The following is a 144,179-nucleotide window of genomic DNA, read 5'->3' as shown; positions in this document are numbered from 1 at the left end:
AGGAGACAATTTTTGGATGAAAGCAGATGCTGTTGCTTTTGCGTGGCGTGTTGGTCGGCCCGTGCAGGATGTTATGTTTTCACACTTTCCCACTTCTTTATTGTACAGCTGGTAATGTGTGAAGTGTGATTTTCTCAACTTTTGACAACATTCCCATGCACAGTTTACTGGCAGACCAGCAAACAACCCCCTGCTCAGCCTTGTTTAAGCTGCCGCTTGACGTCTCCCAACCCCCCATCCACGCCAACCCCCTCCAACTACACTCCTGCAGTGAGAGGGACCCCACCCAAAATTCGGAAGATCAGATGGTGGTTGTTTTCTGATGAACATTTAAGTGTTGCATGCACAGCAATGAACAAAAACAACACACATTTTTGTTATTTTGCTAAATCTCCACACCCTAACTAGTGTTAAATCACATTTCTGTGCAGGTTTAAAAATATAGTCAAATTCTAAAAGTAGACCAAGTGACTCATTGCATATATGCTCCTGCTTAAATTGCATTTTGTAACAATGGTATTAGTATTCAAGCTGAGATGGTATTTGTATTTCAGCTGCCACATTAAGTGTCATGGAGATGTCAGGAGGAAATATGTAGAGATGTCACTTTGATTCATCTTAATGTCGAAAGCCTGACATCCATTAACCAATCACTAGCCGGTTAAATCTTAAAGGAGCTATATGTAAGAAATCTAAAGCAAATAGTTGTAAAATCCTCCTAATATGTCACAGAGACTAAGGAATAATGTTCATATAACATACTGATCTCATCGACAACAATAGTACAGCCAGAATAAAAAAAAATTACAGTCCGCAAATCATGTTTATGTTTTGAATTTGTGTTTTGGCCTGTTGCACCACCCACCGCTGTCTACAAGTCACACAGTCAGTAGAGTCTCAGCATCAGTTACAGTTACAACTGAGCTACAGCAGCACAGCAAGCAGCATAGCAGTGTCCCAGTACATAGCATTAGCAGCCGGCTCCTCCTCAGCTGTATCTCGGCAGCAGCGTTAGCAGCAGAGAAGCCTGACTTGCTCAAACGGTCCGTTGGAAAACTGAAGATCAAGGACGCGGCGACGCGGCCCTGCCACAGCAGCCACCCGTGGGCAAACACATCAGTCTCCAGCGTGCCGCTGTCCAGCAACCTCGAATCTGTAGGGGATTGGGGGCGAACATGACTCGTGGCAGTATTTTGAATTTGAGTGCAGTAACCGTTTTGGCCACATTCTTACATACAGCGCCTTCAAGGAAAAAGGGCAAAATGACGTTAAAAACAAGAGGCTTTTTGTTGTAAACCTGCACTTCATTGACTAGCACTGCATTTCAAAGGGTTCAGTGTGGTGAAATTTAAATGCTTTGTGACATACATGTCTTGCCTTGTATTTTATTTTCTGTTGGCTTTGTCGACAGACACCTGGCTAGCTGTGTTAGCATGTACAGTGGCCACCACCCACTCTCTGGTCTCCACTGGTTAGCTAATGTTAGCCTTGGCCACTGTCCACAGCACACCACCTGGATCTCATGGCCGGTAGCTAGGGCAGCAGCTTATTCCGCATTTACCACTGCGGAAACATGGTGGCCACCCTCCGGTCTCCCCCCAGGTAGCCTCAGTGAGGAAGTGGCTTTACTATGAGCTGCAAATCCCCTTTAGCATTGTTAACTATGTTTGCACCAATCCTTCAGGAACAGTGCCGAGCTTTGAAGTCAATTTTTACATAGTGGCTAAAAGTGGAATTACAATGAGTAGGTCTGTCACATGATGCCATGGGGCCCAAAAAGACTTTTTCCCATAGGCTTACATTGGGAGAGAGATGTCCGTAAATCAGTGAATACATTTTTTTGAGCGTCAGAACCCTGCAACAAGCTTTGTTTTACTTCCCGGATTTGATCCATTCAGTTTGATAACATTTCGAAAGTATTGAAGAGCCACAAGATTAAAGTATTTTATCCCCACTAAAGTTAGCGGAGAGCTAACCCTGAAAATAGCTGCTCAACCAGCAAAAGTTAGCCGCTCGACTGGCGAACGTTAGCTGCTTGGAAGTGCTCTATCATTTTTTAGAGCACTTCCTGTATGGGCCCCACAATGTGGAACATCTGGGTAATTTCAAACCGAAGAAGCTTTTTTGCCTTTTTTTTTTTGACATTTGCCACTGAGCAACTTTCATGGGAATGAACGGGCCCCGCCTCCAACGCTGTATCCATTTCTCTTGATAGATCTATGGTTAGCACATTAGCCATGCTGACACTGGTAGTTCTGCTACCAAAGCCAACAGCTTAAGGAGGTTTGTTGCTCAAAACTGAGTTGCTTACTGACTGGAGCTACCTGGGGGAGGCAGGACAGCGGGCCCAGTCTTTTCACAGGAATGCTATTTTTGTCAGGATGGCATTAGTAGCGGTGATTGCCAAATGAGCGACGTCGCTATAGCTAGCTCCTGGCAGACCTGAGAGGTGTGCAGTGCAGTAAACTAAAGAGAAGCAAATTTAACCTACAGACCAACATGTATAACTGGTCAAAAATATTCTCAGCGGTTAACCAATTAAGGGTTGATTGTTGAGGGTGAAACAAGTAAAGTAATTTAGACTAAGTTAAGTTTTCTGTTAGCACTTCGCTATTTTATCTATTTAGATAATCAGGATTTTTAAGGACACACTTGTGTTGTGTGAATATTTACTAATAAATACCTTATTATTAAAGTGCAGTTTGAAGAATACAAAGCTGAATCTGAGGCTGAATAGAAAAAAAACCCCACTGGAATTAAAAAGTATAAAACATCAGTTTTGCAACAGTTTGATGTGAAATTCAGGCATTTAAAGTGACTTTATAAAGGTGGAACGTTTCAAAAATTAATTAGTCCACTGAGTGCCCCATTTGAAAAACAAAGAAATGAGAAAAAAATCGAAACGCCCATAAGCATTTCATCACTTCTTTTCCTCCCCTGAGTTCCCTTTATCAATAACTAATTAATGTTCCCAAACAATAGCTCCAAGAATAGTGCGTTTCAATCACAGTCAGTTATCCCACTGCCAATGGGCTCTGGGGTATACAGTGGTTTTTCATCAGTTAAACTGTAGTTTGGTGAAGTCTTGTTGTCTCTTTGAACACAGAGCTGTTAACCACATTTGTGTTGCAAATCAGATTTTTTTTTTCTCTGTTTCGGCAGAGAACATAACATGATGCGCTGTCAATGCAAGAGATTCAGAAACACAAACGTCATGCATTGTGCAATCTCATCCTGTGTTTTAAGTCATTTGCATTCTTTTACTTTCAAGCGCTGCTTCAACCCCCTTTGAAGAGAGAAAACAGCCTTTGTGTTGGCGCTGAACTCAGAACTTGTCATCTAAACTGAAACTTCCAGTACCTCTAATGTGTCAGGTGCGGTGGCAGACAACGTGTCCCAGCCCATTTTTATTCGAGCAATTTTCCCCAGTGAGGCAGTCAAAAATTATCCTCAGTGAGTTATTTCTGACTACGTGCTGCCAGCAGAGGTGATAAGGCTCTGGATGTTGAAATATTTCAAAGTTCACTGCGTAACGATACAATTTGCTTTGTGGCTTTTTCCCTAATGGTGCCTGACGTCCAGACGCTTTGTCTTCAATCTTCAATCCGTTCCACACCCAAACAACTCCATCAGTGTTTGTGCTTGTACTCGATGCACCCTCGCATCACAATTTTATGGTTTCGTTCCCCGTGCCATTTAATTATCTGCCTAAATCTCTGTTTTAGGAGGCTGTTTTTCACATAAATTGATAGTGAAATTACGTGACAGAGATGCCAAGTTTTCACAGGTTATTGGAAACCTCTGTCCGCCTCCACTCCCTCCTCCTGCTGTCTATTCTGTCAACACCTCTTGATTTTAACCACAGGTACAGCAGGGGCTCAGCCAATGAACGTGTTTCCCCCAGAGTTCATCCAAAGGTAACACATTTGAAGCCCAGAACCACCCGAGGGAAACCCCTCCTTACCATTACTCGTATTCTGACACCGCTTTAATGCCCTGAATTAAATGTAACCCAACGCAGGAGTAATGCTGGGCACGTTATGTGTGAATAAATTTGTTGCATTGTGTCTTTCAGTTTGTCTTCACATGTTTCCAGCAGCGATGGCAAGTCGAAGTAAATGAACGCCTAATGATTACTGAGCAGCAGCAGCAGCAGCAGCTCAGGTGGTAAACAAACCATTTGTCAGGCAGAATGGCAGCCCGATGACACCTGTGCAACATCCAGAACAGCTCCTAGATCCAATTTGCAGGTGTTGCCATATATTATCTTTGTTACTGTTACAGTGTGACATCGCTAGGCTATACCTTTTATTACATGTGATTTTACTCATCATGTAATGGATAGATTGTATTATAAAATACATTACACACTTGTCCAAATCATTTACCCGGAAGGAGTGAGTCAAAAGCAGCCACACTTGTTTGGTGTTGAAGACAATTCAACACTCATCCGACACTTTATCAGTCAGAACTGATTGACTCACTCCGAAATCTTATGAATCAGATGACTAAGATTCTTCATAGACAAGTTCATCATTTCTGCTCATTAAAAACTGCTCCAGCCGAGCCTTTAAAGGTTGGCCTTGCAGTTTAAAAATGTGACTGGAACAGACAGGTTTTTTTTAAGTAGCAGTGACAAAGTGTTCTCGAATGAACCATCAGACTCCAGAAGTGTTCAAGGACCTCTGTGCAGAAAAGAAGTAGTAAAAGAATGCAACTGTTGGAATTTAAAGGATATGTTTGGATTTATTAAACCTTAAAGATCTTATTTTTATAGTTTTGAATGTAGCTTTCTTATGATCTTATATCACTTTACTCATCAGTGTAAATGCAGCAATTAGGAACCAGCAACTTCTGTCTGATGAAGTAAAAATCACAAGTAACCAGACAATCAGACAGGTTGTAAACAAACTTTGGAGGTAAAACCGAAAGTTAGAAAACTTGTTGGTTATGATCTTTCATTGGACAGAAAAACTCTATGCAAAGTTGAACCAGGACTTTGTTTAGTAAACTGTGATGGATGGATATGGTTTGGGTTAGAACTTATGATTCAATTTGGGGTTTTCCATCTTTCTTTAACACCAGTTCTTTAAAGTTGGAAATTACATTCATATTGACTGGTTCCACACTTAACAATTTACATCCAATATCTTTATGTTCAGCGCTAATGCTGGAAGTAGCGTTTCCTGTGTGTAGCAACACTGAATGTGAGGGTGTGGAGGTCCGGGTGGTGGATAGGTGTGCAGCAAGTCTGACTTTCAATGCAATGTTGCCATCTTTCCAGGCCATTAACTTGGTGTGCAATATTTGGGCGCGGCCACAAATGCGCGTAATTGACATTGGCCAATATTGAACTCCCATTTACTTCCATTCAATGCGAGCAGAGGGGCGAATTAAACATTAACTTGCAGTGGCAAAGCAAATGTACATCTTACATCATGTGAAGTTCAAGTTTGGTGATCTTTGAACGTCGAAGTCGCAGCCTAATAGCAAAGGAGTATGTGTGAAGGAGACACTGAGCGTGGTCATGTTTAACTAGCCAATATTGTGTGATATTGACCATGAAAAAAAAAAAAGCCGCATGGAATGTAATAAAATGGGAAAAGTACCGATAACTTCATGTTTCGCTGCATTTATTCGCAAGCTAGCTAACATTAGCTAGCAAGCTTTTCATGTGCATCACATCAGGCACTGCTCACATTCAGCACGAATATGAGCAGTGCAATGAAAACTGGGTCCTTATCCATACTAATACGAATGATGGCCAAAACTATGAAAATAAGAACAAGGGCACAGTCACACAAAAGTGAATGCAGGCAAGTGACCATCACCTGCCGAGGCGATATTCGTTCTGAATGTGGGCAGCGCCAGGTGTGACACACATGGAAAGCACATGGAAAGTTAGCTTGCTAGCAAACGTTAGCTAGCTTGTCAATAAATATCGCTAAATAGTTTCCTTTTTCTCATGCTCCATGCCTGTTTTCTGACTCATTGCCAGCCAGGCAGCATCACTTATGCGAGGCATTTTTTATTTTTCATGGCTGATACATTATCCCAATAGTTTTCAAACTTTTTGTGCCCAAGGGATGCCAAAGGGTGAGCCAAAATCTCAAGGCACACCTGCATTTGTATCTGTGCACAAAAGCTCCTGTAACACGTGTCATCATTCTGATCACGACATGAGACAATGAAAATAAGAAAAAAAAAGACAGGTGCCTTTCGTGATATTGACCCGCTGGTGTTTTGTTGTAATTTGCTCTGTGCAATAAAATGATCCATTGTCCCATTCACAGCTTTCTCCTTTTCAATGTCGTCATCTCTCACACTGGCTGCCAATCAGGGGTTCTGATGTGTCACACACTTATAATTGCCACGCACAAATGGCGACCAATAGGTTTAGTGTGAAGGTTTTTTAAAATGACATTACATTTTTTAGGTAGAGTTTGCCTCTTTATTTAGTAGTAGTGGCTACATACTGATACAGTCAATAAAAAATTGACTCATAACTTTTTGTATAGGCTCAGCTGAATATTGCAATAACGATGTGCGGTCATCACAAAATTCCACGACACACCTGGATTAGCATCACGGTACACCATTTGAGAACCAGTTGGTTAGGCACGGCAAAAATCAGCATCTCTTCCACTTGTACTTCTTTGGTATTGGTTGAGGCTGCAACTTCACCGTTCAAAGCTCACCGAAAATGAACTCCACGCAGTGCCAAGATGCAAATCTGCTTTGCTACCAGAAGCAAATGTTTTATTCGCCTCTTCATTTGCAGTGAATTGAAGTAAACAGGAGGCAAATATTCGCCAGTGTTAATCTTGCTCGTGCATGACTTCATCTTTATCCTGTAACAAGAAGATATAGAAACAGAAATTCTGGTTGCAGTTGAATCAATTTTAAATACAAGAAATAGCTCTTAAATTAGTACTGGTGTTTGTGACTTTGAGATATAAGTGAATATGTCATTTTGAGGTCGCTGGACCCTTCCTGGTTGTGTTTTGAGGATGCACAGTGGTCGTCTGTCCACTCACTTGCTGCTCTCCAGTTTAATTCTTGTAACTCGGAGTGCACTCAAGTGGCAATAATGGGATTTTGGGAAGCCCATGTCAGATGTGATGAGCTGCCTCCCTCTGTTAACAGAGAGTTCAAGGGGGGTTGGGGAGATAACATGTTGGTGAAAGATATGTCTGAGTTTGTTTTTAGGGTGGGGGAGACCGAGCTGTTCTGCGAAACACGGAGACGGTTAATCTTGTTAACTCGCAGTCTTGACATGTCTTGACAGAGCTCAAAAGTTCAGGTGGCACTGTACAACATGTACCTCAGCGTGTGCTCCTGCAGTTCTTCATCTCTGCTTATATACAGTTCCTCTTCAGAGATGTCACACAATTTTCTAAATACTTCATTGGCTACTAAAGTGTTGGTAGGTAGGCGCTGTGCAGTGGATTAAAAAAAGAAAGCAACTATAAATCATTGAAGGAGGGAGACATGGATGGAAATAGAGTTGGAGTTGCTCTTGTTTCTACGGTAACTGTCGACGGGGAGGTACCAGGGATGAAAGTGGAGGGAAAACAAACCTCCCCGCTCCGATGGCAACAGCACAGCAATTGGTTCTCGTTTCCTGCGAGGACAGGAAGAAAAAAAAAAACATAACAAGGTCCCCTAGTAGCCCAGGAGACACAGTTCGATGTTGCATCAGAAAGCAAGAGGCAGGGCAAAATGAACACGCGCTCGCAAACGTGCACGCTCAGCTTGCACACGCACTTACACACACCCGCTCGCTCTCACACGCACAATCACATGCTCCACTTCACCCTGCAGCCGCCCCTCCCGCTCCTGCTCTCTCACTCTCCCGCCAAAACATCTACAGCACGTGAAACCTGCCTAGAAACCGAGGGGAAACTTCCGCCTTGCTCTGATTGGCTGAGCTCCCTAGCAACCGCGTATGCCCAACCAGCCAGTCAGGCGCGTTGTGAGAGGCACACTGACCCAATGAAACAGATTATTCAGAGGCGCGGGCAGGCACTGTGACCTGGTAACAGTCAGGAGAAGAAGTCAGAGAGACGCTGGAGGGGGAGAAGGAAAGCTCTCTGTGATTGGCTTGCAGATTTCCTCTTTGTCCTGATTGGTTTGATGCTCTTCTCTTTGCAGTCATTCATACATTTCTCTGCCTGCCTCAGCACAAGCTCCTCTGTTTCCTCCACCCTCAGCCAGTTCGTTCAACTTTCACTGTGGCCACCCTGCCCTCAAGGAAATCCACTGCCCAAGGTCAAGGCAGAAGAGAGTGCTGCTGAAATGGGATTGGTTTAGACAGGCAGGAGCAAAACAAGATCCTAGTAACAAGTCTACCTCATCATGTCAGCGCGGGATTAAAGCTTGTGATCAACAACTTGTTAAACAACACAAGTGCTCTTCCTGTTGTTGCTGCTGATGAGCTTGTTATTGTGTTGCTTGTAATGGACACGGGCCAGTGAAAGGCGTAATTAGCTTTTCACTTAATAATGCTGCGCGTGACAGGGCTGTTCTCCGGGCAGGTTGCAAGACGCAAATTAGCAAATGGTTAGTTTGTTTTGAAAAACTTAGCTGTTTGAAGACAGCCGGGGCGAGGTTTGCAGAGTCTTTTTAAACATTCCAAACTGCTTGCTCCAGTAGTGTGGGGAATTAATGTCAATACCCTGCAGGATCAGGAGTTCACATTGAATAGTTAATGAGTTGGGGGGAGAGAAGGACTCAAATAATTCTGCGAATCGAGCATGCCATGCATACTGCCTAATTTAACATAACTGCAGGCAAAAACGCACTCAGGCAGGAACATTATACTGCTATGATTAGTAAAAACAACATTACCATCCAACACAGAAATTGCTCATAGCTCCCTAACAAATTAGTTTACTTGGGCTGGAAGATAAAACTGAATCTATATTAGAGAATTTATTTTCACTTTCAACAATAAATGCGGCAGTGTGTTATTTATTCAGCTCTGAATGTTTCATTTTAAATTGTGATTTGGAGCTAATAAGTGCTTTCAAGCTCTTCCCCAATGGTACAATAGACCGTTTATACTTTAACCTACTAGAAATTATGTGTTTTTGTGTAATGACATGAGGTATTATTCACGACATGTGATGAAGAAGATATGCATGAGTCAAACAAAACTGCTGTCAGAAGATGTTTCTCCAGTTAGAGGTGATGTGAAAGGTTTTATTGCCCTCTGATGCACCCACTTGACGGTTTGTTTGGTGCATCCAGCTAAAACTACAGTCTAACACAACAGCAGTGCAACACACAGCCTGCCTTGAGACTGGAGGGAAGTAACAGAGAGGACTGTGGAGTTCCTGGTGAGATCTGAGAGATCAGTCAGAGGTTGAGCTGAACACAAACACACAGGCGCACTCCCACAGACACCACTGGTGTGTTTGTTGGTAGCTAGCTTACAGCTAACGCCCGCACACTTGGTACCATGGATGTATAAAGAGAACTGGATACAGCGTTGGAGGCGGGCCCCCCTTCATTCGTATGGAAGTTGTATTTCCATGGTATGAAATTACCTGGATCTTCTATATCAAGGGGCCCATAAAGCAAATACACTAGAGACTTCCATCAGCTGAGCAACTAACTTCCAGTTCAGCCTTCCACAAACTTTAATGGGAATAAAATGATTTAATTGTGCAGCTCTTTTAGACTTTCGAAATGTTATCGGACTAAATGGATCAAATCCCGATAGTGACACAGTCTTTTCGCTGAGGCTGTGATGCTCAAAAAAAATCTATCCACTTATTTACAGACGTCTCTTTCACATTGTAAGTCCATGGGAAAAGTGCCCCATGGCATCACGTGATGGGCTCAGAGGTTGTAATTCCACGTTTGGCCACTATGTAAAATTGCCTCTAAAGCCTGGCATGCCTCTGGGGGCCTGGTTGGTACACTGGCAGTTTCACATGAATGATGACAGAAAATTTGCTTCACTTTCTGTCTGAACCGTAGACTGTATGTAAAGATGGAAAACACGTCACCACTTTCTCCCACTGTACAAAAACGAAGCCAAGACATGGGCGCTGCCATCTTGTACTTGTGATGTCCTCTGGAGCCATGTAAGAATGATATTAAATGACAGAAACCAGTGGTGTAGTGGTAGTTGATGGGGTGGGTGTATAATGCTTGGATTACCAAGGAGCAAGCGGATATACCCTCCTATATATTCCAATGGCTTTTTGGCTGATAAGTCAAACTGATCGTCCATTGTAAATGGCTAGAAAATGAGGTCAATAGTCCCCCATATACCTGCATATACCCCTTCATTACATCACAGACAGAAAACATATTTTGGAAAAAATGTATTTGACGTGTACTTTGAGTCTTTAGTTTGTCCCATGTCCCATCTGCTAACATGGGAGGGGACGGGTTTATGACCTATGCCACAGCTAGCCACCAGGGGACTATCAAGATGTTTTGGCTTCAATTTGGGATGCCGTCATGCCCTACCATTTTTATACACGGTCATTGGTCTGAACACTTTATTAGTAAATACGTTTACATGATATTAGAGAAAACTTCTAAAATGCATGTAAACATGTACATGCTCCACAGTTTTCACCCCGGGCTTTGACTTGGAAGTTGAACAGCATTAAATGCATAACAAAGAACAGGAAGTCAGTAACAACATGATGAAATCTACATCCAGAGCCACGCATTTTTGGAAGGACAAGGAGACACAATTCATGCTGTATCAGCTCAAAGAGTCAAATATTTTGAAATACATGGGAAGGGGGGAAACACCGAATGTCAACTGTTTGGTCTGTGACGTAATAGGTCAACCGGAAAAAGGTCCAATACTAACAAGTTAAAAGGGGGCATATTACAACCTATTGTAGCGGAGTTGGACATACTTCGGTCTATAAATTGATTCCCCTCCTGTGCTTGTGTACTGGGCCAAACTAAAAAATGTAAGTACACGTCAAACAAATTTTTCCTGAAGACAGTTTCTGTCATTTTAAGTCGTTCTTATCATGCTGATACTTGTTCAAGTGTTTATTTTCCTGATAAGTTTGGTTTTAAGTAGTTTTGTGATGCTTTTAAAAGGAGTCTGACGTCATGATTGACAGCTGTCTGCGTCACTTGGTAAGCTTGGGATCAATAGCGCTGCTTGCAATTGGTCGGTGGGAACTTGATAACGCTAAGATTGCTACTGCGCAGACTCTGGCTCCAAATGGCATCAACAGTGAATACAAATTCACTTTCTTGCTGAGAATTGGCTGAGAAAGATGACACACCTCTAGGCTCACTAATCAACACATTATATCTCTGCTGGTTGCCTGGCAACCTTGCTGTGACAACAAGACTCCAGGAAGTCATTGCTGTGGGCCAAGAAATAGCTTGGCACATAACCACAGTGTGTCATTTTTATACACTGGTGTTTGTAGATGAAACAAACATGATATAACATTTAAATTGGTGGGCTTTAGTGGCAGCTGGATTTGTTACCTTTAAATAGAGCCAGGGTAGCCAGGGTTTCCCCTTGATTCAAGTCTTTATGCTAAACTAAGCTAAGATAAGCAGCTGGCCATAGCTTCATATTAATGGACAGACAGATGTTTCTAATCTAACTCTTGGCATGAAAGTGAATATTTACCAAAATGTTGAACTATTTCTTCTTCTAACTCAGTGAAGAGTGTCAAACAGTCCCTTGGTAAAAATGGGATTTCACCCTGCCCCTCTGCATTTATATGTGTGCATATGCATTTGAGCTAGTCAGTATTCATGCTGTGTTGTATATGATGGAAGCTGACTTTGTTCCCCAAATGAATTGCTATTAGTCCCCTGGGTCCTTGGTAGCCTGAGGAATAACGAGATAAAGATCACACTGCGTTTAGCAGTCATCACAGGAGGATCTCTCATAGGGGAAATGCATTTTTGAGAAATCTTAGATGTGACTTTCTACCATATACTCATTGTCAAGATGAACATGAGCTCTTGGGAGCTCAGCTCAGTCTACATGGTGTGAACGGTTGAGATTAAAGAAACCGTAGCAAGCCCTATATGATAAAACAAATCAGTAATCAAAAAGGTTTGAACTTATAGGTTGAAATGTGAAGTGTCAGCACCTCCAGAAATTTTGCAGACCTTGCTGCAACAGGGCCAGTATTTCCTGTGCAGACCTTTATCCAACTTGTTAAAGGTCTGCAATCTTAGTTCTCGCTTTGTCAAGGCCTCATTAATGTCAAAGGGGCTGACTTGGAGACAAACAACCCTTGAGGGCCTTTTCAAATGGCCTGGAGCCTCCAATGACTCACCTAATTTAAAGATGAGTTTTAAGGGGACCGTAAATCCTCCCTTTGAAAACACAGCTCCGTCTTTCCCCAGTCTACACACTTCTCAGAAGCCGATATGTGTCATGATTCTGGAGATTTTTAGCATTACGTCATCCCTCCAAGCTATAGGGATTTACATATCTTTGGGTTTCTGCGGGGGGATCAGACGTACGCTGTGCTCATCCGTGAAATGACCTATTCAACTTTTTTATTTTATTTTATTTTTTTTGTTTGGCCTGTAGAGGATCGCCTCTGCTGTCTGTGTGAAGCTAATTGGACACAGCAGAGCACCAAGCCAGGCTTCACAGCCAGGAGGAATAATTCCAGGAAATAAAGCATGGAGGTATTGTCTCCATGAAAACAGCGTGCGTTCAGCATTTTAAGCACATCACCATTGCCGGAAAAGGACTGGCAGAGAGAGCAGGGAAATAGATGTGAGATGTTAGACAGGTCTGTGAATAGACAGCAAAATCCTCTCTCTTCCTCCAAACACTGACACACTCTTCCTCTTAGCCTGGATTCCACAGGATGTAGTATTATCATGCAAATAATTACTTTAGCAGGAAATGCCAAGGAAGGGATTAACATATGCAATATCCAGAAGTCCATAATGTTGAGCAATAAATCTCCCAAATACTGCTTAGCCTTGTTCTTATCATCTTGACACACTAGCTGCATGCTTGTTATAATGGTATAATTAAAAACTGAATGTACTCCTCATGGAAAGAGAATTTTAAATTATACAAATGCTGCTTTAATTGCTTCTCATTTATATATTCAGCTCTGACCTACATAGCAACTTCTCCAAAAATCATTTATCTACCAAATCAATTATCCCGTCTTGGATTAGCAGACATAAAAGACCGGCTAGAATTTCACAACATCACCTCTCTGACATGGTTTAGAGATACAGCAACCAAAATCAATTGAGCAGCTGCTCCTTTCTTTGAAATCTCTCGCTCTTGTGCAGCTTCCTGGGCAGCCCCAGTGTATCTCAGGGGGGTCAGCAGCTCTGAAGGATCTCCACTGTGCTGCTGAATATTGCCTGGAGGTGTGACAGCCGCCCTCTGATCTGCCGGCGCCTCTGAAGATCTGAGGACAGACTTTGCCCGTTTCGTCAGTCGCAAGCGCTCCTCACATTAAAGCGGTGGCACTTGAGCAAGCCAAGCAGGCACACAGCATGAGCCCCTGATTTCCACTGTCCTCCTGAAAATAAAGAGCCGCAGAATATCTACAAGAGGAAGGCAGATATACTGTAACCGAGTCATTCCCGGGCATGTTTTGAATAATTTTAAGGTTGTCTTAATTAGACAGCCATTATCCAGTATCTCAGTCAGTGCACACTAGAGTGGTGGTGCAAAGCATTTTAACTAACACCCACCATGCTTCACACCACAAATGCTCGAATAGCTCAATGCAATTTTGTTCCCCTCAGCAGCGGCTTTGCTGAAATCTGTGTTAAGAAATGATCCAGTTACCACAGAGGAATTTTATGCTTCGAAATTCTATTTTCTGGTCAATTTAAGGAAGAAGGAGACTGCATGACTGAGCTGCAAATTAATTTTACTGTCTTTACTATCCCTGGCGTCCTTCCTCTTCTCCCAGGGGCTTTGCTTTTTTGGTGACTGAGCCTTACACAGCTTTCTGTCACTGCTGCATATACAGCACATGGGCAGCAGATGTTAGGAGTCTGTGTGTCAGGATGGTATTGGTACCCTTGTACGGCTTTGACAGATGTGGCTCCATTTCAGGCAGAGAGTTTGACAAACACACCTGTGGCCAGGACCACCTGCTTTTGACGACCAGCACATTCCTGCAGCTTGCAGTCACTGGAATTAATGGGTTGTTCTACATTCGCTGTCTGTGGGAGGAAGGGCTATACCACCCTCGTGGATTACTTCGACAAAGATTTCCCTCATTTACTAACGAGACCATGGGGTCTACAGCTGTGTTAGTGGCTGTGTGAGGCTGTAAGTAGGCCCAGCAGTGCTTTGAGTCAAATGGTAGCTATGCAAACATGCTATTATAAGTAGGCTGGGGGTTCAATAGCCTTTGTAATGAAGCCATTTGATTGGCTTAACTGAAAACAAGTTATTTATCTCATAAACTGTATGAAATAATGGACGTAACCACCATAACGTCACCCATTGATTTTGAAGCGTCGGGTTGTGCATTTTGGCTGTCATCTTCTTAGATTTTTGGAGCCATATTTGGATGACAGCTTGGTGCTAACCCTAACTCTGGTGCTAGCCTGGTTAGTACAATGCATTTACAGCTACAGTTATTTATACCACTAATGCTAATGCTAATTTTAACTAGCAAAAACAGTCTTAAAACCATTAAAACAAAAGGTACTTACCATAAAAACTTAACATTTGGCTCCTGAGATGGTCTTTTAGTACAACCAAATAGTGAACAAGAATTTCTTGAAAACAAGTTCTTTATCTTATGAACTGTACAAAAATGATGGATGTAGCCACCGTAACGTTACCCATTGGTTTTAAAGCCTCGAGTTGTACATTCTGGCTGTCGCCTTCTTGTGTTTTTGAAGTCATAGTTGGACGAGAGCTTGGAGTTTACCCTAATGCTAGCGCTAGCTTGGTTAGCACAGTGCATTTACAGCCACAAGCGATAATGCTGATGCTAAATTTAGCTAGTAAAAATGGGCTTAAAACCACTAAAACAAAATGTACTCATCATAAAAACTGAACATTTGATTTCTTAAAATCCATTCTCACTGAGGGCGAATATCCGCACGGATTATTCTCATGGAAAAATATAAAAGTTGATTTCATGGGTTCTCATGGAAGTTTGCACATCGGGGTGGAACTTTCGTGCGGTGAAAAAAGTTTCCACCCAGACTTTGACCCCCCGCGGAATTCGCCGGCGGAACTACACAGCTGGGCAAATGAAATTGTTTGTTTATAGTCGCGCAGACCCAGGAGAGTCCGAAATCCAGCCAGGCAGGACAGTATGGGAGAAAGGTTGACAAACCTTGTTTCACAGCACCCCGTCCTTTTTGATAAAAGACGGGATGATTTTATGAACAATGAATTAAAGGACAATGTCTGGCAGTCCATTGTCCCGCTTGATGGCTGCGGTGAGAGTGGTAAGTGCTAAAGAAAGTTGATGTTGGCGCTTGTTAAATGTTAGCTTGCTAGCTCGCTGCTGTTGCTGCTACTCTCGTCCATGTTCACCCACACCCATTCACGCAGTGTGGACTTGGAACACAACGATGCGAAATTCCGCACCGTGTCCGTACCGTGCCTGTGTGTATGGTTTGAGCGTGGAAAAGCACTGCGCGAATATTCCGCAAATCTGTCCCGCATTTCCGCATCGCGGCAGTGAGAATGAACCTTTAGAGAGTTTTTTGTACAACCAAACACTGATCGAGACTTTTTTAGGCGACCAAAATGTTACATTTGACTTTCATGAACTGAAAAATTAAATCAGTGTTAAATTAATGAGTTGTACAACAATTCACCCTATGCACAGGTCTCCATAAATGAGAAAATTAGCCATAGAGACCAAAATCATTTTCGTACCAGACTATAAACATGTTTATTTCTGCTGCAAAGTTGAGCATTTTAACATGGGGGTTTATGTGGATTGAAGGCATCCATTGGAGTCCATGTTTTTTGGAAATTTACGCAGGGAAACCTTGCATACAGAGTCACAAAATGAAAAGACATAATTCCTACCCTGCTTCTCTCCACAGGAGTTACCTTTCTGGCTGTTGCTACTCTTTTCTCGTATCTATTATTTGGCATCGCGGCTGACAGGGCTGAGCTGTCCTCCCTCTTTCTGCTTTCTGTTTGTGTGCAGTCCACATCCTCCTCATGATCATCAATATCTAGGCTACCTAATTATTACTATCAGACCTGTTGAAAGTAGCTATCTGAGTTAAGAAAAGATACTGTGTGACCTGTTACTCTGTCTTGTCATGGATGTGTCCCGCTGTTGCATTTTCTGCACTGATTCTGGGTCAAACAGGTCTCAAAAGGCTCCTGACGGATGCGAAAGATGCAGATCATCGAATCTGCTCCGAAAACTTTACGACAGAAGAGATTGACACAATGTGAGGTTGTATTTATTGTTAATTGTGCAACAATTTCAAACAAAAAAAACGGACTCAGTGTGCAAAAATCTTAACTCACTTTTGGAGCCAGCCTCAAGTGGCCATCAGAGGAACTGCAGTTTTTGGCATTTGGGCATTTTGGCTTCATTTTTCAGCCCTGGAGGTTGTTGCTTGGTTTATCTATCTAGATGTATAATGTGAAAATAGGTGGTGCTGTCTTGAATCTTTTTTTTGTAAATCCCTTCTGGTTTATGATTTTTTTTCGTCACAGGAGAACACAGGACAGGTGATTTAAAGATTAGATGTGTAGACTGCAGCGGACAGTTAATACATTCCACTCTGAGGGGTCATGAATGACTTTACCACACTTCATGACAGTCCATCCAATAGTTATGACGTTTCCCTCATGGACCAAAGTGGTCTGCACCTCTAGTTTGGCTAAGAGTATGCTACTTCACCTCAGGCAGTACCATATCTGAGACACGGAGTGGAGAGATACATATTAATAAAAGCTAAAGATCAATGTAGTCAAGTCGAGACAGGATGCCACTTGTGTTCATAGCTCGAGCATAAAATATGCTGATTTTCATGAGCTACATTCAGAACCTGTCTTTGGATTTTCGAGAAATAGCATCAAATATTTATGAAGATGTTTCCACGGCAGATATTTTTTCTAATTGTAAGAGATTTCTCTTCTGCCTGGTTAATAATAGAATATACCAGGTAGGCACCTAACTAGCAGTAATGGCTGGAGACATTGTCTTGTGCCCAGAGCATTTTTGTGCGGATCAAACGATCATCATCCGGGAGCGCTCACACACTCCGACAGCACTGTGACAGCTATGCCTTAAATTCGGGAGTTCACAAAGGCGAATATGTCTCTGCCTACTTGAGAGAGGATGAGTAGATTTTGCAATAGTGGATGTGAGCTGCAGCTGGCTGGTCCTCCATAGCCAGCAGTCACAGTCAGCCTCCACATCTTCCCTCAGTCACCGTCCCAGGGGAAGCAGGAATTGACGTGCCATTAAAGAGGCTTTGAAGAGAGGCAACTGTCAGCATGACTGCCTCCGCTTTTTAGCAGTGAAGGAATGGAAGTACAGATCTGGGTGCATTAAGGACACAGCGAACAGCTTTGGAAATATATTTCACTGTGTCTCGCCTGCTTGCAACGATCGGGAGAAATGTAGAGCTGTCTCTGAGGCAAAATCTGTGATGGAGAATTTAAAGTTTTTTTTCAGCAGACAAAAGATAACAAGAAAAATATGAGACACAGACAGAGAAACACAGAGATACAGCTGTAAGTAAACAGTGTGATTATAGTTACAAGTAGGTACAATAAGTCATCATATCATAACGAATACCTAATACATACATATCGAATACATTAAAGCCACAGTTGGTAACTTTTATTGAGTCATTTTGGTGTATTTGCTGATACTGTCACTGTATCCACACAGCTACATGATACAGATAATCTGAGAAAAAAATAAGTTCCTTCTTGTTGTGTCTCTAATGGCATCTGGCTGAATGAAAACAAACAGAGTCAAGGAGTCTCTATCACAGCTCTCAATCACGGCAATCCAGCTTGTTCTCATTCACAGGGAGTCATATGGACTGTTTAGGGCCGACGTCACACTGATGTCATTTTATTAGCTGGAGGCAAAACATGACTCGCCACCACAAGGATGTAGACTACATCATCTTAAAATGTCATCTTGTTGTGTTATTGGGAGCCAGAATAGAAGGAGTCATGGCTCAGACCTTAAACTTTATCACATACCAGCCACCTCATCAGAAATTGGGGAGGTATTAAGAGGAACACTGGATTTCTCTGTAACGCTAACTCCTAGTGCATTAGCTAACATTAGCTTTGAAAGCAAAACAAACTGGAGGAGACCATTTAAGTGTCGCCCTCCTTTGTAAGATTGGCGTAGTAATCAACCACAAAGCTTTCTGTGACATCATCCATCCACTGAGTTAGAGCATACGGGTCGGCCAGATGGGTCCTGTTGGTCAGTGTTTACTTATTCAGGTAACACTTGCGGTCCCAGAGAGTGAGTGACCTGACATGGTGCGTTTGTAAATTCAGTCTGATGCTCTACACTAAAATGAGAGCCCTGTTGGTTGAAGAAATGGAGCGTTATATTTCTACATTAACGAACAGTTAAGTTCTGCTACTCCGTCTTCCCAGACAGTGTCCAGAGTGCGCCCAGCCACTCCAAGAGTGTGGTCCTCTGAATAACAGTCCATTCTGACAGATGTCTGAATTTACAAATCGTCCAGTTTGTGCCAGAGTTCGGAATATTCCAATATCTCTGAATGCCTCCAGCTAAGCCCCATGCACCAAAAAAATCATACTGTTTACAGTAAAAGGGTCACTGAAGGCACCCTTTAGCATCTTTATGAGACACAACAGGCTTCAGCTAACTCCAGTGTAAGCCCATTTGTGTCAATACTTGGCACTGAGAGCAACTGAGGTAGTATAAAGAGCGGGAGAATCTGCGTAAGGCGGTTGGAAGAGGAGGTAAATGGGTCAAATGACACTGGACTTTCATCCACGACCCTACAGTTTGTGTCCAGTGTGAAACCAAAAGTCAATGTTGTATGAACATGTTGTTACACAATTTACGCACAGTGTTGTGCACCAAGGAATTGTCACACCTGCACAGACCTCAAAGTTCACATCTTTGCTGAAAAATGTTTTCAGCACTATTGGTCCATCTCTGCTCTCCATAATCAATAGCTGACTGGTTTCTGGTCATGTCCCGTCCCATTTCAAGCAAGCGGTTGTTCAGCCGCTTCTCAAAAAGCCCAATCTGGACCCCGATGTTCTTAGTAACTACCAGCCCATTTCCAAGTTGCCCTTTGTATCTAAGATTCTAGAAAAAGTAGTTGCAAACCAGTTAGTGACAGCGTTGAACAGTTACAATATCTTAGATAAATTTCAGTCCGGTTATCGTCAGTTACATTCCACAGAAACTGCTCTTCTCAGGGTCTCCAATGACATCATGATGGCCTCCGATGCCGGTAAATCCACTATCCTGGTTCTGCTTGATCTCAGTGCAGCCTTTGACACTGTTGATCACCACATCCTTTTAGACAGACTGAGGGACAGGGTAGGCATCTCAGAGACCGCCCTTCATTGGTTTAAATCCTCTCTGTCTGATCGATCCTTTTCTGTGGCTGTTGGCCCTCATAAGTCAGAGTTTGCCCCCCTTTCTTGTGGGGTGCCCCAAGGTACCGTGCTTGGGCCGATCCTCTTTACGCTATACATGCTCCCTCTCAGAGATGTCATCAGCAATTTTGAAGGTATCTCATACCATATGTATGCAGATGACCTCCAGTTATATTTTTCTTTTAACCCTGATAGGACCGATGGAATTGACTCACTGTACGACTGTATGAATGTAATTAAGGACTGGATGTCTTCTAACTCTCTTCAGTTGAACGCAGCTAAAACTGAGATTTTAATTATTGCACCTGATGCCTCAGCATCTAAAGTGGCCAGCTGCTTAGGGTCCCTCAGTGCAAATGTGCACCCCAAGTTGAGAAACCTTGGGGTCACATTTGATCAGGCCATGCTCTTCGATGACCACATCAAAACTGTCACTCACTCCTGCTTTTTCCACCTCAAAAACATTTCCAAACTCAGATCCATGTTAACTTATTCCGAGCTAGAAATGATCATCCATGCTTTTATTTTCTCACATCTGGATTACTGTAATTCTCTTCAACTTTCAACAAAATTAAACTTCATTAGACCGCCTCCAGCTGGTCCAGAACACTGCCGCCAGGCTTCTGTCCAGATCTCATAAGTTCACTCACATCACTCCAGTCCTGGCATCCCTGCACTGGCTCCCCGTTAATTTCAGGATCCAGCACAAGATTCTAACCATCACTTACAGAGCCCTCCATGGTCAAGCACCTGCATACTTGATGGATCTGGTGTCTTTTCACTGTCCTGTCAGGTCACTGCGGTCCGCTGAAGGCCACCTACTTACTGTCCCTCACACAAGATTAAAGACGAAAGGTGATAGAGCCTTTAAGGCTGTTGCACCGAAATGGTGGAACGCACTACCTCATGAGCTGAGAGCGGCCTCTTCCGTGGACATTTTTAAAAAGCAGTTAAAAACACATCTGTTTAGGCATGCGTTCCATTAATTGCCCATTGTATCATCTCTGTATTTCGCTGCACTTTACTTTTTATTTGTTTTTGTGTATTTTGCATTGTTTCTGTTATTAAATTTTTTGTATTTTATCTTGTGAAGCACTTTGTGAGTCCTCTCTGTGAGAAGTGCTATATAAATAAAATTTACTTACTTACTTACAAAGCTGAAACACATTGTAACACACGATTAATGTTGTGAAATGGTTGCGGTTAGGTTTAGAAAAACCTACCACTGCGCAACTCATGTTGTGTATTTCGGCATGTTACATTATGCAACATTTGTACTTACTTTAACCCAGAATGTGATCTTTAGTCTAAACCTAACCAAGTAGTTTTTGTCATGACCCGTCAAGTTACGTTAAGTTTATTTGTCATCCCTGTGTTTCCTGTTTTAGTTTCGTAACCATTGTCTCATCTCATTTTAGATCCCACGTCCTGTCAAGTTTCCCTCCTTTGTGATTATTGCCCTGCCCTAATGTGTTTCACCTGTGTCTCGTTGTCACCCTAGTCTTTGTTTATTAAAGTCCCTGTCTTCCTCTCCATTGTGAGATCATCTTTACCTTTAACTGAGAGTTTGAGTGTGGGTTTTTTTGCCTTTTGACCACCATTTTTGCCTGTCTGCGTTTCTGATCACCTGTGTACTGACCTGAACCTGATTAAACACCCTAAACTTTTATCTGACAAACTGTCAAACTAGGCAATGCTGATCAATTATGAATCAAGATTCTGTGACTGCATTGCCCATATTTCACCTCAGATGTTTTCACAAACATATTTAGTGTACTGTTTAGCTGTAAAATGAGAGTTTGTGACCAGGCCACCATGTTGGAAACTACAGAGAAAAAATGAAGCACAGCAGATATTGTAGGAAATGCAGTAACAGAATCTTGATTCATATTTGATCAGTGCTGCCTAGTTTGACACTTTGCCCGCAGTTCATCAGCAATGATTGACAGCAGCATTAGAGACTCCTCGGTTCTGATTGGTTGTGCTCTTTCATGTGTGGTAATACCATTAGAAGCACTAAGAGGAGGCAGAGGAGGTAATGGTTTCAGTAAACAAGACGAAAACTTATTTTATTTATCAAGTTACAAACTGTAGATTTTAAGTAATACAGGCATGCACTGTTCGAAAGTAATACGTAAAGTAACGCACCAGAATTTGCACATATCTGATGTAATAATGAGCCACGTAACCCACGAATCAGGGAAAGCTGCAATCACGTGACCCCCAGGAGACTGGTGTTGTAAGCTGTGTGAAATCAAGTGAGCTTTAAGTTTTCTTAAGGAACATTATCACTATGTTTCTTTATCTAAATCTAACCTACGTAACTTTACAATAAGTAACATAATTTGTAGGGCGCAAACTTGTTAGATATCATACGAATTGTTGTATGAAGATACACTGATAGAAGAGGGTTTATCCCATAATTTAGTTCATCCTTGACCTATAGTGACATTACAAGGGCATAATCATCTCAAACACACACACACTGCAGGGGAGCCAAGTGTAACCAAACCCACAATGATGTCATGTGTTCAGTAGCTGGTGAAGTGACTCGGCGGAGGAGATGACCTCATTTCCTGTGTGGTTTCTATTTAATAAAAAAGAAGAAGTTTTAGGGACTTTTTCTGTTGGCCTCACTGTTGTCATTCAGATTAAAATTATACAAAAACAACATGACACATGCATTAGGCACTGAGAAATTGTGCAAAAGCAAAGATACAGTGTGTGAGCTGTCTTTGTGTTAAACTGTAACAGTGTGTTCCTGTGAGGCACGTTACTGAACATAAAGAGAAGTGTCTGAAAAATGGCATTCATGCATATGTCAGGGCTGTACCCTACAGAACATCATTAGATTGGATGCCCTGAATGTATTCTATGCATGTCATGAAAAATAACACCCAAAGCTATCTTGTCTTGTAAGCAATGGCTTTTTTCAAAATCATTATCCACACCAAGCTGGTTCACACACGACATATCAGCATTGGAAAAAAAAAAGCCATTTGCCTGGTTTCAGCAGCATTCACGCTGTAACCTTCATGGCTCATTTTGTTCCTTGAATGATTTCGTTCATTGTTTGTCTGCTGAGTCTCTCTGAATAAGCACGGCGCCCCACCCCTCCCTGCCAGCGCCACCGCCACGTCTGGTAGCACAACTGGTGAGGGATCAAAAGAAGTCGTGTAAACAACCCATGAAAAGGGTTATGTTACGGATGACACCATCACTTAATTACAGTGTCTTTTACGCAAAGTCGAGTCTTGCTTGTTGCCACAGAGGGATGGATACACAGCCGTGGATCCAGATGATGCCTGTTGTTACTGGGCTGCATATGATTTCATAGTGAGGTCAGTAAAATGTTTAAGGGAGGATTAAACAAGCACAGATCTCAATTGTAGTGCATACTGTAGCTCATCACAAAACCTCTGAGTGAATACAAGAGCCTGCCATCTATTTAACCTCCTTTGATGTCCGTAAGTCCGAGATTTAAGTCGTAAGTATGGTTTAAATACTGAAGGAGGATTTGGAGCCTTGAGGTCACATGCATTATATGACCTTTGACCTTCTTTGTGTGATTGTCGCCTGTGGCACAGGATGAGGTCAGTAACCCTGGGACCCGTCTGGTTTCTGCACAAACCAAACAACTTCTGAATTCCTAAGAGCTGTTTCTTACTTATATTGACCAAAAGTAAGCACAAGCAAACACTGATGTAACTGGATGGCCATTAATGACTGGATGACTCAAAGGGCCAACCAGGCACTGACCCAGGAGCCCAAAATGTCAGGGGTCCCCTGACCTTCACCTGCAAAATGTCCCTCAAGTTAACACATAATAACCAAAGAGAGAGAGAAAGAGAAAAGAGTGACTAAGAAAAGGGGGAAAAACAACCACAATAAAAAATCTAAAAAAAAAAAACAGTAACATGTAGAAATATTAGAACACCTACGCACAATGACAAGAACCTTAGAGAGCCTTTAAGTCAGGCAAAGCGACCACTTCACGTAGGTTCAATTCTTTTTGAAGGTCATTCCAAGTGAGAGGAGCAGAGCACATAAAAGCTTTCAGTAGGAACAGTCAACAAAACTGTGTCTTGAGATCTCAGACTATAGGTAACGTTAGCTCTCTGTTCAATCAAAGTACAAATGTACGAAGGGAGTTCACCCAGTATGGCACTATATATGAACAAATACCACTGACTGAGCCTACGAAAGGTCAACGAAGGCCAACCAGCCCTGGAATAAAGTGTACCGTGATGAAATGGGGCTAAAACCCCCCACAATGATACACAAAATGACCAAATAAGACACAAAATCACCACAAAGAGACACAAAAAAGACAAAAAAGCGACTATTAGGAGACTCAAAACAACCACAAGGAGAAACACAATGACTAAACAGAGATATACAATGACCACAAAGAGACAAAAAAAGTACAACACAACTAACAAATGACCAAGAAGACACAAAATCACCTAAAAGAGACACAAAAGAGACATTATTAAGAGACCCAAAACAACCACAAGAAAATATAAAATAACCACAAAGAGACACAAAATTACCACAAAGAGAAACAAAATAACTACAAAGAGTCACAAAACGACTGAAAAAGACACAAAATTACCTCTGAGACACAAAACAACTGTTACGGGGCACAAAATAACCACAAAGAGACACAAAATGTCTTCAAAGAGACATAATATGACTACAAAAGAGACACAAAACAATCACAAGAAGATACAAAATTACCACAAAGAGACACCAAACAACCACAAAGAGACATTAAATGACCACAAAGAGACATAAAAGAGACATAAAGTGACTACAAAGAGACTCAAAACGATCACAAGAAGATACAAAACAACCACAAAGAGACATTAAATGACTACAAAGAGACACAAAATTACAATACAGAGACACTAAATGACCAAGAAGTCACAAAACAACCACAAAGAGACACAAAACAACCTCAAAGAGACATTAAATGACTACAAAGAGACATAAAATGACTACAAAAGAGACTCAAAACAACCACAAAGAGACATAAAATGACTACAAAAGAGACACAAAACAACAAGGAGACACAAAATAGCAACAAAATGGGGATAAACGACCACAGAGACATAAAATGACTACAAAGAGACACTAAATTACAACACAGACACACTAAGTGACCATGAAGACACAAAATTACCACAAAGACACACAAAAGAGACATAAAGCAACTATTAAGAGACTCAAAACAACCACAAGAAGATATAAACTAGCCACAAAGAGACGCAAAACAGCCACAAACAGACATTAAATGACTACAAAGACACACAAAATTACAATACGGAGACACTAAATGACCAAGAAAACACAAAATTACCACAGACATAAAATAACCACAGAGAGACATAAAATGACTACAAAAGAGACTCAAAACAATCACAAGAAGATACAAAACAACCACAAAGAGACACAAAACAACCACAAAGAGACATAAAATGACTACAAAAGAGACACAAAACAACAAGGAGACACAAAATAGCTACTAAATGGGGATAAACGACCACAAAGAGATATAAAATGACTACAAAGAGACACTGAATTACAACACAGACACACTAAGTGACCATGAAGACACAAAATTACTACAAAGACACACAAAAGAGACATAAAGCAACTATTAAGAGACTCAAAACAACCACAAGAAGATATAAACGAGCCACAAAGAGACGCAAAACAACCACAAAGAGACATAAATGACCAAAAAAGAAAATATACAAGATTTCCTCAAAGAGACACAGAATAACTACAAAGAGATGCAAAACAACAACAAAAAAGATGCCAAACCACCATATAATCTGTGTGTCATGCTCTAATGGAGGTGGTGGGGCCTTTTACATGCTCCTGCCAGGGGGCCCATTGTCTCACAATCTGCCCGTGATCATACAATAGTGTAAATGACAAGCTATTATCTTTGTATTTCCATCAGACAGTGTTGTGAGGAAGTGAGAGTGAGAGTGGCACGAGATTGATATCTGTGTCCTCATCTAACTCTTGTCAAGAAAGCATATTTCGTACAATGTTGAAATATTCCTTTAACTCAAGATCCACTTATTTTTCCTTCTTTCCAGGCATCAGCGGAGTTAAGATTGCTTTGTCACACTGCTGTTTACAAGTTCAAGACTGAACCCAATTTTTTAAGAACTGTTTTTTCCTGGCACACCCTGATTGCTGAGACAGTGATGGCTTAGTTGTAGTAGTTAAATCAGAAACAGTCTGTTTTGATGATTTCCACCAGTTTAATCAAAATAAAGTGTAAACTAACAAGGCTGCACAGCCAGCAAATTACCCGGCTGTCATCATTCCTGAGGTGGATTTCCCCTCATCAGGCTGACAACAGGCAGCAGGAATGCTGTGGTGAATTGCTTCAGGCCCTTTGCATCTCTGACGCTCATTGTTGTCCATCTGGGCTGTGGCCTTTCCTGCCAATGTGTGCACACGGGTGATGTTTATGAACTGCAGGTGGCTCCTGAGGGGTCACAGAGGCCCCAGAGGGAGACCGCAGAAGAGCCGCTTAGGGGATGACATCACTTAATCCTGACGTGGTGACGCCTCGATCAACACAGGAGCGGAGGCTGTGCTCTGAAATGTGTGAGTGTGTGCGTGAATGTGCGTGGGAGGTGATCCTGATGTCATTGTTTGCCTCCGCTGTTGCCCCAAAGTCCTGTCCGCCCACCTAAGAGAAGGGCAAAAGTTTTTGGAGCTATTTCTGTCCGCCCGCATGCCTCTCCCATGACTTTCAACTGAGCAAATACTCACTTCCCCCGCTAAATCAGGACAAAAACTTCAAAGCTACTGCTAAAAAAATATTAAATCCCAGTCTGACAACCTGTAGGGCTTTTCAGGAAAGAGAAGTCAGCTTGTGGATGTTGTGGCGGTCTTTAATGTCCACTCTGGTCAGATGAGGTTCACTTCTGGGAATGTAGCTGCCCTGTAAGAACTTTAGGACTAAAATTATAACACTAAAAATAACACAAGTAATTATATTCAAGACATGAGAAGGATTATGAATGAAAGACCAGCTATTTTGGGGGGTTGCTAATGAACACTATGAGAAAAGCTGACTTTCTGGTATAAGACGGCAAACAACAACTGTTTTAATGAGACACTTACAGCAGGTACTGTAACAGCTTCTTTGCAACCACTTGACTATTATGAAGCACAAAATTCAAATGAAGGGCAGGAAGTGATATATCCATATGCTGCGTGGATTGAATATAGAGGAAGATGACTACATGAAAGAGTTAGATGAATCTGCAGGCAGCAGGTATCGTCAGAAAATTGAAACTCATGTTGGATGTTTATCTATACAAAACAAAGTAAAGTGACTTTTCCCAAAACTTTGCACAGCGTGGGTGAGCCTGGTCTCACTCCAAAGTCGTTGAAATCTGGCTCCTATAATGTCAGCATGATATGCAACTGGTTGCCACTAAAGTTCAGTGATGCTCAGTGGCATCAGGGGGAAACGCGGCGGGACAAGGACAAAAGTTAAAGCAGCGAATGTCCAAGTGGGGCAGGCGGAAGTGGTGGTGGACCTTCACCAAACCCTGTTCTTTTTTCTGAAACCCAACCACATGCGTTAGTTGTTGCAATTTGCGGTGTTGTACCATCGTAGTGCTTTTATTTTGAAAGAGACTGTATGTAAACGGTAAATTGCCTGTGAAAACAGAAGTGTATTTTGAAAGAAGACAATGCATGTAACAGCCAGAACCTGACACGGCATCCCAGAACATCAACAACCAATGCACCTTGGTTACCTTTCACGTTGTATCTGGATGTGGAGAGTCCATGACCAAACGTTGATATGTGACGAGGTCGGAGTGAGAATGTGTTGAACATTACTAATGTTACATGGTGAGCCCATAAAAGTCTTGTGGTCTTTGACTATTCTGTGTGCAGTTGGGTCTAGGCTGACCAAACGTCCTCTTTTGCCCGGACATGTCCACTTTTCACATCCTGTCCGGGGCGTCCGGGGGGGTTTTATAAACTGATGATAATGTCCGGTTTTCCGTGTGTGTGTGTGTGTGTTTGTGTGTTAGAATGCAGCACGGGCTGCATATTTCTGTCTGAACCCGAACCGAGCCCGACATTATTTAATGACCAAAGCACTGAGTTTGTGTCACACAGTTGTTATGGTTACAGGGTATTTAACAGGCCGGGCGAACTCAGCAGAGAGGGAGACCTCCGTGTTTGAGACGGGAGCGGGAGGTGGGAGGTCCAACGCTTCCAGCGAGAGGAGAGGGAGAAATAAAACAAAATAAGATAAAACAGGAAAAACCTGTCTCCTCTTTTATTTTATTTTCAGCGTTTAATCAAGGTGGAGGTGGGCGGCTGGAGGTCCGAGACTTCCAGCGAGGAGAGAGGTAGAAACAAACAGCCAATGTGTGTCTGTGTGTGTGTTATGTTCAGGTGTTGTCACGTAAATAACAGTGCCCAAGCAATAAACAGGACAGACAATAGGATTTTATTTATTTTTACACTACATTTTCACTGAAAGCTGACTGAATCCGACCCGAGCCCGAATACAATTTATAGCTACATTTTTGACCAAACCCGGCCCGACCCGTCGGGTACCATTGGACTCAGATCGCCACACTCTAGTGTGTGTATGTGTCCGTTATTGGGGCCTAGCTGAATTTCTGTCTTTGAGAGATATTATTTTGTAATATAACTGAATTTTCTATCCATACATATAAATTTTAAATATATTAAAATGAGTGAACTGCGAGTATCATTTAAGTAGGCTATGTCGTGGCCGGCCGAGTGTCCTCTTTTTTGGAAATCAAAATATGGTCACCCTAGTTGGGTCCACAGATGAAATGACCGCCATCTTGTTTTTGTCCAGGTGAGTAAATGTGCTTGAGTTTTACAGTTTCTCATCTCATGACATGGATGCACCGCTGTCAGGCTAATGCTACTGTCACAGCTCAAGTTTCTTAGGTTGTGTTTTTTTATTTCATTCATTCATGTTGTTTCCTGTTTTACTTTGAAACTCACATGTTGTTTCAGATCACTTCACTTCCTGCCCCTGTGTGTTTTCCACCTGTGTCTGATTGTCTGTAGCGCCCTGATTAGCCTCACCTGTGTCTCCTTAGCCTTCCCCTCACTTGAGTATTTAGTGTGTGTCTTGTTTTCTCTCAGTGCCAGTTCGTCTTAGCTCTTTGTGTGTCTAGTGCGCCAGCATTTTGTTTCCCTGTGTCCTTCTCTTGGTTTCTTTGGATTTAGCCTGTTGATGGACTCTGCCTCATCCCTTTTGCATTTGTTTTCCTCCACTGACTGTCCTTCTGTGTAACTAAACTACCTTTTAAACAGTAAAGACTGTGTTATTTTACCTGAACTGTTTCCAGAGTTGCATGTGAAAACAGCACGTGATCTTACCGGTTAGAGCTGAGATAAGTGCTGTGTCTGAAATCTCATACTATGCACTACATACCTTTAATGTTGGTATGCCCATTTATTTTCTTCACACCAAAAAACTCTCACACGTGTATGAGCCCCCCTAAAACAGCAGAACGTCACCCTAAAACTTTCTCTGCCCCACGGCAACTCAAGAGACACACAATATAGAACATTCTGTATGCAATTCATGTAATACTGGTCTCATACTAAGGATGTATTAAAATATCCCACATGTTGTTTAAGCGAACTAAGTAGCATATTAGTATGGAATTTTGGATGCAACAGTGACTTTCCTGGAGTCTCCGCTGGTTCCCTGGCCATCTCACGATGATGACAAGACTCCAGGAAGTTACTGCAGCCAAAAAATAAAAAGCATTTAAACTTTAAGTTGTTTAATTTAATGTCCGCAGCCTGCATTAATAAACTCAGTGTTGGACCTCTTGTGGAGCTGCAAAGCATCTCAATCAAAATCTTTTTACTAACATTTTATTCATTTATTGACAGTATCAACATTTACAACTGCAGACCTCATGGCTTATTCTGTGCTGAGAAACTCACAACCTCTTGTTAATGACCGCCTCGTAAGCCATCAAGTCTGCTGTTAATAATGTTTACAAGTCATTGAAAAAGAGGTTGTGGCTTTCTCACTTTCTAATAACCATGAAGATGAATTAAAGGGACAATAAAAGAGGAGAAGGAGGAGACATCACTTAAAGGAGCAGTGTGTAGGATTTAAAGGGATATATTGGGAGAAACGGAACATAACAAATCCTAATTCTCTGTGTCATAGATTCAACAAGGTGCTGGAAACATTCCTCAGAGGTTTTGGTCCATATTGACATGATAGCATCACACAGTTGCTGCAGATTTGTCGGCTGCACATTCATGATATGAATCTCCCGTTCCACCACATCCCAAAGGTGCTCTATTGGATTGAGATCTGGTGACTGTGGAGGCCATTGGAGTACAGTGAACTCATTGTCATGTTCAAGAAACCAGTTTGAGATGATCAGAGCTTTGTGACATGGTGCGTTATCCTGCTGGAAGTAGCCATCAGAAGATGGGTACACTGTGGTCATAAAGGGATGGACACGGTCAGCAACAATACTCAGGTAGGCTGTGGTGTTTAAACCATGCTCAGTTGGTACTAAGGGGCCCAAAGTGTGCCAAGAAAATCTCCCCCACACCATTACACCACCACCAGCAGCCTGAACCATTGATACAAGGCAGGATGGATCCATGACACCAAATTCTGACCCTACCATCTGAATGTGGCAGCAGAAATCCAGACTCAGCGTTTTTCCAATCTTCTATTGTCCAGTTTTGGTGAGCCTGTGTGAACTGTAGCCTCAGTTTCCTGTTGTTAGCTGACAGGAGTGGCACCTGGTGTGGTCTTCTGCTGCTGTAGCCCATCTGCTTCAAGGTTGGACGTGTTGTTGGTTCAGAGATGGTCTTCTGCAGACCTTGGTTGTAACCAGTGGTTATTTGAGTTACTGTTGCCTTTCTATCATCTTGAACCAGTCTGGCCATTCTCCTCTGACCTCTGGCATCAACAAGGCATTTTCACCCAGAGAACTGCTGCTCACTGGATATTTCCTCTTTTGGGGACCAGCCTCTGTAAACCCTAGAGATGGTTGTGTGTGAAAATCACAGTAAATCAGCAGGTTCTGAAATCAGACCAGCCCATCTGGCACCAACAACCATGCCATGTTCAAAGTCACTTAAATCACCTTTCTTCCCTGTTATGATAGTCGGTTTGAACTTCAGCTGGTCGTCTTGACCATGTCTACATGCCTAAATGTACTGAGTTGCTGCCATGTGATCGGCTAGTTAGCCAAGCAGCCCCTCCATGATGAGCAGTGATGTAAAAACACATATTTTTCAGTGTCTTCACCAGTTTACATCATCAGGTCCGTTTGTTTTGGAGAGGAGGAGAGCTCTGTGGATAATTGGGCACCTGGTAAAAACTTCCTGTGTAACATTAAGGATTTTGTTATATTTCCTGTTTTATTTTGAAGTACTAACCTCTTGTGTCATTGCAGTTTCCTGTGTTTTCCTGCCTTTCATCAACCACACCTGCTGCCACTTACTCACCTGCCCCTGATTATCCTCTTAGCCATCCCTGTGTTCATAAACCCACCAGCTTCTCATGTCTTTGCCAGATTATCTTTGTTCCTTTGTGTCATGGCTTTCTAGCAATCTCTGTGTTTGATTCCCTGGATTTTATGAACTTTGCCTGTTTTGGATTTAAAGATTTTTTGCCTACTCCCTGTTTTGAACATCTGATCCAAAAACATTAATAAGGGATTTAATAATCATAAGTAAAGCCGGTAGTTATTAGAGAGCCGCACCATTTTTTTTTACTGACTTGAATTGATTACCTGGAAAGTTTCCCCAGCAGCTCTACAACTTATTAATGAGGAACTAAGTACGGGAACCCTGAGAGCATTTAGTATTACTGTAGTGACACCTCAGGTGCTGGAGAATGTCTCTACATCTTAATTAGTGTTTCTACTATCCATCCAGTGAGGGGAAACTGTGTCGCAAACAGCCCGGGGATGATAGAAACAAGCCCACTCCTGTACAGACATTGATGCGTGTCTAATGAGTCCATCAGCCTGGCAGCACGGCGTCCTGGGAGACCCTCGGTTCATGATTACCAGTGTATCACAGATGAATGTTCCTAGATTGAGAATGCCATCTGTCATTACATCTGAGTGTATGTTTTACCAAACAGGAGTGCGTGGTAATTCATGTGCAAGTGCACCTGTTTGTTGTTTTGGCAAATTAAAACAACTTCCCATCACATGGCACAGCTCTTTCATTTCCTCCATATTCTCCACATGTCAAACCTGAGTGTGTGTGTGTGTGTGATAGACAAGGTTCAGTGCCCTTAAAGTTTAAGTGTATATATGTCAAAAGCCACCAAGATATAAATGATTTACCGTCCATACCTCAAGAGCACATGCAGTATATTAAGGTTTCAATAATTGATGCTGGTCCCCAACAGAATTTTCACACATCAGGTGAGGCAATCAAACTGAAAATGATGTACATCAACTTAACTTTGCATCGCAGGATTGGAAAGGGGTCCCCGGGGAGACGCAGCGAGGTGGAAGTACTCACATCATATAAAAAAGCTGTTGCACGCACATCAGCAACCTCTTCTCATGGCTCTTCATGCTGAATGGTTTTAACCCTCACATTCTGTCAACACTCGGAAAAATCAACTTCCTTTCACTCTGAGTACAGTAAATATTTTCACCACTTCTTTTCTGCCATGAATCCTCATCCTGAAGACGGAACGCTTTTCATCAGTCGACATGAGTAGCTAGCATGTAAACATCACATGACATGTCATCATGTGGTAATTTACTTCTATCTGGCGCTATGTACAGGTGCAACACTCTCTATAGTGGTGAAGAATCTTGAAAACCAGGTCAAATGAGATGAGAAAATAATGCATGTGTGGGAGTGGGTGTGTTTGATTTGCCAAACATGATTTAACTGAGCACACTTGAGCTCTTTGACACCTCACATAAGCATGAATTCATTAGAAACTCTTTGAAAACACCAGTTTGTTCTAGAGAAAGCTAATCCTGCAGCATTGTTATTGATGGAACAGTTCACCCTTGAATCAAAAATAGGTATCTCTCCTCTTACCTGCAGTGCTATATATCAATCTAGATTGTTTCCGTGTTTCGTAGAGATGTCTGCCTTATGTCTAATATAGCAGAACTAGATGGCACTCTGCTTGTGACGCTCAAAGCACCAAAACAATACATTTGAAAAACTCAACAGCTATGTCTCTTTCCAGAAATCATGACCTGGTTATTCAAGATAATCCACAGATGTTGTGAGTAGTTTTATGTATCCTCTTACAGCGGTTTGTATGATATCTAATTAACGCTCCATGAAGGCCCTCAGCATGTTACATACTTATCATAAGGTTATGTAGGAAAAGAAATGTGACGATGTTCTTTAAAATAACTTAAAGTTTACTTGGTTTCAAACACCTGCAGGGGTTAAAGCAAGAAAAAATTTTGTGCCTGAAATGTGGAGTACAGAAGATTTGTGTGCCTGAAATCTGAAATCTTTTCCGGAGCGGGGGGCTTGGTGTTGTGGTCACAAAATGAAGAAATAGAAATGTATGTGTTGCAAAGGAAACGTGTTTATTATCAAAATGAACAAAAATATTATAGCTTCAGTAGTTACTTTTCAGATTAAACTTTTATAGCATAATGAGTTTATAAATAATGATTAAACTTTCAGTGGTTACCAGACTTTTTGACGTAGCTCCTACATCTTTTTTTTGCCTTGGTGCTATTTATTTTTAGAAGCTAAATCATTTAGGCTGTTTGCAAAATTGTATCTTGCTTGATGGGAATTAAACAGGCTGTTACGTTGAAGCCCAGTGCAGTGGGGACTGCAAGCAGGGAGCAAGACGGCTGTATCAGAGCCAAAGGAGTGAGTTTTAAAATACATTTATTTGATCGGTTATCGATGAAAAAACATCCGATGCCGATTGCGGTAAACAGTAGGTTGTGTTTACTCGCACACTGTGCGCCTAAATCATTTTCCCAGTTCGCACATATATTTTTAGGGGCCAATGAGAGTGAAATGCTCGCACTGCAGAGCACTTCTGCCCGTGCCGGACAGAAACTTCGCCACGCCGAAAATCCGGCGCTGTGCCGGAGAATTTTAACCCCTGCACCTGTCTCCTGGGTGAAAGTCCTATGACCCATTTGCCACCCCAACCTTTGTCCTAACACAGATTTTCAGTCTTTAAACTACTTCCTTACTCCTGTCAGCACACTAATCACACGATCGCAGCCTTCCTGATTATGTGGGTTATACATAATTGCTGACTAATGATTACGTGCAACAACAACACACGATAACAGCCAAGGCAGTTTCATGTTGGAGCTTTTCTCTCTCTACCAAACTACAACCGCCAACCATATGACTGTGCAGAAGGAAGCGTGCATGTACTCATCAGTGAGAGGCTTGTGACCACGACAGTGCAAGATGTAAACATTAATGGCGTTGTCTTCGGCTGAGTTTTAACATTAGCTAGCACAGCAGGGCTAGGTGAGCTAGCAGTAGATGCATGCTTCCTCCAGTTGGCAAGCAAATAGTTCCTACTTGAAACCGCTCACAACAAAGCATGTGGATTATCTTGAGAAGCCAGGTCATGATTTCTGGGAAGACCTTCACGGGCTGTCTTTGGGATTGTTGCAGCTTGAAATGCTTGATTTCATGGTAACTTTTTTAAAAAATGTTTGATGAATGTTGCGAAGTTTCTATCGCAATACAATTGCAGGGGCAAGTGGAAACTGTAAAAGTAGTCGCAATGCTGTCTCGGATTCAGAGCCTTAAGTGATCTCCGATGATCAGCTGTTGGTGCCGTTGGAAGCAGCGCTGAAGGACCTTCTCCGTGAGCCTCTCTCCTACTGCCTGATCTGCCTTAGCACGAGGTAACACAGCAGTACCAGCTAACATTCAACACCAAGCCCTTAATGGTCCCAACAATCTCACACAGAAACAACTTGACGGTCATTAAACTCAGCAGTGACCAGGTGGCGTTAGCTGTGTGATGCTAACAGTTAGCCTTGTCACTGTGTGTGTGTGTGACTCTGCCCCACGCATAAAGCTCATAGTCCTGTAGTTGCTGAGCCTAGCTAACTGTAGCTAACTTAAAGCTAAATCTAACTCAACAAATGCTAACAACACTTCTAGCTAATGTTACGTCTGATTAAACCGTCAATGGTGATTTCTGTTGTTGAGACACATCTATGATATTTGACTAAACATCACATAGAGTAGCCCTGCGTCAGCATACTGTAAACAACAGGAAGAGCCACTGACCCTGCAGACCTGAAGATGACGTCCAAGAAAGTGACCGAGTTATTTTATGATGTGGTTTCTCTGTAGAGAGAGCGCGGGGCAAGGAGAGGCTGAACAAGTCAATACACTGTCTGCAGCTCTACAAGATGAGATTTCACCCATTTTAAAAAGCAAAATTTGTGGTAAATGTTGCAAGGTCATACAGAATTACCAGGAAGTGGCAGAATCTGTGTAATTGTTGTGATTGCAACACTACAACATCCTGAAGGGACGGCATTGTATTCAAGAGAGGACAATCTCTACCCCTGGCAGCTCACACAAAAACAATCTAGATTGATCAATAGCACGACGGGTAAGAGAAAAAACATGTATGTTTGATTTTGGGGTGAACTGTCCCCTAAGATTTAGTCTGCCATTGGCTAAAACTCAATATCACTACATTTGCAACACGCCTTAAAAATGCATTTCTAAAGTGTCACATGTGTGCTAATGTTTCCAAAGATGGAATTCAAATGTTTATTGTGACTTCAATAAACACTCGATGCTGTTGAATGCACTGTATCAGGTCTTAAAGTGGTGTAATATATGAAAAACTGCCACACAAAAAGAAAGAAAAAACATTGTTCCATCCTAAATTTCCACAGCCACAGTCTGTGAGTTGTAAGAACTGAATAACAGCATGCCATGTGTTACATTTCCACAGTGTTTAGCTGCCATGCTGCCTTGTTATTGCTCATGTTCATATTCTGCACACATTCGCGGACAGTTGTTCTTTCTACGGCTGTAACATGTGCTCTGGTTTCTGGTCGACTTCCTCTAGGTGTGAAGGGAAGCCTTCTGTGCCCCGTGATTCAAGTGTGTGACATATGAAAAGCAATCATATGATAACACAGATGCTTATGGTTTCAGAAAGCTCTTTTTGCCCAGATACAGCCTGACTGTACGTGTGTGTGTGTGTGTGTGTGTGTGTGTGTGTGTGTGTGGCGGTGTGGGTGGGGGGTGGGAACTTGTTTACAGCTCACACACGCTGCTTTGAGTCCTCTCGACAGGGGAAGAAAGACAGCGTACCAGAACTTGGCAGAGTGAAAGTGCAGCACACTAGCGGTGAGTTTTCAGGGATAAAAATACTGCCGGTGAGCAGCCTCCAGCTCAGCGGTGAGACTAGAGGTACAACAGCCTTTGGGCTTTGAAGCATCACTATCTGTGGCAATCAGCCCAGTGCGCTGAAGTAGGTTAAACCAAATCTCCATAAAATGCAAATGCACGGTAAATCTTGGGCTTTAACTTTCTGGAAAGTGAAGTTGCCCTTATATACAATATAGAAGTCTTTTTGTCGAAGGTATTTTATATGTTTTTCCACACGTGTCTGAATCCTCTTTGGATAAAACTACCCCACAGCATGCACATTTCCACAGCGAGCATAAGGCTGCGGAGCGGATAAAAACACTTAAGCCTTAACCACTGACTGTAAGACATAATATGAGACATTTCTGGAGAGAAACAGGGTTTCTGTGAAGTCAGGGAAACCTTAAATGAGCAGATCCTCGGGGTGAGGAGCTCAGCGAGGGACTCAGTGCCAACCAGCCCTGCAGCCTGGCAGCTCTCTGCTTGATTGGTCTCAGTGGGCAACTGGGATGGAGGGCAGAAATCCCATCAACATGCACATAGACATGCAGGCCGTGTACATGCTGGCACATAAAGTGATGCGTGCAAATGCTTTAACAACATAAAAATGCCAGTTAAACAGTGGCGAAAGAAAGCACAGCCATACCCAGGCACACACACACCCACATATTAAAACACATAACACCCACATTCAAACACATGACACCCACATCACACCCACACACATTAAGAGTCTCACACATCACAGCTATGAGCACAGCGCGGGGGGCTGGGTTCACATTGCCTGCATGCTCAGAGCCTATTCAAAAGCTAATTCTTGTGCGCTGTGATTCAAAGAGCCTGGCCAGCCACCTGCACCGATGATGAGGAGAGGAGGGGGGAGGACAGTAGGGGAAAGAAAGGGAGGAGGGGAGGCAGCAGTGGAAGAATGACATCACCTTCCCTGAAATGTCACCATTATCTCAAGCCTCGGCTTAGCCGTCTACAGAGGTGACATCATCCTCTCTTTGCCCCTCCCCCCTCTGTTCTCTGCAAGGTTGAATGTGGTGAGGGAGTGTGTTTGTTTGTGTGCATGTGCAAGCAGGCGTGTGTGAGTGAGTGAGAGAGTGTGCGCAGGAAATAATTTCCAAGGGAAGCATGAGTGGATGTTTGTCTGCGCTCCGTCTTTCATGCCTTTAAACTGACAGAAGATAAAGCCCACTTCAAAGACACTTAAATGGTATTTGCCTCATTCAGAGAGGATACAATTATAATCAGCAATTTTATACTGACAGAAATGTGATTCAGTTTTATAATCATTTGCATGTTGATTTGCACATATTAGTTTAAATCTACAGTACGTAATCCATGTAAACGATGTATGAAGTCACACAGTTAAATCAATTATCAAACACTCAGTTCATCCGAATTATGGAAACCAAATTTACTCTCTTACTTCAAATTCTTTCTTTCTTTCTTTCTTTCTTTCTTTCTTTCTTTCTGTACAGGAACAGAGACAATGCACTATGGCATTTAAACATGTCCGGGTTATCTCAAGAGCTAATAAAAAGGAAAAAAAACACAACCTGATATCTCTGAAAATGTCAGATCATTCTTGAGCACATCTCAGTAGATGTGAACCATAATTTAAAGGTCCAGTGTGCAGGATTTAGTGGCATCTAGTGGTGAGGTTGCAGAACTGAAACGTCTTCCATGTGCCATGCTTGTAGGAGACCTATAATAGCCGACACAAATAACTCTATCTAGAGCCAGTGTTTGGTGTGTCCATTCTGGGCCATTAACATGCAGCAGAGCAGGTCCATTATAATCGACTGAAGCTGCTACACTGACCACCATTGTGAGGCTCTTTTGTATTTTTACATGGCTGGTCAATTTTTTCTCCCCTGCGTGCGGCTCCATAGCCCTCCAAAAGGTAAAAAGTACATATAACTGTGTAAAAAAGATAATTCAATCTGTGTAAAAAGGATAAAAATGAATACCTCATTGTATCAGAAAGCAACGTGTCATATATGCCGCCAAACCCTCCATAACCAATTGCCTTATGACTTCGCAAAACTCAATGCACACACAGTGAAGCTGTAGCTGCAGCTACCACACACTGCAAAGACAGAGTCTGATTAAAAACCCTGTTCTGCTCCATCTATGTGATGTGTCAGCTTATTCTGATTTTGACCTTGTCAAATACCTCCACTTTGTGAGTGATTGTGGCGTCAGACACCTGTCACCGTGGTATGATATGCTGCCACGTGACATTAGTTGGTAACAGGGCTGGACAGACCCTTTCGCAGTGTTATGACTCATCGTCTCTACGCCAGACATCACCTGCAGGTGGCAATATGATACGCAGCTGGACAGCATCAGACTGAAACAGTGACAACAAAGACGTAATATAAGGAGCAGGAAGGTCCACATAGGGTGGATGGGATGGGTGGTGGATGGGTCCAACTAACCCCGGACTTTCACCCAGGAGGTGTTTGCTTTCAGTATAAATGTAGAGAAAAACCATGAAGTTTCTTTCTAAACCTAACCATGTGCTTTTGTTGCCATCCCGGAATTGATAGCGGCATCCTGGAAAGCCAACAGCGGATGCAGAAGGATATCTAGCGTGTAATTTGTTGACTTGAAAGGCGAAGCGGTAATGTAACGACAGCATCAGGTTGAAACGCTGCCAATAACGAGGTAATATAAGGAGCAGGAAAGTCCGCATGAGGCGGATGGGAGAGGTGGTGGATGGGTCCAAAAAAACCCCGGACTTTCACCCAGGAGGTCGGTGTTTACTTCCCCTATGAATGTAGAGCCAAACCATGATGTTTTTTTCTAAACCTAACCATGTGCTTTTGTTACCATCTCAGCATCGGTAGCGGCATTCTGGAAAGTCAACAGCAGATGCTAAAGGATATCTAGTGTATAATATGTTGACGTAAAAGGCCACTGACAAAGCAGTAACATGACGACTTGGGAGGCGTTGGATGTGTCACATCCATCCAAGGCCGGACAGGACCTTTTGCAGTGTTATGATATGTCACCGGTATGCCAGACAACACCTGCTGGTGGCGGTATGATATGCGGACACGGGGCATTAGTTCATAATGCGGTCAGACGGTACCTGTCGTGGTGGTATGATATGCAGCTGGACAGCATTAGGTTGAAATGCTTCCGATAACGACGTAATATAAGGAGTGGGAAAGTCCATATAGGGCAAATGGGAGGGGTGGTGGATGGGTTCAACAAACCCTGGACTTTCACCCAGGAGGTCAGTGTTTGCTTCCCATATGAATGTAGAGCCAAACCATGGTGTTTATTTCTAAACCTAACCACGTGCTTTTGTTAACATCCTGGCCTTGGTAGAGGCATCGTGGAACGTCAACAGCAAATGCAGAAGGACACTGAGCATGTAATATGAAGACGTGAAAGGCCACTGACAAAGAGGCAACATATGACAACTTGGAATGACAACACGTTGGGTGTTTCACATCTGTGCCCATGTATTTCAGCTGCTAGGTAACACAAACCCAATGATTCTTGCTTTTGGGGTATTATAAATTAGTCAAAACATACTTATACACCATTTCCGCCAATAGGTGCCCCTAAATCCAACACACTGGACCTTTAAGTTTTTTAGTTTTGAAAATATTGCATGCAGAGCAGTTCCTTATTTACAGAGGTAGAAAACTCCAAAAGTTTGCTGCACTCTTGTGGAAAATGCTGATTTTGTTGCGTCTGAACAGCATTAAGCCGTACAAGTGGCGTAGAGGCTAACTATAAGCCCTTCTCTGTTGCATGTCATCCCCTGTTTCTCTCTTCCCTCGTTTCCTGTCATCTCCCCACTGCTGGCTGTCTAATAAGGGCTTAATATGACCGCTGAAGTTTATGTTTCACCCTGTATGGTTTGTTAAAAGGCCTCAGTAATACAAGTGCCTTATAATAATGTCTCACAAACCTTATTTACAGTTTACAGCAGTGCACAGATGCATACAAACCACCTAACAAATTCACTCCCACCCATTAGGCCACAGCCCCTGCCTTCATCATGTGTCTGTGCGGACTGACCTCTGTCATGTTATTACACCATCTGATGCCATCGCCAGCTGACGCTCATGAAATCCACCGAAGCATGCCAGCCATGCCATCACTGCCCTTTGTACGTGTCTCAACACTCCCCAACTAAACTCACTCTGGACGACATCCCACAGATGCCTCGTTTGAGAACGTGGGTGACAGGTAAATGTGTCATGTCATCATAACACATCTCAAGGCTAACTGGAGGTGAACAGGTTATAGTTGTGTGTCCTGTACATTCTGTAAAGTTGCCTCACTCTACTACAAATCCGAAAGAAACCGCAGACCTTGTGGTGTCACTGCAAAGTAAAATAAAGATCTGAAAAGGGTGGTGACTTTGTGTACCCAAGTCTTGAGTTACCACACCAAGAATAACTTTATATTCAGGCATTTATAACAGGTGTATGACCTGGAATGTAAACCTCATTTGAGTGCGAGCCATCCCACAAAAATCTTATGGGTCAACAAACTCAACGCCCCATTTACGTCACGTCTGTGGAGCAGTGCCATGTTTCATATCTCCCTGAAAGCAATGCTTAGTGTACAGCTTCTAACTTAAAGCTGCTGTTATCAATACTTTTATATTAACAGAGGATAAATTGAATGTAAAAGGTGTTGCCTTTTGGGGTTAAAAAAAGAAAGAAAAGAGCACTCCGAGGGCCACGGGCTCTCAGGGAGTGGTAGTATGGGAATACTTTAAAATGTCCTGATATGAGTCCTGATAGGGGTTGGAAGAACCCCATGAACCTTACAATAATTTAAAATTTGGGGTAAAATCTGATGCTACTGGGCCACTGCACATGTGGGGCAATGGGAACTTTTTTATTTATTAACGATGCTCCCGTCCCCCAGGGTCTCTGGAGAAATAACCTGGTGACTGCCGATGAGATTTATGAGATAAATAAATAGATAAGTAGGTCCATGGACACATCAATAAATGAATAAATAAATCATTAAGTAGGTTTAATTATAAATCAGCTGAGCTACGGTAAAAGATCTTATAATAAGTGTTGAACTGAATCAAACTGATATAATGATGCATGTGTAGGGGTGTCGGTAGCGTAGTGGATAGTGCCGACGCCCCATGTACAGAGGCATTGCCTCGCAGCAGCGGCCACGGGTTCAAATACGGCTTGCGGCCCTTTGCTGCGTGTCAGTCCCCACTCTCTCTCTGTCTCCTCATTTCACCCTCTGTCCTGTCAATAAAGGCAAAAAGCCGATTAAAAATAATCTTTAAAAAAATGATGCATGTGTGGGGTAAAAATAGGTTAAAAAACAGAGGGCAAGCAAACACAACAGAGACATACAGAGGTACGTGCTTGTTAAAAAGAATAAGTGCTTAAAAGGTGTAAAAACCCGATTTAAAACAATTTATATATGCACAAGAGATATCAGAGTTCAAAGAAAGTTGTGCATCAGTGTATTTATATCAGTTATATCAGTTTAAATGCTGTAATTCTAGTCAATAGGTATAAGATCGTAGGTAAAATAAAAAAGCACACCAATTAGGTTAGGGTCAGGGTTAGGGTTTTTCTCTTTTCTGTTTTAGTTCACTCTCACAGCTGAACAATTATATTTTGTCTTGAACAACAACATCTGCTACAGGAAGTTGGTAACGTTCTATTTCCTCCATTACGAGTTATAGAAAAACAGCAGCTTTCTTGTCTCCTAACTTTTATTGGCTTGTTTTGTCTCTTTAGTCTTCATAAATGTTGGTGTATATGGTAGATTACTTCATGGGTCTACTCAGACCCTAGGACCTGAGATCCAGCCCAGGACCCGTAGCCTACGGGTCGAATCAATTGCTGTCAATCAGGTCCTAGTCGGGTCCCATTGTATTACTGTGGGTCCTGGATCTGTTTATCATTATGTCAAATACCTACATGGATCTAAGAAGACCCTTGATGATTGCTAATCGTGATAGAAATAAGCGTTGTATGTGTTACTTGCATGATGATTACGCCGCATTTCCACTTTCGTATGTGACTGGTGCCTGTAGATCCGTAAATACACAGATGATGCCTCTCGTGTCCAACGCAAGGAAGTGCATTTCTTTACAGATGAATAGAAACCTGATAGAAACTACCTGTAGCCGTGGGGGAGAGGCTAATTTTGTCTGTTTTTTGCCATACAGTAGTTTGGAATATGAATTTGGAACATTACCGAGACAAAAAGACGACCTGCCAGGTATGTTTTGTGAAATATTTAATAAAAAGACGCATGAATGGCTGAATGAGTCATAATGATGATCTGACTGTATGTATAACCATATTTAAGCAGAATGACATGACTCGGATACACAATGTGTTATAACTAGATAAACTATGTTTTTTTAATCAAACAAACTCACTTGATGATCAATACAGGCAACTGAATTCAAAGTAATAGCCTGTTAGCTAAGCTAGCACACTGTCATTCAGACTCTCGAAAATACACCTCAAAAGTTGAACTTCTTTAACATACTTGAGCCAAGTTCTGGACCGAAGTATTGCGGAGGTGAGGAGTTTCCGGTTGTCTCATCTCTGTACACCTACATGAGTAGAAAGAAGGCATTAGGCTGACTTGGGATCAGACTCCAAGAGTGAAAGTATGGTAAAAAGATACTGAGCTGCTGTGTCAGTGAGCTGGAGGCAGAGCAGAGGAAAGATGGATGCCTTTTTCACTGAGGTGAAAAAGAAGCAAAAGGGAAACGAATATAAAAAGTTAATCCGAGCACAGGAGAGAGTAAAATCAGGAACTTTTCTGATTCCTGAGTTGTGAAAATTAAAGCGGTAGTTTGCTGATCTTCCAACCAGCTTTTTAATAATAACAATGTGGGTAGTAAATGTGTGCAAATGAACTTTGGTAAACTTCCCTCCATCTTACCCAGATCTCTGCTGTCAGTGACATATTATAGCTTACTGTTTAACTTTAATACTAGACTGATTGTTACTAACCAGCTGCTGAAAGCAACTCCTATTAGGTCATTCACCAGCAGGAGCGTCTATTGGTGCATTCTGGTAATCGTAGGTTTTCTACCTCTTGAGCAAAAGCGAATGTCACAGCTCTTTCTCTGTTTTCTCTGGTCATGTAGCACCAATTTCAAAAGTATTTGTGTTTATCTTTTGCATTGACAGTCCAGTTTCATGAAGAGACCATGTTTCCAGCAGTGAGATACTTCTTTAAGGCGTGAGAGCAACGCACATTACTACAACAACAAAATACGTAACTCCGGAATAGAATAAGATAAAAATAGAGATCTCAAACATTATTAAACATTGAACATCAACAACAGCAGGATGGGTGAGAACAGTATGTTGTGTCTGACATGAGAAATGTTTTTAGTGGAGCTGATTTTTTGGTAGCAATTTTAATTACCAGAGTTTAAATGGTAATATAAATTACCAGAGTTTGCAGTGACGCCAATTATGTTCCGCCTCGTTAGTTCACCGCACGGACCATTTAACCTGGCAACAACTGCAGCCGGCTCAAACGTGATTGGTCAATATCACGTGGACTACAAACAGCCTACAACCGGAAACCAGGGCTCTTCCGCTCTTCTTCTAGAGGCAAGATCTCCGGAGTTTGCCTGCTGTATATAGTGACTAAATATGATAAAACAATGAGAAGTAGTGTTGCGAAAATTATATTGCACTACACTGACAAGTGATCATGATATTGAAAAGTAAGATTGCACATAATGTTGTGAAAAATATTCCACAAGATATTGATAAGTAGTAATGTACATCATATAAAGTTGTAGTGCGCCCGACAATAAAATACCTATCTCAGGTCTTGGACATCCACCAGTTTGTAATATCTCAGGCAAAAACACATCTGATATACATACGTTATTTGTTTTTTGTTTGATTTTGTAACCTATCTTTACCCAGCAATTTGCTGGGTAAACCTTTACCTCCCCACAGCTACAGACAGAAATTTATTTATCTTTTCCAGTTTCAGAAATGACATTAAATCCAGCAGCCAGGACGTATTTGAGGGGGGTGAGTGATTTTTCCAAAACAGGAGGATTCGATGGCAAGCTACTAAAGACATATGTTTTTGAAAATTATTGAGTCCAATCGGATCTCAGGTTCACGTCTTTGGGTTGGACCCATGAAGACCTCTACTGTGGTATATAGTGTTTACTGTTTTTTCATGCTTCACTTTGTGAGCATCTCCTCATAGTTTATCTGGTATTCAGTTTATTTGAAGTTACTTATGTAAAGTCATGCTGTACTCTGTATGCATCTTTTATTCTAAATTTCCTTTCATGAGATCAACAAAGTTTATTTTATGTCATTTTTTATCTTAATCACTATGACAAGGCTTTTTCTGTCACTGAAAGTCAGACCTAAGATCAACATTGTTCTACTTCATTGTGTGATTTTGTGAAAAACCAAACAACTGAGACACCAGTTTAGCATTTTACCCATTTAACAATAGATTCAGCTACTTAAAAAGGCTTATGATTTAACACTACAATTCCACATCATTTAAGCATCTGTGTGAAAATGTAAATAGCCCTTAGTGATGTTATCAGCCTCCTATAACCTGCGGTGTTTACCAGTCTAACCTGTCTTTAATGTCCTGCTGTCTTCTGATGCCTTTACTATCATTAACCACCCCTGTGCCCTTTATTCTTTCCTGCAGGAGCCTTAATTGTATATCATTTCAAACAACAGCGCTCCAGTCAAACTACCTCTTTAAGGATACGCATGGGATCCTCTCCTGCATTTTGTCTTGTTTGCTGAGCTGTAATGTGGGGCCCCTGCTGCTTCTCACCTCTATTATAATGCAGGCCAGGTTTATAATCCACTCCTGGCCCGGGCCACTTCACACCTCGGTGAGCGCTGTGGACTCCCGCTGAGTTTGGATGGGAGTCAATGACCACCCTTTTACAGGACTCACACTCACATATAAACACTAGAGACCTACACACACCTGCTACCCAAACCAAATAACTCCCCCGGCACTCCTCTAGCACTCTGTGTCCCATCTCTTTGTCTTGCAGGTGTCCGTTCCACGAGTCAAAAGGTTAGCAAATAGAGAAGCGGGGACAAGTCAGAGCTGACCATTACTCAGAGAAATGATGTCAACAAACTTTTGACCTCAGAGGTCGCCGCTGTAAGAATGTGGACGTAATGACCATCAGTGGGAAGATAAATATTCCAGACATTAAACAGACAGAAGGTGGGGTAAGATTTCTATAATGAGTCAGAGGGAGGTGGAGGGGAGCAGACCTATAAGATCAAAGCATACCACGTCTCTCCGGGTGTGGACTCTGGTCATTAGGGTGGGGGCTCGGACAGGAGAGGGAGTCAGCAGAGCTTTTATAACGCTTCATCCCTCATAAAAGGGCAGCCTCTAAAAATAACTCAAAAATCATTCGACCGTGGCAGGTTTACAAGCAATATTTGCTCTTGAGGGGCAAAAGTGTCACAGAGGTGGAATATAAACATTCATTAAGGTTTTTAAACATGACAAATCATATTTTAGGCTTCATCAGATAATTTGTGTTATGAATCCTCTTGTGGACAGAGACAGAACTGCAGCCACATACAACATGAACTCTAGTCAAGGTCTTGCTGAAGTTACTTAAAAATACTTTAATTTTAAATGGGGTTTTTCCCCTGGCCTTCACCTGCAAAATGTCACTCATCTTCACACAAATCAACCACAAAGAGACACAAAACACAATAAAAGGATGCAAAGGAACAGCAAAGAGACACAAAATAACTACAAAAAGTGAGCAACATAACCATAGAGAGGCACAAAACAACCACGAGATACAAAATGACAAAAAATACACAAAATCACCCCAAAGACACACAAAATAACAACAAGGAGGCACATTATTAGAAATACACTAACTTAATTCATAGAGACACAAACAATCGCATAGATACACAAAATTACTGAAAAAGAGATACAGAATGACTGAAAAGGAGACAGGATTACTTCAAAGAGAAACAAAACAACCAAAAGGAGACACAAACTGACTAAAACATACACTAAATTATCTAAAAAAAATACAGAATACCCTCAAAGAGACACAAAATGATTAAAAAAGACACAAAATAACCACAAAAACCAGCAACATGACCACAGAGAGGCACAAAACAACCACAAGGAGACACAATATGACTACACAAAGAAACAAAATGACTAAAAAGACATGAAAAAACTACCACAGAGAGACACAAAATAACAACAAGGAGACATGACTACAAACATTAACTTACCTCAAAGAGACACAAAACAATCACATAGAGACATTAAAAGACACAAAATTACCTCAAAGAGATACAGAATACCCTAAAACAGACACAAAATGACCAAAACTGACACAAAATTACTTCAAAGAGACACAAAACAACCACAAGAAGACACAAAATTAATAAAAAGAAACAAACTAACCTCGAAGATACACAAAAATGATCAGGAAAGATTCAAATTTACAACAAAAAGATACAGAATACCCATAGAGACACAAAATTACTTTAAAGAGACACAAAACAACCACGTAAAGACAATTTACAAATTCACAAATTAAAAATTTACATCAAAAGCATACAAAATGCCGTCAAAGAGACGCAAAATGACCAAAAAGACACACAATTACATCAAAGAGATACAGAATACCACCAAAGACACATGAAACAACATAAAGGAGACACTAAAGGACTAAAACATATACAACATTACTTCAAAGAGACACAAAACAATCACATAGACACAGAAAAATGACTAAGAAAGACACAAATTCACATCAAAGGGATACAGAATACTGTCAAAGAGGCACAAAACAGATTAACCTTAAAGAGACATAAAACCACCACAAAGTCTGTGTGCCTTGCTCCTATGTAGGGGAGTTTTTGGGGCCCTTTGCATATCTGTATCCAGGGGCCCACTGTTGCATAACCTGCCCATGCACATAACCAAAAGTACTGTGCATGAGAGCTTATGACTTTTTTTTTTTTTTTTACAACCAGAAAGACAGTTATCACTGAGTTCATGGGTATTTTTCACTGTGTCATAAATCATCCATTTCTAACATTTACTAACAGGTCGTGTTTCTCCCTAGTACACACCTCTCTTACAGCTATCACAGAGGATTCAGTCTTATACCAGCTTCATGTTATTGCCTCAATGAATAATACCATGTTTAAATATCTATCATTATCAATTACACAATCATTCATATTTTCAAGGTACATCACTGTGCATTTCTAAGGTACTACATATCCCACAATGTCTTTAATTGATATGTGCACATTTCCACAAAATGGGTGTATGACATTCTCAAATAATGTGTCTGTTTTTTCTGTCTCTGTGTCCTCATACAACCCGTCAACATGACTGTTCTGAGCCAGTTTGTTTACTTTTTATTTCAGGTGAAATGAAGTAGCAGGTTGTATTTTTCCATCGAAACTCCCTCCTCGTCCTTGAGTCTGTAGTGATGTGTTGTATTTTGAACACGCTGAGCCGTTCCTCTGTTCACATCTCTCCCATTCAGCCTTTGTGTGCACAGAAGAAGAGGCTTCACAGTCTCTGAGATTTTGGTGTAGCATTAAGATTGCTGCTGAATATTGTCTGTCTTTATGTCTGTGTTATTACCTCAAAAGTCCATGTAAGGTTTAGCTTTTTCTTTATAAAATAATCCCTCAACTCTGTGAGCCCTGTTTGAATGATATGTATGTGTGTTCTACTGTGAAAAGGAAAGAAAGAAAGCAACAACCACTTGGTTATCGTTAGGAAAAGATCATGTTTTGGCTTATTTGGCGCCGTTTAAGAGGCACAATCCTAGGTCACTTTCACACCTGCCCTGTTTGGTTCGGTTCAGTCTAACTCAAGTTCATTTGCTCCCTCAGTGCAGTTCATTTAGGCAGGTGTGAACACAGCAATCACACTCAGGTGTGCACCAAAACAACCAGACTGAGACCTTCTTGAAGAGGTGGTCTCGGTCTGGTTACAACTGAACTCTGGTGCGGTTCGTTTGTGGTGAGCACGTGTTCCGACCTGGATCTGAACCAACTGCAGTCACATGACACATTGTTTGGGTTAAACATGAGCATGTTACAGTCCTGGAGGATTATTAATGTGCACCTCCTCCTGTACTGCCTTAATATGCACATTCAGCACATCCAATGCATCAAAACATTGTTTTCTAGTTGGAGCCGCGCCTCGTTTTCAAACTGTATGGTTTGACTAAAATGAACAATGACAGCAATATAGTCCACGATGAGCAGTGCTCAAATCAGCCTGCGTAGTTGTCCCTCCATTGTAACATTAGAAAGTGTCACATTTATCTTGCAAGTGTACTCTTCTTCAACGTTTTGTTTACTTCCTGGATTTTTCCCACATGGAAATTCTGACCAATCAAGAGCAGCTTTCTCACACAAGGCATTTGATCTGGTCCGCTTGTAAATGCTGCCGTGAGAACACGAACCAACTCTAGGCAGTTATGCAGCTTTGTAACAACATAAGTCCCTGATTCAGACCAAAGCAAGACAAGTCTGGGTTGGAAAGCATGCTAAAAAGCCGCTTGTTATAGTCTGTAACTTGGCAGCTGTCTCGCCTTAGTGACATGCCATCCTCCATCTTCTCTCAGCTTCTGTCAAGTCACACATTACGCAACTTTAGAAGCGTTCACAGGAAACGTGCTAATGCAACATATTCGTAGGTTGCACAAACTCTTATAATGCCAACATTTTCTAATGGGGCCTGGGCTGTGACAGAACATAATTCATGTGACACCCACAAGGTGCAATCCCAACTTGACAGACACCTGTTAGCGGGGTGCAGTTTGACGCAGTAGCTGAGTCATGTATTAAATGTAAGCTATTGATAGTGCAAGTATTTCAATGGATTGTGGATGATTTAAATGCAATGCATGCCTTTCATGACAAGTTCGGGGGATGCACAAAATATCTCCGAGGCCACCGTTGGTACGCGGGCTGCACTTTGAAAAACCACGTCTTACACAGTACTTGCTTAATTTTAATTAATACACCAATATGCTTGTTCATGTTTTAGTTTGCTTGTCCTCCCAGATATCAAAAATAAAGCTGAAATAATCACCTAGGTATGAAATAAATAAAACATCAGACACAACACAACTGTGCCGTCTGATGTTGCCTGAATGTTTTCCATTATTTCATCACATTATACGCCCCCAACGACAGAATGACTAGAATAACAGTGAATCATATTATTAGCTCCTTTGCCGCGCGCTGCCACAACATATCTGATACTCGTCCCTCAACACCTCAGACTCCCTGGAGAAGACACATTCTGCATGCCACAGAGCCACCTGTGCGCCCCCAGTTTATGTGTCTACATACTGGCACTGCTCATGCAGGACGCAGTGAGGACACAGTGAGGGGGAGGTGAGGATTTAGGGAGTTTCAGGGGCAGGAGGGGTCTCTGAAAGTCTGTGTTAATGATCACACAGAGGCCAGCGAACAGTGAAACCATTGTACCAGCTAAAGCTCACCGCTGTAGAGCCCGTGCCTGCTACTGTCTGAGTGCATGCAAATCCGAGCTGGACGGGCACCTGTTGTGGATTCTTGCCCTTGACACTGGTCCGCTCTCTGCTGGGTGGAGGGTGTTGTTTGGTCTCGTTCTGACCCAGACGTGAACTCCCTCACAGCTGTCACTGCTCCGCACAGCTATGCCAAACTGCTCTGGCATAGAAAGCAGGACTAGATGCTATGACGAGGAAAAGAGCGGACTGAGTGCATAACACACACACACACACACACACACACACACACACACACACACACACACACACACACACACACACACACACATGCCACTGACAGGTCTAACAGTCAGGGCATTTTATATTTCACATGAAGATGACTCCTATTGAAAAATATGTTTCGTCCTATATGATGTCAATAACACACAGGCTACATGTTTATTAAAGATATATTGAATTTCAGCTTTAAGTAACTGTTTCTGGGCCAGTTCATATCATCAGTTTAAAGTAACATTTAAAGTACATTTACTCAGGTACTTGAGTGTTTCTATTTCATGCCACTTTCTTCACGTCAACAGCTGTAGTTACCATTTACAGAGCAAAATTTTACTCACAAACCAAAACACATGATCAGTTAATAAAATATGATGCAGTGCTCCAGGTTAAACAACTCAATTGTATGTAAAATGATAAATGAGCTCCACTTCATCAGCTACAACACTGAATTACTGTTTACACATTGTAAACACAATGCAGCAATATGATACATATAAGTATATTTTGGTAAGGACCCAAACACTTCTTCCACCACTGGTTTATACTTGTGTCTTCATACACTCACAGGCCTGAGCCCAAGTATCCTCGCAGGGACATGAAGGGTGAACAGATGTGCCACCACTTTTGTTTTATTTTCATTAAATTTAATTTTATTTAATTTTATTCCTTTTTTTTCTTTTATTGTATTATTTTTTAATTTATTAATTATTATTATATTTTTTTACTTTTAAAATGTAATTATTCATTCATCTTCTAACCGCTTCATCCTCTTGAGGGTCGCAGGGGGCTGGAGCCTATCCCAGCTGACATTGGGCGAGAGGCAGGGTACACCCTGAACAGGTCACCAGACTATCGCAGGGCTGACACATAGAGACAAACAACCATTCACGCTCACATTCACACCTATGGACAATTTAGAGTTATCAATTAACCTAGTCCCCAATCTGCATGTCTTTGGACTGTGGGAGGAAGCCGGAGTGCCCGGAAAATGTAATTATATTTTATTTTATTATTATTACTACATTTATTGCATATATTATATATGATATTATTATTATTATTATTATTATTATTATTATTATGTATTTTTCTCTAATAATTAGTCTCCCATCTCTCTTCTCTTATCTCATTTATCAGTAAAAAATATACGTGTAATCGCACACATTCACATTAATTTTAATATTTAATACTAAGTTGATTGATTAAATATAATAAAGGGTACTATTTGAGTCCAGTCATTTCACTTTTTCCCACTCCTTTTTAGACATGAAATACTTGTGCTGTTTACAGAATATGATTTCTGGGTATTCTTGGTTTCCCGTTTTCTTACTTTTAATTTTCTTTTTACTATTTTTTAAACGATTTTTGCACATTTGAAATAAAATCTAAAATCTAATCGACACATAGGCCCCACAGAACAACCCTCAGTAATAACAACTAGCATATTTATAACATATAACATTTCTTTTTGTTTGTTTGTTGTTTTGTCTATATTCCCATCTCTGTTTATGTATGTTGCCACCTTGGTTTTGTGTACCAGCCTTTGCACCAAAAAAAAACAAACAAACAAAAAACTGTCAGAGAGATCACAGCTCATGGTTCTGTTGCCATAGTGATTAAAAAATGTAAACAATGTAATGTAACAAAGGGAGCCCTGCCCACCAAACCACAGCCCCTGTTGGCTAAATTGAAATATTAATCATACAGTCTTACACTGCAGATAACTACAAAGTTATTGTCTTTGATGTAATGAACTATTATTATTATTATTTGGTATAAACTGGATACTTTGTTTGCAATGACATGATGAAACTAGATGATGTGCTTTAAGACCACATTTAACAGTAAAATCTTTTGGACTGACATGATGAGGAGGAAGTAAACCTACTGATTGGGAAGGATGATTTAAAATATAGTTATATATCCTATACTTTACCAATCTGTATTCATTTGAACATATTGTGAGACCAAAAAACAAACCTAACAGCATTCATCACCACTTTTAGTATCTATCTGGAACTGAGTCAGAGTTGCTTGACCATAAAAACTGTAGACTATATGTATATGAAAGAACATACATCATGTAAGGTCATCATAGTATTATGCACTTTCTTCTTTTTCTTTATTGAGTATTTGATTGCTTGTTTATGAAAGAAATCGCACCAGTTTGCTCAGGGTTCAAAGGTTAAAATACTTGTGAAAGGCATCAAAAAGCAGCACAACAAAAGTGATGTCGCTCCAGGTTTCAAAGGGTTATTAATGTCTTTATTAGATTCTTTTACTGCATATTTGCTCTTAATTCTGTTCTCTGAATAAGGTTTTATGAAAATAAAATGTAAAAGATGTACAGACAGTATTTTGAGATATTGTGTGATGCTGATGGGCTGGTTTTTTATTTATCTTGGCTTGGGTGAGATAACGTTTGCATATTTAATATCTAAGACTGTAGTTAATTTGTCTATATCAGTGGTCAAAATGTCATTCATTCATTACATGTAAATATTTGTGACACACACTCAAGACATTTGCTGTTATTTTCAGTCATTCATTCAGTTATTTATGAATCTACCTGTAAAATATACAGTTAACATAAAGATGGGCTTTAAAAGTTAGGTAAAATTTTTTAGCTTGTGGCGCCATCTGCTGGTTAGACGGTGTCATTACATCACAATGACGCCAAAATCAGTTCAGTGAAGACGACTGGAAATAGAGGAAAACTTGTAAAAGGTAAAGTGTGGATGAAAGTCCCAAACTTAGATTAAATACGCACAAAGTGTCATATTTTTTCAAGCCAGGACTACAGTTAAAAAGTAGCCACTCTGTATATTCAAGTCGTTATTTCTTATTAAATAAACTTAGTTTTACGACGTATTTGGAGTGTTTTCCAAATCTCAAAGTTTTAGAATTTACCACAACACTGCAAAAATCATTTGCAAGACAAGAAACACACACACATTTACTTTGGAATCATTTGCGCGACAAACAGGAGCCGATCCGCCATATTCCCAGAAAATGCGTCTGGTGAAATGAGGAAGTGAGCCCACCTTACCGCAGAGTTGCAAAGGTGAGGGAGTGGCCACCTGCCACCTCCTGCTCCACTAACAGCCAGAGACGAGCTGTCAGGCCTGGACTCTCCGAGAGGAATAACACTCTGTCAAGCTTTTATCCTGAGAGGAATTAACCCAGAATCAGGTAAGACACAAGATTAGTAAATACTTATGTTCATGTTAGCAGAGGGGTTTCAGACCTTAGCTGAGGTGAGCTGAAAAAGCCATTACAACTAATACAAGTGCTGGCAACAGGCCCACATTTATAGAGGTTAAGGAAATACCCAAGTAGAGCTACATTTAAAGCTTTACATGAGCTTAAAAGTTCAGATTATTTGTGTATCTGGTTATAAACAACATGTTTTTTCCTTTAAAAAAAAGACTTTGACTCTTGTTGGGATCATGCAGAATGTGAATCTTGGCTTTGTAACTTGAATAATTGTATTTTTTTAAGGCGATGATCTTGATAATAATGGCACAGCGTGAAGTACAAGCTGCCATTTTCCTCCAGAGAGAGAGAACTTTGTTCATTATCAAAGCAAGTCTGTGCAGGTGAAGAAGCAGCCAGCCACATTCCAGTGCCTGGGGTCATGGCAGAGCAGTACGCAGACCCTCGGCAGCTCAGCACTGTGCAGAGAGCAGGCCTGTCTGAATACCTGCCTGTGTTGACAAGCACCGTACAGGGAAAAGATAACTCCTGCGCTCACTTTCTCTTTGTAAGAAAAGAAGTTCACGCTGTTTGATTCAGTGATTCGTCAACAATGCTCAGATTTCCAGTTTATGTAGCATCAAAAACATTTTCTCACATAACCTTTGACAGGAAAATACAGTCTGATAAAAAGACACTAGGTCGTAGTGTGTGATGTGATTTCTAGGAGTTTTCCTATAATGCTGTCAAGAACCATCTGATGACACTTCTTGAAGGAATGGGTATTAATACAGTCACCTGTGCATGTCATGACAGATTCTCTATCTTCCATTTCACCACCGTGCAGTTTACTCAGAGAGACAGTTGAAGGTTGAAGCTGTGTGGGAACGAAGGTTGGAAATTAACTTTTTGGCCACTGGCCACAGTGGCTAGTGAATTTCAAAATCTACAAGCCAGTCAATTGATTACCATTGTTTCTTTGTGGCTGGGTAATGAGGAAAATCTAGCAGAGATAGAGACACAGAGAGATTGTGAATCAGATACATACCTACTGAGTGCGACATTTTGCGTTGAAAAGTCAACCTGTTAGGGATGCACAATATTTAACTTTTTGCCGATATCCGATATCCCGATATGTAACAACTCATTTGACCGATAGCCGACACCGATCCACTTTTTCCCCGCCTAATGATCATCCAGTCTCCTCTGTAGTAATATTCTTATCGTGATGGCCCACCAGCAGTTGGAGACAAGAAAAACCTTTCAGTGTACTGTAAGTCATATGTAAGAGCCAAATACGTTATTCACTCAGCAGACATTGGTTGTACTTACTCTGCATGTACACTGGGTGGCACTGTGTTGATATTTGGAGTGTTCGTGTGTAAAGGTGGGAACAGCATTGTTGCTGTTGGAGCAAAAGGTTTGTGGCGCCGGACAGTGTGCAATGTGCCGTGAATTCGGTTTGGATGAAAGAGAAAGAAATTTGACCTGTGTTTGGTGGTACGAATAAACACGCTGATTGTTTGGCAACTGGAACCTGCAGTTAATTGTCTGAACTCAACACAACCAAGGAAGCTGTGGCATCAACCGTGAAAAGTGCGTCAGCTAGGTCAGGCCGGGTAAACATCTCATGTAGCTGGGCATAGCTCCTACATTACTAGTGCCAGTCACGGTAGTTATATCTGACGCCGTAGACCCCACATCATATGACGTGCCGATATTATTGTGCATCTCTACAACTTGTTAATGTTCTCTGGTGGACAAACTATGTTATGGGAAAACTGTCTCTAATTTACTCAAACCTTGTTTGATTGTGTAATTGTTTTGTCTTTAAAATGACAGGAAATTGTGAAACAAGCACAAATTTGTAAGAGCTGCGACCGTGTTCGTGCATGCATCCCAACCCAGTCACCAGAAAAAATGTTGGCACTGTACGTTTTTCCAAACCACGGATACATTACATTTATTATGTTTCAGATATGTTGATACATTGTGGTTAATGTTTGGTTAGGTTTAGGCACAAGAACCACTTGGTTATGGTTGGGAAAACATCATGCTTTGGCGTAAAATACCCAGTGTTGGGGCACAATCCTGGCAGGAGATGCAGTGATGTCTCAGTAAAAAACAACCACTTTTTGGTGGCACTCCCATCTGGCAAAACAGTGATGGGTCACTACAGAACAGTCACGTTTGGTGCCTAAAAAGCCGATGGAAACTCAGCAGTGACTCACTGAAACACAACCAGTTTTGTTGTTTGTTGATCTCGATCAGCTGCAGGCGTCTCGCCTCGATGACACACCATCCCTTCCACCTCCAGACGACAGTCAGCTCATGTACTTTGTCACTGTAGAAACATTGATATGATATGTAATGTGCAAATGTAACATATTGTGGATTCCAGAAATGTACAATGCCAACGTTTGCTTTCGGTGACTGGGCTGTGCATCCACTCGTTTCCCTTGTTTTGTCATTTGGCATGAACAGTTAATCAGCTTCATCTTCTGGCTCATGAACAATCTTTCCACATAATCTTGGGCAAGTCTGTGAATCCATTTGGAAGTTATGCACCTTTTTGCAATAGGCCACTCCCATTGCTCCCACACCTTCCCAGCCAATTGGCATGAACACGAGCACAAACACGCAATTAACCTCCATGCAAAATCTCAGCCTTCTAGGCAGGCTTCCTGTGGCAGCCAAAGGGTGGGGAAACCGACCAAACAACCTGCCGGCAGGGCGAGTAATAGAAATGCAGGTCACAGCTAGAAATGTACCTCACACTATTCCAAAAATCCAAGGTGACATCTTTGAAATATCTTGTCATATATGACCAAAAGTCCAACACCTAAAGATATAGACTAAATCGCAGTGTCCGTTGACAATAACCCACACGCCAGGTACAAATAATGAAACAGAGCTGAGCAAACGCTGCTCAGTTCTTTAGTTTTAAACCACGTAAAAGTAAAAAAAATCAATCAGTTAAAGTCTACGCTATATTTAGAATATTTTGACTGCTTTATTGCACTGTCAGACAGCCCTTTTGGATGGAGAACTGAAGTCGTTATCTCAAAGCCTCCAGACACCAATAACAAAAACAGTAATTTTGCTTTGGGGACCATGGAGGTGCTGATCTACAGCTGCCTCAGTTGGTTAGTGTATATGGTAAAGCAGGGAAAATATTTCAAATAAAGCATACACTTAAACTGATAATGATTTTTTAAAGAGGCCCCCATCCACAGCAGTACACCTTGTAGCTCCAGTTTGATAGACTGGGCACTAACAAAGCAACATGGTACATAAAAAGGCACAGCAGTGATGTCAGTGAGGTCGGACCATGGTGTTAAACTATATATCTTTAAACGTTACAGCTACGGCTAAAAATGACGACAGAAATAAGTTTGCTTATTTCAAGAATCTCTGCAAGTCAAACCAATTCTCCAGTTGTCTACACAGAAGTGATTGTTGTTAGCCGTCCGTCACAGTGAATCAGTTTGCTCAGTTTACATTGTGATAAAACAGAGAAAATCAAAACCTCACTACACATCTTTGGAAAGTTTGGCATTTCTTCTTAAAAATAACAAACAGTTAATAATAATAATAGTGGCAGATTCTTTTTCTTTTGATTGACTAACAATCAATGAATTGTTGCAACTCCAGACATAGGTGTAGAATTCGGGAGGTATGCAGTGGACAGGTCCCTCTCAATAATCTTTAGTGCTATATCGTAGGCAACTGGGCTTGCTTGGGTTTCTTGAAGACGTTTCACCTCTCATCCAAGAGGCTTCTTCAGTGTGGAGTCGCAGGCTTTAAACTCAGTGGGAACCCTGAGAGCTTACATGTGATCCCAACAACACATTCTCACTCCGACCTCGTCACATATTGGCATTCGGTCATAGACTTTCCACGTTGACATACGATGTGCAAGGTACCCTGGGTGCGTTGGTTTTTGACGTTCTGGGACGCTGTGTCAAGTTCTGCCTGTTACTTGCGTTATCTTCTTTTAAAATACACTTCTGTTTTCACAGGAAATTTAAAGTAACATACAGTCTCTTTCAAAATAAACTCATTACGTCGGTAGAACACCACAAATTGACTGTTTTTCCCTTCAACAACAAACACACATGGTTGGGTTTAGGAAAAAAGAACAGGGTTTGGCTTAAGAATCTTGTGAACGCAAACACTGCTCTCTCAGGTGAAAGTTGGTGTTTGTTGGACCCATCCACCACCCTTCCTTCCCGCCTGCCCCACTCGGACTTTCGCAGCCTGAACCTTTGTCCTTGTCCCGCTGCGTTTCCCCCGATGCTGCCGGGTGCTGTTAAAGTAAAACAGCAAACGACCTTTTTGTGTTGGTTTCTGTCGCCGCAAGTCACTGCCTACGCGCCTTCGGAGTGAGACCAGGCTCACCCCAACGACTCTGTAAAGGGTTCACACCAACACACTGCCAAAGTCTGCGACTCCGCACCAGTCTGTTAGAAGTGAAGAAGCCTCTTGGATGAGAGGTGACTCGTTTTTTCAAGAAACTCAAGCAAGTCCTGTTGCCTACAATATAGCACTTATGATTATCATGACCTGGATGACTGAGAATCTTCACTAGCATGTCCCCCTCAATATTTAAATCATGTGTACTTGTCTCCCCCAATTAAATTAAATACATTTACATCATAAATTGATGCAGAAAAGACAAAAATTGGTGCAGAAAACTTCACCAGGAGGCAGGAAATGAAGTGTTTGTTGCTCAACTTGGCCTGGGTAAGGGAACCCAATCCCCTTTTCATGTGTTGTAAATTGAAACCACACCCACACCCTGAGCTTTAGACATATGCACTAATCTGATTTATCATCTGTAAGCGAATAAAGGTTGATACATCGACAGTGTCCTCTTTGTCTCCAGTGCAGCCTTGTCTACGTTTGCAGCTTCTTCACTGGCTGCTGTGGAATTCCACTCTCATTTGTCACAATCCGTCACCCTGAATCAGTCCCTGTCACTCACCTCCTGGATACTGAACATTTCTAACAGAACACGCGAGTTTAGAAATGGAAGACTGGCAGCAGTAAATGCTCAGGACGTACTCCTAATCTTGACAAATGTTTGGGTACTGAGTATTCCCGATGCAGTGTTTGTTGTGACTGAGCGTTCAAAGAGTCAGTTCACTCCACCTTGGTCTCAGTTTGTGATAAAAATCTCCCTCGGGAACAGTTGTTACCATAACAACTCAAGTGCCAGCATGACAGTGTGTGAAGGAGGCAACAGCACTGTGTGCCTGGAAAGTGTCGCTTTTGTTCACTTAAAAACCAGAGTTGTTAGGAACGTGCAGAAGAAAGGACTTCATGGCCGTCAGTGATTTTAATTTGGGGCTTTTATCACTTGGTGGGTAATATTTGTTTACAGTGCTTATTTTGAGAGGACTGTTCTGTTCTTAAGGAGGACCTGTAAGCTTTTCTTATTTTGTCATATATATGAAACTGCTGATGTTTTATGTTCATATTAAATATGGCCAAATATGCTCATGTGGAACCCATGAGCTCATGTTTACGTCATGGAAAGTCATGAACATGAACTCCTGAACTCAGAGCTTCTTAGGAGGTCATGAATACCACCAAAAGGGGGGCGTTCATATGGACTCTTCTCATTAACACGGTAAACACGACTCCATTTAAATGCAGTACAGTTTTCAAAATGTATTCTGTTTCCAATATATTTTCTACTTTCGTGATGATGTCAGCTCATGACAGATTTCTTTTTATGGGCATCTGTGTCAGGTATGCTACTGCAAGTGTTTACATTACATACACTGCTACATGTAGCAACATGCTAAATCTTTTTATTATTGATGTTTCCAGCACCTTGCCAAGACCAAGCTGGGTGGAGCAGTGGTTGTTCTGCATCAGTAGAGGTGCTTAAAATGACAGGCGCTAAAAAGCATTTCAGACAGGTGTTCCAGCACAGACAGTATGAGGAAAGAAAAAAGATTTTTGAACGCCGAAGCATGTAAATATGTTCTAGTAGAAACCCAAAATACAAGTACTGTATGAACCTGAAAATGAGCATTATAGGTCCCCTTTCCAGTCACTGTAAGACTATTGTTCTGCAGCATTACAGTATAAATATGAGTTCATATTGCTTCATGAGGTCACTGTTGTGACTTCCCACAAGATGAAATTAAATGTCCACATTACAGAAGAGCCCTGGGCCTTGGCAAAATTATGAATTAAATCCTTAATTATCTGATTAAAAAATAAGCAATCAAGACTGTGAGTCTGACTAGGCATTTGATGGAAAGCTTTTATTTATTAAACTTCTACGAATTACACTTATTAAAAGAGCATGAGCAATAAGTAGCCCAGTCACCAGAAGAAATTGTTGGTATTATACGTTTCTGCAAACCATGAATGTTACATAAGATGACTTTGTCATCAGGATGTGGAGGGAATGGTGCATGGTGTGTCATCGTGGCGAGACGCCTGCCAAGCTGCAGACCACTGCAGACCGTTAGAGACCAACAAACAAAACCGGTTGTGTTTTAGGGAGTCACTGCTGTGTTTCCAGTGGCTTTTTAGGCTCCAAGTGTGGGTATTATGTAGCGACCCTTCGGTGGGGATAGTGGCGCAAAAAAATGGTTGTTTCTTACCAAGACATTGCTGCATTTCCTGCCGGGATAATGGCATGAAAAGTGGTGGCTTTTTATAGAGACCACTGTGTTTCCTGCTGGATTTGTGCCTCCAAAACCAGGTATTTTAATCCAAAACACGATCTTTATTCTAACCATAAACAAATACTTTTTGTGCCTAAACCTAACCACATGTTAACCACAGTGTTGTTGATGCAGGACAACCACTGCTCCACCCAACGTAGTCTTGGCAGAGATCCGGAAACGTCAATAAGTCGGCAGTAGTTCAGTCAATGGGGACTTGGGTTGGAAACTGTAGAGTTGCCGGTACAAGTCCCCATATGGACCAAGTATGGAGTGTGGACTGGTAGCTGGAGAGATGCTAGATTGCCTCCTGGGCACTGCTGAGGTGCCCTTGAGCAAGGCACCAGACCCTCAACTGCTTGGGGTGCCTGTCCAAAGCAGCCCCCCTTGCTCTGACATTTCTCCCTTTAATGCATGTATCGGTCCTGCTTGTGCATGTGTGTGTATTTTGGGCCTGTGTGTATGTGACAACAGAGTGGAAAAGTAAAAAAAAACAAAAACAAAAAAAAAACAGTCCAAACTGGTAGAAAAGATTTCCACACACTTATATCTATCTAGTGATTCACTTTGAAGTGAAGAAAGTGTGCGGAAATCTTTTCTACCAACCACAGTGTTGTTGAAACAAAAAGTTTGAACGTGTCCACTACATAATAAATCACCGGTATCTGTGGTTTGCAGAATCGTACAATGCCAACAACTTTTCTGGTGACTGGGTTGCAAGAAGACATTTATCAAGCTACATACTCCTACTTAGAGCAAAGTGAAAGAGGAACGTTTGAGAGCAGCTCTCAAATGATTAAAAAAAATGTACATTTACAAACATTTTACTCAGCAATATGTTTTTCTAGTCATTTTTTTTAAGTTTATTTGTGTGAAATCTGTGATATCTCCAATTAATAGTAATCTAATAAATGTATAGATGAGGATGTTGGCTCAAAAGGAAACTTATCTTTCAATACATGATGTCTCTAAACAGATTTTCTCTATACCCCATTGTTCTTGGTTTTAGTGTTTAAGTGTGAAGAATTAAAACTAAACAAAAATCAAGTCTCACGCAGTTGTTACCTGAACTAGACTGGAGGTCACAGGAATTCAACAGCAACATAAAAAACATTTCACCACAACCAGAGCTATTTATGGTGTCACTCATCATCAGATTTTTGTCTTTTTTTCCCATATTTCTTTCCTTGTTTTGTTCCACAGCTGACAAATATTTTGGCACGGCAGATTTTTGCAATTCTGTCTGAGCATTCGCAGCAATCTGTAACGTATATATGTCACTGGGTTGACTCATTGTTTCTTCCACATGAGCCAAGGAATGTATTTGTGTATCCACAGCCCCTCATTCTTCAAACCAAACCAGGGATGTTTTTTTTTCTTTATCTTAAGTAATCTTAAACTTCACCCCGTGCCTCCTCACTCCCCTCCTGTCAGGCCTCCCACACCCAGGTGATGGTGCAACATGCCGGCCATGCTGCGCTCTCATCTTTTCCCTCTTTCCCTTTCTCACTACACACGCACACAGTTACACACAAACACACCCACACAGCCCTGCTGGGGAATTCATGGCCTCAGGCTAACAAAACACAACCCTGTCCAACAGCGGCGGAAAGCCCTGCAGAAACTAACACAGCTCAGCTCCCTCGCAGCAGACTCACAGCGTGGAGCTTCGTTTATGAGAAAACAAGTTATGACCGTTTTCTGACGGACACTGTTGTGAGGTGGGTGACCGGCAGACATGCCTCGCAGCTGGGTGTGTTGTCAGGGTTGTTTTAAAGTATTTAGCTTGCTCTTACCGTGTTTGCTGAGTCAACATGCTCTCAGATGTTTGATTGGCAGGGCAGAGTATTAATGTGAGGAGTGGAGAGTCAGACTCGTGTTTGGCTGCTCTAAGATGAGAGAGTATTTTCAGATTTTTGTACTTGATGCATGAGTCGCTGCCCCTCTCAATGTCAGATGTAGCCTGACAGTTCAATCATAGTGAACGCAGCTGGCGTTCAGCTTTTTCACCCAGTGAAAAGATTTTAGTTGACCGTTTACAGGTGTGTAGATGTGACTGTGATTGTGGCTGGGGGCTGAACTTTTTATGATCTTCAGTAACCGTCACCATGTTTATTTAACGCTAAGTGGTTGAAGCAGGATCTCCTGTTGCTTGAATGTGTTTTTGTTAGGTGTTCGTGTCTTAAACAGGGTTCCCATGAGTCCTTATAATTGCTGAAAGTTTGTGAAATTGACATAAAAATCAAGGTAAATGGACTGCACTTAGTGCGCATAGTGCTTTTCTAGTCCTCCGACCACTCAAAGCGCTTTTACGCTACATGTCACAATCACCCATTCACATACAGAGTCATGCAAGTGGCCGAGGCTACCATACATGGTGCCACCTGCTACTCTGAGCCAAGGCATTTAAAGTTTTTGAAAATAGTGTCATGGAAAGTGCATTAATTTATATATATTTTGTGCAAGAATAGAAATAATCATTCTTTTGATATTGTCAAAAAATATTGCCATTACTGTAAGTGCCCTGACACACCAAGACGATAGTTGGCCATCAGTGACCATCAGTTGCCCTTGTTTTTGTGGTATGTCCCGCACCGTTGACATTACTTGACCCTTGTTGGCTGTTTTTTGGCCGATTCAACATGTTGAAACTGCATCGGACTCATTGGTGAGAGAAATCCCTCTTATTGGCAGTTCAACTCAGTGCATAAAAAGAGAAATGGAATTGAGGAAAGTAAACAAAAAGCTAGAGCCAGGAGGGCATGAGATAATTTTTTTTTTGTCATATTAGGGGAGGTTATTTTTTAGCAAAAACACTTCATGATTGTTTGTATTACTACTGACTAATGTCGGTAAATATCCTTTGTTCTCTCAGCGTCGGGTTGTGTTGTTAATGTGCTAGCTGGCTAACTAGTGTCTTGAATCCTTGCTGTGGGTCTTCTGGTTTCCCTTTTTGAATGATGAATACAGACTACTGCCGCCTGCGGCTATGGAGAGGTATTTCGTACATGCCAGTTGGCTGTTGACTTTAGTCTTGACTGACAACAGTAATGGTACTTGCAACGTGCAAGTACGTGCAAAGGCTCCCAGCTGCCATGTCAAAAGTTGAGAAGTTTGCAAGATGGCAACCGTCCATCAAGTGTCCATAATTTCACAACCAACTTTTGGACCATTTTAATGCACCAGTAGTATACTGCATTTTACGGTACCATGCAATGTGAACGTACTTCAAAATAGTAGTGTTGATAGTTGATAGTAGTTGATAATAGTGTTTAGTATAGAAGTATGCGATTTGAGACACACTGTGTGTCTCACACAATGCTGTGGTTAATCTCCAAATTTGAAGAATTTATATTCCTAATCTGCTTTCTGCCAAGAGTTAGATGAGAAGACTGATACCACTCTCATGTCTTTACAGTAAATATGTAATGTATAGGTGGAGCTAGCAGCTGGCTAGCTTAGCTTAGTACAAAGACACAGGAAACACAGGGAAACAGCTAGCCTGGCTCTGTCTGAAGGTAACAAAATCCACCTACTACCACATCTGGTGCTGGTGAGCTGATATCGTTGCCAGGCTAGGTATTTCCCTCCACTTCCAGTCTATGTGCTAAGCTAAGCTAACATCTTCTGGTTCGAGCTTAATATTGAACTTACATACATGAGAGTGGTGTCAATCCTATTTAAATCATGGTAGGCAAGTAAGAGTACTTCCCAAAATTCCAAATTATTCCTGTAAGATGGACAAAAGAGCTGCTTCCGTGCTACATTTGAATTTTTCCACTTCAGATTATTGCAGGATGAATCAAGTTGCATAACAGCCTATAGCAAAGAGGTTACTACACAGGTCAGTTAGTCATCACTGTGTGGTTTCGGACAGATTTAGATGTTCCAGTTTGCAACATTTGTGTATTCACTCTCAGACTGTAGATTGGTAATTTTTTTCAACATATATGCGTTTGTAATAAAATCTAAGTTATGTTTACCATGGAGGGAATATTAAGGAGTTTTCTTCGCTGATGTAGATGAAAAATACAAGTCTCCACACTGTCCCAATCTTGCTGTGTGAGTCACACAGGCCCTCACTTGAAATCACGGTTAGGGAGGAATGTAATAGGTGGATCTCAGAATCTAATGATGTGAGTCATAGGCACCACATGGCACAAGATCACAGCATGAATGAAGCACCGCATGACTACAGCACTATGATGAAGCAAGTCACAGAACAGTGTGTACTCATTGTCACTACATTGTTCTTGGCTTGCACCTTTAGCAGGCTTTCTTCTTTTTTCTTTCTAAATCTTAAAGTATTTTTCCTTTGTCTGTCAAAAGGATGATGTGGATATGATGGTGCCCATCCAACTGTGAGAATGTATGAGGTGATGTCCGGGGACACCCTGGCCTGGAAGGCGTCCAGTCCAAGACCTAGCAGCACAGACTCCACACCTGATTCAGCTGGGGATGGAGGGCCCGTCAAGATCCTCAAAGTGTGCTTCTGCACCAACAACTCCTTGGGCAAGAACTTCAAGCTGGTTAAATGTGACAGCGCCTGGCAAATTAGGGTGAGAGTGAGCCAAAAAATCCAAATATGAGAATGGGAGGGGATGTGTCAGAAGACTTTGAGTAAGAGGGAAATGGTGTTTATCTGATATAGCTTGATAACATAGTGAAGAGGAGCTGTCAAGGTTGAAGGTGGTGCATTGTATTTGAGCCAGAAATCAGTTTTATTTGGCCTTCTTAACGTGCAGGGAAGTTATAAATCCTTTATCAGCGTACAAATAATCTTACACTCTTTGTAGCAACAGGCAAAATAAAAGCTTTCTCTCCTTATTTCTCTTACAGCTAATTGTTGGCCCTTACCAATAAAGATGAAACAAGTGTCAACCACAATGTGCAATACATTTCAGAGTATTATTATTATTAGTTTTTTGATTGGCATATTCTGTCTCTTTCAGGCCATCATTCGTTCGATTCTGAACAGTGGTCGATTGGGACCGAATATCACACATGCAGGATGCTACAGTCTCCTGCTGAAGCACCTGAAGTCAGACGAAATACACTGGCTGCATCCAGATATGACCATTGGGGAGGTGGAGCAACGCTACGAGAGCCATCATGTGGAAGCTGAGTGGAGGTATAGATTGATTAGCAGGTTGTTTGTATCTGATTTGATCTTGTAGAGTTATTGTCTTAATAGGGCTGGGCGATATAGAGAAAAATTCATATCTCGGTATTTACAGGCTGACTGGCAATACACGCTCTGTATTTTGTATGAAATGAGCTTCATGTTTTAAGTTGCAAGTCAAAGCCACATTTGAGATGTCACACGCACTTTTATAAAAATAGACTGTGATCAAAGTAAAATGCAGAGACAGGGATTTTATTCCTGTTTGAAAATATGCAGCTGCACAACAGTTACACCTCTAAAACACTAGTTGTCAGCAGAAGTGCTGTAAATTTTAGTTGATTCAAAACACACCTAAAATACACATTAAACATGGCTTAATAGAGACACTTTCAAACACAAATACACAAATTGGCTTCACTATAACTGGCAGCATTCACAGACAAAGCACTTGTGTTTTGCTGGACACATTGTCCCCACAAATACAACATGCTAATGTTTTTAGCACAAGTCTATGTCATTTTACATTGTATAAATTAGCCTAGTGGCTAGCGAATTTTTCCTCTACTCATATGAAGCCAGGGCAACAGCAACATTTAACAAAGGTAACGGTACAAAATTTGTCTCCATTACAGCTCACAGGATCACCGACGAAATAACTGTCTTATACTAAACACGTTTTCCAAACAAACATAACATGCTAACGGTATTAGCACAAGCCTATGGCATTTTACATTGCCTAAATCAGCCTAGCAAATAGCGGAGAATTCTTCTGCTCATATGATAAATCACACACAAGACTTAAAATGTTATCTTGTGGAGGCTTTATTGTCTTCACAATTTATTGTTTCTTATCTGTGAAATTAAAGTAAATAAAAGCTTTGTTTCCACTGAAGGAAATCGTTTCAGCTTACAAAAACAGACAGGGGGTCTGCATCGCTGTGATGGGTGGTTACATTTCTAGGGGGTTGCACGTCAGGCTACGGCTCTAAAAAAGAGTGAGAGATGAGAGATGCACACTGGTATGTGTTATGTAATGCAACTTGACCCTATATTATTATAAATGGTGTTGGTGTGGGTATATTAATAGTGATTTTATCGCCCAGCCCTATGTTCAAATGTTATCTGCTGACAGACATCTGCAGTGTTTTGTTATCAAATCTTGGCATTTGGTAATGATGCCTGATGTTTCTGTTTTCTTTTTGAATGCAGGTATGACCTCCGCATCAGATACGTTCCTGTCAACTTCTTGGAAAAATTCAAAGATGACAGATCAACTTTAGTGTATTTTTACCAACAGGTAACAAGCTACAGTGTATTTTGCTGTTGTTGTTTTTTTCGCTTTCTGGCTGGTGTAGTATTAGATTTTTTTTCCCAATGGATATTTGGCAATAAGAGGTGTTGTTTTCACACAGCATAAGAAAGCAGCTGTCAGTGTGTCCAGTGCTGTAATGATATTTTCCTTGACTGGTTTTGTGTTGATATGATTTGATTTTCTGAAGGTGGGACTTCTTGTTTTTGTACAAATCTATAAATACAAATGTGAAATCTTCAGTACCTTTAACAGAGGTAACAAGCCCCCAATCCATGAACTGCACAGGCCACAAAATATTATACATCTGATTTCTCTGTTTCACTGAATGGCAGGTGCGTAGTGATTACATGCAGCATCATGCCTCTAAGGTCAGTGAAGGGATGGCGCTGCAGCTTGGGTGTTTGGAGATCAGGTGAGTCACTGCAGTCCTCTTATTCTTTATGTTCTAAAACTTTTGATTTCATTTGTTTTATTGAGTGCATTTTATAGAAAGTTTTAGTTGCTGAGATGTTTTTACTCTCATCACAGGAGGTTCTACAAAGACATGAATGCTAAAGGTCTCGAGAAGAAGTCCAACTTTGAGCTGCTAGAGTAAGTTTTTAGTTTCCATTAATCTTGTAGCTACTCATAACTTCACTCACTGCTGGATAATGTTGTAAATAGCTTGAAGCGATTTGACCTCCATTTCTGTAGTTCATTGAAAGATGACATTCAGAAGATGATGTTTCAATCTGGTAGCAATATTTTATTTTACTGTTTTAATTCCTATGTTTTTGTTTTCTTCTAAATTTTCCTTCACAAATGAAGAAAAGAAGTGGGCCTGGACCTCTTCTTTCCTCAAGAACTTATTAACAGCATGAAGGTAAACCATCCTAACAGTGGTTTCGATTTTTAAAGGGATACTTAGACAATTTTCAACCAGGTCTGTGTCAAACAGACCATGGCAAACCATTCATCTGCACACACTCCTCCCACAGTGGTGAGACAGACCTGGTTGAAAATTGCCAAAGTTTCCCACTAATGACTAGAAAACCCCAAATTAATTTTCCTAATTTACTACTGGGTGGTACCGTCATCAGAGTGAATATAAAGTAATAATTTAAACTTCCCTGCTTGTGATCCAGTCAAGGCAGCTACGGAAGTTGATCCAGCAAACATTTCAACAGTACGCAACACTCAAGGAGGATGACTGCATGATCAAGTTCTTTGAGACCTTCAAAGAGTTCTCCAGTTACGATGAAGAGGTTTTCCCATGTGAACTTGTGGTGAGCAGCCTCCTTAATCCAATGATAGCTATTGTTACAATTGCTGGGAGCTTTAAACGGAATCTGTTCATATTCATATTAATATTTCAAACATTTAACCACTCGCACTTGTGAACAGCAAGGTTGGAGTCTAGCAGTGGAGCTGGTCGTCGGTGGGAGGGGCATTCGCCAACGCACACAGAAGGATTCAGCGGTAAGAAGGATGAAGATGTTGATAGCTTTAGCCTTTGACCTGGATTTGACCTTTCATCAATTTAGTACACTGTTGTGTTATCTATCTAATCTATCTAGCCAATTTCCAGGATTTTTGTGAAAGGAATATTTGGCCATTTTGGGAAATGCACTTATTGGCTTCCTTGCTGAAAGTTAGATGATAAGATTGATAGCACTTGTGTCCAAGAAGCCAAAGCCAGCAGCAAAACTAGAAACAGCTCACTTAGCTCTTTCAAAAGGAAACAAAATTCATTCAGCAGCACCCCTATAGCTCACTAAAAGACTGACCCTAATGCTGCAATTCATTTTCAATGTAAGCTGGTGACATAACGCTACAAACTGACGCCCGACACTTGTCACTGCTGACAGGCATGATGCAATACTAACGAGACTTTTTTCTCCAGTGGCCCAGTGAGGCGCCAGTCATATAGTTTGTTTTTAGCCGTGGTACTGTGTTATTTTGCTTAGTTAGCTGACACTATGCTAGCTTTAAGTATGTTGCAGTGCATACGGGGATGCAATGGGGTAGCTAAATGTGATGTTAAAACAGGGTCCAGACACTGATCATAACCACAGATATTTTATGTCTAAATACAGACTTAAGATGATGTTCATTCGAGGTCATCTGTGGCAAGTAGCACACACACAAGCCTGTGACGATAAAGGTATGGTAAAGAGCACCTGAGAAACACTTCCACAGTGACATTTTCACAGTGAAAATGTAGCTAGTAACACTGTTGCCGAGTCGCTTATAGTGTGAACGCAGCATAAGTCCCTCCCCAACTTAGTTACTGTTCCTAGGTCTGACAAGCTTGACGGAAATAAACATGGCAATGCCGGTTCAGTGTAGACGGGTGCCACAGTATCTATTAGAGGCAATATAGCTTCAAGAAGCCGACAGCAGGACTGCAGTATGTGATGGAAGAATATGTTAACGATGGGGTGCTAGATGTAGCTATATGCAGATAAATAACACCAACAGTTACTTTGGGGCAGGACGTAGCCTTCCAGAAACAACATAGACAAAGCAACATAAGCCATGGTCTTTTCTGGCTAACGCTAACTCATCTCAAAAATATGTCAGCAACCAACCTGTCAGTCCTTTCCAAACGTCTTTAACGTTACCAAGAAAATAAAGAGAAAGTAAACCAAACATTAGGCTAACTCCTCTTAATGTAGCTATACGTTAGCTGGCCAGTTGGCTAGTGTTTTGCTAACAATAGCTAACCTAACTTAAGATGTGAATATACAACACAATGCATAAAGATTGTGACAGCAGTCTTTCAATTTTCAAAACTGGGTTTTCTTTTCAGCATAGACGAGCCTAGCACATAGTAAAATAAAACAGGAAAGGGGAAAGCTGACTGAGGTTCTGTCAGTTACTTAGCTTAGCTTAGTTCAGCTGTTACTGGCACTGTTGCCAAGTCCTCAGTAAGAAAAGTAGCTATTGGCTGTCCTAAAAGTCGCTAGAAGTCGCTAAATGATGTCATCGCCTAATTTGCATAATTGTCCATGTGCATGTAATTGTAATGGCTGCTGTAGGAGAGAGGAATAACGTCATGGGAGAGACAAAAACTGAGTAAAAAAACACCCTGAATATGTTTAGAACTACAAATGAACCTTCTTTCAGTGATTTATATTAGACAAAGAAAATTTTACATTTACATCCCGCCCTGACTGTAAACCAGGTCGGGATCAGCCAATGAAGGTTCCGCGTGTGTGCGATTCACTGGCAGTCTGGACGTGGAGGGGTTAACATCTCCTGCTCTGACTGCAGCTGGGAGGGAGGACTGGGCCGTCTGTGAGTGCTTTGGGGCAAGAGAGGAGCCCACGGCAGCATCCGCTACTCGTTGAGAAGAATAAGAATGATTCGTGCTCTCACAACAGAGTCTCCAGAAGTCTTCAATAACATCAGAAAAAGTCGCTAGATTTGTCGCTAGTTGCTTTTTTGAAAAAGAGTCACTAGAGGGGTCTGAAAAGTCACTAAATATAGCGACAAAGTCGCTAAGTTGGCAACACTGGTTACTGGAGCACAGAGCGAAAAGGGGCGGGGCTTAGGAAGGGTCAATAGAGTGCTGTAGTGATGACCTTTTTTTGTAAGCTAGTACGGAAGTTAGCATCGCACTGGTTCCCTCGTTAAAAAGCCTATGGGATTTTCTATTGGATTTTGAAGTATTACAGAAAATAAGCTCTATGGCAAACAAACGTTTATGATACTTACAGGTTTTTGTTCAATAAGGTAATCTTCACAAAGGAGCACTGCTTTTATTAATTTAAGAGCGTAAACCCAATCACCATAAGTACAGTAGAAAGATTAGCGTCGCCACCACAACAAGGCTGTAAAGCTGTGTTCATTCTGTAATATCATTTAGCCACTTGTTAGCAATCACCTTTTTAAGACACATCAAATCTTCAAAATTCATGAGTGGGTTTTTAAATGATGTATTTCATATTGTAGAACAAAACATCAAAGTTTCTTAAGCTTGTGTTATCCACAGGCATCTAACCAAAAACCCATTAAAAAAACACATTGACTTCAAGACGAGGGAACCAGGAGTGCTAAAATGCTAACTTATTTCTGAGTTTTACTCGGACTCGTTCCTGCACCATCCTGGTTGCTAACTGATATTTACCACACAATCATGAGAGGTATTAATTTCAGCGAGAAAGCAATTAAGCATATTTCCCAAAATTCATATTCTGTTTGAATTTACTGTATCCATCTTTAAAGTATTCCTATATATTTCGGAAAATACCATTTGAATTCTTATTGTGAAAGCTGTGTGAAATAATTCCTGCTGGACAGATTATGCAGAGAAACTGGTCTTTTGCTACATCCTTTAATATCTCACACAGCTTATCAATTGTAATCAGCTCCAGCTTAACTCAATTAATTACATACCTATTTTTTACTTTTTATTTTTTTTTTCTCAGCCTGTTTTTCTAGCCGACTTCAAACAGATCAAGAAAATACAATGCTTATCTCGGAGCGACAGCAAGGCACTCATAGACTTCAGCATAGAGGGGGCCAGACAAGTAAGTACCACAACACTATCTACCTATGACACAGTATTACTTTGTACAGTGTTAAGAATCAGAAAAGTTAAAATAAGCAAGAGAGTTTACTGTAGAGAGTGTATGCACAGGAAATTCGACCCAGTACATGTGCTTCATGCCCTTTTTTCTTCTTTCTGATAGCGTCTATCAATCACTGTGGCCACGATGTCTATGGCAGAGAACATGATGGACCTTATTGATGGCTACTGTCGCCTGGAAAATGACACAGAGGATAGTGTTATCTACCGGCCAAATAAAGGTGTGTACAGCTCAGCCACTTTTCCTATTACTTTCTTAACATCACCATGGTAAAAACTTACAACAAAGACATTGTTTTTAAGTGTGGAGCGTAGTTGGAGGCCTTAAAGGCTGCACGGACTTTTAAATTGTATTAATGTATTAAGCTTAACTGTAATTATCATGACTTATTTCTGTCCTAGATGCCAGTGCACGGAGCGCTCTGCCTGAGCTTCCTACAAAGTGAGTACATGTCGGCGGTTTTACAACCCTGAATGATTTGTGCCCTCTCTCATCCTTGGCGTAGCTGCAGAGTCCAAGCTGTACTAATACCCTTTGGTTGTAATATGAAATGAAAAGTTAGAGTTATTGATGAGAAAGGCTGTATTATCGAATCATTCTGTCAGCGCTCTGAGGAGCCATAAGTTGGAAATTTATGAGCCGGACTTTCTCTCATTCTGTCCTCTCTCTGGAGCAGCAGAAACAGCGGCTCGGTCAGACACAGTATGGGTGAGCTGACACTTTTCATTGTTCTACATCACCTCCATGTATAGTACAATACACAACATCTTCAAAGCCAAACCTTTCTGTAATTATCTCACAAAAACAAGTGAAAGTATATTGATCTCTCTTTTGTATTTTCAGGGTCAGACATCTATTGTGAGATTCTCGATGAAAGGCCAACATCAGGTCCGTTGAAAGTTTGTATTCATGTCTTTTGCAGAATAATAACTGTGTGAACTTGCTTTGAAATTTCATAAACGCAAACCGTGTTGTGTAGTTGTCAAGTACGGGATTGACCGGAGTGACATTGTTCTTGGCCGAATCCTTGGTGAGGGTTTTTTCGGGGAAGTCTATGATGGAGTCTACAAAAAAGATGTAAGTGTATCTTCCTAATTGAAGTATATTAATACTAACAGCAAACACAGGATTATTTAGGAAGCTTGCTGGAGAAGTATAAATTGATTAAATATCTATGCTGTCAGGAGTCACAATTGTTTCTGTTGAAGCTTAAATATAGCATATTTGCTGTTGCCATCTTGGATTTTTGGAGCCAAAAGTGACAATATTTGGACGAGACGGTGGAGGTAGCCCTCACACTACCTGCTAGCTTGGTTAGCACGGTGTATTTACAGCTATGGTTAACTGTGCTAATGCTAATGCTAATTTTTGCAAGCAAAAAACAGGCTTAAAACCATTTAAACAAAATGTATTTACCAGAAAAACTGCATATCCAACTCCTAAAAAGGTCTATTAGATCAACCAAACATTGAACAAGAATGTACGTGCTATAAACAAATGTCCATCCAAAACATCACAGTTAACTTTCATGAACTGAAAACACACTCAAGTAGCAAAAGCTATGCCCATACTTTGTAATTCTGGGGTTACGCCATCGTTGTTATCTAAGCAATGTTGTCATTAATTACATAAAAATTCACCCCCTGTACAGTTGTCATGAAGGGGGATATTGACTGTAGAGACCAAAATAGTTTTTTGTATCAGGCTGTAAACATGTTTATTTCTGCTGGGGGCCTGTGCGGATTGACCTGCGTTTGGAGCCAGCCTCAAATGGCCATTCAAATAAATGTAGTTCAGTTAGGACCACTTTAGTCAAAGAAAACTTTATTTTCATTTGCAGTATTGTATTTGGCGGTATGGCTCTGTTCTGTGGTGGAGAGAGCACACCTCCCTGCCCTTCCATGCGCCTACATGGAAAGCCTAAAGCATGGAGAGCAGCAGCAAAGACCCCCTGGGAACAGAACAGAGCAGCATCAATGACAAACAGAAATGACATTAATAAGTCAGACACAGCATGAAAAGGAGGAGCTGGGGTGGAGGCAGGTTGCAAAGCAGCGTACAGAGGAAGCAGCAACAGTCGGCCGGCCAGAGCAGTTTAAATGGGGCGTCCTGAATGAGATTCGCCATTTGGTTGTATAGAGAGGAATCATGTGATCTATCAGCTGACTCCCTTCCATCAGTCAGCTGTTCCATCATTTGATTGGGCTGTTTGAGATCAGCTGATGTAGCTGGGATGTGAGCTGAGCTTGACATCATGTCCTGCCTGAACTAACGCTATGCTCAACTTTTTTGCACTTCCGCATTGGCTTCATTTTGTAGCCCTGGAGGTTGCCACCAGGCCTCCAGGGAGTGCGTCGGGCTTTGAAGCCAATTTTGGTACAACTCCCGAGTCTGTCAAGTAATGCCATTGGGCCCAAAAAGATTTCCTGTAGACTTACATGGTGACAGAAACAAATGAAAAATCAGTGGATACATTTGTGTGTATACGTGTAGTAGGACTGGGAGTTACTGTCATTATTATTAACAGAGTGGTGAGAGGATCAATGTGGCAGTGAAGACCTGCAAAGACTGTTCACCTGATGTGATGGAGAAGTTCATGAGTGAAGCAGGTAATTTAAAAAAAAATGTGTAGAAAACAGTTAAATAACTGTTTTAACAATAAATGAATATTTTTGAACTCTGTGTTTGCCAGTGATTATGAAGAACCTTGATCATCAGCACATTGTCAAACTGATCGGAATCATCGAGGACGATCCCGTGTGGATCGTCATGGAGCTTTATCAGTATGGAGAGGTTGGTGTTAGTCTTAATTTCCTTGTTTCAGTTTTAATCCAGTCATACTGTGTAACTGAACTGAAATCTTGCACAGTTCTAGCATGGTCTGATTTTCCTGCTGCCACATACATGCATCATAGTATGAAAGAAAGACAGAGACTGTGTGTGTGAGTGCAGATGTCGATTAAAGCGACTCTTACCTTTCTGGAAATTTTATGCTTTTCTTTGTTTAGGTTAAATGCTATTAATAAGCTGATGGCAAACTAAAATGTAAGTGAATTCCACCAGAGATAAAAACTCATAATTATACCATTCCCATATGGTTCTAAGAAAACTCCAATCATTGAATTCGGACCGATGCGATTATTGGCCGAGCGTCCTGTCTGTCTTCCCCACGTGGAGGCCTCCGACTGACGTAACCACTTGTGTAACATCCATTTACTAGTGACGTTAACCCTACTATCTTATGTTGGCACTGTAACCTTATTCTACCACTCATCAGTCATCACTGACTCCAGTTGAGTTTTAAAACTCTGGGGTTGCGTTTGACTGTCTTGGTTGTGACGTTACACTTGCTCTCCTCTTCCGTGTATCTAACGTTACCTTGCCAGCGCCTACGTCTATCATAGACATAATGAGGACGTAATGGAGAGGGGGGAGTAGGCCTTTGGAGGGAGGTGGAGTTGCAGGAGGAGGAGGTTGGGACTTTGGAGGGAGGTGGAGCTGTGTGAAATGCAAGAAAGGTAAGAGATGCTTTAGGTGAAATCCTGTCTTACTGAAATGTTGACGTTACAGCTCGGCAACTACCTAACTCAGAACCAGGACAAGCTGACGAACACAACTCTGGTGCTGTTCAGCCTACAGATCTGCAAAGCTCTTGTCTACCTCGAAGGAGTCAACATGGTACACAGGTGAGAGATTCCTTTTATTTTTTGTGTTGTTATCCAGAAATGAAGATACAGCTGTTGTCTTTTTGTGTATCTACAGTTAGATTTAGCCCAAGTGCCAGAAAAAAAGTTGGCATTGTACGTTTCTGAAAACTTCGGTTCTGTCTTTCCTCTGTTCCAACAATCATCAACTCTGGTTTGGTTAAAATAAAACCTTAATTCACCCAGTTGGATGTGAAAATATGCTAACTCTGTACATGCTAAAAATTCTGTTTATTTAAATGGAGTCTGGGGGCTAAAGAGTTGATTATTTGCAATTAACAAGATCTCAGAGCTGGTTTCAAAAAATGGCCAACATGTTGAAACTGTGGACATTTTTAAATACTTTGATGGATAAATACAGCATAAATACAGTTATGGACTCCCACGTGAGCTTCTTTGGAAATATACTGACAATTAAGCGGCTTTTTACAATGTTGTCTTTCGTGTTTGGTGAGCCGAAATCAAATTTCCACCCAAGGTTGACAATAAAGATTTATTCTATTCTACTTCAGAAGCGTTGATATGATAAAAAGTACAAATGTATCATATCTGTTTTTGCAGAAACATATAATACCACAAGTTTTTTGGAGATTGGGCTGTTCAGTTTCTTATCCTGGCTTAAAAATGATCAAATAATCTCTTAATTTTTCCAATCAACTGATAAATCTTCTGTAAATTGATGTAAACAATAGTTAACTTAGCTATCAGTTCCCCTTAAACGTTATGCATCAAACCAAGGTCTCATGTTTAGAGTGTAACAAACCTTTTTGTCCTGAGTGATGACCAAGTCAGTTTGACAGCACTACTAAGTCACCATGACCAGCTAATGAAGTTGAAGTAGCAATGTTTGAACAGTACGTCTGTGCTAAAACTCATAATTTCCACAGGTAGGACTGTATAATAAATAAGATCCTTTGTTACTGTCATAAGAAAAGAGGCGCAACCTGTAATGTTCTGGGCAACAAGTTACAGTATGTCCTTGAAATAATTTGACAAATCTGAGTGTGATTTACTGCACAGTGCTGATTCACAGAGATGGTGAGGAAAAAAAGCAAGTTGACAGTCTTATTGATGGATACAAAGTAAAAAAGCATCTGAATATAAAGTGGAGTTATATGACAATAGAAAACTTTTTTAATTTAAACTTTGAATATTTATACTAAAACACAACATTATATAAAGCTGATGTGAGATGACAGAAAAACATGTTCAGTCAGTTGTTTCTGCAGAATCCTATCAACAGGTTTCAGGCAGCGAAGCGGCCACTCTGGATTCAATCTCCTGTGAAGAAAAAAAAACACAGACAAAGGAAATTACTTTCTGCCTGTGTGGAAAATGCAAAGATTCCTTTTGTATTATTTTCTGCTGCAGTTGTGGAAGCACTGCAGTGATAGAGAGGCAAACTTTGGGCCATTTAAGACACTGTGCTTGTCTTATCTGCATTTTTATTATTTCCACCAGTAGCAACATTAGGGTGAGTTTGGTGTTTTTCAACCTGGATCCTATGTTGCCATATTTTCATGTCAAAGTGACTCGTGGGAAAAACTTGTTTTGTGACATCCATATTTTTATGTCACATAGGCAACTATGAAGAGAAGCTAATTTTTTGGTGTCTAATGGACAGGTACAGCTGTGTATCATCTGCGTAGCTATGGAAAGAGATGTTGTGATGATGCATTATCTGTCCCAGGGGTAGCACGTACAGGGTGAACAGAACAGGTCCCAAAACTGATCCTTGTGGTATTCCATGTTTTGTCTGAGCAGTTCTTAAGGAATATTCCCCAACAGTGACTTAAGTAATGATATGACTTTATTGCAATTTTAAGTATGTTGCGATGTGCTGAGTGTTGCGATAAAATATATTGCGATTCATTGCCTTTTTTTCAACCATAAATATGTCTTAAAAGAAAAACTTTGTCAACATCTGTTTTATCTAATAAGATAAAGTTTTCAGTCTGTTTATCTCACTCCAGCTGTTGCAGCGAAATGTATGTAGTGGACTGAAAAAGCAATGATTATATCATTATTATTCTAGTAGACTACCAAAAGCTGATTTGTTTTGGTAATATTAATAATTTGTATAATTAAAAAAATCAAGACGTGGCACTGTGCAACGATACAATATTGCCACACAAAAATATTGCGATGGTGTACCAGAATGCTGCAGTGGCCTCGTCCAATACTGGACCAGTTTTAACAACTGTTGTCTCCACTGGTCACCTAGGCACAAAAACATGGGAAAATAGGGTCCAGGTTGAAAAATACCAAAGCTGCCCTTTAACTTTTCTTGTTGTCTAATATTGTGTTTTGTCACAGAGACATTGCTGTGCGGAACGTGTTAGTCGCCAGTCCAGATTGTGTGAAGCTTGGAGACTTCGGTCTGTCGAGATACATCGAGGATGAAGAATACTACAAAGGTAAGAGAGGCATAATCGTCTAAATTTTAAAGCATATATATGTCCTTGACAGACAAGTCAAGAGGGAACATAAATAATAAAAATGCACCTCTTTATGTCCCCGTTCAAAAATGAAAAGTGTTAACTACAAAATAAAATGTCTCCTGTTCCTTTGCAGCATCTGTTACCCGCTTGCCAATCAAGTGGATGGCCCCGGAGTCCATCAACTTCAGACGTTTCACCTCGGCCAGTGATGTCTGGATGTTCGGTGAGTTTATGATACACTGACCTACAAACGGTACAACAGCTCAGTGCAGAGACAATAAACATGCTCGGGGCACGGGACAGGAAGGCACAGTCACTCACACATGAGAAAAAGCATGTGGCTAGTTAATCTTCAACCTAAACAGCACTGTGTGGTTTTATGAGATGGTAAAAATATATTGGAACTGATATCAGAACAACATGGAGCACTGTACACACACAGACTGATCTTTATTTTAGGCAATGAGAGGTTAGAAACCACCTTATGGACATTTGTTTAGAGCACGTACAAGCTCTCCTAATTACTTGATGCAACAATCAAGTCTACATCTGTTATCACCTGTCTGTACACCTCAACCAAATCAGCACCCTCTTGTGGTCCACTTCAGAGCCGCACTGTAGCCTTCTGTGGTGCATTTCATACATCTGACTTACTACAATCAAATAATTCATATTAAGCATTTACTAGCATTTACTTTTTATGTTGCTCATAAAAAAATACCTGAGCTTGAGTAAAGTCCACATGGCAATTGTAAGGGCCAAATATGTCATTCAGCAGACCTGAATCATATTTACTATTGGTGCACACTGGGTGGCGCTGTATTCATACTTTGAGTCTTAGGGTATGGTAGGGTTGCCATCAGGTGCATCAGCCCCAGAGGAGCAGAAGGTTTTTGACTGCTGTGGCGGGGGACAGTGTTCAACATGCTGTGAGCTGTGTGTGTTCGGTTTGAATGAAAGATAAAGAAATGGACTTTTTTCCAACCTGTGTTTGGTGGTATGAATAAATACGATGATTGTTCCGCAACTGGCACCTGCAGTTTATCGTCTGAACTCAGCACAACCAAGAACGCTGTGGTATCAGCCGTATAAAACGCGTCGGCCAGGTCAGGCCGGGTGAAACATCTCATGTAGCTTCAAATAACAGGTGTAGCTCCTACAGCAACAATGTGTGTATGAATACTATATGTGAATATATATGAAGCTTCTTTGCCGCAACATTTGAAGCATTGTCTTTTGTCATGGCTATACATTAGTCTGGACAGACATGGATGTAGACTGTAACTGCACCTTGGCTGGTTTGTGGTGGCATAAAACTACGAGGTAGTAAATTAAGTTTATTTCTCCTTTTAAAGGAGAAATGAAAAACAGACATGTCCAGGAGCACGCTCCAAAAGGAGAACAGAAACAGCCTTGATCAGTAGCATGGTGTCGCCATGAGTGACACAAGCCTGTATTATTGTACTTTGCACATATACAATGAGAAGCGTAAAGGCCCTAAACTCATGACTGTTTATTTTGTTTCTCTTTGTTTGCATCACTCGATAGCTGTGTGTGTGTGGGAGATAATGAGTCGCGGACAGCAGCCGTTTTTCTGGCTTGAGAACAGAGACGTGATCAACCAGCTGGAGCAGGGAATCAGGCTGCCCAAACCAGACAACTGCCCTCCTGCCCTCTACTCACTCATGACCCGCTGCTGGTCCTATGATCCCAGAGAGAGACCCAACTTCACTGAGCTGGTGGTCAAGATCAGGTATGTCTTTATTCCCAGTAAAAGGAGATATACTCTCACAAAATGACACAGGCACAGAATGAAAAGACCTTTTAAATAAGGCCCAGATGCACACTGGATCTGCGGTGATGACATTTTTGTAATGATGAAGTTAGAGCCATCGATGACTGGTTAGTTTTTAAATTGTAAGAATTAAAATGGGAGATCAGCATTGCACTTAATTTGAAAAGATTCAGAGCACTAAGTAGTTACTTGCAATAACAGTTAATAGAATGTGTTTTTGTACCTCTCTTACTAAAGCATGATATAACTTGTTGTCTGAAATCTGTCAGTGATGTCCACCACATGGAGAAGGAGCAGGAAGTGGAGAGAGAAAGGGACAGAGCACGCTCCACAAAATTTTTCGACACCAAGTTTAACTTCAACGAGCCTCCACCCAAGGTATGGGTCACTGTCATACTCAGCCACGGACATATGTTTAGCCCCATTTCCACCAAACAATTTCAGTATGGTACCTTTGGAAAGTAAAAAAAGTAACCCTTCAGACATGGTACCTAGACTCTAGCATTCCCACCACAAACAGTACTGTTATATGTGGGTGGTGCTGTTGTCACTCACTGCTCCGTCCAGCATTCACTGTATTTCCTCCTTTATTGCACCTCGTTTATCGTCCACAGAACGAGGCTGCACGCCGACATTTTCAGAACAAAATATAACAGGCTGCAGTGAGAGTCTCTCTCCATGGGATATTTAAAAATAGCGGGTTTGTATTTCGTCCTGTTAAGGCAAGCTCGGGGGTTTAGTGTAGCCGGAACCCACAGGAACAACACTCCACAATGCTTTTTTTTTTTTCTCAGTGAGATTAGAATATATGCCGTTCACAAAATCCGGCCAAAATTAATACATGTAAACGCTTGCAGATCCACTCATTATTAAAAGTGTATGTCATATAAAAACTAAAGTGATGGTCAAAGTTGTCACAGTGAAATTTAAGGTGCGTTGATTGATTCATCTCGTCACCTCATGCACTGAGTAACATTTCAAGTTAATGTTCGACCGCAAAAGTCGGCCCAGTGAATTAAGTTATTTTTTTCTCAGACTCAAGCTGCTGCAAGACGCAGCAAAATATCCTTTCATTTTATAGTTACAGTTTATGAATAAAACTCTCCACAGTATGAACATGAGCCTCAAAACCAGCCACAACTCAGCCCTGAGCAGAGTGACCGTCCTCTACTGACCAATCAACAGACTGCAGTGTTCACAGCTCCACCTTTTAGTATCAGATCTGTGTGCTAGGTACCCCAACAGAGGGGGGACCAAAAATGGGGACAGTACAGAACGGTTGCATTGGTACCATCCACAACTTTTCACAGTGGAAACGGAAAAAAGCGTACCAAACTGAACTGTACCGCACCGTACTGCTCGGTGGAAACAGGGCTTTACAGAACAGCACATTATTCAAATTCAATGTTCTAATGCATCCTCTGAATATTTACTGTAGCCTTCAAGAACAAAACCAGGGCGGTTCGGGAACACGCTCAGTATTGGTCTACACATTCAGGTACAGTAGCTCTAACCTGTTTCCTCCAAGATGACAAGCTTAACTTAAAGATATATTTATGTAAATGATGTGTGTGTCTGCAGCTGAACGAAGCTCTGTGTGCCAGCTCACCTGACCTGGCCAGCCCATGTGACTACCAGTCCCCGGTCGACTCCATGAACAATCTCACATTGCCATCCTGGTCCCCCCGGCGTCGAAGCATGGTGGTAAGAAGGGCTCAGCAATTTGTCTTAAAGTCTAACCTTTCTGTGTGTGTATGTGGGTCATTTTTCTCGCCTTTTAAGTCACGTGTTACAATGTTAATGAAGTTGGAGCTTAACGTGAATGCATTAAAGGAACAGTTCACCCCTCAAATGACCATTTATGTATCAATTACTCACCCTGTGTTACGTTGAATTTGTAAGTTAAACTTTATTTTTCTCATGTGCCTCCATGGAGAAAGAAGAATCCAAAAAATGAGAAAATTCTTGATTAATTGAAATCAAAGGTGACCATGTTTAACCACCGCAAAACTATATTAAAACATCCAATTACAAAGTCCACACAACTTGTGCACTCATGCAATATAATCGAAGTCTCATTTATCCAGTCATATGCTCAGTACTTCCCAAACAGACAGCCCTTTCCAATGGGGAACTGAACTAAAAGCAAAACTTGACTATACTCTCTTCCCAGCCAGACTCCATTAACAAATACAGTAATTTTACCTCGCTGAACACAGGAGCTGCCGGTCTGCCTTGATCAGATAGTTACTTTGTGTTATTGTGTGACTTTGGTGTTTTAAAGGGTTAGTTTAGACTCACCAAAGTCACACAAAAACACAAACAAACTCACTGATCAAGGCAGCGGTAGACCAGCAGCTCCTGTGTTCAGTGAGGTAAAATTACTGTTTTTGTCAGTGGGGTCTGGCTTGGGAGAGAGTGTAGATGGAGTTTAACTTTCTGTTTAATTCCCTGTTAGAAAGAGCTGTCCGGGAAGTACTTAGCATATGGCTGGATAAATTAGACGTGGATTATACTGCACAAGTTGTCTAAGATTTTGTGAATGGATGTTTTGATATAGTTTTGCTGTTCTTTAACATGGACCCCTTTGACTTTGGTTCATCAAGACGTATTCACTCTGTTTTTTAGATTTCTCCGTTCGTGAAAAAAACAACGTTTTCTTCACAAATTCAGCACAACATAGGGTTAGTAATTAATATACAAATGGTCCTTTGGGAGGTAAATTATTCCTTTAGAGACAAAAAAGGCATTATGTGATGTTAATCCATCATTCTCCTGATCCTAGGAGGGCGAGATCTTCCGCGTGGACCCAAACAGCAGGGAGGATGCCACGCGCCTGTGGCAGACGGAGAGACGGCAGATGCAGGCCACTCTCCGCCGGCAGAAAGAGCAGATGATGGAGGATGAAAAGTGGCTGGAGAAGGAGGAGCAACGCTTGGTGGGAAACAGAGCTTCATTAAGTTTTGTCAACCCCCTCTCTGTGTCTCTGTGTCACCCCACTCAGTTCAATGTGGCCCTGAAGGCTACGCTGAACGAGGCATCGTTTAACAATATCAACCCACTTGTTCACTCTCGACGCCCCGCAAGTCTTAAATTAAATGTTCCCCTGATAACAGTTCCAAAGAGAGGGTCCATGTCCATATTATATAAAATGAACCTGCCTGTTCTTTTGCAGGACCCCATGGGACCAGAGGACCCTACCAGCCCAGCGGTAGGTGTCTGCCTCTACAGACTGTGACATCAACGTCAGATTAGAGAAAAAATCTACTTTAAAACAAGTTGCAGCCAAATAGATCTTAGCGATGTATCTCACATTTCTGAGCTCAGTTTGATTTCTTTGGTAACATGTTCTTCTTATTCCCATTGGACATGTGGCATAATGCGATCAGCATGCCCCATAACATTTGATAGTTTATGTACTCTGCATCATTCATGTTTGTGCATCAAAGTGACTAATGGGAAAGACAGTTTTGGAAACTGGTCCAGTATTAAGAGAGAGCGCTGCATCCGGCATCCACAACTAAGGCTACAGTGTCAACACTCTGGGCATGTGCACATCGTTAATTTACAGTCACTGAAAGTGCTTGTTTTTGTCACTGACAGGATCGGATTGTTATTATAAGTGTCTGACAACATTATGAAAAGGATCCCTACAGAGATAGACCTTTTTGTTTAAGAGTGAGATCCTTTTTGTTTAATCAGAAACAGCCTTGAAAATGCTATCAACAAACCCACCAAACTCTGTTTAAATAAACAGTAATTTTATCACTGTGAAACACACTTTATTCACAGTTAACAGAGACAAAATTAAACTCCCAAAAAAATGTCTTAGTTTGTCTTTTCATTGTTCCAACAATCACTAACTGTGGTTTGGTTGAAGTAAACCCTTAATTCACCCAGTTAGATGTGAAAGTATGCTGACTCTATACAAGCTAAAATGACCTTTTATTTAAACGGAGTCCGGTGGGTTTGGTGATGGGCTGTTTTATGGTAAACAAAAAGGTCTATCTCTGTTTGGATCCTTTCCATAATGGTGTCAGACACTTAGAATAACAATCGGAGCCTGTCAGTGGCAAAAACAAGCACTTTGAGTGGACGTTCACCGATGGTGCACACATGCCCTGGGTGGTAACATTGCAGCCAGTTTCAGCACTACCAGCTGCAGCCCCTCTCACTTAATGCAGGACCTATTTCAAAAACTGTTGTTCCTATTAATTAGGTAGAAACAAAAATATGACAAAATCAGGTCCAGGTTGAAAAATACAAAAGTAACCCTTTAAATTTCAAAATGCAAAAAAAGATAAGAAGGTGAATGTTTGTCTTTCTTCTCCACAGATAAATATATGATCCAATGAAAGAACTTTTCCTTTAACTTTGTATTAATTTTTTTTAGGTCAAATCTGAATTACATCATAGAACATAAGTTTTATATTCAATTAGTTTTACCAAAGAGCCAGAAAACTAGCTTAACGGCATGGCCAAACACAAGTTTGACACTGAATATATTAAACTGTGTGGACCCTGAACTAATGACGTAGGAGAAATCTGGACCCAGTGGCTGGACCAGCTGGGAACCACTGGTCTGTAGCATCTTGACAGTTTAGACAACAGCATTGTTTTGTTTTCTAGTTCTCATCAATTCATCTTTTTCTTTCTCTTTAGTCCCCTGAAGCTGACACAGAGAACGGTGAGTGCTCAAAAAATATTCACAAATTCACATTTTATTCTGAGTCAGGCTCAGTACTAGTGTTGTCACGATACCAAAATCTTTGTTTCGGTACCAATACCAATATGAATTTCGATACTTTTTGATACTCTTCGGTACTTTTCCTAAGGTTCGGTAAGTACCATGGACGTCACGGTTTGGTAACTCAAATGTCCCACCAAGTTTGTGTTGTCTCCCTTTGCGAGGCAGACTTTCTCTTGTCTTTTTTCACGTGTGCCAGCTGCGAATGTTGATACAGGTGTTGTCATACACACCACTTGTGAAATCTGTGCTCCAGTAGGAACAAGAAAGGCGTTTGTGTGCATAAATGAGTAAAATAAATTAACTAAATTAATAAATTGAATCAATTTCAAAGTACCAGTATTTTCCAAATGCAGTATAGTACCGTTTGGAATACTCTAGTACCGCGGTACTATTTTAGTACCGGTATACCATGCAACAATACTCAGTACTGTAGTCTCTGTTTAAACCCTCCTGTCTTTCTTGTCTCTCTCTTTCTTTCTCTGTCTCTCACGTTGTTCATTTTTCTGACCTACAGCACCCCCAGAGAAGCCCCCACGGCTCACAGCACAGGTAATTTTATCGGTTCATTTCCTGGATTGTAATATCTTCTTATCGCACCAAGAAGACCATTTAATTTTATTAGCTTTGATTTTTAGATAAAGAGAATTTATAATGAACTCAGTCATCTCAAGAAAGTAAAACTACCCTTCAATTGAAAGGGAATTAATGCCACCGTGCATGTAAAATAGAGCCCAGTTATCCTCTGTGTGAAGTAATGAGGATGAGTATATTAATTATTAAAACACATTGTTCCCTCTCACTCAGCCTGCACCCACAGCTGAGCTGGACCGCTCTGATGACAAAGTGTACCAGTACGTCATGGACCTGGTCAAAGTCGTTGTCCAACTCAAGAATGACATCACAGAGTTGCCACCGGAAAATTATATCACCCTTGTGAAGGTACAGTGAGACAAATGTCAGTTTTTCACTTCAGTTTTACAGCGTGTTGCTGCTTTAACTGCAAATTGAAGGCATGTGAATTGTAATAGAAAACAACCCTCCTGAGTCATACGGCTGATTAATCCTCTGCATTAATCTCTGCCCACAGTCTGTTGGGATGGCTTTACGAGACCTGATTCGCAGTGTGGATGACATACTGCCCACCTTACACGAGTCTGTCAGGACTGAGGTGCAGTATATTGTCTGAAGCTTGTTTGCTGTCTTTTCTCATCACGTTACTCTTTCTCTGTATTGATTTTTCTTCTCCGCAGCTTGTTTGTCCCTGAAACAAAAAGTGACAGAACTCCTTCTCAGACACAAAGAAGCCAAAAGGAAGTGACCATATCATGCTTACTGTTCTGGGAAATCCAAAATCCATAGCTTGCATGTTAGAGCAGTTTCTACAAAGCTGCATTTATCAATTTATCAAATAGAGAACAAAGATATTTTAAATTTGATGCAACACCAGCTGATAAACACACAGACAGTCAACAAAATGTATGTTGAGGACCATATATGTGGCGTATGTGCTCTATATAAATAACAATATAATGCAGACTGGTTAAATCAACACATCCCTGTAGCAGTTTCAACCAAAACATGTATGAGCTTCACTAAGACAGTGTCCATGTCTATTTATTAGGGGTGTAACGGTTCTCAAACCAAACCAAAACAGAACTCGCAATACCAATGTCCACGATCACTGTGTCATGGTTACGTCTTCCATGTTGCATTTTTCCCCACGCCTACCCATCCTGCTGCCCAGGTTAAGCCTGTTCAGCTTTCACAGACTCACGAGGCAGAGCTTTCAGAATGACTGCCAATAACCTTGAGATCGTAGACCCCCCAGGTAGAAAGTAGAGTAGAAATTCGGGTTTGGGGCTCAAGCCCAAAACTGCTGCTGTGGTTTGGGCTATAGTAATAAGAAGTAGGTTTTCAGTTCCTTTACTCATTTTCCAAAACATATCCCCTCGAATTCTGAAGCAAACTGTGGATTGGGTGAATCGTTACACCTCTGCTGTTTATTTTGATTACACAACATTATACATGTGTGTTTACAGGCATTTCTAACAGCAGACATTTTGACTTAGTAGGAAAAGCTCAGGTGTTACTAATAACATGAATGATGGTCCTCTACATTCAGATGTCCCATTAAGTCATGACAGTGTGACCGAGTCAGTATGAAGGGGTTATCTCTGGGGGACAACTTTTGCACACTTCCTGTGCTTAAGTTGTGATCTATAAAAACTGACTTGATGGGAGAAACTTTGACCCATGCCTACCAATATTTTGGAGACAGGAAATTGGAGATGCAGATGATGAGGTGGAAGTACATTTTTAGTATGGATCCTACATATTGTTTTATGAATTAAACCCTGGGTCTGAAAAGAAGAGCCAATGTGAAAGTGCCTTAAACCTGAATTCTTTTTATCGGCCAGCAGGTGGGGACTCCAGTGGATGTAAAAAGTCTAATAGCACAGACGAATCCAGGGAAGTATTGGAAGAAAATGAGTCACCATTCAGGCCCCCAAGGAAGTGCGCCAGGGTTTTTCATTGTGGCCAAACAGTGGAATTACAATTTATGGGTCCGTCCTGTAATTCCCTGTGGCCCAAAATGACTTTTTCCCATCGACTTATGTGGCAAAAGAGACACCTGTAAATCAGTGGATAAACACCTTAAAGTCCCATAATATATTGAAAGTCTAGATGATTGTGGACGTAGTGCTGATCATCCAAATAATTATATGCCTCATGAGCCATTGAGGAACTTTCATTGGAATGAATGGTTCACGTTTAAATGCGAGCTGCCCTAAGAAGTGTATGATTTTCTACTTTTACTTTCTATGTAGTGTTACTTTTGACAACATTTGGATGAACGTAACAGCTCTCAGCTGCTCTCACCAGTGGCTATGTCCACTTATTTTAAACTGTCTATGGACAGCATGTTCAATACCAGGATCCTGAAACTGAAGCAGCCAAATGAAATTCAGCCATTATTCATACCTGTGCTTTTCCAACATGTCTTCCATGAAAGCAGCCACCTAAACCCACTCATTATGTTTGTTTCCCGTCCCCACAGATCGAGGGCACCCAGAAGCTGCTGAACAACGACATGGCGGAGCTCATCAGCAAAATGCGGCTGGCACAGCAGAACGCCATCACCTCTCTGAAGGAGGAGTGTAAGAAACAGATGCTGGCTGCCGCACACACTCTGGCTATGGACAGTAAGAACATGTTGGACGCTGTGGATCAAGCCAGAGTCAGGGCCAACTTAGCCAAGCCGGCGGAGCCCTAGTAGACTGTAAGTTCTCATGTGCAGTGTCAGGTTTTTTATGCAGATTATTCAGTAGTTTCCTGGACTACTGGAGTACATGTAAAAACGTATGTGTTTCCAGATGAATGCCCTGTTCTGTTTTCTAAAATATAAAACTCAGAAATTCTATAAATAAATTGATCGTAGTGTCTTTTATGGCATTTGGATCAGGCAGCCAGCACAGCCAAAATGTTCACCACTGCATGAGAGAGCGCAGGCCAGAGTGAGCTTGATGTCATCGAAAGCAAGTCAAGAAGTGTGGCGTGCAACTGAACACACTCCCCTATGCAGAGCTGCCTGTACGTCACAGCCTGCAAATCATTTCTGCCTGAAGTGCCTTATAACCGAATCAAATCCAAGCATCTGCAAACAAATTTGTTTGAAAGAAACTGCGTCAGTCTTTGAACTGCAAAAACATAGCATCACAAAATGCCAAATGTCGAGCTTTTCTGAACATTTATGAGTTATGCAGTGATCAGAAAAGTAAACCGACTTTCTTTGTCTTTTCTTTCATAAGGAAACCTGTATAACTGCGGTCACGTCATTTCCATGGGCACAGTGAATAAATAAGGCTGTACAGATGCTGTGAAAATTAAATTATTCACCTTTTTTTCAACTCATCCTTGCTATTTGTGCTCAGATGTCAAATAGGGTCTGAAAAAGTCTACAGACATCTGGAAATTTGAGTCTGGAAACGTGAATATCTGAAATGGAACATGTCTGTGAACTTTACAATTTACACATTAAGCAAATGATTCACATTGGTCAGTCAGAAATAACATTTGTACACAGGTGAGCATTTTCGTTGTGTCAAACTGCTTAAAATAAGGCTGTGACCGTTCTTCATCATACCTGTAAATGTGTCTTGTTAAGTTTAAATAAGATGCTACAACTCAGTGGATACAGACAACTTGGAATTAAGTGGTTGTGTGCTCATTAAAGATGTATGTATACTGAAACTGATGATGATCTATTGGCAACACATTTACAGTGTCAGACACTTTTCATTCAGTGGAAACTGTTCTCATTTGTGATTGGAGAGTTATTGACTTACTTCAGTATTTGTCAACCTAGACCCTATTTTCCTATGTTTTTGTGTCTAAGTGAGTAATAGAGACAACCATTTTCCAATCTGGTCCCATATTGACGGAGAGTGCTGCAGCTGCCAGCTGCCAAACAGGCTGCAAGTAACCTTTTGGGGCATGTTTGCACTGTCAGTTTATGCCTCCTAAAATGCTTGTATTTGCCATTGACAGGCTCAGATTATTATTCTGATTGTCTGACAACATTATGGAAAGGATCCCGAGAGTGATAGCCATTTTTGTTAATGACTAAGATCCTTTCTGTTTTAGAGACAGTCGCTATTGCCAAATCCACCAGACTCCATTCAAATAAACAGTAATTTTATCATCGTAAAACACTTCGTTCAAAGTCAACAAAACAAAATAAAGCTAAAAAGAAACAGTCTTGGATTGTCTCTTCATGGCTAAAACAATCACCAACACTGGTTTGGTTGAAATAAACCTTTAATTTCCCCAGTAGGATGTGAAAAAATGCTGGCTCCACACACGCTAAAATTCCCATTTATTTAAATGGAGTCTTGATGCCTTGGGTTTAGCTGTATTTAGTTAAACAAAAAGGATCATACTCTTTAACAAAAAGGTCTATCTCTGTAGGGATCCTTTCCATAATGTTATCAGACAATTACAATAATAATCTGAGCCTGTTATGGGACAAAAACAAGCACTTTTAGTGGATTTAAATTGTTGGTGCACAATTGCCCTGACTGGTTACATTGCAGCCTGTTTCGCAGCTGCCAGCTGCAGCAGTCTCTTTCAATACTGGCCCAGTTTCAAAAACTGTTGTTCCCATTAGTCACTTAGATACAAAACACAGGAAAACAGGTTGCAGATTTTAAAATACTGAACTCATCCTTCAATTACCTGTTCAGAAACTGAATCCTTGTAAATATAAAATGTGTCAGTTTTTACCACAGAAAAAAGGTAAAAAGTCTAAAACACAAGTAAATGGTTAACTCAAACCTGTCAGCAGTGACCTGAGTGAAATGTAACGATGTCCAAATTGCCATTCAACTGTTCAAAAGTGTTTTATAGTAAATATATATACAGTTCTTATCTCAAGTTTGACTGCGATGCATTATGTTAAAAAAATGATGAGATGAAGACGACAGTGGTTCGGCTAATGGATTGTCAGGTATGTGTCAGGTACTCTTACAAGAAAAAAGGTTTTTGTATCATGTCCATTATCATTATTATAAAACATGAAATTCTAGTATGTAAATCAAGTGGCATAAAAATAAATACCATGATGTATATACTACTGTACATGCCTCTTTATTTAAACATGTCATGCTGTTGAATATTTAACCCATTTAATCCCACTGGTTACAATAGTTTCCGCAAAAAGTTTTCAGTTTTAAGCTCTAAAAATGTTATCGAATGATATATCAATGCATTTCTAGCAAATACTGAAATAACAAAGGGTCTCAATCACATATGTGCAGTGTCACATGTTTAAATTGTCACATGACCAGAGCTGTTTACTTCCTGGTTGCACCATGTGATGAGGATGGCTGCATCAAAGCTCCCAAACAAAAGGTTAGTGAAGTTTGATAACGTAAAGATAGGACAGAGATTTGTGGCACACATCATCTTTAAGGTGTTTAGTATTGATATGTGCATTTGCAATTACTCAACTTTGTTCAGTGGGGTCACAGAATTAGTGAACATGTTGATGGGAACAAAAGTGACCAGTGGGATAATACAGTGCATCCAAATGTACATGTACTTATGGACATACATAGTTCTTGTTCAACCAAACCTTCTACTCTTCTTTTATTAGGTTTACTTTGAGTAACATTTTGGATATGTGGGATCTAGGTGACAGCTGAGACACAGCATTCAACCGTACAGTTGTCCCTCAAAATAAAAAAAGATGCTGTCTTCAGTGGGTGTGACAGCGATGGGTCAGATATAGGCCATTTGCCAACCAGGCTGTTGAGTTCATATGTTGAACTTATGCAAACAGATCATGACAGGAACAACTTTATCAGTGACTATGACCTCCCCTCCAGCCCGTTGTCATTCTGCAGTTGTCAAATACCACTGCTTTGTCAATGATTTCTGTGTCAGTCAATACACCTGACGCCAAAAGAGAAAAATGTGCTACTAGTTGGTGGGATGGAACCTATCAGGGCAGTATATTACGCTGCTGGACGTGGTCATATTGAAACACTGCCGGTAACAAGCAGGAAAGTTTGTATATGGTGGGCAGGAGGGGAGGTGGATGGGTACAACAAACTCCGGACTTTCACCCAGGAGCCTAGTGTTCCCTTCCCGAATGCCAAACAAAGATGTTTTTTCTGATCATAACCACATGCTTTTGTTGCCTAAACCCAACCATGTGCTTTTGTTAATGTCCAGGTGTTGGTAGTGCGCCCTGGAGCGCCAACAACAGACACAGAAGGATACCTAGCACATCAGTAAAAATACTGCTGGTAACCACATAATATAAGGAGCAGGAAAGTCTGTATAGGGTGGATGGGTCCAACAAACCCTGGACTTTCACCTAGGAGCCGAGTGTTCCCCTCCCGAATGCCAAACCAAGATGGTTTTTTTTCTAAACCTAACCACATGCTTTTGTTGCCTAAACTCAACTATGTGCTTTTGTTGATGTCCCAGTGTTGGTAGCGCATCCTGGAATGTCAACAGCAGAAGCAGAAGGATACCTTGTGCTTCGTATGTGAATGTAAAAGGCCACTGACAAAGTGAAGATATATGTATGTATGAGGGTTTTTGATATGTAAAATACTCACCTGAATGTGATAGAGCATTAAAGATGAAATGCTGGAGACTACTAATGACAGAGTTTTAAATATGTTAATCACTGAGCTGGGATATAAATGAATTTAATGACTGCATAGGAAATCGTTATGATTTGCATGGTTTTCTGTCCAGGAAAAAATTAGGGATTAAATTTCAGAAGTACGACTGCAGGAGTAACACAGCCTTATGTTGTGCTTAGGTAATTTTCACACCACTCAATAACTGGTATAGAGACAGAGTTTTTGAAGGTTTAATTAGGGGATTAATTTCATAGTATGATCATTCAAAAATAATTCTAATCATGGCAGCACAGCCAGAAAGAAAAACCTGTCAAAAAAAAGGAAATTCTTCCCAAACCAGCACAAATGATCCCAGATAACATGTCCAGCAGACTATAGACTCCCAGTACAGCATGCCACTGTTGGTCCAAACCAAAAGAAGTTGTAAAACATATAAAGTAGAAGCCATCCCATATGAGGTGGAAGGAAGTTTTTCAGTTGGACACAAACTCAGCATCTCATTGCTATATTTATTTTATCCATGCTGAAAAAGTGTGGCTGAATCACTCTGTCACTGTGACAGCCCGACACTTGGATGACTCCGGCAATATTCCCCAGAAGATGAATCCTGATGACTTTGGTTATTCCTGAATATCTACTTGACATTTCAGGTTATGACTGACTCCTCTAAATGACTTAGAGCCAAGCCAATGCTGCTGACCAGTGTAGGACAAGTCACTTGGAAAACACAACCCAATTGATTGCTTATCCATAATTCAAAATATAATCACTTTACTAGTAACTAAACACTAACAGTAATTAGTTACATTTCTTTCCGTTACTCAGCCCAGCTTGTGCTGACACTCCAGAACTGCCACACTCACACAGCTGATGCCACGTCAGCTGAGGCGTTGGAGGTATTTAGCTACTGTCCATTAACAGCTCGACAGTTCAGTCAGTGCTGTTACTGACCCCAGTGTTACTAGTAAATGTAATGTAATCAGGTTGCTAAACTGAAAACTGTAATTCCTCAAACAGCAGAGAAATGTAATTACATTGGTGTAATGCCTATCCCACAGTGATGCCATGCTGTTTAACAAGCAGTTCTATGGAGTCAGATCTGTGTCAATGTTAATTAGATCAGGCATTCGGAGAGTGCAGACCTGCTCAATCCCGCAATGTCAACAAAAGTGAAAAATAATTTTTGTTTCCGCCCAGTAATTCAGATCTTCTCCAGAATTCTTTCTCGGCCTTTCCATCAAGTTGCATCAAAATCCGTACCTGTACTTTTTCCAGAATCCTGCTGACAGACAGACAGACAAACAAATAACCTCCTTAATGGAGATAATAAATGCACATAGAGGGATTCACAAATGTTTTTTTAATTATTTATATATAGATAGCCTGGTAAGACCATACTAATGATGTGAGCTCAATATCCTCTTTCACTTTCTGTATCAGTCTGGCTCCGCTGCCATCCTAAACCCTTTCTATAAATTAAAATCCAGTAGGGCCAATCATGGAGCCATACCGTAGTTGATAACGTAAACAGCCGATCAGGAACTGGGTTGTGGTTGATGACGTAAAATGCAGGCCACAACTTGTAGAACAGTAATGGCGGCTCCTGAAGCCAATAAGTGATAACTCTAAGTGACTTTGCACTCGTAGAGTTTCTCTGAGGAAAATACTTTTTTTGTTTATCCAACTGGATGTGGCAAAATCTTGATTTATCACTTGGCTCTGTTGGTGAAAAAGATGTGTTCTGTTATGCTGATTGGCTGAAGGAGTTTGTCTGTCAAGGATAGTACTCCTGTCCACTGAAAGTGTTTGAGGCGGCACTGACTCCAGACTGATGCAGAGAGCGAAACAGAATGTTGAGTTCACATCATCAGGATGGTCTTACCAGGCTTTATAATGACTCTCTTTACAAAAAGATTTTTTCGTGCACACAGAAAGTTAATGTATATAAATGGAAAAAAATCCACCTATAGTAAATGGAAAGGTTCAGAAATGTATTCCTGATGCAAACACAAACATTTCTTGTAATAAATAAATGAAAATTTCAAATATATGGATTCTGAAGTGTAAGCAATTTTCATAAAAAATGAAGGTTGTAACAGTATGAGGTTTTCATGGTAGTGTAACTGTCTCAGAAAATATCATGGTGTCATTATATCACCATATACAGTATTACACAATCACAGTTTCATGGTGTATGGCTGCAACCTTATAAAAAACATATTTGTACTATATGTTGGTACTTTTACATACAGACTGTTGAACCTGCATTTATAAACTGCCCATCATGTGTGGACTTTACTGCATTACATATATCTTAAACAAGAAATATTTGTTTGTCAAAAATACATTTGTGAACCTTTTTCATTCCTATACAACAATAATTATTTCTGTGTGCACTGAAGATTATTTTTGTGGGGAGTCATTAATCACAAAATACAATTGTGAATCATCTGCGTAGATTAATTGGTACTGAGACTGATCTGACTGCATACGTGATACACGAACATGCTTAAGAGACAATTTACCAAACATCGGCATGTTAGCATACTAACATTAGTATGCTAACATCTCAAATCTTACATGTTGCCAAACATTAGCATGTAGTTGCCAACTCTGTGTATGTTAACATGCTAATTTTAGCAACATTACAGGTGAGGCTGAGGAAGTACACCTGAGGCTGACAAAGTTCAGCTTAGACAGATGAAAGTGACGAGCTGAGTCTGAGATTCTTCCAAAAATGGCCACTGAACAAAAAATAAAACCTTTTGATTTTTGCCCCGCTCGTAATAAGGCCCTAAAATAAGCAAACTTTTGGTTTGGTGGGGTGTAAAGAGCGTTGTAGCCTCATGAGGCCGCAAACACAGTCTTGAAGTAGAGTTCAGCTACATTTTGAATGTCAATCTTCACTAACTAGCGGTGGTTATGGAATTTTTTCACACCTTCTCACGAGAGCTAGATCATGCCAGCTAGCCAGGGGGGGAGGAAGAGGCCGATGGTCCCGAGCAGGCACACGATAATGAACATCCACAGGAAGATGCGGTCAATCACCATGGCGACATACTTCCAATCCTCTTTTACCTGTGTAGAGTCAAGAGCAACATAAAGGGACAGAGAGAAGACAAGAAATGAAGAAAACATTACACATGAAATTCTAATTATGAATTTCATAGTTTGTGTGTTAGCAAACAATTGGCCATGTACTCCTCAGGCAGAGAATTACAGAGCTTCAAGGCCTTGATGGCAAAATCCCGGTTACTTTTAGGGTGTTTTTTTTACACTTGGTCGTTTTCAGCCCTCTAACTGGACTTAGAGCTGTTACTCAGCATTTTTTGCACATATATGAACTCAGACCCCTCTGAAGTGAACCGAACTCAGACCACATCGGGAGGTGGTCTGAGTTCGGTTCACTTCAAGTCTGCGGGGCGGTTCACTTAACCTTGGATTTGTATTTAGTCCTCTAGATCACATGCTGTTGCACTGGGATGCTCGAAAAAACAGACAAAACCAAGTCAGCCTGTAACACTTGACGCAGGATGAGGAGTAGTTTGGTCCACGGAAGATACTGCACGTCTCCAGATGTGAAAACAAAAAGAACTGAGTCCCTTTTCTGTTGGTCCACTTTAAGAGGACTGAGTTTGGTTCATTTAAAAAGGACTAAATGTGAAAACACCCTTAGTTACCAGCCCTAATCTAAGGACCATTAGTAAGGGTAGACTTGATGATCTCAGATCACGACTTGGAGCATAGTCAGAAGATCAGCTATATATTCTGAAGTTAACTGGCAACCAATGTAGGGAGGCTGAATTCAAGGTAACACAGCAAAGAAGCCAGTTGTCATTTTCTTGCCAGTGTGTTTTCTGCTGCCCTCTACAGGCCTGGAGAGTGCTGATGGGGGATAAAGGCCCGGCCAAGGGAAGACCAGGTGCCGCTGATTGGAGGCAAATCACTTTTAATGTTTGGCCTTTGTTGCTGCTGCCTTTTGTGTTGATTCCATGCTCATGCTAAGCTTTATTTAAAGATCCTGGAGTCTGGGATTAATCAACTTCAACTTCAGTTTTGGACTTTCTTTGTTTTGCTGCTCAAAGCCAGTCAGTATTAATCTACAGAAGTACTTCCAATCTGCCGCCACAAGACGGGACAAGAAGTTGCAACACACGTGGTGAGTAACTGATATATAAGTGATCATTTTGTGGGTGAGATATACCTGTAAGTGCCGTTCTTTTGGTAATAGTGGTTGTGGTGTTTCATTGATACTCACGCTGAAGTCAGCGTCTTCAGCCCTCAGATGGTCTGCGATGTAGTGCACCCCTTCCAGAGCGCGTATAACACTTGGTGAAAGCAGGAATGTCGAGTCTGACACTGTATTATCAACTTTAGTTGGCCTCTGAGTAAGATTGACTCTACTCCCTGTTAAAAGTCTGTTCGTTCCTGCAGCCGCCTCCTGTCGGTTCAAGCTGTTCTGTGGGTTTTTCTGTTGTGGCGGCGGAGTTGACCCTGGCGGTCTGGGTGAAGGAGGGCGGAAGGAGAAATATGACGTCAGCGTCCCCAGCTCTAAATCCTCGTAAGAGCTCCTCTCAGGGTCTTCTGAAGTGGTCCCATCTCTTAACCAGTTCGCCGAGGTGCTGAGGCAGTTGCCAGATTTGTACGAGGCCATCCGGCACTGCCGCCGCTCCAGCGCCGCTTCCTGCTGCAGCAGCAACAGCCTGCGACGCCGGCCGTCTGGCGCGGGCCGTCGCATGAACAGCCAGCGTGGGATGAGGTCCAGGAAGACGGAGTGGACCCAGCGGGGCATCTTGTGAGTGCTGGGAGAGCGGTGGTGCACGTTGAGCACGAAGACAGTGATGACGATGGAGAGGGTGACGAAAATCATAGTGAAGAGGAGGTACTCGCCGATGAGCGGGATGACAAGGGATGTGGAGGGTATGATCTCAGTGATGAGGAGGAGGAAGACAGTGAGGGACAGCAGCACGGAGATGCACAGGGTGATCTTCTCGCCACAGTCTGAGGGGAGATAGAAAACCAGCACAGTGAGGCAGGAGATCAGCAAACAGGGGATGATGAGGTTGATGGTGTAAAACAACGGAAGCCTCCGGATGATGAAGAAGTAGGTGATGTCTGGGTAGATCTCGTGGCAGCAGTCGTATTTCTTTGTGTTGTACGTCCCCACAGCGTTGATGATGGCCCATTCGCCGCTCTCCCAGTAGTTGTTCAGGTCCACAGTGTTCTCAATTCGCTCCAGGTCGATCTTGGCCTTGTCGTACGTCCAGGAGCCAAATTTCATTTTACAGTTCTGTTGATCGAAGGGGAAGAAGGTGACGTCGATGCTGCAGGAGCTCTTGTAGATGGCAGGAGGGACCCAGCGGATTTTACCAGTGTGGAATAGGTGAGCTTTCGTCATGTGGGTCACAGCAAACTCACCGTCAGCACTGGAAAGGGAGAAGTTGTCATATAAACAATGGTGAATTACAGTATGAGACCTCAGTTTTAAAGGGACAGTTCACCCAAAAATAAAAAATACATAGTTTTCCTCTTACCTATAGCACTACATAGCTATCTGGATTATTTTGATGTGAGCTGCTGAGTGTTGGAGACATAGGCCTTACGCTGGGTTCACACTGGACTTGGAAGCGCCCCGATTTATTTATTGTCAGCGGTCACCTGCCTGTTCACACCAGGAGTGTATTTCTCCCCACCGGTCACCAAGTGATTCTGCTCTGTTTAAATCACACGAAGAGCTCTCTCTCTGTCTGCTTGTGTGTGTGTGTGTGTGTGTGTGTGTGTGTGTGTGTGTGTGTGTGTGTGAGGCTCTGGTTGTCTCTCTGGCTCTCTATTTAGACACAACTGACAAACATGTGGAAGCATGGGACATATCTTCTCTCATTTATCAGTCAGATTATTACATCATATTTAATATACACTTTATGTCATTTACAATACATTTTACATTCCTTAATCAAATGCTCCACCTCCACTGACACTTTTAAGACAAATCTGAAGAGAATTACGTAGGTAATTGTTCTTATTGGTGTTATTCTGTTTTATATTTGTGTACGTTATATTGCTTTATGTTTTTCTGTCGTTCTTTTATTTTGTACAGCACTTTGGTCAGCTGCGGTTGTTTTTAGATGTGCTATATAAATAAACTTGATTTGATTTGATTGTCAGTGTGTTTTCTTGACAGAATTGCTGGCGGCTCACGGAAAAAAGTAGAACAGACGCTGAAACTATTGCTGCAGATTGCAAGCCGACTAGGGCACTTGGCGTCGCACCACATCTAGTGTAAACAGATCAAACGCTTAGCATAGGTGCCGAAAGCAAGCAGGGAGCGCTCCATGGAAAAGCATCCCACTTTGCAAAGTTTCTTCATCCATTGTGAACTTGGCATTACAGATGTCTGCCTTTTCTCTAATAAAATGGAGATAGATGGTACTTGTGGCGCTTGAAGTTCCAAAAAAAAAAAAAAAAATTCTGAAAAATTCAACAGCAATGTCTCTTTCCAGAAACCATGATCCAGTTACTAAAGATAATCCACAGACCTTATTGTGAGCAGTTTCATGTAGGAGCTTTTTTCTTTCTTCTGAACTACACCCACCAAATGTATTACTGTGCAGAAGGAAGTGTGCATCTACTCATGGATGATAGCCTCATGCTTGTGACAGCGTGACATGTAAACATTAATGGTGTCCTTCTCAGCTGAGCTGTAACGTTAGCTAGCTCAATGGTGCTAGGTGAGCTAGCAGTAGATGTACGCTTCCTTTTGTGCAGTGATACGGTTGGCGGGCAGTGGTGCTGTACTGTACTTAATTACAATTTTGTGGTACTTGTACTGTACCATTTCATGCCACTTTATACTTCTACTTCACATCATCTCAGAGGTTAATATTGTACTTTTTATTTCACTACATTTATGTGACTTTAGTAACTTTGTAGATTCAGATTCATAATACAAAATATAATTAATTAATAAATTATGATATATTATTATAGATTGGACTACCCAGCAGTCTTTTTGAAATGAGCTCCAACTTTACTAGCTGCAACATTAAAGTGATGAACACCGCAACAATCAGTTATTATTTATTATTCTGCATGAATACTTTTACCTTTGGTACTTTTAAGTATTTGTTGATGCTAATACTTCTGTACTTTTACTTAAATCACATTTTGAATGCAGGACTTTTACTTGTAACAGAATATTTCTACACTGTGGTATTAGTACTTTTATTAAGTAAGATCTGAGTACTTCTTGTGCCAGTTTTGGTGGGTGTAGTTCGGTAGAAAGAAAATAGTTCCTACATGAAACTGTTCACAACAAGGTCTGTGGATTATCTTGAGTAACCAGGTCATGATTTCTAGAAGGAGACATTGCTGTTGAGCTTTACAGATGTATTTTTTTGGTGCTTTGAGCACCACAAGCTGAGTGCCATCTAGCTCCCTGATATCGGAGAGAAGGCAGACAACTCTATGGTTAATATCGCCAACACTCAGCAACTCACATCAAAACAATATGTATTTTTGATTTTGGGTTGAACTGTCCCTTTAAACATCAGAGCCTAAAATAGCAGGAAAATCATATCCTGCTTCTTCTAACCCTTTTGCTGAAAAAATTATATTTTCCTTCTTACTGCGTGAGACTACAGAGTGTCTTCTCATGCAGTGGAAAAGTATTATGATTCTCCAATAATGATCTTCTCCAGAAATCTCTCCTCCATTCAACGCTTTAATGGTGATGATAGCGTCTGCTGAAAACGTAATGATGTCGTTATCATTTCATCAGTTTCACACCTTTTTTTTTTTTTTTTAAAGATTTCTCTCAGATTGTGATTACACTGGCTCGATGGAGCAGAACTCCATTATCAGCTCTCTGGGTTTAACCTTCATGAGGTGGATTTAGGAGAATGGAGAGGGCACTGACAATCTATTTTACAATAGATTCACACTGAAGCAGTACATGTATGAAGGTTGTCTTCATTTTAAAATAAATAACCTGCATTAACAGAGATGCACAATACAAATGCAGCGAGGCAGGAAGAACTGTGTCAGTCATATCGTATTTGCCTGTTTTCCAGTGTGAAGGTGCAGACAATTTAACACAGGAGCAAAATGTTTTATTATCACTAGATGGCGCCATTTTCATACCATACACTATCCAGCAAAGAGGCCAATTTATCATTGTTTGAGTGTTTCTGCTACTCTTCTCTGAAGTTTGTCTGCAAATATGTTACAAGTATTCACTGTGGCATTTTATGAAAACAAAAGTCATATATTGACAGTATTCTTGTCAATTCTGCATCAATATAATCAATAAAGATAAACTGTACTTGAAGTTTGTCGCCTGAACCGTTTCAAATATTAAGATGTTTCACTAAAATAAGTTCCAGTTGGTGGATCAGATACACCCTGAATTAAATACCGACTCTTGTTCACTCCACATCTCCACCAGTTTATCCTCCTGTTCCACAGTCAAAAAGAACCAAGACTTGTTCATGTTCTTGCGCCTCCCCGTTGTCCCCTCCATGTTTAACATTAATAACAACAATAATGCATTTTATTTATAGGCGCCTTTTAAAGATAATGGATAATGTACACCGTCCCTAAAACCAGGATCACAGGAGCACACCACAGCTTTGTAAAACTCTCAAGATGTTATTCTGACATTGGAAATTTGTCCGTCACAGTGAAATCACTTGAAAAGTCGTCTGGTGTCAGATCGTCATTAGTCTTAAATCACACTTACTTGTTGTAGAGGACAATATCTGGTACCCATATGAGCTCTGATGGGACTCTTATGGACGTCACATTATCGTAGTCTGATGGTCTCCAGCGAAGTTTGTAGTCATTCCACTCCTGAGACATAAAAACATGTTGGTCAGGGTTATGATCCTTAATGATCATAGAAGTCATATAATTCCTCATAATAAACTTGGTCAAATGAGCCCTGCAGCATCAGGTCTTCATATATTAACATTTCATACCACCAAAACTCCTCTGAGGAAGTAAAATCTTAATAATAAATCGACACCGACACACATTTCTCTGACCTGTTTAAGCCACACGTTGGTTGTCATCATTTGGTTCTTCTCGTCCTTGCAGACAGACAGACGGAGAGAGAGTGAGACAGAGAAACACAGAGATGAGTTAAGGCTGTCAACTCAGGCCAGAGGAATCTGTGAGAGAGGTTCTTGGAGGTTTGTCAAAGCAGACCCAAATATAGCTCGCAGCAACTTGACTTCAATAACTTGATGGATGTGAAGTGTTCTGTAACAGTTTTTTTTCTGTGACAGGGCAGAAGGTGCATAATCTAGTTTTCCTAAGTTTGTTTTTGCTACTGTATATGAAAATAGCAAAACATACTGTTAAAAAAACACACATAGTGTAAAACTAAAGAGGCTTAAAGTTTCAGTGTCAGTTTTGGTCCATATGGAGGTGGTCTGGCTCACAGGATGTAGACTGTGGGAGTAAGCCTGTCATTGGCTGCTTATCTCAGACGTCAAAATCTAAGGCGCTACACGAAACTGGTCACGCAAAGCCTGACCTATCACCACACTTCATTTTAATGCTTTACATCAACCAACAATTTCTGAGCCCGCAACCTACACGCTAAAACATCTGTAAATGTTTTATGGGGAGTTTTCTCCATTATATTTTATCCATTATAATGCCAGAGCTCGCCTGCCCACATGCGAATGTTCCACCAAAACAAGATCCCTCCAAACACAACCTGTGCATTCCAATACCTATACTACCGTACTACAGAGTATGCCGCAAAAGAACTGTTGATGTAACTTCACTGTCGCAAATATGATGTTAGAATCTACAGTCATGCAGTTATAACTTTAAAGTTAAACTACATACATTGCAAAGTAACAACAGCAGAGTCTCAGGGTTGATCTTCGTCTCTAGTGAACTCAGTAAGTGGCGTTTGTTTTTATTCCAACGTAACGGACATAAAAGCAAGAGGGTCAGGGGTGTAATGTAATAAGACAGTATTATGTCGCGATTGTGTGCATGCTGCACGCAACAGTACGTACTTGTTAAGGGCAGCTGCAGTACCTACTAAAAGTAAAAAGAAAATGATTGCGATTTGGAACACACCCTATTTTGCTGGAGCACCGTTGCTGCATCCCCAAGAATGCTTATTTTATACAGTCTATGTGTGGCACCCTACTGTGCTGGGATCGACTGGTACTAACTCTAACCATGATCTCTGCCCTCTCTACCTCTGACCTTGACAAATGTACGTGACGAGTACTAGCCAATTACAGCAAAGGGTGGGACTAGGTCAAACTAGGAGACTAGGGGAAAAAAATAACGCTGCACTCTGGGCTCAGTGGTGCCCAAGACAACTGTGATTGGTTTAAAGAAAAACAAACAACACAGTGTTGGTTTATGATAGATTCAGCCAGATGTTCAGGCCATGCAGGTCAGGCTAAGACTACTATAGGGAGTATTAATCATGCTAATGAATGCTCTAGGAACACATGATTGTACTTAAAATAAACTGAAATGCCCTCTACTCAATCTGACCTTGAAATTTGTAGCGTTTTGTTTATTGTTTGCATTATTACATAAAAATCTGTCACCATGTCACCAAAACTAGCTTGTGTTTAGAGGGACAGTTCGCATCAAAATCTAAAACACACGTTTTCCCTCTTACCTGTAGTGCTGTTTATCCATCTAGACTGTGTCGGTGTGAGTTGCTGAGTGTTGGAGATATCAGCTGTAGAGATGTCTGCCTTCTCTCAAGTATAATGGAACTAGATGGGACTTGGGTTGTGGTGCTCAAAGCGCTGAAAAAATACACCTGAAAAACTCAACAGCAATGTCTCGTTCCAGAAATCATGACCCAGTTACTCCATTTCATGCTTCTATTTTCTACCAAACTACACCCGCCAACCGTATCACTACGTAGAAGAAGTGTGCATTACTGCTAGCTCACCTAGCATCACTGAGCTAACTAATGTTACAGCTCAGCCAAGGAGGATGCCATTCATCTTCACATCTTGCGCTGTAACAGGCATGAGCCCCTTGTCCATGAGTAGATGCACGCTTCCTTCTGTGCAGTGATATGGTTGGCAGGTGTAGTTCAGTAGAAAAAATAGTTCCTACATGAAACTGCTCACACACTGCTCATCCACAGACCTTGTTGTGAGTTTAATGTAAGAACTATTTTCTTCTACTTAACTACACCCGCTAACCATATCACTGCGCAGAAGGAAGCGTGCATCTACTCACAGACAAGACAAGCTCATGCTCATTACGGCGCAAGATTTAACCATTAATGGCGTCCTCCTTAGCTGAACTGTAACATGAGCTAGCTCAGTGGTGCTAGGTGAGCTAGCTGTAGACGCACGTTTCCTTCTGTGTGGTGACACAGTTGGCGGGTTTGGTTTGGTAGAAAGAAAATAGTTCCTACTGTTAAGACTCTGAGTTGGAATCAGTCTGCAGCCTGCAGGACTTTATTGAAGACACAGCATGCAGCTTCAAATACCGCAACAATGAGACAGCCCTCAGATAAACCTCATACATAACTTTCCATGTGTGTGTATGTGCGTGGGTGTGATTTCCTGCAGTTTCCCAGAACTTGCACTGACTTTCATCTTAATATTCGGTGTTTTACCACAACTTATTCCTGCCACGGAAACGATACCTGTTTTCCATCACTCTTTTTGTAGAATTCTCCTCAGAGTGAGACCATTCAAGGTTACTCAGTTTTAGTAAGCATGTTTTGCTTCTAACTTGACCTTAAAGGTCAAATATTTCTAGGCCTCTCTGCCACTACACTACATGAAACTGCTCACAACAAGGTCTGTGGAATATCTTGAGTAACCAGGTCATGATTTCTGGAAAGAGACATTGCTGTCTGCTGGTGAGTTTTTAAAATGTATTTTCTTTTGGTGCTTTTGGCACCACAGGCTGAGTGCCATCTAGTTCCATTATATTTCAGAGAAGGTAGACATCTCTGTGTCTGATAGCTCTAACACTTGAGAGGAAAAACAAGTATTTGTTATTTTTTTATTTTAACTGTCCCTTTAAATATCCCCTCTATTAATGTACCACACGAATGGACAAACATGTGTGACAACTCACCACATCAATGAGCTGTGCTATGGACAGTCCGAACTTGACGATGACCACATCAGTGATGTTTGGCACGGGTCTCGACCACTTGTTGTAACCGGCGAACAGTGTCTTGAAGAGCTCATCCTCAGCGTGCGAGTGGGTCTTCTCATGGCAGAGAGCTGCAGATACATTGATTCTTTTAATGAAGAAAACTATCTTCTCTCTTTTAGCGTTAAACATTTATAGAGCACAGATTCGGTATGAGAGTAATGGAATTTATAAATTGGTCACATTTATTCAATGCTGTGCAAATGAAATTCTATTAGATTTCACTACCATCTTTTTTAAAGATTTAAATATGCATTTAATAGATCCATTAAATATTTCTTGGAGCTTCTTTTGGAATTGCAATATGAGGTATTTTAACATTTTAATGAGCTAATATGGAGCTGTTAAAATTACGTAAAGTAACGGATGTTGGTGCAAATGTCCTTTTGACATTTCATCAAGGTCTGGACAGTTTTAACTTGTGACTCTGTTTTGTTGGCATTCAGCAGTTCATATTTAATGATATGACAACGACTGCATGTTAAGTGAGTGGTGTGGAAGAGGACAGCGGCGCAGTATACAGGGATCACATCCATGTCCTCTCATCCGTGTCTCCTCTAATCCTCACTTAACAAACAGTAGTAAATCAGGCTGCCATGATATTGTAGCTGTTGGGAGTGAAGGTGAACATCTCATGTTTCAGCACAGACTCCAAACATCTAAGACCTTTCTTGGTAAAGTCTTATCGACTTTTCCACATCGTAGCAAATCTTTTGATCTCTTGATCTGAGCCCCCCGTGTGGGTCGTCTGCTAAAACCATGCATGTGGAGGCCGGGGAAGCAGCAACACCACCTCAGCTCTTTATCTCTCAAATGTTATTATTATGTATGTGCAGCTTCACAGTGAGAGGTGGCTTAATCCAATTGATTTTGAATATGCAGTCTAGACAGATTTGCGTACAAGCTCAGACTGAGTCACTGTAGTTTTTTTTGTCTCTGCAGTGCAGGATGAATAGCATGGAAATGGACAGGAATCCCGCCCCTCGGGGATTACCGCTCCCACCTTCATCAGTGTAGTCAGAGTCAATTACACACATCATTGCTTGCTTGTGTTAAGTGGAGGTGAGCTAATATCTCACTGGTGAAGGGTGTTTGTTGTCAAACTGTCTGTCACTCTGCGTTACAGCTGATGCATGAAACAATTAACTCAGTTTTAACTTGAAGCAGAGGGTGACACAAAGGTGTTTACAGTTGTGTGTGCTATATTATGACTGGGGCTGGGCAATATATTGGTATTATATTAATATCGTGGTATGAGAGTACATACTGTGTTGGATTTTGGGTATCATGATATCATCAGTGTTGTCTTTTCCTGGTTTTAAAGGCTGCATTACAGTAAAGTGATGTCATTGTCTGAACTGTTCTAACTTTTTCTGTAGTTGTCTTTACCCACTGAGTCATTATATACACATTACTTCTGATTATTTATCAAAACTCATTGTGTAAATACTATCAGGAAGCACCAATAGTTGCACCTACATTATCGATGTTTAGATATTTGGCCAAAAGTATTGTGATATTTGATTCTCACCATGTCGCCCAGCCCTAAACTGGAGTTTTGAAACCCATATAGGAAGCATCCCATTAGTCCATGCAGAACATTGAAGTCAAACGCGCCAGCTGTAGTCATTGTTTCTAATCAGTCACAAAACAATCACAGCTCATTCTCACAACAAGGCGGTCCGTTTAAATGTGACTTCCTCCTACACCAATGCTGCCACACAGTGCTGCTACACCAGCTAGCAAAGCTTTGCCTCCACCACCCCAGCCTCCACTTTTCTAATTCAGAGTCCCAACATGGCTCAAAGGTCAAAATGGTATTAAATCTCTTGCTTTGGGCCCACTCTTGTTTACCTGGAGTTGGCGTTTTCAACATTGCGCTCCCTGCTCGTCTAATCCAGGGAGCATCTTAAGAGCAGAGCCACCACCGCCATATGTAACTGTATTTCCATTTGTTGCAATTAATAGTTAAATCTGGCTGAATTGATTTCTAAAAGGTTTTTTTTTTTTTTTTTTAAATTGCTGATCATATAGCGCCAATTTTTGTCTTAAAACTTAAATACAAAACTAGGACAAAAATGTTTTACAAGTGTCCCTTAAATTTGTTTTACTAAAGTACACCTTACATTTAATTTAACAATGTAACAGCACTACTATTGATAAACTACCCCAAGTAAACCATTGGCCTTACTAAATTCGGACTTCTTGTTGCATATGCTCCCAATATCGGGCTGGGCGATACGGAGAAAATCACATATCATGATCATTTCCGACCAAATACCTCAATATGAACGTTGTGATGATAATACAGGGGTAGACTATTGGTGCTTTTACAAAACATTAACACAATGAGATTTTTGATTAAAAAATCATCAGTAATGTGGATATAATGACTTATTGGGTGAGGACAACTAACAGAACTGCAGTCTGGTCAGTTCAGAAAATGATGTCACTTTAAAACCAAGAAAAGACAAAACCATTTAATATTACAATATCCAAAATCTGAGACAATATCTAGTCTCATATCACGATATTGATATAATATCAACATATCGCTCAGGCCTGTCACAATACCACTAAAAATTGCAATTAGCCCAGTCGCTGGAAGAAAGTGTTGGCATTGAAAGCGTCTGAAAACCATGAATATGTCACATTTGTATGTTTCATACGTATCATATCAACAATTCTAAAGTGACACAACATATAAGCTGACTTTTGTCATTGGGAATTGGCAACTGATGGTGGGTGGCCTGTCAGCTAGGTGAGTCAGCTGTCAAGCTGCAGACCCCTGTTGGAAATTAACAATGGTTGTTTTTTGGCAACGCCTCATGGCAATTCAATCAATGTTTTTGGCACTGAACCTGAGCGTTTTTCACCGACACATTGCGGCTTTTGAGCCACCCAACCTGGTGCTTTTCACTGACACCACAGACCGTTTGAGCTACTGAACCTGGGTGCTTTTCACCAAGATATTATGGCGTTTAAGCCACCCAACCTGGTTGTTTCTCACCGACCCATCTCTTCTATTTAATTGGCTTTTGTGCCACCAAACTTGAGTGTTTTAAGCCAAAACATGATCTTTTTCAAACCATAACCAAGTGATTTTTGCGCCAAGTTAACCACAGTGTGTTGAGAAATGTAAAGTTTCAATGTATCCCCAACAAAATAATGTACAAATGCAAGGTATGTGTGGTCTGCAAAACTGTACAACACAAACATTTTTTCTGGCGATTGGGTTGCTCCAATTAGCTAATGGCTGCCAATGTATTGGTCGTGCTCTAGTGTATAGAGTATTTGTGAAACCACATTAATCATTCATTCTCCTGTTAGTAATCATATATTTATTTTATGGTTTTACAAAGGCATGAAATATATTCATTGTTTAATGTACAGAAAGAGAACCTCTCTTATAAGCAATTATCTCGTCTCTATAGAGATGTATGTGAGGTTATGCTGAAGTAACGCATCACACCAAAGCCAAACCTCCAGAGTCATTATTTTTTAAAAATCAATAGAGACGCCATCGGGTTTACATGCCATTAACACCCACTCCCTCTGGACCTCTGTTTGACAGGGTGTAATGCAGCCCAATGATCCAACAAAGACCCTGAAACCAGACCTTGGACCACCTGCATCTGGCACCACACATGGATGCTTTGCCAAGGCCACATCATTACATGACCACCAGTGAGTTAAAGCTCTGACTACCACACTGACAAGTATTTACAACCAATAAGTGCTGGATTGTCCAGCGGAGAATAAACAGGTGAGGAGCTTTAATGTGCATGGAGTGAACCTGAGGGACACATGCAAAACAGTTTTAATGATTTATTGCCTATATGGTAATTCCTTGGCTTGAGGGTCTTTAAACAAAGAAAGCCTGGATGAATATGCAGATGAAGTCTCTGTGTAAAACAGCTGCCTTATGGATATTGTGTTAAGTGACAATTTAGGTAGGACATAATTGTTTTAACAATAGTTTGTAAAAAAAAAAAAAAAAAAGTAAGGCAGTAGACATGAATAGTAAAATTAGTGCCCACGGTGCACATGAGCTCATCTCCTGCCATCATGAACTAATTTCATTCTGGCAAACAAGCAGGCACCAGAGACTTCTTATCTGTTCTCTTGACAGTCAGGGCGGCGCGCATTCATCTCTCTGCATCTGGGTAGGACCAGATGTGGGGCTTAAAAAAAAGAAGGGACTCCTGGGTGCCATAGATCAAAGGCTCCTGCCAGCGGAGACTTGAAATGAGATGACACCTCCAACATCCAGCACACTGAGGCAGTGCATGTTGGACTGTGGCCAAGCCCCCTTGGCGAGGTGTATAAAACACTGACCAGTTCAGATGATGGAGTCAGCAGCTTCTCAAGCCAGGGGCGCTCTCGTGAAATTAGGCTGTCAAATATTTAAGAGCAGAAAGTTCACTAAAAAAACAACATGCAACAAATTTCCCGTAGGTTGGCTAAAACTGCAGTGAGGAAGCTGAACTCTCTCGGTGACGTTATGAGATGGCACGAGATCAAGCACCTGCACATCTGATGGCTGTAGCATGTCAAGATGGAGGGAGGGGACAGAGAAGCTACTGTGTTCATTTTAAAGCCTCTCACGTATGTCACAAGAACACATTATCTTAGACCTCTTAGTGAGCAGTTGTTTGTGCATAAAACTCATGGTGGAATTCAGGTGGAATTGATAGAGCTGCCCTGAGTTCCACTGTCAAGCTTGATGGATTTAAAGTCAAACTGAAATTAACTATCATCATCCTGGACACTGCTTCCACAAATATGTCCACAAAAAGGTTGCACAGTGGATGCAGTATAACTGCAGTGAGGAGAATTTAAGTTTCAGCTTGACTTGTAGGAATTAATCCTGGGTTTAAACCTGCTTCAAATTCTGACTACAAATATAAATCCTGCTCAGTTTTTAGACGCTTTGCTTAACTAAAGACTGATGACTTTCTCCCTGATTTTGTGTTTAGATGGGCGGATACAATTTCAGAGTTTAAAAAAACTCCCTACGTTGCAGAACCAATAGTAAATCTGCAGGGAGGTCCTTCGGTGGCTCGCTGAACTCTTGTGCTTGTAAACATAGTCCGACTAGAAACAGACTGTCAAAGCGCAGAAAACGCTGTCAAAGTTAGTAGATGTTTGTCGAGTTTGCGGCGACACATTCTCGCCAACTAAAAGAAACAAACGTAATCTTTTACAAGGCCATGACTCATCCGTCCAGCTGGACTATAGAGAGAATCGCCTTGTTGTTTACAAATACTTCCGGGTAGAAAACCAGCAGAGCTTTTAGCTATACATATACATATACATAGTTCATATATATGTATATATATATATACATATATATATATGTATATGTATATATATATATATCAATCACATTTTTCACATCACTGTATCACCGTTTAGACTAATCCGATGTTTGTAAAGTCTATAAACACAATGATTGAACCAACATTACTATTTCTTAGCCGTTAGCGGTGTCTGTAATAGGTAATAACTCAAACGGTCCGTGAAAAAAATATCTTTTCCAGCGGATATCTTAGTTACAACATGGTTGAGCTAGCAAAGCAGTTTTGTGTTGCTATGTGTGGTATTTATTCAGTTTTGGGAAATCACGATGTCTAGAAAGCATCAGTGGCTGCAGCTGACAGGGACAGCTAACAGCAGCAGCAAAGCTAACATCAGGACGTCATCTGTTAAAAGCCTCCCGTTGTTGGATACGACATGAAACTACTCCAGTTAGCTCAATCATGTTGTAACTAAGACATCCGCTGGAAAAAATATTTTCTTCACGGATGAGCACATGTTTGATAAAACGGAGTCTAATCTCTCGGCATCCATTTTCAAGCTCTGTGTGTTTGTTGCCTTGCGGACGAGAAAAGGGGAGCACACATTTCCGAGAAGGCGTGTCCTTTTCAAAAATGCAAGAGGCGTTGCTTTGTTGCCGGCCGTTTTCGCCGGTGTGTTAAACACACTTTAGAAAGGAGTGTCCCCAGACTATCAGAAGGCAGAGATCTCTGATTGTCTGGTGGCGAGACTAGTCCATTGGTAACAAAACAAACCTGTGACCATTAACATCCACTAAAATTATAACTATGACTACGCATTTGTGGCATATTGTGTGTAATATTTTTTCACACTGTTTAGAGGATTTGTACATTTTTGTTAAGCGCAGCTGTCTTTCTCTGACAACTTCTAAATGCGCATCGTTAAGGATACCAAACTCTCAGATGGTAACAGAGAGAAGCTAACGAAGCTAGTCCATTCATCTTTTTTACAGTGAATTATTTTTAAGACCTTTCAACCTTGACATAATTTAAGACTGATTTTTGGACTGCAGTGGTGTAATGTAACTAAGTACTTTTACTCAAGTACTGTACTTAAGTACACATTTTAGGTACCTGTACTTTTCTTGAGTATTTACACTTTATGCTACTTTACACTTCTGAAAAGTAAGAAAAATATCTAAGTACTTCTACCACTGAAACATGCCAACATTAAAAGTATGAAGTAAAAACATTACTAGGTGGTTCAGTGGTAGGTTTAAAAATTTGTAACATAAGAAATATAGACACACATTGTCACGGAAAAAAATTCTAAACTTTTCCATGACTTTTCAAGGACCAACAATAAAATTCCCATGACCATTTATAACCGGTACACGGACAGAACTGTACAGTAAAGACTACTGTATTCCAAATGTTATTTTTTGTATATGGTAAACAAAACATCACCTGTTAATGCGTCTTATGTTACGTCAATAGCTAGACTAGAGAAAGTAAATTTGACGCCATGTTGAATTACACGGACGATTACTGTAACAATTAATCCCATTCCATCCTGTGTAAGTATCAAAACGCTCAGTCCACAGAAAAATGCACATAGTTCTCATTCAGAAACTATGCATTCAAATGAGCTGTTGGGATTTCTGTCAAATTGTGATGTCACAAGTATACTATATAGACTGTTTAACACATAAACACTGCAAATGGGTCCCTTTGTTTTTTCTGTTTGAAAGTTTTGCTGTGTATGTGAAAGACATCAGCTGACAGGAAGCAAACATGGACCCAACAATGTAATTCCAGTGAAACCTTCCATAAAGATAAAAAAACAAAACAAAAAACAGAGCGTTTCAAACAGAAGGTGATTACAGGTATATTCAGGCAGACAGTATGATAAAAATAACGTGTTTTTTGAACACTAAAGCATGTAAATATGTTGCAATAGAAACCCAAAATATAATGATAAACCTGAATATCAGCATAATACGGGACCTTTAAACACACACAAATACTAATACCATGACTATTCCAGGCCTGGATAATGAGATCAAGAAATTACATGACTTTTTCAGGCTTTCCATGACTATAGGAACCCTGTTTCATACAGAGATGCTAAATTAACTTTGACAATAAGTAATTCAATGATTGATAAACCAATCTTGGTAATATCTGGGGCAACTTTGACCGCACAAATTTAAATTTAAGGCTATTTAATGACTTTTAAAATTGAATATAAACCATTTTAAGACATTATATAAGGACCTGCAGGCGCACTGCTAACACTAGCTTTGCATTGTTTTTCAATAAAAACTAAAAACAGCTTGTGTGAGTAAAAGATTGAGGTCTGGACTCCATCAGCGTTAACTTCCGGCTCTCAAATTTAAAAACCAACCGTTAAACTAATACAAACCGTACTGACGCACGAGCTAAGATGACTTCAACCGTTAGCCGACTGCGCGCGAGGGTGAAATAAATACGGAGAAAAGCATTGTGGGAGTTTTGAGTGGAAGTGTGCAAGTGTTAAAATTGACAGGTAAGTTATATTTCGCTACTTTTAAAACGAGTATTTTTTTTTATTAATTCGACGTTTATCACTTTATACACTTTGTGTAGCTCTGCCTGTCGTAGAGTTAGCATTTTGCTGCTGTAAAATGTGAGTTTAAACATGACATTTTCATGTTACGTGATGCTACAACGACGGTTGCTTTTTTAGCTAACTTTTCCGTTAGCGTAAGGCTCCATAAAATATTTGAAAAGTGCTTACCTGAGTAACACAAGAGCAGCGAGCAGAGGATGGCCGCCCTCACAGAGAACAGGTGGTTGTGTCCCATTTTGTACTCTGCTGGTAAGAAGTTCACTGGAGATCACGGAGGTGTTACCGTCCGCTGTCAAAACGTTACCTTGAAACCGTGATTTGTGGGCAAAATCTGTCATCTTCGCAGCTGGGAGGCATATCAGGACAACTTCACCACTACTGTTGGTATAGCTGCGTTTACATCTGTGGGCGGGGAGTGAGTGTGACGATACTCTGGCTGAGTAACTTTACGGTGATTTCTCTAAAGCTCTGCATCGATGTAAGTGTCACTCATCCCACTTTAGCCCAGTTTAGCCGGGATGAGAGCGGGTAATGTACCTCTTGTGTCCGCGCACCCAGTCTGTGAGCCATCCGGTGCTGAATCAGGGAGCGGCTCGGGAGCTTACCTCTGGTGTGTTTGCAGATTTAAGCCCCAGTTCATGATAAAGCAGAGAAGGTGTCAAGAAATTATTTACAGATAATAGTCCGGTTTGTTGCTGCGTATTAATTATCCAAACAAATCCACCTTTTTACGCACGGTGCCAAGAAATTACGCGTCCTTGGTGACCTAATCTAACACTTCCCATTTAAAAATTCAATTTTTTACATCTTCTCCATGACAAGAAGCATTTTAAGTCTTCACTTTGGTCTGTTAGGTCCGCAAACCCGCATCATGCACTCTGGGAAGACAGGACTCATCTGAGGTCTCCGCGTCTTTCATCTGGTACCTACAACAGTCCCTCCTCCTTTCTCTCCTCCTCACTCTTTTCACACACGCACACAGGGTTCCCCGTAAAAGTGGTAGCTTGCATGTGTGGGAAATGATCCACTAATAACAATTAGATCCCATATGCTCCAAAAGAGTAAATACTGATGGTTTGTTTATTTTGTAAAACATTAAAGGGTGTGTAAATGAGTGACACATGCAGCTGAAACGTCCATGGGGTATTTCTGTGGCAGACAGCTAGAGGGCAGACTAGGTGAATGAATATGCCCTGTGAAGTTTTAGTCCCCCTAAAATATTCATATGGGTAGAAGATGTGAAAGCAGGGCAGCAGATTCAGACAAAAAAAGACTGATTTCTTATTTCTTGCTGTTTACTGGATAAACATACTTCATATTCATAGTACAAATTCATATTATTACACTTAAAAAAATCAAACATGAAAGCATTCTCTCTCATGAGTCCTGGCAGGGTTAAAGAGGGGATAGCACAATGGAGCTGGGTACACAGCACAAGTGTGTTTATCACATTGGAACGGGTAAATCCAACTGAAACCACCAAAGGTTTTTCCTTTCTGATCCTATAAAGTTTACGTACTGTGATCCTTTAAAGTATACGTTCGGTGTAAAATCCCGAAAGTATTCCCCTTAACAATGTGCAGATTTAGAGGTGCTTTATCAACTTTTCTTGATTAAAAAAAACTCCTATTTATTCCTAATCAAGGGAATTGTCTTATTCAGTGGTTCCCAACCGGTCCGGCCACAGGGTGCAGATTTCTCCTTAGTCGTTTGTATATACTTGCCATACTTGCGTTTGGCCATGTCGTTAAGTTAGTTTGCTGTCTCTGTCAAGTAGCTGTCTGTTAGTCACTCACTGTATAGCAGCAAATGGCACTTCAGATTAAAAACTATCTTCCGGAAATTGACTGCACTTCAAAATAAAGTGTGCTCTTTACAAACTTGTCACGTTTGCAAGTCTCTTATGGTCCATGCAGAATGGACCCAGGACCCACTTTTGGACCCCGACGCACCAGTTGGGAACCACTGGTCTAATTGTTTGTACAATATCTTGTCCTTCATCCACAGGTTATTCAGCCCAATCGCAGAATTAATGTTTGTATTGTACGTTTCTGCAAACCACAGATATATTTTACATTTGTACATTGTTATGCAGCTGTTACGGTGAAACTAATCCATTCTGAATGGACCACAAGTGACTCGTGAATGTGTCACGTTTGTTTAAAAAAAAAAACGTAATATTTTTAAGTACAGTGAATTTACAGCACAGAGCTCTTATTTTGAAGTGTTGTTTCCTGCTGTAGAGTAAGTGACTAACAGACAATTGACGGAGACAGCAAACTAGCTTGACGACATGGCCAAACACAACTATGACGCTGAATGTATTAAACTGTGTGGACCTTGAACTAATGACTGGGGACAAATCTTCACCCGTTGGGAACCACTGGCCTAGGCGTCAGCAGCTCAGGGCCTCTAGGGCAGGGCAGTTGAGCAAGGCAAGGAACCCCTAATTGCTTCAGGGGAGCCGTATTATGGCCGACCCCGCGCTTCCCTCCTAAATGACGTGTGTGTGTGTGGTGTTTAAAAGGAGGGATATGAGGAAGCTACATTTCAACTGCTAGTTTGCCTGTGGATTGCTTAGGTTGACAAATAAAGAAAAAAAATGAAAGATTAATATCAGTCCACCATCCCCTGCACCTCAGGTTGATAAAGTCAGCTCATATACTACACCACTTTAGAAACACTGATATGATACATATGAAAAGTACCAATTTAACATTTCTGTGGTTTGCATTAATATACAATGCCAACAATTTCTTCTGGCGACTGAGTAAGGTTACTGCATAGTTTTCCCCAAATGACAGATAACAATGCCTTATAAATATGCATTGCAGTCTTGCAAAAACAAAATGTCCACTGGAACACGCTAGTCATCCTAACTGTATCCTGGCCTCCATCCTCACCCTGGAACCAGATGGCCAGTCCATAGCTTCCTCTAGAGAAGACTAACAGAGCCATTATGTTCAGTCTCTAAAGGCCAATCTAGTTTGATCCATAAACACTCAACTTGGCTTAAACCTGCACCACATACTGTTACCACATTTGACCTCACCCAGTTCCACAAATAATAATGCCTGGATGGAAAATAATATTTAATGGCTTACGGGATTATAATGAATGGATGGGGAATGTGTTTTTTTACCCAACAATTATTTTTTCTAATCGTTCTCTCATCTTTTGTTGATTCATACAGTTGCTTTACTGGCTGACCTCGACACATTGTTGTATCTCAGTGCTCTGTGTATGGTTAACGTAATTAAAAGCATTTCCCTTGTTTTGGGTCTCACACAGGATACCAAACATCCTCCTCAATTTGGAGGATGACATGAGAGCAGCGAGTCTTGTCAACACTTCCTTAGCGATGGATTTTGGTGATGTCTTTCAGCTGCTTGGTAAATGATGCGTGCAGGGTCTGCGATGAGATCTCCAGCCTGTTGGCGATGTCCAATGCAGCGCGGAGCATGTCTTCAAAGGACAAGGACTCTTCTCTTATTCTGCTCCGGAATGACAAACAATCCAGGTCACCGGGTGGAGTGACGGGATGGAAGAAACGGGGGCAGATGTGGAGAGAGACAGAGTAAGTGAAAGAGGGGCTGAGGACATTAAATACATTAAGAGGGGGAGGAATACATGTGGTTGCTGTTAAAGCTTGCTGCTTGTTGTTGCTGCTTAAGGGATTGGAAAGACTGAGTAAAGGGAAGGACACATAAATAATGCAAAGAATGACGGAGACAGTGAGAGGGTTGTTTTGCATACACATTTAAAAATATAGCCTCAAGCTGTTATTCAAGGGTTCAAGCCAACAGGGACGGTTTACAAAACCTGTATTAAAAATAATTAACAGATTTTATGACAATCAGACATTTGCTTGTTCATGGATGACCAAAACTGGCCTCACCTTTCTTCAGCAATGCCATCACCCCCTATTGGTCAGTCACAGAACCATTTTGGGGGCATGCTTCAATAGCTTACTTAAAAATATCTGCTGAGTTTGGTGATGTTTAGACTATCTGATTTATTGCCAAATTTTGTGCCAGACCAAAACGGAACTGATGGTGCCCCCTATTGAGTGATTTTAAAATAATTTTACACCTGATTCAACATTGTTATGATACATATCCTGCAGGTTTGATTCTGATTTATAGTCTGATTTGTGTTATGCCACGCCCATTTTTTGTATTTGTAGCACCCCCGAGTGGTCAATTTATCCATTTTTTTTTTCAGGGTATGTAGACATTTCCTGCAAGTGTTGTGATAATTGGGCCAGTGGTTATGGAGTTTGGTCAGGGCTCAACAATAAGGATTGCCCGATTGCCCGGGGCAAGTAAAACTCAAGGTCGGGCATGTAAACTAACAACTCGCTTGCCTGATCGGGCAAGTTGCTAAAAATAGTAAAAGTTAATAACTAATTGATAAAATAAATGTATTTTAAAACGTGCTCCTTCGGCTCTGATGCAGCGGTCTCTCTGCTTGAAGTCACAGGCACACGCTGTGTAACAATGTCCTGCCCACAGCCCCCATTGATATTATTTTGCGCGACGCACGCTTCATATAATAACATAACAATATACTATTTATAGTGTTATGTCATCGTGTCATTTCTGTCTCTACATGGTCACGCGTTAACAATTCTCCTCTGCTCTCTGTATCATGCACGGCGGAGTTCCGCCACACACACAGGTGAGCATGCTGTAGCGGCTCGGGCCGCATTTTCCTGACCAAACCTGACCCCGAGCCTGGTGCAGTTTGTCAGCTCACAAAGTTATTGTTATAGACACTGTGTAAATAACCATCAACAGACTGCTGTTATGCACAGACAAACAGCTGCTCGCACAGCAGCGCAGCACGGCACTTGTGCTGAGCTTGTGTTGCGTTCAGGCATTGTCACGTAAATAACAACTTCCAGCACTTAAATAGGTAATAGCACAAAACAGCAACATGTCAAGTGACTTTTTACTTTTATTATATTCAATAAAATTGTATGTTCCTAAATCTTGAGACACCTCATATGTAAGCTAGACAGACATTTCACCTGCTCATTACTGTGCACACATGTACTGTATGTACTTAGTCCTAAAGAGCCCTTCTGGTGCCAGTAGATACATAGAAACATCCCATTAGGCTGTGCTTTGCAAGCATACAAAAAAGTTTCACGCATGTGAAAATTATTTTTCATGCGTGTGCTTCACCTCCGCTGCTACAACTCCATCCTAGGGGTTAATTATTCGAAAAATTGCCGAATAGTTGCCACGATTTTCGAATACTGTTTTTGCTTGTGTTGCCCATCCCTAGTGTTAATACAGCAGAACTGGAAGGAGGGGTAAAAAATAAATAGAGGTGAGCATGGCTCAGGTAGAGTGCAAAATTATAGACGATTAGAGATTAGAGAACGATTGACAAATTTTTCAGCCCTGACACTGTAATTACAGTAATAACTGCAGTCTTTGTTATTGATAGCCGCTTAAATTAAACAGTTTTTATAGGGCAAGTAAAAACTGACTTCGGGCAAGTAGATCTCTGACCAACTTGCCCGACCGGGCAAGTGAAAAAAAAACCTTAGCGTTGAACCCTGTTGGTCTATTTATGTACTGAGCCACACCCTTTTAAAGTTCATTGGTCAGTATCTTCAAAACACAACTAGATATCAACACGATTTTGATAATTTTTAATAAGCTTCATCTAGTAATTATCCACAGAAAATTTGGTACAAATTGGACGATAGCTGTAAGGGGAGATGTAAAAATTGTTGGTTTTTTTTAGAAAATTCAAAACGGCAGAAATCTAGTCAGGCAGACTCAGTGGTTCTTGAGGCAGAATTGACCCTTTGCTAAGTCCCGCCCCCAGACGCAGACTCGCCAATCATAATGTAGCATCGGGCTGGCTCAGATCTAGCCTCACGTCACGAGGCTCTTCATGTATGGGGAAGAGCCTGGTTTCCATTCACTCTGAATTTTGTCTGGATTCTGGTTCCGGTCTAGAGAGCGGATCCGGAATTCACCTAATTCACCAAAGTAAAAGTGTTCACCAAAGTAAAATTTTAAATTCTGGCGCACCATCGATTTACAATAAAAGAAAAAGGTTAACTTAATAGCGTGGGGCTTTTCTTGTAAATTATATTCTTTAAATTAAAAAGTTTCACTGCATTTTTATTAGCTTGGTGCTTTTATTTTGACGGAAAGGCGCATCCATTGAATTCCGGATCCTGTCTCTCTCGCCCTGGTTCCGGTTCCTTACCAAAACGGCCACTAAACGGCCCCAGACTAGTTCAGACCAGGATCTGACAACAAGACAGCTGTGCTCCATTGACTCTAATGCAATCGTTTCAAATTTCCTCCCTCTGTCTGCTTCTCTCTGGAGTCACTGTTTCATTTTTCCAAATATATGATAATATTTCTTCAGGGATACAGTTAGTTACAGTGTGGGCTCCATGCTTACTGTGACAGCTTGTCGGACCATCATAAAGGGGCGGGGCTTAGCGAAAGGTCAATTGCAAAGTGAGAATAGATTGATATCTGTACAAAGTTTCATGTAAGTCAGTCAGATGTATGGTGTTGGAATTATGTGTTTCAAAGTTGACCTTTGATAACAGCGTCCAAATCAGTTTGATTGCGTTCACATTTGTTGAGCAGCTTTTGCAAACACTTCCAATCACCGGTGAAAATTTCATGTGTTCAAGGAATTTGCAAAAGCATTTTTGTAGAATAACAATAAACCAGCAAAAAAAACAACAGGCTTTCAGTCCTGCAGGCATGAACCCCTACAGAGTCATTTTAGAGGTGCAACATACCATGTTGTATATCTGTAGATATAAATGCTGTTTAGTGGGATTTGTAGCATTTTAAAAACATTTTTGCTTTAGTTAACCTGGTGCTTCATCAGGTGAAATGTATCACAATTTTCCAGAGCCCAGGGGGAATTCTTCAATTTGCTTGTTTTGTCTAACCACTCTGAAACCCAAAGATACACAATTTGCAATAACATCAAAATAGAGAGAAGCTGCAAATCCTCACGAAGTGTTGAATGTGTGGCATTTTTGCTTGATAAATATCTTAAACAATTAAAATTTTCTTTTTGTTCTGATTACTTTGAATTGTGACCACACTGCAGCACCACAGCAGCTGTAAGAAGAGTAGTAAACAGAAACCTTGATACCCATCTAGACTGCAAGCTGCAAAGACACAACGCAGGAGTCCTGCATGATGATATTAATACTGCTCATTTCTTTTGATTGACATGTGCATTATGAAAGACAGGATGAAACGACAGTCATCAATGCAGCTGCCTATGCTCTGATAAGAGGCAAAAGATTGGCCATCTCTGCCATCTTTTGAACAGAGATGTTCACTGTTGTCAACAATAATTTGTTTACGTCTTCAGTATACCAACAAAGAAGAACTGATCTTTTTTTCTCAGCCGCTCTCCTTACATTTCAACCTTGACCTTTACAAAGCTCAGTAACAGCTCAATACAAACACATTCTTCTTAACTTCTAGAAAAACAGATTATTGCACTCACTTCTGCATCCCAGCATGCAGCACTTCGCCCTCCAGCTGCTGTTCCATATCTTCCTCAGCCTTCTCTACCACCTCGTGGCAACTTTTGTGGTCCTCTTGGATCCCAATGACATTTTCCTTAATCACATCTTCATAGCTCTGATCTCCCAGCTCTGCCCCCACAAACTGCAACAAGTTCTCCATCACCGCTTTGTTTCCATGCTGGATGGCCTGCAGATAGGCCAGCTCCTCTTTCTCGGCCTTCAGCCTTCGAGCCCAAGCAGTGTTAGTGTTGAAGAAGACCGAGCACTTGTCAGGTTGAGGCTCGTACTGCAGCGCAGGTGATGGTGATGGCGATGGCGATGGTGAGAAAGCTGCTGATGTGATCCAGTCCTGATTGTTTCTTATCCTCGCAGGCTCATCACCAGCTGCCTGAGATGTGTCATTGGTGGCTATTATCTCAGAGTAAATGTCAAAGCCTGAACCCCAGTCTCCACTTTGGCACATGGCTGGGGTTGCCATGGATACCCAGACCAAGATGAAGGGCATCCAACAATGCCACATGGTAACCTGGAAAGAGGAGGAGGTGAGTGACTGTGGATAACTTCTGTGAACTGATCAGCAGGTGAAGAGGCACCTCAAAGGGTAAGTTTGTTTTTTAAACCTGGACCCTATTTTCACCATGTTTTTGTGTCTAAGTTACTAATGGGAGCAACAATTTTTGAAACTGGTCCAGGACTGAGCCAGAGCGCTGCAGCCAGCAGCAGCAGAACAGCGCTAATCAAATATATCAAGATTATGTTACTGCACTGCCTATTTCTTGCCTACGGTGTTTTTAGAAACATATCTTAGTGTTGTGTTTAGCTGTAATAACAAGCATTTGTGAACAGGAAGTGGGCGCAATACTGTTTCCTGCACGGTGAAAACAGAGGCTGGAAAACTGAGACAAACCATAAAACTAAGCAGCGCTGATCAAATATAAACCAAGATTCTGATACTTAGTTGCATATTTCTCACCTCAGATGTTTTCAAAAACATGTTTTAGCTTACTGTTTACCTGTAATATGACATTGTTTGTTGCCAGCCGGCCGCCATTTTGTCAAATGGATGTGTTCGCGCAAACAACCCACCAGCGGAAGCCTTTATTGATCTGGTGCAGAGCAGTGCAATTTGGTAGTTGTTGGTTTTCTCTGGCTTGAGCAAAAGAGTCATTTTTCTCTGTTTTCTCTGGTTCTGTGGTGCAGATTTCAAAATTATTTCCATCTTTCCACTGCATAGACATCCTAGTTTTATTTAAAGGTCTTCTTACCAGCAGTGAAATACTCCTTTTAGGGTTTAATTCAACAAAACCAGAGCTGGTGGTTGTTGGAACAGTGAAAAGACGAAACAGGAATGTTTTTGTGAGTTTTATTTTCTTTGTGTTGGCTGTGAATGAAGTGTGTTTTACGATGATAAAATTGCTGTTTATTTAAATGGAGTCTGGTGGGTTTGGTTTAGCATTTTTAGTGGTTTCTGTTTTAACAAAAAGGATCTAACACTTCAACAAAAACATCTGTCTATGTAGGGATGCTTTCCATAATGTTCTCAGCTACTCAGAATAAAAATCTGAATATGTCAGTGGCAAAAACAAACACTTTTAGTGGATGTAAATTCACAGTGTGAACATGCCCTGAATGATGTCATTGCAACCTGTTATTCTGATGCCAGCTGCAGCGCTGTCTCTCAATACGGGGTCAGTTTCAAAATATTGCTGTCTTCATTAGTCACTTAGATACAAAAACATGGGGGAAATAGGGTCCAGATTGAAAACCACAGAACTCACCCTTTGATGAGTTGTCCAACATTTTGGGATATGCACTTATTCACTGTCTTGTCAAGAATGTGCTGGAAAGATTGACACCACTTTCATGTCTTTCCAGTGAACTTAGCTTAGCATGAAGCAGGTGGAAACAGCAAGCCTTGCTGTGTCCAAAGATACAAATGAACATGATCTGTCTACCAGCACCTTTTTAAAGCTCAGTGATTTTTACTGCTCCCAAAAAAGAAACAATCTAACACAAAATCCGTCATTAAACCAAAGTGTGTTGTTTTTATATGGATTAAACAAACACAAAACATGTTTACTAGTGTACGTTAAAGGTGTGTGTTTGCTATCTTTGGACAAGTCTACCTTAGCTCTTTGACACTGTGTCCTAACCAGCTGCTGGCTGTTGCTTGATATTTAAAGGACAAATATGAGAGTGGTATTAATTTCCTTATTTAACTCAAGTGACGACAGCATACACGTAACACTTTTAGAATGGTTTCAATTCAAACAGCATGCTAGCCTGTAGCCTTCTTATTAAATACGTGTAAAAAGTGAACTCATTCACTCCATGTCACCAGCAGTAATTAGCAAATAAGTCACGACAGTTAAATAAATGCAAATTCATGTTTAAAGACAACTTTAAAAAAGTCAATATCTCTGCAGAACTTTGGAGCATTGAGGGAATATTAAGTTTGGACCCTCATTTGTCCACTATCACCTTTTTTTAAATGGCACCTTCACCACTCTGCTCTCTGAATAATCAGATATAAACACTTACATTTTTACACGATGGAGCTGGGAATCCAAAGAGCCACAGGCTGTTTATTAGATACATTAGTGCAGCTAAAGCAGTCCTATTGCACTCTCTACATCTCCATGTTTTAAACCATTTCATTTAAATCATACAAGCTTTGTGGATAGTTATAATGCCACAAGGAAGATGCTCTGATGGTCCCAAAGGCTGAACCTCATAAAGGGGACTTAATTCTGTCTCATGACCTTTAGACATTTATTGTATGCCTTTCCCAGTTGGCATTCCCTCTGTCACTCTGTTCCAGTAATGTAGAAATGGCTTCTATTTAATCTTTAATATTGTACCGGCACTCTGAATGTCACATTGCATATTTTAGCAGTAATCATTTAATACCAATACACACAGTATCAGCTAACATTTCCTTCTTGGCGAACTTTTACAACATGTCACCGACACCTGTTTATATAATGTTATAAAATGCAATAGTGTTTAGTCATAGGAGTTTGGTCAAGGGATATCAGGACGTCTTGCTTTTATCAAGATCCACATTACCAGAGATGAAATGTACACAATGTAATAATTTTATTTTAAGCAACTGAACACCTATTTGAGAAATGTAATCACTCAATGGTAAAATTAACTGTAAATCCCACAAATTCATAACATTGATAGATTTTCCTTGTAAATCATTTATTATTATTATTATTGTTTTCTTTATTTGACTTTATGTTTTCCACCATTAGGTTTTGCTTACCATCTCATTTCAATAAACATATATAATACGTGGATGTATAAGATAGAATACAATATACTATCCTAGGATGGTGTTAGGCTAAAATGAAAACATCAGTACATTCACCTACACCAGACGTAAGACACAAGACACATGTAAAGTCATACCACATTCAGTCGATTTACACATCACACATATACCTCTCACACCAACACATACACACATTATATTAGTTCTATGTACTGTACTCACCACCTACCTTCCAGGCAATGCCATGTATTTTAACACTTTGAGTATATTAAGCTAACAACATCATACTTTTGTTCAGAAACACTTCTTATTATACTGGGTGAAATGGTCCTTCCATCCTGAGAGTAGTCAATACATAATGTGTTCAGAAAAAGGAACGCAAATAACCCGACCTCTGTGGCAGCTGCAAGCCTGTAAGAACTCTGACCAATCCCTGCCATTCGGTGCGAATGGAAAGAATCAATCAGATGCCTTCATGTCTCGTCCTGCCCGAGCCCCCCTCTGTCCCCCCCTCCCTCCTCCCTGCGTGCACTCATCACGTGTCACCGTTGTCGGAAATATTCAGCACACTCCTCAGCAGAAATACCGAGTTAGCAGGAGTTTGCTGAACAATGGCAGAGAAAATGCAGCCACAAGTACCACTTTCAGTGTTACTTGTAAGGGCTCGCCCCGCTAAACAGGCTGAGAAAAGAAAGTTGGAGGCAGAAAAGGCTGCGACGAAAAAGGCTTTGGATAAAGTGAGAAGACAAACCAGACATCAACATCAGTGCAGCTTTTGAACGGTGGAGACAACTGAGGGAGCTGAAGGGCCTGAAAAGTGATGCAGAGGTTGCTGTCTTTCTGTTGGACAGGTAATTATTTGTTTGCTTCGGGGGATTTGTTATTTTACTTGGCTCTCCTCTGCCCTGCTGACTCCCACTGCAGGATGCGCGTTCAAGTTTGTGTGGAGCCGTCCTGCATTTATAAATGCAGGACTTTGACTCATATTGTTACTTTCATGCAGGTAGATTATCTGAATGCTTCTTCTACCACTGCCAACTTGTCACATTGAAACTTGAAACATGTGCTTTGGCCTACCTGGATAGATATAACAAGTTTTAGTCTTTTAGGGACTCTTGAAAAAATTTACAAGATACTGAAAACACATTGTCTGAAGACATCTGAAATTATGTGATTTGAATTCCTCCCTGTTAAATTTCTGTAATGTCATTTCAGGTGTTTTTTTCAAGGTGACAAAGCTTGATTTAAATATCTTTTATGTTTTATATATTGGCAGAAATGTAGTATAATATTCATAACTATGTTTTAATGAGTTTTTAATGACCTGAAACTAAGAATTTTGGTTTTGTTACCTCAGAATGAGCCATTTATATTTCCATACAGAGCAGGTCCTCTTTTACAGAGCCCACCATGCTGTTTCTACTGTAGCCCAGAGCAGACAAATGAATCATTGGCTCTAGGGCCATTCACATTTTTTTGCGTCAGCCACTGTCGTTCTCCTACACATTTGGCACACAGAAGTTTAAGTTGGTTGCAATGTGCAACATCGCCACTAGATGGCACTAAATCCTACACAGTAGACCTTTAAATTTTTTATTTATTTATTTATTTATTTATTTTTTTAAATTGGTTTAAAGCTAAACTATGTAGTAATTGTTGGTTACTGTTTTCAAACATTTTCGGCAGTGAAAGAGAAAGCCAACCCCAGATTCACTCTTGTGGAGCGCGATGTATCCACTTGGTGTTTCCCCGTAGCTTCCTCTTGTATGCGTGCTGCCTACAGTCTGGCACCTGGCCGCTACCTTTTTATACAGTCCCAACTTCACCTGCGCATTGTACCTGGCAACATTTCGAACACACCAAAATAAGGAAATACAGGCAGAGGGCAGAGTCTCTGTACACTGCGACACATTTCTAGTGGATCGTAAGTGATGACTGAGATTAATTTCTTGTGTATGAGTCTGCACATTGTTTTATTTACCTTTTAAAATTATGTGAACAAAGTGGGGAGCTCAGATCACCTAGAATCAAATGGATGGTTTGGGAAGTATTATAAAATTCAGTGGTATTTACATTTCGACAGTAAGTATTAAGTACTGTTTAAATGTCACAATTAATTCAGTTTCTCATAAGATTCTAGTTTTTACTGTAATAACGTGATTTCACAGAAATTCACGACAACATCTAATATTGTGCTTTTCAAGAGAAAATTCAGGTCATTCATGGAGAAATTCCAGAGAAATTTCTGCTGTTTTCCAACAGGAGTCTTGTAAAAATGTTGTATTAAGTTGTTCCATTTGTGTTATGGTCATATATGTCTTAGCAGATGCATGAGTTGTGTCATGCTCTGACTGTAAAGGCTGACATCCCATTGCAGCAGTGTTAGTTGTTTTTGGTAACGAGCGGCTGTCTGGGGATCTTTTATAACATCATTTCATAACACCTCGTAAATCCTTACAACTCATGAGAGTACAGTGAGAGAACTGTTTTTGCAAAATATCTAACATCAGATGTGGCTTTGTCAGAAATGAGGTTTGTTTTGCCTCAAAGTGTTTGCCCCTCCTCTCTGCATGTGTTACAGTCAAACAGCGACAGTGTCACTTTATCATTTTGCAGACTGCCATTCATTATTCTCTCCTGTGCATCTGGAAATATATTTAAAAACCCGAACCAGGCCTGTGAGGCAGAGGCATTACAGAGTGTTTTCTGCTGTCGGAGCACATTTGGTTTCAGCTGCAGTTTACTTTTACAGCATCCTTGAAACTATTTTGACTTCTCATTGCTGGAGTGAAAATTTGAGTTGGGTGACTCGCACCTATTGCCATGTTATATCGAGAAATGCAGATTAGATGCTCAGTCGTGCTTGATAGAACAGACACCGTAAAATTGTCTATTTATTTTAAGATGAGTTGTGGTATGGCCCAAACCCATAAAACAACCAACTGTTGGCTGCTCTCTCCCTCTCTCCCTCTGTTTCTGATTAATGGTGACCTCACATATGTTGCAGCAGCTGTAGGAAGAGTAGTAAACAGAAACCTTCAAACTGATCCAGACTGTGAGCAGAGACACAATCCAGGAGCTTTGTATCATGATGTGAGTAACACAGGCTGATATCACCAACTGGATTTAGAGTAATTTCCTTAAGTGTCACGTCATGATGAATGAATGGGGTTTGTTATTTGGACAGTTTGAATATTTCATCTATTATTTATGTCATAAGCATTTACAAACCATCATATCTGCTGCTTTACTGTCACTAGTCAACCTTTGTTCTTAAACCCAAGTTCCTTTTCTTCCAGGGGGCCGCCATGGAACTTTTTTTGGGAACAAAATATGAACAGTAGTCAATAAAGTTAAGTTGATTTCTGCTTTTGGGGGCTTGAGCTGGTATAGAGTTTAAACCCGTTTGATTTTTTGCAAACCAGCTGAACTGTCATTTGTCAATATAACACATTCTGGCAAATTAAGCTTACATCAACAACCTGTGCTGACGACATCACAGCGCTAAATCCAATTCATATTGCATTAGTGATGGGAAATATGACAACCTGATAAACAAAATGTGTGTCTGTTTATTAACAAACTAACAGAGCCACTAGTGTCCAACAGGCCATTTGCAATATACTACAGAGCAGAGCAACATGAAGGAGATCAAATTTCAGTCAAGGTGAGGGGGGGATGAACAGTGCATGTTGTTTGTTTACTAGAAACGTGCATGGTGCGCCAAAGTTTTGTCCATGGTCCAGTTCTTATTTATTCTTGTTGCTAGCTTTGAAAGCACCACAATGGATGAAGCATGGCTGATTCGTGAGGTTGAGTTGATGAATCATCAATAAAATACCTCCTTATTTCACTGTTAAAAAACAACATAAGGTGGCTTAGGGAGATCTCAGAGGGGTTTAAAGATTTTGGGAAATGGCCGTTGGTAATAACAACTCACGTGCTTTTGGCTATTTTATATGTCATTTCCATTAAGTATTACAATGTAACATGTGTCTTGTTTGAAGAGTACAAACGCAGGAAAATAGTGAGTACTCACAAGTGGTTACATCTTCAGTCTGATCACGAGTGCACAGCTGATGTTTACATGGTTTGGTGACATGATGTAACAGAAGTGCATATTTAATGGATTCAGGGTGACAGAGAGCTCTGATGTAAGGCAATAGTCGGACGCTTGTTTGCTGATATCATGTGGTGTCATTATGCTACACGTGGGAGCGGATGCTAAGTCAAATGCAGCACCTGGTAAAATAAGGTATACTGGTCTGGTGTTTGGCTTAATATCAAAGGGGGTTTCGGCATTTTTACACCGGCCCAACCCTAGTCTGCTAAAATATGTAATTAGAAAGACTACACAAGTTGCTTAGGTGACACACTTTCTCTCTCACCGAAGCTACGATGCCTGTGTGTTTTGTTGTACCAGAATATACTCGCATGAGCAACAGGTCTTGCTCATTGTTTTGCTTCCCTGCTGATTCAAGAGACCAGAAGTTGCTGAATAAAACACATCAGGTAACAAAACGTTACATTTGTGCATGGGTTACCTAGCTGGTGTTGGTGATGTTTATTGTATGAGAAGAGAGATGTAGTTCACTGAGCGTTTTCACACAAAACTTAACAGTACCATGACAAACTTCTTGTCTTGAAAATATACCTTTGAAATCGACAAACATCAAGTGTGTAATTCATGACACAATTCAAACAGGATAAAAAATTATTTATCTCTCACCATTGACTACTGTACATATTTTTTCTGAAATAAGGTCCCATGGAGACACTGGAAGAGGAAGGACTTTGGTTCTCTATAGTGAGCACCCTCAAGTGTTCAAACCTTCAGAAAAACATTTTTAAAAGTCTACATTTTGTGTTGAATTAACTTTGACGCTGATTACCAGGACTCAGAAAACACACTTGTAGGTGAGTTTACTGTGAACCTTGTCCTGAGCTCAGAGCAGAAAACACTTGGAGGCTGACTGGCGTCTCCATCTACTAATTGGAAAGCTGCAGAACAGCATGTCCAAAACTTTTTTATTACTCTGAACTTTTACTGCACTTGTTTGGATGTATATAAATCAAAACCTTATGGCATAGAGTGACAACACTCTCAGCCTAATGACAGGAGGCAGCCAAATGGAAATATAATTCATCTTAAAATATAACTTTATTGTCTCTGTGTTCAATTACCATCGCAGCAGTAAAAGGCACGAGTCAAAGGACAGTTAGTGACATTAATTCCGTCTCTTAAATGCCTGCTAACTAGAAGCACACATGCTCCTCGTTGTATCACAGATTGGCAGGAGCTGTCGCCTTTGTCTTTGGAAAATGTCTGCACAATTTCCACGCTGGCGTCTTATGGTTTAGCTGAAACACTGTTTGTGTTAGACTCTCTGCGGCCTGTAGTGACCTTTTTTGGCTTCGTTGTGAAGGATCTGTCATTGTGAAGTGGCTTTTATAGGCTGACTTTTCTTTTGGCTTAAAATAGTTGACGCTCGCCTGCAGTGGGAAAGAAGTTCACCGCCAAATGCTCAGAACACCATTAGGATATTTGAGTTCTTATTTGTAATCCTTAAAGAGGAGCAGCTTGCATTTAGTGGTTCTGGTTCTGTAGTTGTGCAGTGAGTGATTTAAACAACTTAATTATAGTTCAGTCGGATTTATCCACTCCTGCTGTTAATTGGACATCCTTTAACCGATAGCTCAGTCCAGTTTGCGCACTAATGCCACTGAGGCGGATGCACAGTCACATTAAAATGATCAGGAGTAATTTTACCACCTTGACTGAATAAACAAGTCAAGACTACAACTAACAAAAAATGCTTATCGAAAACTGCTCTGAATCACATAGTGTTTCTTTTTACTTTCAGGACATACTGCAGCTGCCCTTTCAAAGTATGTACAGTTGCATTTAGTATGCATACATCTGGGACATATCACAGACTGTATAATAAAGATGGACGACATGACAGCTCTCCAGAAGTGAAGCCAAAATATCTTAATTGCTTCCTGGTGGCTGGAGACTGTATAGCCTATAAACTCTGCCCCCTCAGTGTTAGTGAATGGGACATGGGCCAAACTTAAAACTCAGTACATGTCAGTATACAAATACATGTCAAATGAAGTTATTCCCAAAGATCGTTTCTGTCATTTTAGGTAGTTCTTACCATGCTGATGTTAATTCATTGGTTCATTTTTCTGACGTGTTTGTTTTTAATTAGTTATTTGATGCTTTAAAAAGTGGGATTGATGTCTTGATGGACAGCTGTGTTCCACTTGGTGTGCTCGCAATCATTGGCACTGCTTGTAGTTGATTGGATGTGTATATGGATGAGATCTCAATATCACAGAGATTGTTACTGTGCAGACTCTGGCTCCATGTGACATCACCAGAGCAAGATGGCACCAGTTGTATCCAGGATATTTTGGATTGGAGCAAGTGGAGACACATTGTCCATCTTTATATACAGTCACTGGGACATTACACTTTGTCATAACATTGCGTCTTAAATTTTGACTGTCTTGTTCATATATCCATCACAGTCCATAGTGCGAAATTTGAAGTAAAAAGAAAAAGTTGTCCCTTGACGTTTCCTTGGAGATACAACAAAATGCCGAGCTCGCCAGAGATGGCGGTCAACCATGAGAGCTTTGTTGTTGTTACTTTGCAATTTGTTCTCTGTTGCAGATTGTTTATGATTGATTGATTACAGTCATCATGGCTTCTGTCAGCTGTCAGTGAGCCATGTTTCTGAGGCTCAGTTGATGTGATGAATCTTCCACTGCGCAGAAAATTGTGGGTTAGAATAGCCAGAAAAGCATGCTGGCGTGCATACTGTGAAATGCAACTGCGTGTAGTAGGACATTGTGGTATTTTTGGCATACTGCATTTGACATATTATGTATTAGGGCTGTTGAATATGAATATTCGACCATTCATTTCTGTTTTTTCTGTATAGAGTTTCGGTGCAATGTTCAGTGTAATAGTGACATTCTTCCAAACAAACCAACATTTTTTACCAACACTAGACACAAACAAAAAGAGGCTGTATCGTCTTAAGTTGCTGTGAGCTGCAAATTCACCACTTCTAAGCAGAAGGCAAATGATAACGTCACGCAGAGGCAGCTGCTTGTACCAAAGAGCAGCATTAAAGTGAGAAGTGCTCACTCTGCAGCTAAATGTTAGGACCAAATTGTCAGAAGGACACTGTACACTGACTGACAAAAAAAAAAACAACTGCCTGACTTGAAGGAATCTCAGCCAACTGAGGGGTCACTGACTGATGATTTGAACCTCTGACTTTCGGGGGCAGCCCTGCTATGAACGGGGACATACTTTAGCTTTTCTAGTATGCAAAATAGTATGGACATTAGAAGGCACCTACAGTCTTCAAATCACTGGTTAGATATTTGATAATGATCAGAAAAGCAGCAAATCCATACAGTTCTGGCACTGGCACAAAGATGTTTGGCATATTTATTTGAAAAATCAATCATCAAAATAGCTGCCTAAACAACTAATCGATTGACTAATTGTTTAAGATTTACAATGACTAGGGGAAATTTAAAACTGGCTTGTTGTGACACATTTACCAATGAACTCTCTGTTTCCTTTTAGTTGTGAAAGTGCGCCTTGAATTTGATATTCACTCCTCGCAATATACTTAGCTGCGGGTCAGAGCTAATCTGAGTGTTTGTGGTGAAGCTGCAGCTCAGCCCCACAGCCCCTCTTGTCAAAGCCGTAACAGGTGTGTTTCACAGGTGTCACAACACTCAGTCGCTCCAATGTTGTTATGACAACAAGGTCTTTGGCAGTAAGCCAGTGCAGCAAAGAGGCCTCGAAGGTTCAATGTTGACGTACAGTTCAGTGATAGGTAATCATGTAAGTTGGAGACATACTTGGCAGCTAAATAATCAGAGAGATTTGTAGAGATTTGTTTGCACACACACACCTATACTTAAACACACATACAAGTCAATACTGTATGTAAATACCATCTGACATAGAAAAATAGTCATTACTTCTCTAACATAAATTTCTGTCCAACTCTAAAGCTACCATCCGCATCAATAAACATAATCTACCACCAAACAATAATTTAATTGTCTGTATATAAATGGTATAGATGCCTTAAAGCTTTAAAAGGCTTTTTGTAACTTAACATTATTTTTCTCTCCTTTTACAAGGTGAGAAAACCCCAGCTTGCCATTTTACCCGACAAGTAAAGTTTTATAAGTCCCAAAAAACAAACTTACCAAACTCCAGGAATTTTTCACAGCTAAATTCTGCCACCTCCACTTCCCCAGTTAAGCAAAATGTTTCGAGAGGGCTCAGCACTACCATTCACACAGGCACAGAGAACAAATACTCACTTGGTTTCCTTCTTCATGTCAGGGAAAAAAATGCAGACACACGCACACACAATTAGGGTTTGGCTGGAGAGTGTGGTCGTCTGTGTGCCCCTGTCTGCTGTTGGGAGGGGAGAAGGTAGGGGAGGGGGATGTTTGTAGAAGAGGCTGAAACTCAATGATTTCTTTCTTTGCAGTGGAAAGAGGGGCTGGCAAAAGGAGGGGTATAGAGGGGGAGAGTAATGTACTTCACATATGTGGGCTCTGGTGGGGGACAGAGGAAGCATGAGGGTTCCTCAGTATGGAGGGATATAACCACGCTGGATATACATTTACTATTTATTCTAGGAAGGAGCCCATTTGAAATAAGTCTCAAGTATGCACTTAGGTCATTAAAAATTGGGAAAAAACAACACCTCTTCTTCCCAGCAGTAGTGACAGATTAATAATGCACTGTAAAGTTGAGTTGCAGGGTTGATAAATCTCCGATGATGTGGTTTGATTCTGTTTGCATTAATGAAGTGAATTCTTAAAATCGCAGAGTACTTGAAAGTCCCGAGGTGTAGCTCTCACCTCCAACTAATGAAACTTCATTTAAAACATTCATTTTTTTTACTTAGAGCAAAATTAAAAATAAATATTGATACTGGAAACTTCTCATTTTTTCTTACTTCTGAATTCCTAAACCAATTTGTCCACTATGAATGACCATATTCCAGTGTATCCAGGTGTCTTATTTAGAGTGACACAGCATGTAATCCCTGTTTTAGTGTTGAAGCAGGGCTGAGGAATTTATATCACAATTACAGCTGCTATTGGAAAACTTATGCCCTTACATCTGTAATTTACATTACAGCAATTTAGGTGTATTCATCTAAAACTGCGGAGCACTTTAGCTTGAGGTCAGGGATAAGTGGAAAATTGATTACAGCAGGTCTCCTTACAGTATGAATGTTATTTTGTTTAAAGGCACACTGTACTTTGGGTACTTTTAGGATGAATTTGCTACGATAGACTGTATTAGACTGCAATGTTCCCGTAGAGCTTTACAGTGAAAAACTTTGCTTGATTAAATTTTACACAAAATCAATCAGTACAAAAACTAGGCAAAATGAATGGAACTATTTGATTAAAAGTCCAGTGTTTAAGATTTAGCAGCATCTAACGGTGGTTGCAGATTGCATTAGCGTTGGGCTGGTGTAAGCATCACATTTCTTTAATATAATTTGAGCAAGATCACTTTTTTATTTCAATCTTTTACAGTTTCAAAATAACAAAAAAGGAAAAGGGCCTGAAGCAAAAGTTTGGGCACCCTGCATGGTCAGTACTTAGTAGCGTCCCCGACTAAACACTTTTGTATTCAGCTGAGAGTCCCTCAGTTCTTGCTTGGGGGATTTTCACCCATTCTTCCTGCAAAAGGCTTTTAGCTCTGTGAGATTCTTCAGCTGCCTTGCATGCACTGCTCTTTGAAGGTCTATCCACAGATTTTTAATGATGTTTAGGTCAGGGAACTCTGAGGGCCTGAAGCTTGTGCCTGTTGAGGTAGTTCACTGTGGATTTTTAGTTGTGTTGTAGGCTGTTGTGGAAGCCATCCTGTCTTAATCTTCAGCTTTTTAAAAATGGTGTGATGTTTGCCTCCAGAATTTGCTGGAATTTCATTAAATCCATTTTCCCCTCTAATCGGTGAATGTTCCTCGTGACACTAGCTGTAACACAACCTCAAAGCATGATCTATCCACCCGTGTTTAAGAGTTGGACAGGTGTTTTTTTCATGAAATTATGCACCCTTTTTTCTCCAAACATAGCTTTGCTTATTGCATCAAAAACGTTCTATTTTAACTTCATCATTCCCCAGGACTTGTTTCCAAAAATCATCAGACTTGTTTAGATGTTCCTTTGCAGATTTCCGACACTGAATTTTGTGGTCAGGACACAGGAAAGGTTTTCTTCTGATGACTCTTCCATGAAGATCATATTTGTACAGGAGTGGCTGCACAGTCGAACAGTGTACCACCACTCCAGAGTCTGATAAATTTTCCTGCAGGTCTTTTGCAGTCAAACGGGAGTTTGATTTGCCTCTCTAACAATCCTACGAGCAGCTCTCTCAAGACGTTTTCTTGGTCTTCCAGACCTAAACCTGACCTCCACAGTTCCTGTTAACTGCCATTTCTTTATTACATTACCAACTGAGGAAATAGCTACCAGAAAATGCTTTTCTATCTTCTTACAGCCTTTTCCTGCTTTGTGGGAATTGGTTATTTTAGTTTCCAGAGTGCTAGGTCGCTGTTTAGAGGAGCCCATGGCTGCTGATTGATGGGACAAGGTTTCAGGAGTCAGAGTATTTTTAAAGCTTTGAAATTTGCATCACCTGACCTTTGCTAACAATGATTGTGAACAAGAGTCATAGCAAGCTAATTAAGGTCTGAGACCCTGTAGAAGTTGTCTGAGAGCTCAAATGCCTTTGAGTGCCCAAATGTTTGCATGGTGCTCTTTTCCTTTTTTCACTCTAAAATTGTACAAAACAAAAATAATACGCTAATCTTGCTTAAAATGTTGAAAAGCATGTGTCATCTTTAACTTAATACCTTTTGGGGATCAGTTCATCTTCTATTTACTTAACAAAATTTTCACCAGGGAAGCCTAAACTCTTGCATGCCAGTGTAGATATCTATGGTATAGACAGCTCCATCAAATCAGCAGTTCTTTGTCCATTGTGCCACTTTTAGAGTGAGCAACAGGAGTAAATAGAAACAGGGTGTCCAACAAAACTTCAGCTCAAAACAACAACACTGCATTGCCTGCAGCCAGTGAGGACACCTCTTTCAGCAGCTTTATATTCAAAATGTTTGATGCAGTTTAGTTTTGTTTTTTGTTTTTTTAACACTTTTGCTAACACTTGCACATTTAGTCCACACCACCAAAGTTTGATAATGACAACATTTTACTCCTGCTTGGGTCTTTGTGAGGTCAGAATGCCACACCCATATTTTTACATGATGCACACCAATAGGCTGACAAGCTCTATGATGCAAGGTGCCAAACCATCCAGGGCGTTAGGACATCTGAAAGCACTGACAGTTAACAATACACTTGAATTGAAACAAACATTCTGACATGATAAAGATCCAAGTAGGATCAAAACATTGTTATCATTAAACTTTTGTGGAAAGTGTGCAGGCGTTACTCCTCATTGGTGCTATTCTCTGATAGCCTTCCACCTACGTGATGTCTGTTTGATTACTCTCCGTCAACTCATTATTTCACAAGAGCCATAAAAGATGATGCTTACCATTTAAAATAAAAAAAGAGATGGAACAGATTCTCATCTAATGGCCAAGCCGTGTTTGTGTTGTTGACAATGCTACATCCACAGAGTGCATTTTAACACCAGGTATAAATGGGTTCTTTTTCATTTCCTCTCCCCACCTCTGCACAGATGTTCTCGTCTCTTCAGTGCAGAATAATAGACAGCAAAAAAATGCCTGAAAAGATAATGCACATGTTTCCAGAATAGTGCCACAGGGGGCCGGCTTCACCAACAAAAAAAATAGAAAGAGATATTTATTTCTTCATCTTGGAGGTACAAATCCATGACAGCTGCTGATGGCAAACAGTAATCCAGATCAGCAATGATTTGAATGATTCATGATACCTACTGCAGAGCAATGTTTCACCAGAGGCTGAATTTAAAAGGTTATGGAAGAGATCTATGATTTTTATCGACCTCTTATCAGCAACCAAGATATAACATTGACAAGTCTGTGACACGTTTAACTTATCTACGAAGAGGATTAAACACATTTTAAGTCACGGATATTCAGATATCTGATAATAGGAATGTGTCATCACAGGGACTGGCTGTTGTGTTGAAAGCACATATTTACTCTCTGGGTTGCACAAAATTTTTTTAATAATTTAATTTATTAATTTAATTTAATAACATTTTTACAGGTTTAAATACCCCACTATACAACAGAAATAAACAGTCTGGGACAAAAAAATGGTTTTGGTCTCTTTAGCTAATTTCAACATTAATGACAACTGTATGGGCAGTGAATTTTTTTATAACTCACCTGTTCACATTTAATTCATTTCAAAGTTACACAAATTTAGGGGCAGGGCTGCTTGAGTGACAGGCTGTCTGCCAATAGTATCCTGGGCTTCCAGTTAGATCCACTCCTCACTCATCCTAAAACCAAGATGGTGATGGCCGAAATGCCAAACTTGAGGCTTCAAAACCAGAGTCCACAAACCAATGGGTGCCGTCACAGTCTCATTTATTTCATTTATGCTTTAAAACACCGAAGTTAAACAATTGGGGATGTCCCAATCAAGTTGTTTTACCTCCAATTTGAATCTACGTAATTCAATATGAAGTATGTGCCGATACCGAGTCCTGATCCAATGCTTCTATTTTCCAAGATAACTCTGTGTGGGCATTTCATCCGCGGGACAGATATTAAGCTCTGGCATCCCTGCACCAAAATGATCAACTTTTCCATATTTATCACAGACTGATATTTACAGATGAGGGAAAGATATCTGTTAGCTGTGATTGGCTGTTCCTTGTAGCATGACCTGTGGTGTGCCATGCTGCGTTCCAAAAGTTGAACTCTGTTTATCTCCGGGAGTAGCCATCGTGCCTTGGAAATGCGTGTGCCCCGCTCTGGCATCGCTCTGGCATTTGAGCACGCCTGCCGCAGATCTACATTGAAAACAATGAATTTGAGGGAGGCAAAAAACACGGCATGTATACGGCCCCTAATAAATCTGCATAGCACACCTTAAATCTTATAGTAACCACGCACTCTTCAAGTAACTTGATTAGACAGCATATTCAAAGTGATCATTTTGGGACATTTCATACATATGCAACAAAGATAACACATTTTAACTGGAAGGTTATTCAGGAAATACAATTGAATGGAATGAACGGTTTTATGCTTATTCTCATAACACTGAGCAGCACATCTCCACAGTTAACGTGCCTGTTAGTAACACACCTGAGTGAAGCAGCTCTCATATTCCAGCTGGCACAGAAGACAGACCCGACACAAAGTCAGCTGTCAAAGGATTAAAATTTTAAAACATTGAATTAAATTATTATTCGTCTGATTTGATTTTAATATATTAATCATCCAACACCTGTGATCCCACCAGCATGTTCTTTTTTTCACCCAGAGCTGAACCCAGAATCACCTCTTGTAGGTCGCTCATGGGTATCCGACCCAATGCAGTGCTCTGCTGGACAGTGATTGTTTTTTATCCTGGATGTAATAGCTTTGCTCCTAAATTCATGCAGAAATCATGTATCCATTTTGCTTCCACACCCTAAACTAGGGGTCGGCAACTGTTACTATTAAAAGGGCCATTATTAAAGAAAAAAAAAATCTGTCTGGAGCTGCAAAACATATTTGAATAAAGGTAACAGCCTGTAAAGTCTAAATTAGCCCATCAACATTATGAATAGGTCTAAATGAGCATTCATTAATATGACATTTGACTCTGCAGTTGGCCATTTATAATTATTTAGTACTTTAACTTTGCAAAAGTAATGCCCCAGGCAAATTCACCAGATTTTGGTTGACACACACACACACACACACAAGTTAAAGCCTTCTTAGTGATTTAAATCAACATAATGATTTACATACTGTTGTGATGGTCTAAATTTAGTTTACAAAACCACAACTCGTGTTTTAAACTTTCTTATAATTTAAACAGAGTACCCCATTTCATTGATAAGCACTCATATTTTACAGTATCCAGTCCTTTTTTAATATAATTTCCTACTTTTACCGTGTTATTAGCATATTTCCTACTTACAACATTTCAAACACTCTTGACTCTTGACAACAACACTACAGTCTCACATGTGATCCTCGTACTGAAGCAGACCAGATGGTGCTGTCAGACATCACAGCGTTAAAAGCCCTTGGCCATGTTTAGACATGCATGTAGCATGTCAGAGATGTTCCCTTTTACCCAGCAAGTAAGGAAGGTACCATATGGAAGCAGTTTGTCATTCTCAATGTAAACCATGTCACATAACCAACCACAAATCCTTGACTCCTGCAAAGAATGTTATATTAAATGTAGCACCTTCCATTATGTGGGAAGGAAAATGTGTTTCGGAGATAGCTGTTTGAATTCTGCAACAGGTAGAAAATCCAGTGATTCATAATGGTGTGTGTGCATGGACTTTTAAAAACACAAGGTGATCTGTGGGGAGGATACATACCACAACAGTGATTTGAGATTTATGGACATGGAGGATTTTACTTATATGACACGTTCTGATGATTAAAGCTTATTTTTCTAATGTTTCAATATGCAAGACTGATGCACTTGTTTTTAAAATATGTTTGTTAATATTCAGGAGATGCATGTTTTATCTCTCTCAATATATTGCAATATAATTCATCCTTATTTATAAAAACACCGTCTTTAATTTCAAATGAAATCCACATGTGAATTCACATAGCATTGACCTGGAGTGTTTACAAAACACATAGTAGATTAGACTGTGACCGTGAATATATTGACCAAGAAACTGTTTCAGCGTTTTCTAATTGACCAGCACCTTGTGTGCCCCGAGGGCTGTTATTGACCACGGCCAAGGACTCGCTGCTCTCTGCAGCCACTTATCCACAGCAGTGCGCCAGCAATGAGTGCCACAGTGTGCGGGTGCTGATAAACTCTGCTAATCCACTCTGGGAGCCCAGCACAGTTCAGGCTGCTCTTAGTGCTCACAACCAGTGTGCTCTGCCACTTTATCCATGTTCCCTTTTACTGCCCAGATTTGGGAGCTATGGGAAATACAAGCAGGGATTTGTGATAACGTTCACTTTTTGAATCCATAACATGTCAAATTGTGTGCGACAATTTGTAAATCTGTCATTGGAAATGTTGTGTGAAATTTAGGGCTGTTGCCAGGGGATATTCTGTAACAGTGACATATTAACTCTCTCAGGGCACTGATACACCAGACTGACCTCAAATAACAAGCCCCAACAAAAGACCACTAATGAAGTTGCACTTGAACGCACCACAAAGCAGCCGGCGGCCATCTGACATACATGTACATTCTGACATGCCATGCACTCTCTCTTGAGAGGAAATACCATAGAAATCGAATGAGAATAGCATGGGTATTCACATTCAAGTCAATGTAGCATGATGGTCAGAATGGTGGTGCCACTTTGATGTGTACTTTTTCCATTGCAACCACTTCTGTAAAAGCTTCTGAATAAACAAACAGCAAGTGGCAAACTAAAAGAGGTGAGGTATTTTGCAGGAACAATCAAATGAACAGTGAAGCAGTACAAAGCATAGAGAGGTGTTTTTTGTGCACCATCGCCTTGCTGCTTGAGAGGAATTGATTGCTTGATATACATTACAGCGTTACCCACTGAGAAAAGTCATTAGAGTACTTTTGCGTCACACCTCCCCACCCCCTTGCAAACTTGCAAAAGGAAAGGAAATATTCTTACACCTATTTTACGTATTAAACAGGAAAATACAACTGCACATCGATCCAAGTTTCTCTTTTTCACCAAACTAGGACTAACATCAGCTTTACTGCCTTGTTAACTGATCGTAAAACACACTTTATTCAAACTCAACAGACACAAAATAAAATTCACCTAACCTGTAAGTTAGTTAGTCTCCAACAATCACCAATTCTGGTCATGTGAAAATGAACCCTTAATTCTCCGAATTAATTGATGAAAATATGCAGTTTTTCCCTTCTGTCTCTTTTGCTGAACAGCTCTTTACTAGTCCTGTAACATTTGCTGCTTCCACATGGAACTTGTGAGCTTGTGGTTACGACATGGGAAGTGGTGCACAAGAAAATATGCGGATCTGCACGCTGCTTATTCCTGCTGTCTGTCTAATCCTCTCAGCTGTTTGCTGAGCAGTGGCTCTCATTCGTTCTTCTGAGGTGGCTAAAACATGTTTCAACAAACATGCAAATACTGGCAACAAAAGAAAGAGGAAAATACAGTAATGTGTTAAACGTAACTGACTGCTTATTTGAAAACTTAACTAAATAACTCATTACTGGAATTGAAGAACTAAGATGATATGTTGGTCGATTAAAAAAAATACGTAATCTGAGGACTTAATTTGAATCCCCTTAACCCCAACACTGCCAATTATAGATAGATCTACTCACTGTGCAAAGATGTCAATACATGTGATCACTTAAACGGCAGCAGGAGGCCAAAACAAAGTTTTCAAAGTAGTGCATGTCACACACTTAACAGCCCCATTGATGAATCTTGTCACTATAACAACCAACAGCAACTAACTCACCCAGCATGATGCCACAGATGTCGCAAGTTTTGAGAGAGCGTGCCATTGGCATGCTGACTGCAGGAATGTCCACCGAAGCTGTTGCCCGTAAACTGAATATTCATCTCACTACCTCAAGCTGTCTCCAATGTCATTTCCCTGGATTTGGCAGTACATCCATCTGGCCTCTGAGTGCATGTAACCACACCAGCTCAAGACCTCCACATCCAGCATCTTCATCTGCAAGATCGTCTGAGACCAACCACCTGGACAGCTGATGCAACATTTGGTTTGCACACCAAAAGAATTTCTGCACAGTCCGTCAGAAACCCTCTCAGGGAAGCTCATCTGCGTGTTGGTCATCATCACCAGGGTCTTGACTTGTCAGCAGGTCATTGTCATAACTGACTTAAGTGAACAACTGCTCACTGTCAATGGCGTCTGGCACCGTGGAGAAGTGTTTTCTTCACAGATGAATCCTCATTTACACTGTTCCAGGCAGATGGCAGATGGTGTTTATGGCGTTGTGTGGGCCGGTGGTCTACTAATGCCAAATATATGAACAGAGTGGCCCATGGTGGTGGTGGGGTTATATAGTACGGGCTGGCATAAGCTACAGACAACAAACACAGGTGCAATTAATTGATGGCAGTTTGAATGCACAGATGTTCTGTGACGAGATCCTGAGACCCATTGTCATGCCATTCATCTGCCGCCATGACCTCATTTTGCAGCATGTTACTGCACAGCCCCATGTTGCAAGGATCTGTACGAAATTTGTCTATCAACACATGGCCCCTATGTGAGAAAGATGTGTTGCACTGCAGGCAAATGGTGGTTACACCAGATACTGAACGATTCTTTGGGGTATCTGTGACCAAAAATGCATTTCTGTAGCGTCAGTCATGTGAAATCCTGAGATAAAACTGCACATTAAAGAATGGCCTTCTACTGGGACCATCCCAAGATACAGCTGTGTAGTAATGGTGTTGTTTAACAGCATCTTGATATGCCACACCTGTCAGATGGATTATATGGAAAATGAGAAGTGCTTCCTAACACGGATTTTAACAAATGTGCGACCTGATTTTGAGAGAAATGTATCTATTGAGTGCATAAAAAGTCTTAAACTTTTAACTTAAACCTTTGAAAAGTTGGAGGAAAAAACAAAAGTGTTGTGTTTAGATTTTAAATGTATTTCAGTGGAAAATACACAATGCAACTCAGCAAAAGTTGAACTGAAACATAAAAAGAAAACAAAACAAACTGTACAACAATAAACTGTGTTCTTGTTTGCATACAATATGAAGTCAGAATGTATCTGATAAAAAAAGTTGCAAAAGTCAGCTTAACAGCTGACTTTTTTTTTTCTTACCGACATCTGTCTAGAACAGCTTGTAGGCTTTATGAAGGCCTTCAGTAGATTGACTCCCTGAAGCCACACAGTTCCACTGCCGTGCTTTGATTAAATTTTGTGCAGCCAGCATCAGGATGTTGTCAGACAACCAAACAAACATTTGTATTTCACACAGCTTCTCACTTTCTGCAGTGCAGCTGTTGGAAGTACTGGAGATAATATATATTTCCTACAGACTGTTGGCCTAACTTGCATGTGCAAGATCTAAACTTGTTCCCACAAGACAATAAATTTGTGTGCATAAGATAATAACTTGTTTCCACAAGATATAAACTTATGTGCTTAAGATAATAATTTGTTCATACTGCATTAACTTGTTCCAACAAGATAATAAACTTGTGTGTGTAAGATAACAACATGTTCCTGCAAAATGAACTTGTTCCCCCAGGATACAAACATGTTCCCACAAGATAATTAACTTGTGTGGTTAAGATAATAACTTGTTCATACTACATTAACTTGTTCCAACAAGATATGAAATCGTTCCGGCAAGATAATTCACTTGTGTGTAAGATAATAATTTGTTCCCACAAGATAATAACTTGTTCCCGCAAGATATAAACTTGTTCCCGCAAGATAATAACTTGTTCCCACAAGATAATAACTTGTTACTACAGATAGTTGATCTAACTTGTGTGCACAAGATATGAGCTTGTTCCCAAAAGTTAATTAGCCTATCAATCAGACTTTATTTGTATAGCACTTTTCATACAAACAAAACTGTAACACAAAGTGCGTCATATAATAAAACAATACCCCCCAACACACACACGTACGCACGCACACACACAAGCCCTAAAATAAGAGTACTCATTAAGAACAGGAACTGAGGAAATACTATCAAGAGTGACAAAACACCAGAGACAGCATAAAATCTAACAGAAAGTTAAAAATGTAAAAATCAATCAATCAATAAAAACTCTAAATAGTAGATAAGAGGTAAATAAAAGGATAAGAACACAAAGTAGAATAATAAATAAACATGTTAATAATAATAAAATCATATATCAACTATTAAAACACCAAAACAGACCAAAATGTATAAGTAAATAAATAAATAATTAGATAAAGTTCAACTGAAAGCCAGACTAAAGAGGTAAGTCTTGAGTTTGTTTTTAAAAATATCAACACTGCCTAATTTGTGTGCACAAGAAATAACTGTGTCCCCACAAGATAATAATTTGTTTCCACACAAAATAACTTATGCGCATGCGATAAAAAAATATTACCTTCTGGGACTTCATGGGCTCTGTAGAGTTTGACATGTGGTATGCTTTTTTCCTCTTACATATTTATATTTGAGCTGCTGTATGATTACATTGCACATCCTGGACAAAAATACGAGTTTGCTCTTTAGAACAGTTGGCCAGGACTCTGCTGATGCTGCATTACCAAATTGTCAGTACATTATGGTAGCAGGAGCTCTGCTTTCAAAGGAGCAAGATGAGATGTGATTGGCTATGATTGATGTAAGCCCCCCAACACACCCACTGCCACTGTGGGATATTTCTAATCCCAGCCCATTACCAAGAGGGCCACAGGTCACAAAGACACCAAAAGTGCCATCACGCCCTCTGCAAACTGCACACTTGACCGCTCTTAATGCTGCACATCTTGTTTCATAGAAACTGGACCCTAAACCCTCAATGGCGTTTAAGTGGAAACTGAAAGGCTATAAGTTGCATCCCCTGTGCAGCCAAAGGGCACTTGGTTCTGCACAAGCTGTCTGGGCTTTGTTAAGTGTTTCGCAGCAGATGCCACCCTCAAAAAAGAAAACGCAGACCTTCATCCAGACCTCATTATATAAGTCAAGCAGCAGGAAATGAGACAGCCTGAGGGTATCGTGAACACTGATCAATCAGACTGACACTGATTTGGACCAATGGAAATACAAGTGTCTGCACGTATCAAAGGCAGTCCTCTTTTACATCCCAGTTCGTCTCTTAGCTTAGCTTTAATGTAATTAAATATCCCTGGATAAATGTAAGATAAATGTTTGAAGGCAGGCCCGAATTAAATCAGGCAAACATAATTAGCCAGTTTGTATGCTTCCTGGAGACCATGAGGCCAGAATAGATGACGACATAATGGAAGTCACTGCTCAACTCCGTCATCTCATAGTTATATTGCCACTTACCCGAAAGGCTCCACAACAATAGCACATGTAAATTAAATAATGGATATGAATATTGTATCATAAAGTAACACAGCCCAGTCTCACTGTCTACAAGCTGATGTAAAGCTTGAAGGATAGTGGCATAAACAAGGAATTCCTTCATTATTAAATCTGTTTACATCCAGGTTGTTTCCACGTACTATATGGAACATACGCATATATTTGGAACTGATGTCACACTTCAAACTGTGACATTGTGCTCTTAATCCAGACGGCTTTGCACATTTCTGAGGTGCTGTTGACTATTTAATTGCAATATCATTAAAAGCTTGGATGTCTTCCACGGTGTCGCTCACTGATCATTAAATTCAAGGGAGATAACGCACTGTTGACTCCTTGCTCACAGTTTTCCTGTGGTTCTCTTATTGATTTATGTGACTTAGGAGAGACGTGTTGTTTCAACAGGCGGGGGAAACACTGCTGGAGAGAAGGCAGAAGAAGCTTTGATCACCTCCACAAGACTGAGAGGTGTAAAGTAAATGGGGCGTCGGATGTTACAGATAACTAATTTCAAAAGAACTCGTTTCTCATGTCAGTAAATCTCAAGTAGGTCGATAACTGAGTATATGGTGTGGTTTAGTGTTTAGTGTCTCTAGTCCACATTATTGTGGTCTCAGTTACGGTAATGCCTGTGGTTTTACTCACCTGTTCTCAGACTACAGTGGCACAGTGTTGGACCAGAATGATTCAGTAAAATAGAAATGGTTAAAAGCTCTCACACATATTTTAGAAATGATGAAAAAAAAAGAGATTATTTAATCAGATTTAAGCCTCATTAAGGGCACCTATTATGCTTTCCTTATTTTCTGATATATATTTATAATGCTACAATGTCTGATGTTCAAATTAAAAGTGGCTAAAGTTTCAAATAATGAGGTATAAATATGTAAAATTAATTCCTGTGAGCAAAACCTCAGGCTTCAGACTGTTCTGAATACTCTACTAGCAACGTTTTATGCTGCCGCACTGGTGATAGCAGTGACCAGAGGCATTATGTTCTCAGGTTGTCTGTACGTCTGTACATCTGCACGTCCGTGTGGGTCCGTTCGGCCTATTTTTGTGAAAGCGATAGCTAAAAAATGCCTTGAGGTTGTTTTTTGCGGGGGTTTTTTTGGACTTGGACTCAGCGATTAACTGATTAGATTTTGGTGGTCAAAGGTCAGGGTCACTGTGACTTTGTCTGTTTCGTTCTCTTGAACGTGATATCTAAGAACGTCTTGAGGGAGTTTCCTCAAATAAGGCACAAATGTCCACTTGGACATAAACCGAATTTGGTGGTTGAAGGTTTAAGGTCAAGGTCATTGTGACCTTGTCCATTTCATTCTTGTGAATGTGATATCTAAGAATGCCTTGAGGGAATTTCTTGAATTTGGCACAAAGGTCCACTCAGCAATGTACTGATAGGAATTTGGTGGTCGAAGGTCAAAGGTCAAGGTCAAGGTCACTGTGGCTTTACAAATCATGTTTTTGGCAAAAACTCAAGAATTCATGCATGCCAATTAACCTCCGCTTGTGTCAGATTTCTTTTTTATGGTCATCTCCTTCAGGCATGCTACTGTAAGTGTTAACATAACGAAGCCTAAAGTGCTACATGTAGCTACATGCGAACAAAAAAGAAACATGTAATCTTGGTTGCTAAAGTTTTTAATATCTCCATGATTGCGGATTATATTCCTTCTGGAACATGTCCGGTTGTGAAGATTTTGATTTAGAAGCTTTAATTAGTAAAATTTTACGGTAAAAAGTGCCGTTATTCTCTGGTACAGTCATTCCTTACTGCAATGATGATGCAGAGACGCAGTAATACTGAGGACGTGGAGATTCTGACTTATCAGAGCAGACTGGGCTTTTTCAGGAACCTAAAGAGACAAGCACCAAAACGATGTAATACAGGTGTTCCAGTGATAGACTGTATAAAAATAAGTTTGGAACTTTGGCTGTCTCCATCTAGGTTTTTGGACCCAGAAATGATCATATTTGGATGAAAGGGTTGAGCTGGTGAGGAGTTATGGGTGGATCAGCTTGTAGACTGTAGTGTGGCCTCGCAGAGAGCCTATCACTTAAAGGGGCCACATCCTTAATTATATGTAACTTTAAGCCTTACTAAAATGGAAACGTGAGTCATAAAAAATGTTCCCTCATACAGATGTCATGAATGGGGAATGAGGCCAAAACTGTTTTTTTGTACCAGGCTCTAAACATGTTTTTTCCTGCTGTAAAGTTGGGCAGATTAAGGTAGGGGTCTATGATGGGCCCCCAGGAAGTGTACAAGGCTTTGAAAGCCAATATTTGTGGTGGCCAGACAGTGGAATAACAAGATGCCATTGGGCCCAAAAAGACTTTCTCCCATAGATTTACATTGGGAAAGAGACAAATGTGAATCAGTGGATACATTTTTTTGAGTGTCACAGCTCCTGCGAAATGACTGATTTCACTAACTGGATATGATCCATTTGGTCTGACAATATTTGGAAAGTGTACAAAAGCCACAAGATTAAATAATTTTATGCCCATTCAATTTAGCGCAACACTAACAGAAGAAGC

At 40.8% G+C, this 144,179-nt stretch overlaps 3 protein-coding genes across 7 annotated transcripts; 1 reads left to right on the top strand and 2 right to left on the bottom strand.

Annotated features, from left to right (window-relative positions):
- Window positions 1-52,784: 52,784 nt before the first annotated feature.
- On the top strand, window positions 52,785-88,993 carry ptk2bb (protein tyrosine kinase 2 beta, b). 3 transcript variants are annotated; one of them, XM_049589141.1, is made up of 31 exons: window positions 52,787-52,973; window positions 63,995-64,224; window positions 64,618-64,796; window positions 66,000-66,087; window positions 66,435-66,514; window positions 66,631-66,693; window positions 66,910-66,964; window positions 67,227-67,367; window positions 67,486-67,560; window positions 70,515-70,616; window positions 70,779-70,896; window positions 71,078-71,117; window positions 71,353-71,384; window positions 71,520-71,564; window positions 71,656-71,753; window positions 73,204-73,285; window positions 73,369-73,469; window positions 74,247-74,362; window positions 76,697-76,797; window positions 76,955-77,044; window positions 78,370-78,574; window positions 78,886-78,994; window positions 80,055-80,114; window positions 80,198-80,320; window positions 81,402-81,554; window positions 81,792-81,827; window positions 83,279-83,303; window positions 83,881-83,915; window positions 84,171-84,305; window positions 84,454-84,534; window positions 86,425-88,993. In XM_049589141.1, exons 2-31 carry the CDS (start codon window positions 64,033-64,035, stop codon window positions 86,638-86,640), a joined length of 2,976 nt encoding a protein of 991 aa, XP_049445098.1. In that variant the 5' UTR covers window positions 52,787-52,973; window positions 63,995-64,032; the 3' UTR covers window positions 86,641-88,993. The 3 variants fall into 3 exon arrangements, with proteins under 3 accessions (XP_049445096.1, XP_049445098.1, XP_049445097.1); XM_049589139.1 differs by having other exon boundaries at window positions 52,785-52,973; window positions 81,402-81,827; XM_049589140.1 differs by lacking the exon at window positions 52,787-52,973 and adding an exon at window positions 61,229-61,386 and having other exon boundaries at window positions 81,402-81,827.
- chrna2b (cholinergic receptor, nicotinic, alpha 2b (neuronal)) lies at window positions 75,644-111,495 on the bottom strand. Of its 3 annotated transcripts, none has more exons than XM_049589167.1 (7): window positions 110,753-111,495; window positions 102,614-102,765; window positions 99,565-99,609; window positions 99,261-99,370; window positions 94,782-95,949; window positions 93,463-93,601; window positions 75,644-75,661 (listed from the first exon to the last, which is right to left on the bottom strand). In XM_049589167.1, the coding sequence occupies exons 1-6, from the start codon at window positions 110,817-110,819 to the stop codon at window positions 93,476-93,478; spliced, it is 1,668 nt and encodes a 555-aa protein (XP_049445124.1). In that variant the 5' UTR covers window positions 110,820-111,495; the 3' UTR covers window positions 75,644-75,661; window positions 93,463-93,475. The 3 variants fall into 3 exon arrangements, with proteins under 3 accessions (XP_049445124.1, XP_049445123.1, XP_049445122.1); XM_049589166.1 differs by lacking the exon at window positions 75,644-75,661 and adding an exon at window positions 90,766-91,802; XM_049589165.1 differs by lacking the exon at window positions 75,644-75,661 and having other exon boundaries at window positions 90,766-93,601.
- Window positions 111,496-113,939: 2,444 nt separating this feature from the next.
- On the bottom strand, window positions 113,940-129,899 carry si:ch211-142k18.1 (uncharacterized). The gene is made up of 3 exons (XM_049589186.1): window positions 129,769-129,899; window positions 118,100-118,647; window positions 113,940-114,078 (listed from the first exon to the last, which is right to left on the bottom strand). The coding sequence occupies exons 2-3, from the start codon at window positions 118,639-118,641 to the stop codon at window positions 113,940-113,942; spliced, it is 681 nt and encodes a 226-aa protein (XP_049445143.1). The 5' UTR covers window positions 118,642-118,647; window positions 129,769-129,899.
- Between the last annotated feature and the right edge of the window lie 14,280 nt (window positions 129,900-144,179).

This window comes from Epinephelus fuscoguttatus, linkage group LG11, assembly GCF_011397635.1.
Source record: "Epinephelus fuscoguttatus linkage group LG11, E.fuscoguttatus.final_Chr_v1".
In the NCBI taxonomy this organism is placed as follows: Eukaryota; Metazoa; Chordata; class Actinopteri; order Perciformes; family Serranidae; genus Epinephelus; species Epinephelus fuscoguttatus.
The sequence above is the reverse complement of the archived record's forward strand: the minus strand, read 5'-3'. Positions and strand labels throughout refer to the sequence as shown.

Coding starts and splice junctions, on each gene's coding strand:
- chrna2b (XM_049589167.1), bottom strand. CDS start 110,819: ATGGGACACAACCACCTGTTCTCTGTGAGGGCGGCCATCCTCTGCTCG. Junction 99,610..102,613: donor TAGCACAGCTCATTGATGTG/GTGAGTTGTCAC, acceptor TCTGTCTGCAAG/GACGAGAAGAACCAAATGAT. Junction 99,371..99,564: donor CCAACGTGTGGCTTAAACAG/GTCAGAGAAATG, acceptor TTTATGTCTCAG/GAGTGGAATGACTACAAACT.
- si:ch211-142k18.1 (XM_049589186.1), bottom strand. CDS start 118,641: ATGTGGCATTGTTGGATGCCCTTCATCTTGGTCTGGGTATCCATGGCA. Junction 114,079..118,099: donor CTGCATGCTGGGATGCAGAA/GTGAGTGCAATA, acceptor ATTCCGGAGCAG/AATAAGAGAAGAGTCCTTGT.
- ptk2bb (XM_049589139.1), top strand. CDS start 64,033: ATGTATGAGGTGATGTCCGGGGACACCCTGGCCTGGAAGGCGTCCAGT. Junction 66,694..66,909: donor TCCAACTTTGAGCTGCTAGA/GTAAGTTTTTAG, acceptor TCACAAATGAAG/AAAAGAAGTGGGCCTGGACC. Junction 83,304..83,880: donor TGAAGCTGACACAGAGAACG/GTGAGTGCTCAA, acceptor TCTGACCTACAG/CACCCCCAGAGAAGCCCCCA.